The 144,179-nt window shown below is 40.6% G+C and overlaps 1 protein-coding gene across 1 annotated transcript; it reads left to right on the forward strand.

Annotated features, from left to right (window-relative positions):
* Positions 1-13,273: 13,273 nt before the first annotated feature.
* LOC126199611 (cytoplasmic phosphatidylinositol transfer protein 1) lies at positions 13,274-111,830 on the forward strand. Its single transcript, XM_049936542.1, has 8 exons — positions 13,274-13,457; positions 14,020-14,168; positions 49,453-49,541; positions 49,668-49,675; positions 59,027-59,098; positions 59,661-59,759; positions 75,648-75,803; positions 107,496-111,830. Exons 1-8 carry the CDS (start codon positions 13,407-13,409, stop codon positions 107,808-107,810), a joined length of 939 nt encoding a protein of 312 aa, XP_049792499.1. The 5' UTR covers positions 13,274-13,406; the 3' UTR covers positions 107,811-111,830.
* The last annotated feature ends 32,349 nt before the right edge of the window (positions 111,831-144,179 follow it).

Below are 144,179 nucleotides of genomic sequence, written 5' to 3' on the forward strand. Positions count from 1 at the left end.
ATCCATCTGACCTACTGTCTTATAAACTAAACCGCTGGGGTATTTATGGAGCAAAGTAGTGGCTAATATTTACCAAGTCATTTATAATGACCGTGTAGAGCTTGCTGTCACGAATGTATCTTTCATGTCTCTATGCTTGTCGTCGAATATGAGGAGTCTAGGAGCCTTACATACTCTTGTTGTCATCCTGGAGAGGGGCCGGTCAGTGTGCAACTGGCTGATGTCTTCTTACAGCCATCTCTTCTCTATCGTTCCCAACTGGCATGCCAGCTCTTGCCTTTACGCCATAACAGTATCATTGATTTCTATTCTCCTTTGTTTGCTTAAAAAGTCTGGTTCATAAGAGTTAATGGTACCGTTTGTTTCATCCGCCTTAGCCTTCCTTTCGTCACATAATTAAGGTGACTCGACCCTGTTTGGCTGCTACAATCTACTACATTATGCTGAAGTCTGCTGCCTGCCTTGTCAGAAACGCCGATGTTGTGTTTTGCCCTGACTCAGTGTTGGTGACAAAATGTTTTCGTTGCACCTGCCTCGTTTCGACATTGCCGTAATGTATGAGATAGCTTCGCTCTGGGACTTCGAAAATTTTACCCGTTTTACTGCCCTATATAAGGTTGGCATGCAACATACCCATCTTCTCTAAAATTAATTCGTTCCGAATTTGTAAGAAAAAAATCTTAACCTTTAATACAAAAATCTTACTCCACTTATAAAATTCTTGGTCAGTTTAATTATAATTTCTCTTCTCCTTTCTGGTACAGCCCTTTTCAGAGGAATATTGTGTGGACTTTAACTCTGCTTTCAATACTTTACCCCTTAGGAAGAGATAAACCGCGTAAATTCACTGCATTATACTAGTGGTAGCTACGCTGATGGCAAATATGTTCTGTTTTCGCCCATTGTGATATCCCTGAACATGTCTTAACATCTGACCAACAGCAATTTGCCCCTTCTCTGTCACTTTATTTATGCTCTGTAATACTGTAGCACCTATTGTGCAATTTGGAAAGGTAATATTCTGAATAGGTAAAAACTATGAAGGGATTTTCTGGTCAATACAGTGTCAGTTGCACACTACTAATTACTCTAGTATCTGCGATGGTTGCTGGTAGATGGAAGTCTGTTCTCACTATATCACATTCAGTTCTGTTGATCAACATACCACTAAGCTGTAATTCTGCTCTTGTCACTCTTGTAAAAGTCTTGTGTTTATAATAGTTCACTACTACCGTTTGTGGCTTGTATACAGAATAAATCCAATAATTTCCTATCGCTGAAAACTTGTCCTTGGTTTCATAACTACCATCTTACCCTCTGGTGCATTCATATTTCTCAAAAATAATTTTACTTCACATGATCAGTTAGTTGTTTGAACACTCATGCAGGACAAATAGTAATAATTTCATTAATACACTTACCAAGATTATCTAATGACATAATTACGTGCATTTCACGATGTTGGGATACAAGTAATACTTCACTGACCGGAAATTTAATCCATCTGTTAATAAGACTCCATCCAACTGGATATGATGAATTGTATAACATTCGCTATACTGCATCTGGGCATCATCCTCGCAATCCCCTAGAGGAAAAATTTATATATACTCCCTTCCTCCTTAGAAAAAGGTGGGAATACAGCATAAATGCCCATATTCCAAACTATATAAATCTATGAAAACAAAGAAAAAAATTCTACTATTTCCCATTTACCTCTACATCCACAACTATGTATTTCCTGGTCTTATGCCATATGGCCTATTCTGTGGTATTTGTTTACTCTTTTGCTCCTGCACTGTAGTATGTGGCATCTCTACTAGTACTTGAAGAAAGTAATCTATGGCCCCTTAAAAAGGGGCCATAGATATATACTACTGAGGTGCATACTGGTCAATGCAACTTCATATTTACAAGCGACTTGCCTTCGACCACTTTGTAAGGATCCTGAAACTTCGTCAAAAACTTTTTACCTTACCCTTGAGAGTATAAGGATTTGCAAGTAATACTAATTGATCTATCCGATACTGTGGTAAATTCCTATTACTTAACCCTACACGCTTTTGCCATTCTAATGCTTTTGTGTTAGCCTGGTTTACCTTTTCCTTTTGCCAGACTTCCTCTAGAGTTTTTGCGAATAACTTAATGTGTTTACCTTCTTTTCCCAAATTTGGTTGAGTCAAATCAAATGCAGAAGGCATATACCACCTTGTAAGGTGATAACACTATTCCTTTATAAGTTTTTGAATTGTAGGTGCAAGTTACAAAATCTAAATGTACATTACAGTCTAAGTGTTGAGGCTCCTCATAATGGCTTAGCATCTTAGATATAGTCCTATGAACTCTTTCCATATGACCATTTGCCTGTGGGTGGAATGGACTTGTACATAATTTCTTAACTTTCAGTAAGCGACAATTGCATAATGAGATCAGAGAAGAAATTTGTGCACTGCTCCTTAATAATCTTTTGTGACACCACAAATTTATGTATCCAATGATTTACCATAGTGTGAGCTACTGTGCTTGCTTTCTGATCTGATATTTCTGCCTTTACCAGATACTTTGAGGAGTGATGAATAATTGGTAACACATAGTTGTTGCCCAATTCACGTCTGTGAAATGGCCCCAAAATATTTGTTTCTACCATTTGGAATGGATAATCAGATTCTGCTAACCTTTGTAACTGTATCTTTTGATGGCATAAATCATCACATTGTGCACATGGAATACAGTTCTTAAAGTACTGTTGAACGTCAGTATGTCTTATCCTCCACCAGAATCTTCCTGCTACTCTTCTATCTCTCATTCTCTTACCCCTGTGACCTGATAACATATGATCATGTGCTTGTGTCATCAAAGCTGCTGGAACTACATTGCACAGTCCAAAATTTGTTGATCTACACAAACCCCATCTTGTATGACAGACTATGATTGTTTGCAACACACCAGATACTCTTTATCATTTGATTGTGCTTTCTTTGGACCTTTTAAATCAAGTCCAAAGACTTGCATTGCCCCAATCTTCCTACTAGGTGTGTCCACATTTGTGTTTTTAACACCTGGTTTGTGACTCACATCATACTGAAATTCACTTAGTTTCAAAGCCCAGTTCATTAGACAACTTGACGGATCTTTTAGCCCTAGTAGCCGTTTTAAGACTCAGTGATCAGTAATCACTTTGAACGTACATCCATATGGATAATATCTAAAATGCTAACGTCTCCTTTTCAATGGTAGAATAATTTTGTTTGGCCATATTAAGCTCATGAAATGCATATGCAACTGAGTGATCTTTCCCATCAACGATTTGTCTTAAAACAGCAACCAAAGCAGTACCACTTGCATCACATGACAATATGAATTGTTTTTCGAAACCTGAAAAATCAAAACTGTATCTGAAATTAATATGGATTTTAATTTTTGAAATGCTGTCTGTCACTTAGTTGTGCAGCTAAACAGAATAACTTTCCACAATAATTTTGTTTGTGGTTTAGCCACTTCAGCAAACCCCTACACTAATTTTTATAATAATTTGCTAATCCAATGAAGGATTGTAATTGTTTAGCTGTATGAGGGACCAGAAAGTCATGTACTACTGATATAATGTGTGGATCTGTCTGTGCTCCATCTTGGCTTATTGTATGCTCCATACTGTTTACTTGTGATTGTGCAATGTGACACTCATCAATGTTAAAGCTTAAGTCAAGCCTTTCTCAATCTGTGAAATACGCTTTCCAAATGCCAAACATGCTCTTCCAGGCTTTTTTCAATATAATTATATCATCGAAATGCACCATGCATTTGTTTGGTTTTAAACTTCTCAGGACTCCATCTAATAAACGTTGAAATATAGCTGGGGCATTTCTCAGACCAAAATATATCCTACATTATTGGTAGTGACTGGAATTTGTAGTAAATGCTGTTTTTGGTTTGTCCTCACAGTATACCTCAATTTGATGATATCCACTTCTTAAATCTAGAGTTGAAAAGAACTTGCACTGACCCATATTATCTAATGTGTCACTAATATTTGGGATCGGGTATATATCTGTTACTGTTTTCCATTTAAGAATCTGTAGTCGCAACAAAACTGATATTTCTTTGTTCCATCTGGTGACTTCTTACCTACAGTTACAATACTTACTGACCATGGGCTATCACCATGTTCTGTACTCCCATCTGATAATTGCTGAGTCTCCATTTCTTCTACCAAGACTGTTGTAAATGCTTAGGTGGCTGATATTGTTTTCTAAATACTGGTAGATGATTGCCTGTTGGTATTCTATGTTGTTTGACTGATGTAGCAGGTAACACTCCTTGTGAACTGAACGAATCCTTATACCATATTAATAATGATTGCATTAATGCCCTATCTTTACCCTGAAGGTGTTAAAGTTTTTCTTACAACACAACCATGACAGTTAGTTCTGTTCTACCTCATACCCTAGAATCACAATACCTTCCTCTTCAAGAACCTCTAATGTGGCTATCAGTAATCCCTGTGTGCACTATACACCTGTGTACAAAACAATGTTATTCATCCAACATATCATTACTTGTCAGTAGTTTTACCAAACATACTACACGCTGTGGAATGGTACTGTCTACTGGTACCCAGATTAGTCTTCCTGTAACCGCTGGTACTCTGTCATGCAAAACAACTTTTAATGCACTTACACATAGTCTATTCAATGCGACTTTTGGAATGGGTGCACCTTGTCATATAGAAACACTTGCAACTGTTGTACTCAACAGAAATAACTTACCATCGAGTTCAATCGTCCATTGCCAAAGCTTGATTCTAGCATGATCCCTAATCAGAAAATCTAACCCAAGTATCACAGTCACATGTTGTCCCACAATTTGTAACACTTCCCTTTGGTCATGAAACTTTGTATTTCCCTTTTAAAACCAATCTGTGTATTCCTGGGTGAATCAACTGCATAGCTGCCTATTGTGTGTAACCTGTACTTTGGCTCTTGTAGTCTCCTCTTATCCATGAGCTCCAGACCCACAATCAATACAGGTGCCCCTGTATTTACCAAACTTTCATTTTTTTCCCTTTCAAACAAGCCATCAATGAACAACCCATCCCTGCTTGTGCATTGAATGCACATCTTCAGGGTGCGGCAGAACCGACTAAGCGGTCTTAAGGAGCAATAAAATGTAAATATGGATGTATAGAGAAAAAATGGTTTTATTTTTTAAATTAGTACAGTATACCATTTTACATTAATTTAATTTTGAAAATAATGTCCTCAAGATGGCGGCCGTTAGCATCAATACATTGTTGTAGACCATCCCTGAAGTTTCGAGCAGCTCTTGCACACATATCATGGGGTATGGCATTCACTTCGTCAATAACCCGCTCTTTTAATTTTGGTAGGGTGTGAAGGCGGCTTTTGAAAACCATTTCCTTCAGATATCTCCAAAGAAAGTAGTCACAAATGCTCAAATCTGGTGATGGCACAGGCCACCTGACATCAACCCTCAACGAGATGAGGCGTCCTGGAAACATTTTCTCAAAACATCAAGTGAAATTCGAGGTGTGTGAGCAGTAGCTCCATCCTGTTGGAACCACAAGTCCCCCAGTCCATGTTCTTCAACACTCTCGTCCATTCTGGGTTGCAGAAATTTTTGCAGCATTGAAACATAACATGTGGAATTCACTGTCGCGGTCACTCTTTCCTCCTCGAAAAAGTAAGGGCCTACCACGCCAAATTGTGATATGGCACACCACACTGTCGCTTTAGGGGAATGTTGCGGTCTTTCATGAATAATTCGGGTGTTATTTTCAGCCCAGTAGCGAAACTTTTGCTTATTCACACACCAACTAAGATGAAAATGAGCCTCATCAGTACTGAAGAAAACTGCATTCGAAGGGATCTGAGCAAGCATATGCTCACACAGATTTTGACGGTTGGCGTAGTCTGCTGGGCGTAATTCTTGAGCTAACATTATTTTGAAAGGATGAAGCTTCAGATCGCATTGCAGAATCCTTCTCAAACTGTGGTCTGCAATCCCCAATGCAACAGCATGTCGTCGAGCAGAACGTTGCAGCGATTGTTGAACAGCTGTTCTCACCCACTGCACATTTTCTGGCGTTCTGATGGATCTGCGTCGGTCATGTGTATCTATCCTTAGTGTGCTACCAGTTTCCTACAACTGCCGAACCCAGGACCTAATTGTGTTTGCAATAGGAACGGCATTGTTGCGTGGAACATTGAACTGTCGCCGAAAAGCTCGTTGTGTAGCGATCACAGATCTGTCGTTTTCATAATAATCACGAACGACAAAACCACGATGTGCACCGGTCCAGACCATGTTGGCTACTGAAATGAGGTCAACGAGTGAACAAAGGCAGACCATGTGCAGCTGCCTACCCTCACCACAGCCCCAGCGGTAATCGATAGAAGCTGCTTAGTCGGTTCTGCCGTACCCTGTATTTAATTGAAACACTTCTTGATAGAAGGAAGATTCCCATTGTCGTTTAACGATTCCTTTTTCCAATAATATTTGTTTGAACTACACTCCTGTACCTTACGACCAATCCATTGACAGTTACAACACTGCAGTTGACAGCTCTGTGTTTTAAAATGACCCTTTCTTCCACAGCGATAACATTCTTTGTTCGACACAAACATTTTCTCATCACTCTGAGACTTAGTAGCACTATCTATCTCTTGCAGATAACTGAATACCTGCATCGCTTCCGCTACATCTTGTGGGCTTTCCATTCTCACTCAGCTAGAAAATTCTGGAGAAATCCCCATCAGGAATACATCAAGCGTCCTATCCTCAGACTCTCTCATTAAAACTGCATGTGTCCGGTTTGTTAGTCAACTCGTAAGTTTGGGTGTTCAACTTGCTTATCCTGTCTGAAAGCACTTCGACAATCTCATTTGGCAATTGTCCCAAATTACTAAATTTTTCTCGGAAGAAACGAGCACTATTTCATTTTCTGTACCGTAACCTTAAGCCATATGCCAACTCTGTAAATGTGGTTAAGTTACTTAAAATCTCATAGTACATGATGTACCTCTTAGCCTCACCTGTCAAGCGCAATTTCGTCATCTGCAGTGATGTTTGTCCAGAACAGTGGCACAAACTGGTTACGGTTAACATGTCCCGAAAAAATATAGTGACATTCTCTGATGTTTTAGGAGAGAAAGGTAAATAAGGCTAGTGGCTACAGGATCCACAGGCGAGGAAGGTACTGCTAGGTACTTCAGTAGGACCCAGTTGTAAAGGAAGTCCCATTTGACTACCTGAGTGCCATGCCATTTGATAGTTCAATTCTTTTAGTAATTTAACCTGTTTTATCAGAGCTGTAGTAACAGCTCGCATTTCTGTCACATTTCTGCAGTTTCCTTTTCTATCATAGTAGCCTTATACACCACACACAACAAACATGATAATTAATATCAGAATCACATATTACTTCACCTCATATACACCCAATGGCGCTTAACAAAGCTCTCTTTTGGATGACCACACTGCATGTGGAATATATCACAGGAACAAATCCATTGCAAGGCGCTCTTTGCCCAGACAAATTACAAATTTTACAATCTGCCGGTACAAAATATACTTTAACATAGTTCCCCTTAAATTCAGATACTGGCTGTCCGAAGAGTAACTACGAACTCACTTTGTCTTATTCTGGACATGATCACCACCATTATACACTTGTGTGAGAAACAAAGCTTTTCACTGACTCATCCCACAGTTGTTATAACTGATGATGTGTCTCTGTACAAAACGCTTCATATAGTCTTCTGATGTAGATGCTGCAAGCGTCAGAAACATGAACACAATTTAGCAAGATACGACTATTGGGAGGGCGTGAGTATAGTTGGTTCTGTGTTAAGTGGCACTCTCCCAGTTCACTCCATGCCAGTTTACCTCAGAAGGATTGTAGTGTAGTGACCTGTGATCGCCAGTAGGTGCAGTGAAAGAAGACTCAGAATTATTTATTTATTTCCATAAAAATGTAGGTAGCATCTTGATTAGTGGTTGGCATCGTCAGTCAATGTCCGCTGAGGAATTGTGTCATAAGCAGCAACCTTCAGCCCACTCATGGCAACTGACACTGTACACTTCATTCCAGCTGGCTGCCGCACTGGCAGTTCACAGCTTGTGGTGAGCCCAGTCTGGCTGTTCCACAACACCACAGCAATGAGTGATGGCGGCACTTGTACTGAATTTACATACGTTGACTTGGGAGGTGCTCTGTTCCCTCCTGCTCACCACCCTTCTTTGTCATATGTTGTACAGTGTTGACTGTTGTCGTGCAGGCGTGAAGTTTGATGATACTTGTCTGCTATCCAAGTAAGTACTATTCAGTTCGCCAGAATGTCAGGAATACTGGTGTCCCGATCCTGATGGAACAGAAATGCCTCCAGGTCCTCCAATCTGCGTCAGAGGCAGACTGTGGTGCTGAACTCTGTGACTGGTGATTATAGCGAGGTAGTCATCTCTCCCAATAGCTACTTTTATTGTCTGTAGCACGCAGGAAATTCACAGCCGACTTGTGCCAGACGTTACTTCACTGCAATGAGGGAATTGAGTGTAAACGACATATATGCCTTTGATCCATCTGACCAACTGTCTCACAAGTTAAACTGCCGGGGTATTTATGATGCATCATTCATCTTGAGCACATAGGGTTTGCCATTACACAGGTATCAGCGGTTTCCGTTCTGCTGTGCTTGCTTAATGTGGTTGTTATAGTATAGAACTGGTTCATAAGAGCTCTTGGTACCATTTGTTGCATTCGCCTTAGCTTTCTTTCATCACATAACGAAGTTGGCGTGACGCTGTTTGGCTGCTCTGACACACTATATTCTGCTGAAATCTGCTGCGGGGCTCACCAGAAAAGTTGATGTGTTTTGCTCTGACCCAGTCACGGTGGCGAAATATTTTCATAGTGGCCACCTCGTTTCGACATTCCCGTAATTTAGTGAAATAACTTTGCTCCGAAAATTTTACCTATTTTACTGCCCTGTATAAGGTTGGCCTGCAACAGTAGTCACTTTCGTTTTATAGATAAAAAACAATGTAGTTTTGCCATTTAAATTATAAACTCTCTTGTATTTAAGTTATTCCTTATTATAACTAATTTACCAGTGCAGGAGAATTTTTAAATATCTATTTGTTATACTGTAACTTACAGAACAGTGTTTACGTACAGAGAACCACTATTATAGAAAACGAAAGAGAAATTTTTGAAATTTTAGTGCCCTATTAAATACTTTGTTTTTAATAAAAGTTAATGTGCACTTATTGGCTGATTTTAATATTAAATTCGAATCCAGTATCTCTGATAACTTAGTGTTATGTACCTTCGGTGATTTATAAGATACAGCTTACCCTAAGCAACTGTAATACACCTGTTTTTCTAAATTATCTTAGAAAAATTAATTGGTATTGTATGTATGGTAATAATGAAGCAGAAAAGTAACTCAATAACCTTTTTAACTTCCAAAAACAATAAGTGGTAACCACATGAACTACAAAAATGTGATGATCAGTACAATAATTTCTAATCCCTAGCAAAGATCTACTCTCGTTTGCTTGCCAGAGTAAGATACAAAGAACTGAAACATCAGTTCAGAATGGATATTAAGAAAATTAAATTAGGATATAATTGTAAAGTTTTTGCATGATCTGTTAATAAACCAAAACAAATATGGAAAATTACTGATGAAAATGTAGTATCAGGTAGCAAAGAATTTGTGTCGAAGCCTAGTTTACATGACGACACTAGGTTGCAGGCAACTGCGTTACCAGCCACTGCGCATGTGCGCCGCGGGTTTGCGCAACTCGTTGGTGAAACTAAACACTTTCGCCGTGTTCTAACTTTGGCGACACTAGCTGCATGAGTTCTGCGGTTATGTGTGTTTGTAGAGTGTAGACAAGCTGAAATATGAAGTGGGGAACGGAGAATAATGTTTGTGTTTTGGATATCTATGCTTTGCATAGGTGTTGTGGGATTTCAGTGATGCTGATTAAAAAATTAAGCAACATATTGCTGCTGCTGAGACCGTCATGTGCAATCATAGCATAGATGGTTTGACAACATCTGAGCAGCAGGGCAAAGTTTATTGAGTTAGGAGCACATATACAACTGAATTAAGAAAAATACAAGCAAGTGTAATTCTAGCTGTGGCAATGCTCTCGTCTACAAGACTAAAATCCCATCGTTTGAGTTGGCCAACTCTTTGTTGAGGAATATTGTTGACAGGAGGGAAGGCTATACAGATTCAAGAAGCTGCATTCTTTATTAAATACTCATCTATTTAAAACGTCGCTCCAGTGCTCCCCATTCACATATGTTATAATTCTGAAATATTACCACTGTACAGATCTATCTTCAAGAGAGTAGTTTGCAAACCATTCTCTTCTTAATGTGGGCTGCTTCAGTTAATTGTTGTTGCTAATGTAAATAATTATTACTGGTAAGGTTAATAATTATTGGTGTTAATGAAATAACGTCATCACCAACTAAAATCGTATCTTACAGCATGCCCAGTGTTCTCGATTGTAATGCACACAATAACATATGTAATTTCAGTTCTGGCGACAGTGCTTCATGCATTATAGTACCTTTATTCCTTATTGCATAATTAACTCTATTTAGAAAAAACGTGAACAGTTCTGTTGACATTCTAAGGTAATTAAAAGAACTTCTCAGATCTTTCATTATAAATTATTTCAGCAAGGATGTTGAGCAACCGAGCTCACGTCTTTTCTTCATCCAGTCACAAATCGAAACACGTTTCTTATCTTTTTCTTATGCAGCGATTCCATGCAACAAGCTTTATAACTCCATCACAACTCGTTGGACGTGCAGCTGCCAAAACTTTCATTTCAGACACCATTTCAGACACGACTTTGTAACCAACAAAACGACGAAACTGAAGTGTATACTGGTGTCGCCGTGCCTACAGTCCTATATGAAACCACTTGTATGCAACTCATTCACGCAACGAGTGGCGCAACCCGATGTCGTCGTGTAAACTAGGCTTAAATTGCAGCTACCCTCTAGGTCCCTGTGAATCAAGTCTATGACTGACTAGAAATGAAAAACACAAAATCTATTAATAGGTTTCTTTTGACAGAAACGATGACTTCTGTCTTTAACAGCTAATTTCTCTATATCAGTATTCCAAACCAGGGATTCATAAACAAATCAGTATACTTCATTATAAACGTTTGGTTTACATGAATTATTTGCCAATGTACTATGATACTATAGAAGGAGGCTCTGACTGCCGCTGATTAAATAATCATGTGCATCCTCACCTTTTTCAAACGATGTACAAGTCGTAAATTATGATTAATACATTTCATTGGAATAAAATATTTAATTTCATCTTTTGAAATTCAGGTAAAGTTCCTGCTTTTGTTCCTCCACACAAAGTAATAGGACAAATATCTAACAACTCTTCTTTCAGACACTCAACAAAATGTGTTCACCCTTTAGTGATGAGAAAAGTATTTGACTCAGTGCCACATCTACACTTATTATCGACAGTGTGATCATATGATGTATCAATAGAAATTTGTGACTGGATCACTGATTTATTGATAGGGAGGATGTAGCATGTTAGTTTGGACAGTGTGGTCGCTTCAAGTGCAGAAGTAACTTCGAGTGTGCCCCAGGGAAGCGTGTTGGGGTCTTTGCCGTTCATGACATGTATTACCGATCTCACACACAACATTAATAGTAACCTCAGATGTTTTATAGATTATGAAGTCACCTGCAATGGAGTATGGTCTGAAAGAAGCTGCATAAATATTCAGTCAGATCTTGATAAGTTTCCAAAGTAGAGCAAAGACTGGCAACTTAATTTAAATTTTTAGAAATACAGGATTGTGCACTTCATACAACGAGAAAATATCAATTAGTCACAGTGGAACTAGCCAATTCAAACAAATACTATGTCGTAAAATTTTGTAGGTAGCTGAAATCGAATGATCACATATGTTCCGTCATGGGTAAAGCAGATGATACGCTTCAGTTAATCGGTAAAACATTGAGGAAATGTGAGCAGTCTACAAATGAGGCTGCTTAAAAGTCACTCATCTGACTTGGTCTAGAATACTGCTCACGTGTGTGGGACCTTCACCAAGTAGGACTGACAGGGGATATTGAATGTATGTAGAGAAGCGGAGCACAAAAAGTCACAGGTTTATTTGACCCACGGGAGGGTGTCACAAAGGTGTTGAAGAATCTTACAAAGTTTCGAGAGCTGGCTTTAAATGTTGACTCTGGGAAATACTACCCCCTATGTGTAGCTCCCATAGAAAACATGAGGAGAAGATGATATTAATTACAGCCTGTGCAGAGACATTTAAACGATCATTCTCCTCACATTCCATACATGTATGGAATGGGAGGAAACCCTAATAAATGGTACAATGGGAAGTATCCTTTGTCATGCACTTTACAGTGATTTTTCGGAGTATTGATATAGATGTAGATGTAGATGTAAATGTTTAATGATGTGTGTTGTGGGTAACTGTCACCAAATACACAGATAATTTACTGACAACGGTGTTACTCTTAGGAGTTTTCTTGCCAATTGTGGTCAGGTTTCCTAGTATAATGTAATGCGCAGCATGCTAGTTTGTGAGCCTGGGAGATGAGCTACACCAAGATCTAATCCACGTGGCATCTTAACAACTGTGGGCAGGTTCTTTGATCAGGCTGTGTGTGTTGGGATAAATGGTGGGATGGTTTGTAAGACCCGCTCAGAGAACATGATACAGAAACTTAAAACCCGACAACACAGAGAACAAAGATTCTACAGTTTACAGACAGACAGAACACAGGAGGTTACCGTGGCGACTGTGACATCAGAAAAGTATCCAGCCACAAGTTAAATAAAATAAAATTGGACGTTTCCTGAAAAACGGACAGTGTATTAGACGGTGTAAACGGTAGGGAGAAGGAGAATGTAGATGTAGATAAAGCACGAATATTTCTTGCTGAAAACTTAGGTTCATATATTATTCCTTTATTCAGTGTAGTCACGTTTGCGACAGTGAATTATTGTAAAAATCAAATATGACATCATAAGTTTTTCTTCTGTGTTTGGAAAGGCTACTTCACGACGATACTACATTTTGAGCAGTCAACGCCACTTTTTAGGGCGTCACTTTATTTGCAGGTAGAAACCTGGATTCGCTTCACTGGTTTTGCACATTATCTTTCCCGTGCGGAAGGTGTGAAGTATCTTTGAGAAATCGTCTTTGCGCCAGCGTTTTGGTAGTGCTCTTAAATTGCAGGTGATCAACGAGCTCCTGTGTTTGTTGTTATGCGGCATCTCTGTGGATGCAATTAGTTAAGGGGAAGTGTATATTTTCGCACCGGTACCGTTCCCGCAAGTCACAGTAGAATGGTTTTAACGAAGGAGTATAGGATATGTATGCCATTGACAGTTGAGGAGGTAAAACAATTTTTTTAATTAAACAATTTGAGAAGACGTATGAAAAAGAAAACCAAAGTTTATCACGGCTTGTGTCCATAGTCGTCCTGTATATAAACACCCTAAATACAGCCACATTACTAACAGTTGGCTGTCAAATAGTTGTATTGTATATTCTGGCAATAAGTTATTAAAATTGTTATCGCTTCTAGCTACCAATTGCATAAAGCTATGAATTAGGACTAGAATATTTAATATGTCGGAATTAGGTATATTTATCAGTGGTTTCCCTTTGAAGCGAGTGAAAAAAATATCCCTGTACCGTAAAGAGTTCAAATTTGAGAAAACCTGCTAGCTTAGCTGATATTCGGTTCAGGGCGTTTAATTGATTGGTTCATCTCGGAATTTCCAGGAGCTCATCTCCAGTCTCTAACATAGGCTGCGCATTATGTCTTTCTCTTTGAAGTAACATATTTGCTGAAATAATAATTTTGATCTGTTGGTGTATTGTGCCCCTATCATGTCAATTGCCTGGTTCTCATTTTAGTTGTTTCTCTTTTTTTTTTTTTTTTTTCAATTCCAGTATCAGATAGGGCAGTTGTACATGATTGCTCGACATAGCCATGAACAAACAGATTCTGGAGAAGGTGTTGAGGTGATAGAAAACACTGCCTGCGAGGATCCAGAATATGGGAATGGCCAATACACGGAGAAAAGGATTCATCTCTCTAGGTAGTTGGCTTTACAATATTGCATTGGCCATTAATTAATTTGCTTGATTAAAATTGTTATGTAATGGTTGTAAAGTGTCAATTGAAATAAAGGTAAGATTCCTTGTGGCCTTAAACAATAAAGGCATGAATGAGGTCTTAGGAATGTTGCATGGGATATTCTGAAATATTTGTGTGTTTAAGATGAAGCATGTGTTATCCATGCTGTGGTAATATATTGCTCCAAGACATTGTGTAAGGCCTTACTTTCATTCCCTAATAAATACCTCAGTTTCTCTGCTTTTCTTCTTTGTGTGTTCGTATGCCTGAAATCTAGTTACGAGAGTCACTTATTTCGCCTTATCTGTATAACTTTGGGTTTACTGTAGTGTTGTAGATCCTATTAGAATTTTACTCATCATTTAAATTCTATACCAATGATTTTCTATGTCTGTAAACGCACATGTGGAAAACTGAAGTTTATGACTTATATGATAAAATATGAATCGGAACACAATTATCTAACATTAAATAAATGTTTGTGATACATTTGACAGGCTTGTGCAGATGTAAAGTTTACACTATGCATAATTTAAAAAGTCACATTTAATCAAGATAAAATTAAGTTTTGGCAATATTTGCAACATGTACTTGTGCAGTCCACGTGTTTATTTTTGACTTCTTGATTCCCTTGGTTTCAACTGTCAGAAGTTGGGTTTTGGGCAAATGTTGGATTGAAGATGGCAGTCACAAAGATGTATTGTAAATACTACTTTGGTGCAGGAGCATCTGCAGTACTGTGAATCTTCACAACTTGCTGTGAATTTCTGCATTATCGAAACCACTATTTGTGATGTAGAAATACATTCTAGAATGTGCATTTATTATTTTATATAATCAATTTGAACTTTTATTACATAAAATTGTTTCATTTCACCTTGGCTTTCATAGAGGAAAATTTTGTTGTAATTGTTTTGAATTTATTATTTGGAAAAATAATTGATCACAAACTCGATAAGTGTTTTGTGCTTAGTATTGTCACCAACATTTTTAGACTTGTTTATAAAGAAATAATGTTGTGTTTGAGTTGTAACCTTTTAAATTAAGGATGACAGCAAAAGTCATTAGTCAGATTCCTATGTTGAATTAAAACACTACATATGATGAACTGAATCGAAGACACAGTGGTTGGCCCTAGGTCTAGGTTGAATCTGTCTTCTGCATCTACATGAAACCTGTACTTTGAAGCATTGAGATCAAAATTTGGAAAAGGTGATTCCTGATTTTTTTTTTTTTTTTTTTTAATTGTTATTATCACCTACAGTGGTTGCGTAGCCTTTATTCTAAGAAAGCTATGTATCACATTATTGACAAAAATCACAAAACACTGATAACTTTGCTACTATGACAGACAATTTATAACAAGTACATCTTTGTAAATCATTCAAACAATGAAATGTATTAGAAGCAAAGGAGGCAGTTTCTTGGACCACATAATGCACCATCGAAGACTCAACTCAAAAGTTAATAGCTTTATATTATACATTGTGATATACTTTTAACATTTCACCTACCAAAATGTGTAGGCCTACATAAATAACACCACATTACTGCATATATGCTATAAAAGCTATCAGTCCTGTCTGTTGGCAAAACAGCTGTAATGTGTAGTAGAACAGTGTAAGTGAAACATTGTTGTCTTATGTCCATCATCTTTTGGATTTGAAATCAGATACAAAATAAGAAAACTGTAGGACATGACAGAAACAAAAATTTATGGAAAAAGATTAAAAGATATGAGGAACAACTGTTTACAAAGTATTTCCATTGTGTGTGGCGTCCCCCCTTCCCCTGCATTCACTGTTGTTGGTATCCTATTCTCATAGGTGTATATGTACATTAAATGTAATGTGGAATGGGGATGCTACTGCTTTCATGAGAAGAGCTTGATCATGGGACAGCTTTATGGGAAAGTAATTTCTTTCTAATATGAAAGGTTGTTTTTTTTCCCCCCCTGCCTATTGGCAACATGTTTAATGTTGTTTGTTGAACAAACTTAGCCCTAAGGAGTATTGTATTCTCTCATGATTAAATTTGACTACAACTTCCCTTGTTTTGTGGGTCTAAATGCTTCTAATAGTGTTTTCTCTTACATAGTTAAAGATGTGACCATGTTTTGGAGCCACAAGTGTATGGGAATTTCTGTAACACCAAAACTGAAACAGCACTGAAAGGCCATGTAGTTAACGCTATGTGCTTAAGAAAGGCAGAGCTGCAATTGTCATTGTACAGCTGAAAGAGAAGACAGCTGGTCAAACTGACATAAGAAATGGATCTAGTGTCATTACCCACCAAGTGTACCGTTAGTTCCCACCTGAGAACTTCCTGTGTGTTTGTATGAAATTTTGTACAAATGTTCCATGGTAAATAAAATAAACCTCTTCCAAATTTGAGCTCAAGATATGAAAAATTCATGGTATGAAGAGAATTTTGCTAGAGAGCTGCAAAATGTCATGTAAGCTCTAGGACAGTTTTGGCCAATTGTAAGATTACTTAATAATGAAACTAGTAGTAATCTAAGGAGATACTTGTATAAAATACACAATTTTTTATGCTCTACATACTGTTTTCAGGGCTATGCCGTCCATTTTCTTGCTGCATGAACTCAAAGCTGGGGAAAATCAATAGCAACAATTTTTACCATTTTATGTCTGCAGTAATTTTTGGATGAAGAAAGTATACTGAGAGCCCTTTAGCAGTTAAACAGAAATGTTACTTCTCAGTGTCACTGAACTGCAGCAGTTATTTTTGAGTAGGCTACCAGTATTCTAGAAATCATTAATGTGGAAACAGTGATTATCACCCTAATGATCAGGCTGCCACCACCAATTAAAACACAACATATGTCAGACCTGTAAATAAGATTTCAACTATCTGTTGTCCTTTTTAAATTTTATTGGCAGAGCTAGATTTCAGCAAGAAACTAGCCATTCTCAATGCACTATCATTTTTGATCAACGCATGTAATGCCTGTTGGTCGGGCTTCGTAATGAACTGTGAATGAAGCCCAACCAACAGGCATTACATGCGTTGATCAAAAACGATAGTGCATTGAGAATGGCTAGTTTCTTGCTGACATCTATATCTGCCAATAAAAAATTTAAAAAGGACGACAGATAGCTAAAATCTATTATTTACAAGTCAATAACAGTTGCGTGCAGCAGCCTTCTGAATGGAAGGTAACCTGATATGTCAGACAGTTTGCATCTAGAAACAAGTATGTGTGGATGTGCATGGTGCTTGAAGTCATTTGTAAAATTTTCTATAGGTGGGTGATAGAATGTATTTCTTTTAAATTTTTTTTATATCCTGGTTGCCCGGGATCATATTAATTACTTGGTTAAGGTTACATACAGATAAAACATATAAGTATTAGCAAATATATAAAATTACAGCATCTATAAATAACAAAAGTATATCAAATGTTAAATATAATAAGTTTGTATGTGTCTGACAGTATTTTCAAGTGATTTTTTTTTTTTTTTTAATTCATCCAGTCAAAATATTTTCTGTTAGAAGTGTTCCTGCTGTTTTTAATTAAATTATTATGTTCTTAATGTAGTGGTATACAGTAATTTGATAAAAAATGTGGAGACCTATTTACATATTAATAATTTCCAGAATGCGTTCAAATAACTGCAGCAGTTTGGTAGAGCTGACGATAATTAACTTTTCTATGGTGCTACGGAAGGGTTCTAATCTGGTTAGTTTGTTTAAGAATCACTGCAGTCCCAAAATGGTTGTAAAATTTTCGGTTGATTTTTCTCCACTTTGACCATATGAAGTATGAAAATAGGGAAGACTCAGCTTTGTAATTATAATAGTGTGAAGAGCACAAAAAATTGTGAACATGATCCGAATATTTCTTTTATTTTACTACTAATTTCAATTTTAAGCTGCCTGAAAACTGACTAAAACTGTTGTAGAGCTCACAAAACATTTTGCATCATCCATAAAAAGCCTTCTAAAACCTTGAATTTTTTGTGTATTGAGCTAAATTTTTAACACTTAATTTTATTTTTTGGCAGTTTCATTTAAATTGGAAAGAACTCATTAGATGATTCCTGAAATTGGTGTGTGTGATGTGGAATGACCCCGTATTGAATGATGTCATCAAGCTTTGCTTAATGAGATTCTCCACTGAGTGAGTGTGATACAAAATTTTTGTTCAGGTACTGGGATGAGTAAGGCATGAGTTGTGTTCAGTTTTTGTTTACAATCCCTGACAGCGACTGGATCTGTGGGTTATTAGAATGAATCAGAGATGTGGTACACATTTCTTTCATGTCAGTTATTGTGGTGTACCAAGAAAGTGTGTCATGAGAATTTATGACACAGTGTTTTGTTAATTTGAAATAACCTTGCTGATACCCTTTAATATAATGTGTCCAGTTCTGACCAGACCAGTATCAGCAATGATCATGCAAAATTACATGTGAGCTTCAGCTATGGAACTTAGTATCTTGTTGATTACCTGCTGGTGACTTCCTCCTTTCATGTGTGGTATACAGACATGTGCTTGTTCAAAAGCTTTGTATAAGAAATGGTCCCAAAGACCATCACTTGTTACAACAAACAAAGTTTGTGCATCTGGGTTTGAATACACATACACTTCACAGGGGTGGATTGATATGGTTCTCTGGCTATGTGGTGTTCCTGCTGTGACAGTTTATTTACAGTTTAACAAATTTTTGTCATTGCCTGAATGTTGCATTCTTCAGGCCTATGAAAATAGTACAGAGTAAATTTCTAAACTAGTACAAGACTATCCATGGGAAATATATAGGGTGAGGCAAATAAAAGTGGTGTGGAAAACAGAGTTCTGAGGTACAAAGAAACACAGCAGAAGAAAGGAAATACAGTACTAACCTGACTACAGCAAATGTTGCTAGTGGCTACTAGTCACCTCTTAGCATTTTTGGGCCCTGGTCAGTGAGTTGCTGAAGACAGATCGAAGCTGGACTGCTGAAATTGCTGCAGTTGTGTCCAAAATGTGCTGCTTCAGAGCTTGACGACTATGAGGGTGGTTGTGATACATTTTAGACTTAAGGGCCCCCTACACAAAGTAACTGCACAATGAAAGATCAGGTGATCTGGAAGGCCACCTAGGACCATGACCAGACTAACCGCTGCTTACAACTATGTCAGGCGTGAAGACTGTAAATGTGCACCAAGGTTCAGCTGGCAGTAATCGGCAGTTGCTCCATCTTGTTGGAAGTAACTGTAGGTCTTTTCCCCCTCCATTAACACTGCCCCAAATTGTTTCAAAATGTTGGCAGTGTAACATACCAAAGACAGCATCTGATGAAAGAAGGTGGGACCAATAATGTGACGTACAGACACTGCCCACCAAACCCCAACCTTCTTATCGTGGAGAGGTGTTTTATGGAAGTTATGCGGATTCTCCGCTGGCCAGAACCTGTGATTGTCAGATCACATAACCACTTAGGTGAAACAAGTTTTCCTCGGATACACAGAACAGATCCATGTCCAAGCCATTCATTAGTAGGAGTAATCCATCGAACTGCAGACCTAGATCATTGACGTTGGTTTGCAGTAGGGTTTTGGAGCATATACTGTATTCAAACATTATGAATCACCTCGAAGGGAACAATCTATTGAGACATAATCAGCATGGTTTTAGAAAACATCGTTCTTGTGCAACGCAGCTAGCTCTTTATTCGCACGAAGTAATGGCCGCTATCGACAGGGGATCTCAAGTTGATTCCGATTTCTAGATTTCCGGAAAGCTTTTGACACCGTTCCTCACAAGCGACTTCTAATCAAGCTGCGGGCCTATGGGGTATCGTCTCAGTTGTGCGACTGGATTCGTGATTTCCTGTCAGGAAGGTCGCAGTTCGTAGTAATAGACGGCAAATCATCGAGTAAAACTGAAGTGATATCAGGTGTTCCCCAGGGAAGCGTCCTGGGACCTCTGCTGTATCTGATCTATATAAATGACCTGGGTGACAATCTGAGCAGTTCTCGTAGGTTGTTCGCAGATGATGCTGTAATTTACCATCTAGTAAGGTCATCCGAAGAGCAGTAGCAGTTGCAAATCGATTTAGTAAAGATTGATGTATGGTGTGGCAGGTGGCAGTTGACGCTAAATAACGAAAAGTGTGAGGTGATCCACTTGAGTTCCAAAAGAAATCCATTGGAATTCGATTACTCGATAAATAGTACAATTCTCAAGGCTGTCAATTCAACTAAGTACCTTGGTATTAAAATTACGAACAACTTCAGTTGGAAAGATCACATAGATAATATTGTGGCGAAGGGGAGCCAAAGGTTGCGTTTCATTGGCAGGACACTTAGAAGATGCAACAAGTCCACTAAAGAGACGGCTTACACTACACTCGTTCGTTCTGTTAGAATATTGCTGCCCGGTGTGGGATCCTTACCAGGTGGGATTGACGGAGGACATCAAAAGGGTGCAAAAAAGGGCAGCTCGTTTTGTATTATCACGTAATAGGGGAGAGAGTGTGGCAGATATGATACGCGAGTTGGGATGGAAGTCATTAAAGCAAAGACGTTTTTCGTCGCGGCGAGATCTATTTGCGTAATTTCAGTCACCAACTTTCTCTTCTGAATGCGAAAATATTTTGTTGAGCCCAACCTACATAGGTAGGAATGATCATCAAAATAAAATAAGAGAAATCAGAGCTCGAACAGAAAGGTTTGGTTGTTCGTTTTTCCCACGCGCTCTTCGGGAGTGGAATGGTAGAGAGATAGTATGATTATGGTTTCATGAACCCTCTGCCGAGCACTTAAATGTGAATTGCAGAGTAATCGTGTAGATGTAGATGTATTATCTCAGTGAACAGCCACTCACAAAAGTGGAGGCTCTGAGTGGCATTTGCTGGTTTTAATGTATGAACAAAAGGCCCTCAGTAGGTATGTATGTTCAGGTCTAGGTATATTCGTCTGGATGATCAACATGATATGCTGGTCTCTTGCAGAAGGTGTTAGGTTGATTTGGTAGGACTTTGAAGCATTTTCTGGTGAACTTCAGCAACATTTCTGGTGTGCAGGAATGTTTCGGAATCCTTTTCTGCTTGTTAAAAAACAGATCCTGTCTGACCCCATCTTGAGACTAAACATTACATGACACTCTTTGCTGGAACTTTGACATCATTAAACTGCTTAACAAACAACTGACAACACCGTTTCCATGACTTTGTTGTCATGTAACTTTCCTCAATGAACACCCGCTGCTCCAGTATGAGTACAGTTGCCCCATTTGCACTGCTACACACACACACACACAGAGTGTTTGGGTCACTTTTATTGTCGAATCCTGTAGATTGAAAAGAGGAAGCAGTTTTTTGTGTTGGCTCAAGCCTACAAAAACATGGACAAAGTTCCTCCTGAAGGGCAGAGTGGTAAATGATTCATTGAGAGAGATTTAAGTAAATAAAGATATGGTGAGGAAAATTCATCTGGCCCAAGGCACAATTGAAAGAAACTGATGGTTGAACCAGGTAAAAGCATTAACAATCAAGAAGTTGAAGGAGATGTAGAAGACTATTATTTTTATACTGTTTATTCCATGAAAGCAGTTGCCCTCACACAAAAGGCATCCACAGAAAATTCTCTGGGTGAAGTGAGGGAGTTGAGAGCAAGGTTCTAAAGATGCCATTTATTATTGTATCCCCAAGAAATGATGATTATCTACTTGGTATTTTTTCTGGGTAGACGCTACGGTCGCAGGTTCGAATCCTGCCTCGGGCATGGATGTGTGTGATGTCCTTAGGTTAGTTAGGTTTAACTAGTTCTAAGTTCTAGGGGACTAATGACCTCAGCAGTTGAGTCCCATAGTGCTCAGAGCCATTTTTTTTTCTGGGTAGATTACCTTGATACTTGAACATTAAGCACGATTTCAAGCTTACCTTCAAAGTAACCTTTTTTTACAGCATGCTCCACTAATAGTACGTGTGTGTGGTGAGAGAAAAGAGAAGTTGAAACCCAGTGCCAGCATGTAGCCTACTACTCGTGAATAGCACCAAGGGGGCCACCAAGCTTAATGTTCCCATCTCATGGATAGATCCCCATCAGCAGTATCATGCGCCCTCATTTTGTGAGACACTGAGGAGAGGTTTGGTATTCAAACAACCACATTGGCAGAAAGTCTGGTGATGAGGAACTTTATGCCACCAATGCTCTTCCCCTTGCGAGCCAAATGCTGAAAGTGATTTTTTTTTTCCACCACTAGAATTCAAACCAGCTTACCTCCATGTCGAATGCCTCTGCCAGCACGTGTGTTAGCAACCTCAGCTGCAGAGTTTGGTTACCTTTTCTTTTGTATTATAAAATGGTTATGGGTATGACACATTTCTGTAGTAAACTTCTAAAAGTGTATCCTTTTATGTTGAAAACACGTAGGGAAATAAAGCATAAAGTATTTAGAAACTATATTTTTATTCATACATGAATAGTGCTAAACTGATGTAGTTTGTGAAAATCATGAAGTAGGAAAAATTAGAAATAGGAATACTGTTGGTTATAAACAAAAATAACCATTCATAAAGAGCCTTTTACTAATCTTCCTTGAAAGTGAAGATGCAGAGAACAAATTTTAAAACTGCTTATACGTTGTTATCAAAAGCTCTGCTAACAAAAAGTATGTCCAGTCACATTCACAAAAATGCAGTTTAATAATATCAAATTACAGTTTGAAATAAATGTTCTCCTAACGAGCTGATGAAAAAATGACTAATGATGAAGAAATTATTCACCTTCGTAGCGTGATGGGTTGCTAAGCGAATAGGTGTGGTTTCGCTTCCCTGCCGAGCTGGAAATTTTCTCTACTAAGGGATTGGGCACTGCGTTGTTCTTACTTTTATATCATGTAAATTGATATTACTATTGAGGTGGCTGAATGGACATGACGCAAAAGCCAATAAAAAAATTTAAAAAAAGATGAAGTACCATATGTGATATGAAACTACCAAAAATGTAATATTACTTCTGGTGTTGTTTGAAGGTGAATAACAATCACCGAGTCTGGTACCCAAATTTGTATTGACTAACTTAGTAAAATCAGGTTTTCAATCACTTTTCTTCTGTGAATACTTAGTTTGTACAACTCACATACCAAGTTTTTTCTCGTCGTAGAACACAACTGCAGTTTTACTCTTCCTAGAGCCTGAAGGATTGTTCAGTCATGCATGCAGGTAAAGCAGTTAATACAGCCTTTTTCTCAGCAGGAAAAAGCTCTGTATGTTTGCCAATATCATCAGTGATTGATAGATTTATAGACATTTGTGCTCTTGTTGACCAAAAATCATATCTTAGTATTGCTTCGAGTAAGAAGCTCATTGTTATAATATTTTTGAGTTGCTTTGTCCCAGAAAACATTAGCTTTGCAGAGCTGTAAATTATGCAATACATGTGTCACATCATACAACATTTCTTGTGAATAGTTTCGATAAGAGAAATAATCGTAGCCATTCAGTGCACATCCAGGTATGACATACACATAGAAAATTGCAGAGTGAACCTAATCACTATTGTATTTGAGACAAATGAAGAAACACAACTTCATTATCAGTAGCTTTCATCACCCGAAGCCTTCTCCTACAAAGTCCTAATTATTTAGAAATGGTTTCAGCTGATGACTGAAGACATGTGGTTTACTGTTTAAAAACATCAATCACTGACTCCCTCCAGGCCATACCAACTGTGAAAAATAAGGATGATTGTTGTTTCTGGCTTTAGCCTATTGAAATCCACAGGATTAAGACTTTGAATAGCCAGACCTGGCAGTAGCATTCCCTTTTTATGTAAACCTAATGCACTCAATTAACTGACAAAGCTTCCTTCTGCAGGCTACTCTTCCTTCCACCTCTGTGAAATGGTGAAACATACACATGGATGTCATCTCACGGTGTAGTCGACCAAGTCCCTGTAAAAACGATCATTAAGGCAAGGCACAAGCATACGTATACCACATATTGTGTCTGCGTATCCACACAATGCTCTAGGAAGCATGTTGCTCAGCTATTGTTGAAGACTGTGAAGAGTAATTTGATTCTGTTACAATTGCGATATTCTCCATAGCCAACTTGGATAAGTGGAAACCATGTCTAGAAGTGTATGAGTGTTCTGTAATGAATAAAAATTCTGTACTGTGGATACGTCTGACTTCACACATTACCAGTAACCGGCAGTTAATTGAAACCCAAAGTAATAAGCAGATATGTTTGTAGAAGGCAGATGTTATGTGGGTTCCTTTGAACTTTGAAAAGACATAACCAATACCCCCCTCCTTTCTCCTGACCTGCACTTATTCTCAAACTAATGATCCTGACTTCTAGGGAAGTCGAACTTTAATTCTCTTTATCCTAACCCAGGCAGTGGAGTGTTCATAGAAATAAGCAAAAACATTAAATGTAGTGAGGTTCAAAGTAAAACTGACTGAGCTCATACAGGCAGAAGTAAGTAGTGGTGATGTCAGAATTTGATTCATAATTATTATTATTATTTTTTTTTCTGTTGTCAGGCTGAAGCACAACAACTGTAGCCTCATTCAGAGATAACCAAATCTAAATTTGTTGGCAGAGAAAATTTAATTTCACCCTTATTACGAACACTGTATAATCTATTTTTCTGACCTTATGATGTTAATAATAAGGGTGAATTTAATTTACCAAGTTTTGATTGATGAAACTGTGGATGAATTGTCATCTGTGACAAAGCGTTCCGAAGTAGTTCTGAACACATTATCAGACAACTACTTTGTAAAATTAGTCGAACAGTCCACTTTTAAGGGAAACATTTAGGACGTCTTACCTTCTGCACCTTAACATATTCTCTGGAAGCCACTGAATAATACTTTTGATAGAGGATATTTCATAACGGTATTGGTAATTTTCTATCCTATTCAATTTGTGTTTGGTGTGAGGGAAAAAAATTACTTTCTATGCTGATATGTCTCAGTACATGTTCTCACAGTTCCTATGCGCGATAAACAATGGAGGGTGCAGAGTTTTTTTCTGGTCTTCTGTCAAATATTGGCACTCCGCATGTATCCAGTGGTGTTCTCATTTGAATTCTCAGACCATCTGTTTTACAGCTTCATATGGACTGTACTGATCTGTTACAATCCTAGCAATCAATTCATTCGATGTCTGCTGTCATGCCTACTTGATGAGAACTCCAAGCACTGGTACAGTATACAGTACTTTATAATTTGTTTTACTAGCATGTGTGTGTGAAGTTTCTTTTACTGATTCAGCATACTTTCCAAGAATGCTGTGTCAAAATTAGCTGATCTTGCAGTTGTTCTGGTGCAGTTTTATATTTCTGTCATTTGATAATTATCCTTATCACATAAACATAACTGCTGCATTCTGCATCGTCAACTGTCTGCCTTATATATTCCTATTGAGGCTGGTCAACTCCAAATGTACTTCAAAGTTTCCTTTCCATTCTTTGAGGAAGTAATAATCTTGTGTATTTTTTATGCAAATTACATTAGACTGAGTGTGTGGTAATTTTCACGTCCATCCACTCTTGCGTTCTTTGAGTGTGTAAAATTATTTTGTTTCCAAAATCTGTGAGAACTTCCCCAGGTACACAGTTTTCATTCATGAGCTTGTATTGTTCCTGCTCCACTGTTTAGCCTGAGCCCTACGTAAGAGCTCTGTGAGCATTTCGTCAGTACTCTGAAATTGTTCCTTTTGTTCATCCAGAGCTTTTTGAAACTGAGAGCAGTATAGTCATCTTCTTGCACTGTGTCCTCATTTTCATTCCGCCTAATTTCTTCTGGGCAACCATGAAGTTTCTCCAGGTATTCTTTATATCTTCTTGCTGTATTTTCTGTTTCCTATGTTATCTCTGACAATTATGCTGCATGTTCTGTGCTCCCTAAAGTGACGCTATGAAGTGTGTGTGGCAGATTTTACTGTAACATGTTTCAAGTTGACTTCTATAGTGTGACATTTGTATTATGTTCATTCTTTTTCAGCTTTTCTACATTTCTAGGTAATTGCAGTTCGAAGTAACCTAATTGTTTCTGTGTTAATTACAGTTGCTCATCTGTTGTCCATAGCTGTTTTTGTTCTGCCTTTTTCAATCCTAGTACGTCTTGTGCTGTTTTTACTACACTCTTCCATTGGTTTTTTACACCAATAATTCCTTGAGGTCTTCTTACTTCTTTTGTCACATTCTTTCAAGATGGTTGGGGTGTTTAGATCCTTCATCTTGCCTAAGTCTCAACTTTGTAGTGCTCTGAATTTAAGCAGCATTTAATTGGTACTGTGTTATTGTCACTATCAATGTCAGCATGTGGGTAACTCTTACGCAGGATGGCGATTCTTCTGGAAAATCTGGAGTTCTCAACAAATTACATTTTACCTGGAATTGTCGGGGAAATCTCGGGGAATTTCAGGTGTTTCATAAAATCTCAGTGAATTCTGTGTTTTTAACCTAACATTGAAATTAAATTTTATTGGGTTTTATAAATCACAAACTTTAAAATACTTAATACAGTGGAACTCTGATTTTACATTCTCCAATTTTACGTTTTTCATGATTCTGCACCTTAAATTCGTAGCCCCTGTGGAAAACCCATAAGATCAAAATTATCCATTTTACACTACTGGCCATTAAAATTGCTATACCAAGAAGAAATGCAGATGATAAACAGGTATTCATTGGACAAATATATTATACTAGAACTGACATGTGATAACATTTTCACACAATTTGGGCGCATAGATCCTGAGAAATCAGTACCCAGAACAACCACCTCTGGCCGTAATAACGGCCTTGATACGCCTGGGCATTTAGTCAAACAGAGCTTGGATGGTGTGTACAGGTACAGCTGCCCATACAGCTTCAACAAGATACCACAGTTCATCAAAAGTAGTGACTGGCGTATTGTGACGAGCCAGTTGCTTGGCCACCATTGACCAGATGTTTTCAGTTGGTGAGAGATGTGGAGAATGTGTTGGCCAGGGCAGCAGTCGAACATTTTCTGTATCCAGAAAGGCCCGTACGGGACCTGCAACATGCGGTCATGCATTATCCTGCTGAAATCTAGTGTTTCGCAGGGATTGAATGAAGGGTAGAGCCACGGGTCGTAACACATCTGAAATGTAACGTCCACCGTTCAAAGTGGCGTCAATGCGAACAAGAGGTGACGGAGACGTGTAACCAATGGCACCCCATACCATCATGCTGGGTGATACGCCAGTATGGTGATGACGAATACACGCTTCCAATGTGCGTTCACCGTGATGTCGCCAAAGACAGATGCAACAATCATGATGCTGTAAGCAGAACCTGGATTCATCCGAAAAATGACGTTTTGCCATTCGTGCACCCAGGTTCGTCATTGAGTACACCATCGCAGGCACTCCTGTCTGTGATGCAGCGTCAAGGGTAACCGCAGCCATGGTCTCTGAGCTGGTAGTCCATGCTGCTGCAAACATCGCCGAACTGTTCGTGCAGATGGTTGTTGTCTTGCAAACGTCCCCATCTGTTGACTCAGGGATCGAGACATGGCTGCACAATCCGTTACAGCCATGCGGATAAGATGCCTGTCATCTCGACTGCTAGTGATACGAGGCCTTTGGGATCCAGCACGGGGTTCCGTATTACCCTCCTGAACCCACCGATTCCATATTCAGCTTATAGCCACTGGATCTTGACCAATGCGAACAACAATGTTGCGATACAATAAACCGCAATTGCGATAGGCTACAATCCGACATTTATCAAAGTCGGAAACGTGATGGTACGCATTTGTCTTCCTTACACGAGGCATCACAACAACGTTTCACCAGGCAACGCCGGTCAACTGCCATTTGTGTATGAGAAATCTGTTAGAAACTTTCATCATATCAGCACGTTGTAGGTGTCGCCACCGGCGCCAACCTTGTGTGAATGCTCTGAAAAGGTAATTATTTGCATATCACAGCATCTTCTTCCTGTCGTTTAAATTTTGCGTCTGTAGCACATCATCTTCGTAGTGTAGCAATTTTAATGGCCAGTAGTCTACATTTCTTCCTAGTAAGGCTTACCTCTACTCTAAGTTCTTGCTCGACACCTCGCTTGACTTCATCCCATTTTCTTCCTGTTGACATTTGATGTGCCTGATCAAGTTGTAAGTGGCTCAAAAGACAGAAGGTTTGCACCACAAGTGGTGGCAGAATTAAGGGAATATGTTAGGCCATTTTGGAGGGAAGAGATGTGAGAGGGGAAGTGCTGTCATAATCTGTGATCGGTGTTGCCAACACAACTTGCAACTTTTAGCTTCACCAGACAATTACGATGCAACTACTGCTGGGTTGCAGTGGTAGTGGGTAAACAAGACAGTCAATGCAATGTGTTCCGGACCAAGCCAATACATGACAAAGGGGCCCAGCCACCACCTATTTTTGTGGCACTTAGAACTCAGTCTCATATTTTTCCACTGTATTCAGCAACAGTATCAATCGGTAACCTGATAAATTCAAACACTGAGTCCTGAAGAATATGCATGGTCATGAATGAGGAAATGTTGTCCATTCCTGGCTAGTGAACTGTTGCTGGCTGGCAACTTGTTAAGTCAGCCAATAGCCAGCACAGCCACCGCACCACACTAACACACTTAAAATGAGCTCACCTACTGAATGGAGAGCGGGGAATGGTCCATCAGCAACAGGAGTGCAGGTAGGGGTTAAAGGGTTTTGTGAAGTGCTGAAAATATACTTTTTGTGCATATGATGTGCTATGACAGAGATGTCAGATGGAAATAGAACATTTTAAAGACTTTTGTGTTCCAATATGACATGATACAGTTGTGACAACTACATTACTTATTTATATACTTTGCCCCCCCCCCCCCCCACACACACACACTCTGTAAATCGCAAAGATTGGCAGCAGTGACAGAGCGCATGAAGTGAAGCTGTGGCGCCAGAGCTTTCTGTCAAATTTACATTTTACACAACGTACAGAAATTGACTGACCCGATTTGTGATAAGCGTATAATGTCAATTGGGTAGGTAATTTAGTCAATCTGATTACTTTGATTCCCGGACAGATACTGCCTCTCCAAAAGATTTCAAAAAGTGTATTTGCAATGGCAAACTTGAGCCCAGCTCAGGCTTCTATTACAATTTCTCCCTCCTCATTTTGCTTGCTGAGGCTGTACTCTCATGTTGTGTTCTGTCCACTACTTTCACCGTCGACTGCATTTCAGTCTCCCATTACGATTAAATTCTCGTCCCTTGGACATATTTTATGAATTCATTAATATTATGAAATTTTTCAATTTCATTGTCATCTGCATATGTGGTTGGCATGCATAACAATGTGATAGTAATGTCTGTTGGATATACATTCAGTTTTACCATCAATATTCATACTGTTTGCTACAGATAATTGTCTACTCAAGTGCCATTTCCCCCGTTCAATATCATTTTGTACACCTACTCTTTCACTATCTGACCTAGCATGAATAATCCTGTGACCTCAGAAATCCTCCTCCTTCTAGCCATTGAATCTCGCTGATTCCTAAAACATCAGACTGCATCAGTTTCATTTCTGCTGCCAGTTGGGTAAGTATTGTCTTCAAATAGGATGAAACATCTCTGTGCTCCAACACCAACACAAAGGGTAGCTGTTGTTGCTCTGTGAGCTGTGTTGATGATAGCCTTGTCCCATACACATCACAGTCAGCTGCAATCTTTACTCTAAATATGGCTAGAGGCTCTTAAATTGTTGTATCACCTAGGCACTTTGATCAAGGCATTTGAAGCGTTACTCCTCCACCACCCCCTCTTTACCTTGGCTTATATCTGATAGAGATTATTCTCCCAAGGGGAGGACAGGTCATCAGGTCCATACAACCCACACGTAAGTGTAAAAGAGATGCTTGATGCTTGGGTAGCTTCAGTGGGAATATTTGGAAGGAGGATGCACAATCCTATTTTGTAAGTTCAGATAACCAGCATTTGAGGAAGACTGTTGGACAGTTTTGCCACTGTCTAAGAATGGGTTGTGTACATGGGTTCCATATGCAATCATTTTTCCTTTGCTGAGGATGTGAATGAAATAGGACAGAATACCTCTAGAGTCCTGTGTGGGTAAGGAGGTGGGTTGTGGGAGAATCATAGTAGCAAGAGGCAGTATACTAGTTAATGCTGCAGTCAGTAGTGTAACTCTACCAGCTGCATGTTGCTTGGTGTGCTCTGATTGTTATAGAAATCAATACCCAACTGCAAATGTCTCAATTTCATGAATGAAAGAAGTTGTGGATCTCAACAGAAGCTGACAAATCGTGTTAGAATATTAAAAGGCATAGATTTCACTTGTCTTAGAATGACCAGTGGAAGGAAATGAGCATTGGACAGGAGTGATATTTTGGGTGCAAGGGAGAATGTCAGAAATCTGTGGTAGCACATCTGGCATTTATTACATTAATAAAGTGTGTGTGTGTGTGTGTGTGTGTGTGTGTGTATATATATATATATATATATATATATATATATATATATATATATATATATATATATAGTTATAATAGAGGGAAACATTCCACGTAGGAAAAATATATCTAAAAACAAAGATGGTGTGACTTACCAAAGTGCTGGCAGGTCGACAGATACACAAACATACACACAAAATTCAAGCTTTCGCAACAAACTGTTGCCTCATCAGGAAAGAGGGAAGGAGAGGGAAAGACGAAAGGATGTGGGTTTTAAGGGAGAGGGTAAGGAGTCATTCCAATCCCGGGAGCGGAAAGACTTACCTTAGGGGGAAAAACGGACAGGTATACACTCGCACGCACACACATATCCATCCACACATATACAGACACAAGCAGACATATTTAAAGACAAAGAGTTTGGGCAGAGATGTCAGTCGAGGTGGAAGTGCAGAGGCAAAGATGTTGTTGAATGACAGGTGAGGTATGAGTGGCGGCAACTTGAAATTAGCGGAGATTGAGGCCTGGTGGATAACGGGAAGAGAGGATATATTGAAGAGCAAGTTCACATCTCCGGAGTTCGGATAGGTTGGTGTTAGTGGGAAGTATCCAGATAACCCGGACGGTGTAACACTGTGCCAAGATGTGCTGGCCGTACACCAAGGCATGTTTAGCCACAGGGTGATCCTCATTACCAACAAACACTGTCTGCCTGTGTCCATTCATGCGAATGGACAGTTTGTTGCTGGTCATTCCCACATAGAATGGGTCACAGTGTAGGCAGGTCAGTTGGTAGATCACGTGGGTGCTTTCACACGTGGCTCTGCCTTTGATCGTGTACACCTTCCGGGTTACAGGACTGGAGTAGGTGGTGGTGGGAGGGTGCATGGGACAGGTTTTACACCGGGGGCGGTCACAAGGGTAGGAGCCAGAGGGTAGGGAAGGTGGTTTGGGGATTTCATAGGGATGAACTAAGAGGTTATGAAGGTTAGGTGGACGGCGGAAAACCACTCTTGGTGGAGTGGGGAGGATTTCATGAAGGATGGATCTCATTTCAGGGCAGGATTTGAGGAAGTCCTATCCCTGCTGGAGAGCCACATTCAGAGTCTGATCCAGTCCCGGAAAGTATCCTGACACAAGTGGGGCACTTTTGCGGTTCTTCTGTGGGAGGTTCTGGGTTTGAGAGGATGAGGAAGTGGCTCTGGTTATTTGCTTCTGTACCAGGTCGGGAGGGTAGTTGCGGGATGCGAAAGCTGTTGTCAGGTTGTTGGTGTAATGGTTCAGGGATTCCGGACTGGAGCAGATTCGTTTGCCACGAAGACCTAGGCTGTAGGGAAGGGACCGTTTGATGTGGAATGGGTGGCAGCTGTCGTAATGGAGGTACTGTTGCTTGTTGGTGGGTTTGATGTGGACGGACGTGTGAAGCTGGCCATTGGACAGGTGGAGGTCAACATCGAGGAAAGTGGCATGGGATTTGGAGTAGGACCAGGTGAATCTGATGGAACCAAAGGAGTTGCGGTTGGAGAGGAAATTCTGGAGTTCTTCTTCACTGTGAGTCCAGATCATGAAGATGTCATCAATAAATCTGTACCAAACTTTGGGTTGGCAGGCCTGGGTAACCAAGAAGGCTTCCTCTAAGCGACCCATGAATAGGTTGGCGTACGAAGGGGCCATCCTGGTACCCATGGCTGTTCCCTTTAATTGTTGGTATGTCTGGTCTTCAAAAGTGAAGAAGTTGTGGGTCAGGATGAAGCTGGCTTAGGTAATGAGGAAAGAGGTTTTAGGAAGGGTGGCAGGTGATCGGCGTGAAAGGAAGTGCTCCATCGCAGCGAGGCCCTGGACGTGCAGTATATTTGTGTATAAGGAAGTGGCATCAATGGTTACAAGGATGGTTTCCGGGGGTAACGGATTGGGTAAGGATTCCAGGCGTTCGAGAAAGTGGTTGGTGTCTTTGATGAAGGATGGGAGACTGCATGTAATGGGTTGAAGGTGTTGATCTACGTAGGCAGAGATACGTTCTGTGGGGGCTTGGTAACCAGCTACAATGGGGCGGCCGGGATGATTGGGTTTGTGAATTTTAGGAAGAAGGTAGAAGGTAGGGGTGCGGGATGTCGGTGGGGTCAGGAGGTTGATGGAGTCAGGTGAAAGGTTTTGTAGGGGGCCTAAGGTTCTGAGGATTCCTTGAAGCTCCGCCTGGACATCAGGAATGGGATTACCTTGGCAAACTTTGTATGTGGCGTTGTCTGAAAGCTGACGCAGTCCCTCAGCCACATACTCTCGACGATCAAGTACCACGGTCGTGGAACCCTTGTCCGCCGGAAGGATGACGATGGACCGGTCAGCCTTCAGATCACGGATAGCCTGGGCTTCAGCAGTGGTGATGTTGGGAGTAGGATTAAGGTTTTTTAAGAAGGATTGAGAGGCAAGGCTGGAAGTCAGAAATTCCTGGAAGGTTTGGAGAGGGTGATTTTGAGGAAGAGGAGGCGGGTCCCGCTGTGACGGAGGACGGAACTGTTCCAGGCAGGGTTCAATTTGGATAGTGTCTTGGGGAGTTGGATCATTAGGGGTAGGATTAGGATCATTTTTCTTCGTGGCAAAGTGATACTTCCAGCAGAGAGTACGAGTGTAGGACAGTAAATCTTTGACGAGGGCTGTTTGGTTGAATCTGGGAGTGGGGCTGAAGGTGAGGCCTTTGGATAGGACAGAGGTTTCGGATTGGGAGAGAGGTTTGGAGGAAAGGTTAACTACTGAATTAGGGTGTTGTGGTACCAGATTGTGTTGATTGAAATTTTGAGGTTTTGGAGGGAGTGGAGCTGGAAGTGGGAGATTGAGTAGATGGGAGAGACTGGGTTTGTGTGCAATGAGAGGTGGTTGAGGTTTGCTGGAAAGGTTGTGAAGGGTGAGTGAGTTGCCTTTCCGGAGGTGGGAATCCAGGAGATTGGATAGTTTTTTGAGGTGAAGGGTAGCATGCTGTTCTAATTTGCGGTTGGCCTGTAGGAGGATGCTCTGAATAGCCGGTGTGCATGTGGGAGAGGAAAGATTGAGGACTTTTATTAAGGATAGGAGTTGACGGGTGTGTTCATTGGCTGAGTTGATGTGTAGGTGAAGGATTAGGTGGGTGAGGGCAATGGATTGTTCAGTTTGGAACTGGTATAGGGACTGATGGAAAGAAGGGTTGCAGCCAGAGATGGGAACTTTAAGTGTGAGGCCTTTGGGGGTTGTGCCAAATGTCAGACAAGCCTGAGAAAATAAAATATGTGAGCGTAATCTGGCTAGGGTGAAGGCATGTTTGCGGAGGGAATGTAAATAAAACTTAATGGGGTCGTTGTGGGGGTGTTGTGAGGGTGACGTGGTATTAGAAGGTGGAAAGTGTAACATGAGGTTGAAATGAAAATGAAAGATAAAAATATATGGGGAGAGATAAAGGTGAACTAGAAAGCAACTGGAGATCTGGTATGAAAAAAGGCGAAAAAGTGTTGGTTAAGTCGATCCTGTGGTGAACTTGGGTTGGTAGACAGCGATGTGCATAAAGGTTAGGTGGTTGTGTTGCCGCTAAAACACGTTAAAGGACGGAGAAATTCGGGAAAATTTCGAAAAAACGTGTAAATGTATTAAAAGGAGTGGTGTTGTGGTGAAAGATTACGAAAATGGGGCTAACAATTGTCTGACGGAGAAATAATGACGTTAAAACATGTGGGGAGCGGCTAAAAATGATCAGTGATGTGCAAAAAACGGAAGTGGAAATAAAGTGAAAGTTATTAGAACTAGCCGAAATGGTTGTTTAATACGTGAAAGCAGCTGTTATTGAACTGGAAACGGTGGATTTTATAGCAGCGGTAGTGTTGAAAGCGGAAAATAAAATTTTTTTGGTTATGGTTTGGAAGTGGGTTACGTATTATTGAGTATATATAGGCGGGATAAAATTGTATAGTAGATTACGGTAAACAGGGGAAGGTGAATACAAAGTGAGACTACTGGTAAAAACAGAAAGAGAAAATAAGACGACAGGAAAGATTTCGAAATGCAACAGCGACAATGACAAACGTAATTGTTGGGTTCAAATTAATGATATGGTTATAATAGAGGGAAACATTCTACGTAGGAAAAATATATCTAAAAACAAAGATGATGTGAATTACCAAATGAAGGTGCTGGCAGGTCGACAGACACACAAACAAACACAAACATACACACAAAATTCAAGCTTTCGCAACAAACTGTTGCCTCATCAGGAAAGAGGGAAGGAGAGGGAAAGACGAAAGGATGTGGGTTTTAAGGGAGAGGGTAAGGAGTGATTCCAATCCCAGGAGCGGAAAGACTTACCTTAGGGGGAAAAAAGGACGGGTATACACTCGCGCGCGCGCGAACACACACACACACACACACACACACACACACACACACATATATCCATCCACACATATACAGACACAAGCAGACATATTTAAAGACAAAGAGTTTGGGCAGAGATGTCAGTCGAGGCGGAAGTGCAGAGGCAAAGATGTTGTTGAATGACAGGTGAGGTATGAGTGGCGGCAACTTGAAATTAGCGGAGATTGAGGCCTGGTGGATAACGGGAAGAGAGGATACAGGGTGTGGTAGATAAGTAATGAGACTCAGTCTAGAAAAACAAATTTATTGATCCAATTTGTACAAAACGTTAATATTCTTCAAAGTACTCGCCTTGGGCGTCGACACAACGTTGCCAGCGCGTTTTCCAAGCTTCATAGGCCCCACTGTAGTCCGTTTGAGTTATCCCAGTTAGTGCCTTCGTGACAGCACGTTGGATGTTCGGAATATCGTCGAAACGATGACCCTTCAGGCATCTTTTGACCTTCGGAAATAGGAAGAAATCAGGAGGACTCAAGTCAGGGCTGTATGGTGGCTGTGGCAAAACTTCAACTCCAATTCGGGTCAAGTAGGAGGTCACGAGGAACGCTGTTGCGCCGGAGCGTTGTCGTGGTGGAGACGCCAGCGTTGAGCAAGGTCCTGTCGCTTCTGTTTGACGGCTTTGTGCAATCGCTGAAGGACTTCTTTGTAGAATTCGGCATTGACAGTCTTCCCCTGAGGGACAAACTCTTTGTGAATTAACCCCCGCTTGTCAAAAAACACAATCAGCATTGTCTTGATGCGGGACTTTGACATTCTTGCTTTCTTCGGCCGCGGGGATGCCGGTGTGTGCCACTCCGAGCTCTGGGCTTTCGTCTCCGGGTCGTACTGGAATGTCCACGATTCGTCGCCTGTTACTACGTTGTCTAAAAAGTGTGGATTATTTTCCAAATCATTCAACATCTCACGGCAAACGTCCACTCGTTGTTGCTTTTGTTCGGCGGTGAGCACTCGGGGAACCAATTTTGCTCAAACTTTCCTCATCATCAAATCTTGCATAACAATTTGGTGAACCGTAAATTTATTCACGGAGACCTCATCGGCGATCATTTTGAGACTTAAACGACGGTCGGAGTCCAGGAGTTCTTTCACTTTGGCCACCGTTTCATCCACACGGCTCGTTGAAGGGCGTCCAGATCGTTCCATGTCTTCAACGGATTCCCTCCCGTTTTTAAATTCATTAAACCACCGGAACACTTGAGCTCTTGATAGGGAGTCTTCTTTGTAGGCCTCTGTAATCATAGCAAAAGTTTCCGAAGCAGTTTTGCCCAAGCGAAAGCAAAATTTGATTGCATACCGCTGTTCTATCGAGCAATCCATTTTCAGCATTTTCACAAGTGTCACGGGCACACAAACAACGTAATACGCGAAGCTCAACCTCACTGCACCAGAGCTCCGACGCGACTGCGAACCGGTTCTATTGTTAGCTCAGATCCCCCACCACGTGACGTACAGGTGGAGACCGCCCTGCGAGCGACTGGGGCGCCGTGCGGCGGCCAGTCTCATTACATATCTACCACACCCTTTTTATTGAAGAGCAAGTTCACATCTTCGGAGTTCGGATAGGTTGGTGTTAGTGGGAAGTATCCAGATAACCCGGACGGTGTAACACTGTGCCAAGATGTGCTGGCCGTGCACCAAGGCATGTTTAGCCACAGGGTGATCCTCATTACCAACAAACACTGTCTGCCTGTGTCCATTCATGCGAATGGACAGTTTGTTGCTGGTCATTCCCACATAGAATGCGTCACAGTGTAGGCAGGTCAGTTGGTGGATCACATGGGTGCTTTCACACGTGGCTCTGCCTTTGATCATGTACTCCTTCCGGGTTACAGGACTGGAGTAGGTGGTGGTGGGAGGGTGCATGGGACAGGTTTTACACCGGGGGCGGTTACAAGGGTAGGAGCCAGAGGGTAGGGAAGGTGGTTTGGGGATTTCATAGGGATGAACTAAGAGGTTACAAAGGTTAGGTGGACGGCGGAAAGACACTCTTGGTGGAGTGGGGAGGATTTCATGAAGGATGGATCTCATTTCAGGGCAGGATTTGAGGAAGTTGTATCCCTGCTGGACAGCCACATTCAGAGTCTGATCCAGTCTCGGAAAGTATCCTGTCACAAGTGGAGCACTTTTGCGGTTCTTCTGTGGGAGGTTCTGGGTTTGAGAGGATGAGGAAGTGGCTCTGGTTATTTGCTTCTGTACCAGGTCGGGAGGGTAGTTGCGGGATGCGAAAGCTGTTGTCAGGTTGTTGGTGTAATGGTTCAGGGATTCCGGACTGGAGCAGATTCGTTTGCCACGAAGACCTAGGCTGTAGGGAAGGGACCGTTTGATGTGGAATGGGTGGCAGCTGTCGTAATGGAGGTACTGTTGCTTGTTGGTGGGTTTGACGTGGACAGACGTGTGAAGCTGGCCATTGGACAAGTGGAGGTCACCATCGAGGAAGGTGGCATGGGATTTGGAGTAGGACCAGGTGAATCTGATGGAACCAAAGGAGTTGAGGTAATCCCATTCCTGATGTCCAGGCAGAGCTTCAAGGAATCCTCAGAACCTTAGGCCCCCTGCAAAACCTTTCACCTGACTCCATCAACCTCCTGACCCCACCGACACCCTGCGCCCCTACCTTCTACCTTCTTCCTAAAATTCACAAACCCAATCATCCCGGCCGCCCCATTGTAGCTGGTTACCAAGCCCCCACAGAACGTATCTCTGCCTACGTGGATCAACACCTTCAACCCATTACATGCAGTCTCCCATCCTTCATCAAAGACACCAACCACTTTCTCGAACGCCTGGAATCCTTACCCAAACCGTTACCCCCAGAAACCATCCTTGTAACCATTGATGCCACTTCCTTATACACAAATATACTGCACGTCCAGGGCCTCGCTGCGATGGAGCACTTCCTTTCACGCCGATCACCTGCCACCCTACCTAAAACCTCTTTCCTCATTACCTAAGCCAGCTTCATCCTGACCCACAACTTCTTCACTTTTGAAGACCAGACATACCAACAATTAAAGGGAACAGCCATGGGTACCAGGATGGCCCCTTCGTACGCCAACCTATTCATGGGTCGCTTAGAGGAAGCCTTCTTGGTTACCCAGGCCTGCCAACCCAAAGTTTGGTACAGATTTATTGATGACATCTTCATGATCTGGACTCACAGTGAAGAAGAACTCCAGAATTTCCTCTCCAACCTCAACTCCTTTGGTTCCATCAGATTCACCTGGTCCTACTCCAAATCCCACGCCACTTTCCTTGATGTTGACCTCCACCTGTCCAATGGCCAACTTCACACGTCCATCCACATCAAACCCACCAACAAGCAACAGCACCTCCATTATGACAGCTGCCACCCATTCCACATCAAACGGTCCCTTCCCTACAGCCTAGGTCTTCGTGGCAAACGAATCTGCTCCAGTCCGGAATCCCTGAACCATTACACCAACCACCTGACAACAGCTTTCGCATCCCACAACTACCCTCCCGACCTGGTACAGAAGCAAATAACAAGAGCCACTTCCTCATCCTCTCAAACCCAGAACCTCCCACAGAAGAACCGCAAAAGTGCCCCACTTGTGTCAGGATACTTTCCGGGACTGGATCAGACTCTGAATGTGGCTGTCCAGCAGGGATACGACTTCCTCAAATCCTGCCCTGAAATGAGATCCATCCTTCATGAAATCCTCCCCACTCCACCAAGAGTGTCTTTCTGCCGTCCACCTAACCTTCGTAACCTCTTAGTTCATCTCTATGAAATCCCCAAACCACCTTCCCTACCCTCTGGCTCCTACCCTTGTAACCGGCCCCGGTGTAAAACCTGTCCCATGCACCCTCCCACCACCACCTACTCCAGTCCTGTAACCCGGAAGGTGTACACGATCAAAGGCAGAGCCACGTGTGAAAGCACCCACATGATCTACCAACTGACCTGCCTTCACTGTGACGCATTCTATGTGGGAATGACCAGCAACAAACTGTCCATTCACATGAATGGACACAGGCAGACAGTGTTCGTTGGTAATGAGGATCACCCTGTGGCTAAACATGCCTTGGTGCACGGCCAGCACATCTTGGCACAGTGTTACACCGTCCGGGTTATCTGGATACTTCCCACTAACACCAACCTATCCGAACTCCGGAGATGTGAACTTGCTCTTCAATATATCCTCTCTTCCCGTTATCCACCAGGCCTCAATCTCCGCTAATTTCAAGTTGCCGCCACTGATACCTCACCTGTCATTCAACAACATCTTTGCCTCTGCACTTCCGCCTCGACTGACATCTCTGCCCAAACTCTTTGTCTTTAAATATGTCTGCTTGTGTCTGTATATGTGTGGATTGATATGTGTGTGTGTGCGAGTGTATACCCGTCCTTTTTTTCCCCCTAAGGTACGTCTTTCCGCTCCCGGTATTGGAATGACTCCTTACCCTCTCCCTTAAAACCCACATCCTTTCGTCTTTCCCTCTCCTTCCCTCTTTCCTGATGAGGCAACAGTTTGTTGCGAAAGCTTGAATTTTGTGTGTATGTTTGTGTTTGTGTGTGTGTCTGTCGACCTGCCAGCACTTTCATTTGGTAAGTCACATCATCATTGTTTATATATATATATATATATATATATATATATATATATATATATATATATATATATATATATATATATATATATATATATAAAAATCACCCACAATGCGACAATCTTCCAAAGAAGAAGGACCACTAGCCTTCACCCATAAGTGAATACTACAATCGGAATTTATCTTACAACGTCTATGACAAGACAGACAAACTCCCGTGCGGAAAAAGGTAGGAACCCTCACTAGCAATAATAATCTCAGAAACAGGTATAGTACGGTAAGCTAATATATATATAACAGAGGGAAACATTCCACGTGGGAAAAATATATCTAAAAATAAAGATGATGTGACTTACCGAACGAAAGCGCTGGCGGGTTGATAGACACACAAACAAACACAAACACGCACACAAAATTCAAGCTTTCGCAACAAACTGTTGCCTCATCAGGAAAGAGGGAAGGAGAGGGAAAGACGAAAGGATATGGGTTTTAAGGGAGAGGGTAAGGAGTCATTCCAATTCTGGGAGCGGAAAGACTTACCTTAGGGGGGGAAAAAGGACGGGTATACACTCGCACGCACACATATATCCATCCACACATATACAGACACAAGCAGACATGTCTGCTTGTGTCTGTATATATATATATATATATAATCACAACCACGCTATATCTGTGTGATGAAGAATGAGCAGTGCACTTGGTGGTGTGCATGTTAAAGATGGTCACATTTTTGTTGCTTGTGAAGAATCATCAGACATGGGCTGTTCTTCTTGGAGTATGCTTGTACAGGGTGTTTCACAATTCATGTTATACACTTTTAGAAGTTGTAGAGGGCATGTAGTAGAGCAGGTTTGACATAGGAACCCATGCCCAGAAATGCCATCCAAAGATGTCACAGCTGGCCCCTGTAAATTTATGTATGAAGCCTGTCCTACCTTTGGCCAGAAAAAATATTTCGAATACCTGACGGGGTTAGGACCCTAATCCTCTTTCCTGATGAGGCAACAGTTTGTTGCGAAAGCTTGAATTTTGTGTGCGTGTTTGTGTTTGTTTGTGTGTCTATCAATCCGCCAGCGCTTTCGTTCGGTAAGTCACATCATCTTTATTTTTAGATATATTTTTCCCACGTGGAATGTTTCCCTCTGTTATATATATATTAGCTTACCATACTATACCTGTTTCTGAGATTATTATTGCTAGTGAGGGTTCCTACCTTTTTCCGCACGGGAGTTTGTCTGTCTTGTCATAGACGTTGTAAGATAAATTCCGATTGTAGTACTCACTTATGGGTGAAGGCTAGTGGTCCTTCTTCTTTGGAAGATTGTCGCATTGTGGGTGCTTGCACTCAGCCCACCGATCATTCCACTGCTGGAAACACCTCTGGAAGTCTTCTTTTGAGATGGTGTTCAGCTCCGTTGTCGTGTTCTGCATTCTCTCTTCTCTACTCTCAAAATGGGATCCTTTCAGTGGCATCTTCAATCTTGGAAACAACCAGAAGTCGCAAGGAGCCATGTCTGGAGAGTAGGGAGATTGACGAATGGCTGTGACTCCATGTTTGGCCTAGAAATTTTGGATCAAGTGGGGATGAATGTGTGGGGGCGTTGTCATGATGCAGTTGCCAGTTTTTTGCTGTCCACAGTCTTTTGCGCTGATTTACGTCATGGAGTCACCGAAGAACATCTTGATATTACTGCTTTGTCACTGTTTGTCCTCCCAGTGCATATTCGTGATGCACAATCCCACGGATGTCAAAGAAGACAGTCAGCAGCACCTTGATTTTGCTTCACGCCAGCCGCACTTTCTTCAGTCTTGGAGACTCGGGATGCTTCCATTGCGATAACGGTCTTTTTGTTTCTGGGTCATACCCCTACACCCATGACTCATCTCCATGTATCACATGTTCAGAAATCCAGGATAACTGTTCGTGTTGTCCAGAAGGCCCTTTGCAACGCCAAAATGGAGATCTTTTTGTTCCAGCGACAACAACTTGCGTGTGAATTTCATAGGCACTCGGTGCATGTTCAAATCATAATGCAAAATTGCATGTGCAGAATCTTTACTCGCTCCAACCTCTTGGGAAGTCTCCTGCACGGCCAAACGACGATCAGCCATCACCAAATTTTGCACCCTCTCAACAACAGCTGCACTCCGAGCAGCTTGGGGCCTGCCAGAATGCTGGTCACTCTCCGCTGACGTGCAGCCATTTTTGAATCGGTTGATTTGTGTTACACCCACTGCATCTGACAGCGACTGACACGCTGGAAGGTGGGGACAAAATTCATGCATGCGCATAAAGGTCTCTTCCTTTACTGTGGCGCTGCACTATCATCTCTATTTTGCGTGGGAAAATCAAAGGACAGATACTTTTTTAGACAGACCTCGTATACACAGGATGATTCTGTGATGATGATACAAACTTTAAAGGATAATGGACAAGGACAAATGTATCAATTTGAAGTAAGGGTTCCTGCACCAGAATTAAATGAGTTAAATGTTATAAGCGAAAACTGTTCTGATCTCTCTGACAGTATATTACATATGTGGTACTGTTGTTGCTAAGATCGTAGGGTAGACAATTTTCTGTGGTGGTAGTATGGATGAAAACAAGAAAAATTATCTAGTAAACGTGAGCTCTAAAATGCGTACCTATGAGCACTTTTTCAATAGAGAAGCTGTGTTTTACAGTAGCGAAGATGAACAAGTGCTTGTAGGTCCTGAGGTGTGCATTTTAGAGCCCATGTGTACTGGATACTTTTTCCTTGTCTTAGTCCATACTACCACCTCTGAAAGTTGCACGTCCAACATTCTTAGCAACAACAGTACCGGTACATGTATTCCACTGTCGGAAGTATCGGATGGTTTCACTTATAACTTTCAACTCATTTGTTTCTTGTAAGGAACTTTTGCCTCAAGTTGATACATTTGTCCATCACCATCATCCTGGAAAGTTTGTAACATTGTCACTGAATTGTCCTGTACATACATTCACAGGCACTGGTGACTATAACTTTCTTCCTCTGTAGCATTGTTGGATGCCCTTTTTGGACATGGGTTCCTGTGTAAAAGTTGGTATTTAAGTCATCTCTACAACCTCTAAAAGTGTGTAACATGAATTGTGACACACCCTGTATATGTAATTTTACCATTGTAAAACAACATGAAATATTTCCAAACTACTGTTTACCATACCTCCCTCTATGTTGCAGTTATTGTAATTGACAATGTCAGCATCCACTCCATGTAAACCATTAAAGCTGCTGCTTTACAAACCAGGAAATTTTTGTGATATTGAGAGGCGCCCACATGCCTTGCTCATACTGTGGCATCAAGCAGTCAGGCCTGCAAGATGAGTGGTCTGCCAAGCGAGTGGATTCATTCTTATTTATCGAGTAACATGAACTCTCGTACTCACAATTAAGTTACAAATTATCCTCCTGTATGAATAATACGCAACGGAAACACGCATCTGACTATCAGTAATTTACAGAACTCTGACTGTTCACTACGCACTGGCAATACCACATTTTCTTTCTTTTTTATTTAACGGCTTTTGTCAGCACGTGGCCATCGCACTGAATATGAGTGGCGCACACATTATAAATTCTGGATATCATGACAACATACAATTCAAAGGAAAAGGCCACCAATCTTTTTCTTTTCACTATCTTATTTATTCCGATAAATTCTATAACCTAGAACAATAACACATGAGAAATTCTGCCCAGTGGGCATGGCTTTACATTGGTGATTCTCTATCGTATGGTCTCGTAATTATTTAACGCTACAGTGCACTTTCTGGATAGGATGGTGGATCTTTTATTATATCTCACACTTCGACTCTGATCATCATCACGAAACTTTCCTCCAGATCGAGCGGTACAGAAGGAACAAGCATAACCCACTAATCTTTTGAAACTACCTTGCTGCTCTCCCATGCAGACCACATACCCAAATTACATGACATACACCACACTACAACATGGAATACAATACAATAAATAGTCACAACACTATCACTTTCAGCTTTCCCACTTCAATTAGTATTTATCCCAGTTTCACACGACACTGCCCCACTTTGTAATTCTACTTTCCTACTATGAACTCTGGAGATATATGCACGTCTTCCTGTGCAATGCAAGCCAAGTGGCGTTGCTGGATAGACGGCCGACTCACCTTGCTTCTCTCTCAGAGTTTGAATCTAGCGTCACGCGGAATCATACCACGCAAAGTAATATTAAGAACATTTTCATCACACACGCGAGTCCTCAACTGATACCATGGACGAGTACTTCTCTTTATCCTTTGTCTCATACACAGATTGAGACTCACACAGTACTCACCACGTGGAAGTACTCGTCTCTGATTTCAAGCCCTGCACACGCCATTTCTTAAATATTTCAACTTACGGTACACACGCTATTTCTTAAATATTTCAACTTATTGTACACACGCTAGTAATTCAGCTTAAGCACACGGAAGTATTTCAACTTATTGCTACACGTGGTTTCATTGTGACCGTTGGTCACTTCCGAAGATTACTACGATCCCATTAATATTACCTGCCTGACATTTAATTCTCCCCACAAAAGTTCCTGAAATAGAGAAATTATTATTTCAAACTACTCTTAAATATTCCACATGCATACCATGTCTCCACTCTTTTGTCTTTACGGAGCACACCTAAGACAGGTCTTAACAACACCAGATCCAGCGGCAGAGGGCTGAAACATGGCCGTTCTTCAGGTCCTCTCGCACCTCTGCTGAAGTGGGGGAGCACCTTGCTACCGTATTGGTCAGCCACATTTCAGGCGCTCAAAGCTCAGGTAAATTTCATCTCTTTGGTCCCACCAAAGGTGGCCAAAGGATCGTCTCAAAGATGATCATATATTCACATTCACTATCTGCGGTTAGCAGACGACCATACATTCATTCATTTCACAGATCTCACCAAACTGGATGTAGGGATTTACTTTGTGGGAGTGCACATGCGATCAATTAAATTGTCATTCTTTCCCACATTGGTATCCGGCTTCGCTGTATTAATTGAAATTGAGTTATTTTACAAAAAAAAAAGTGTTGTTCTGACAAAAATAATGAAGTATGTTGTACCTATTTTCAATGTCGGGCAGTACTGTACCCTTTCAATATCACTTGGATATTGAGGAGTAGAATCCCCCACAACTCATTGCAAACCAGACTGGAATTTTTATTGGTTGTCAGTGTCTCTAAGTTTGCGTACGTTCCTTTTGAAATAGGGATTACAAAACAACATAGGCACCAAGTTAATAGATTCCATACAGCTGGCATTAGTGCAGATTAGACTACTCATCAGAGAAAAAAGTATATTTAAAATTGTAGATTTCAAGAGTTATCCAATAAAATGAGATGTCCATGCTTCCAGAACAGCTGTTTGACTAGTGCTGAAATGGAATCATATAGAGGGCAAACTGGTGATGATGTGTGAAGTACTGTCCCTCCCTTTCTGTACAGAATGCTTTGATGAGCCACCTTTTTACTTAAGCACTACTATAATTTTGCCATGAAGGACTGTCTGCCACATACTGTACAATGGCTTGCGAGTATGTATTTACATGTAAATGTTGATGTTGTAGGAGTCAACGTTACCTAGTCAGTAGTGTGGATTTTTTAAATTCTACTCTGCATCTAGTGGTTTAGCTGTGGCACAAAGGTAATTAAATTACACTTAGTAAACCACATTTTGGCGAGTGGTGGGGAGTACTTTTGATTCCGATATTATTTTACCCCTTTTCTGTTCCATCATTAATTGTTTGTGTGAGGAGCGACTGTTGATAAATCTCCTTATGAGCTTGAATTTCCCTGATTCATGAAGGCATGCTCTCAGAAACCACAGTAACCAGCCATGGCACACACTTACTTACTTTTGCAGTGGGTGAATTACATTTCTGTTGGATCCTACCACTCTATCTCTCTGGCATCTGCTTTTCATTCAGTTAGTTTCATATGGTTGTTTCAATTTAGGTTCTACTGGTCACATACTTTGGGATATTCTGTTGTTGTAACTGTTTCCTGTGATTGACTGCCAGCTATGAAATCAAATGCTAATGGTTCTTCCTACTTTCTTATGTGTAATTTGTTACATTTTCTTTTATTTTGAGCACCTGTGCTAACTATCTTTTTGTGACTCTTCATACAGTTCACTAACATTTTTTTCCTGTCGCAGCTCCCTAATATACAATGGTGTCAGAAGCAAACAGCCTTGTGGAGCTTGTGACATTATCTACTACAGCACTTACACACACCGTAAATAGTAATGATCTTATAAGACTCCTTTTGTGTTTCCGCTGAAACTGTTACACATTGGAAGATTTCTCACCACAAGAAAGATGTACTGTATTCAATCTGTAGGGAAGTCTCCAGTCTGTCATAGAGATAGGGCAAGATTCAGTTAGCTTGTGTTTTGTTTGCCACACATGGATCTTGCTGGCCATGGGAATATCTCAACAACACGTGGATAACTCACATAGGCATGAGCCTTGTGTGGAGGATGGTCGTCCTACTGCAAAATATGACAGTGATACTGTTGCACAAGAGGTAACACATGAGCATGCAGGACGTCTATGATGTACTGCTGTGACATGAAGTCTTGCATGAAGGCTTGCTACACTATGCCACCAGGAATAACTCCATTGCCTCTCCTAAACATTGGAAAAATGGGACTTCTCCCCAGGTCATAACCATACTTGTCGATGATGGTCATCCGGGGTAATGTAGAACTGCGAATTGTCCGTGAACATTATGCGTTGCCAGTCATCAGCATATAACACTTCCATCTGCTACTGCTATACCATAACCTTAAAGCTGGAGGCAGTTCGTATAGTGAAATTATTTTTATTCAAGCAATTATAGTATAAAGAAGCAGAGCAGTGTTACCATCTGAGAGGAATTTTGTTATGTTGACCGTGTTGTACCTAACGGAGGTAGCTTATCGGAAGTGAAAGTCAGAATTACGTAAATATTTAAACAGTAACAAACAATAGTTTACCGGTCTACACTGTTCAAAGAATAAAGAAAACGGTCGCCAGCCTAATGAGGCAAGAGAATGATTGACAATCTTGTTCAAGAAAATAGGTATGAGTAACTTTAACGGACAAACACAACCTATACTTTGCCACACGCGAGTGCAATGAACTCTGGCACCTGAATACAGTATGTTCACATTAAGGTTGGAGCTAACAGATCAGAACAATTTATTTGCATAAACATAACAAATAACAAAACACACTTTTATCTTGAGGACTTAGTCAAACTGAATGACCTCAATAATGTTACTCTTAATATTCACTGTAGAATCGTAAATTGGACATAGGTTTAGTATTACTTTTCAAACAAATTCCTATATGATATGAAATATGGATATGGTTCCCAGCAAATTTAGCTACTGTGCATAGATTAAGTCACTCACTACGAAACACCTTTCTACTTAGAATGAAAATTAAATGGAGTTCACTAAGAAATTACTTCTCACTGTCTTTTGAACAAAGAAGTTACTATTTTCATAGATAGTGTCCTTTCTACTAATCATTATCTAGCATGAGCACAGTAGACAAACTGTTGACCCTGTTACACCATTAGTATGCACTTTTAATACACAAGAGAAACAAGTGCTTAGCAAGCATGAGTATATAACTTTCCACAATTGCAGTTTTCAACTTTTACTACAGTGAAACACAAATTTGAGATATTTGTAAGATCCTGTCAACAAACAATATTAATTTTAGCACACTCTAATGCCATATTAATTTTAATATGCCTTCAATAAAGGACACTCGGTAAACGCTTTAGCGTGGGAGGAACCCTAAGTGGATATGTGACTGAGGATAAATCACAGTAGGTACAAGAGTTCAGTCAAATTTTACCTTATATTTGGGTACACTATAACATCTTATGAGCTGATCCTTCACTGTACATTACTATAGTGTTCCATTACAGTGATTGTGCAGTGTGGTGACGATTGCATGTCGGTAGGTGGATTTGCAGGTAGAATTGCTGGACTCTGTCATTTCTTGGTGGCGATGATAGATACCAATTCCAGAATAGTTCCAGCTCTTTATCCATCCATCCGAGGCATTGGAAAGTGGCACGGAAAGCCTCTCTCAGCACCAGCTCAATATACAACTTCTACATGAGCATTTGACAGTTTGGTAGCCTCATCCCTGACTGACTCTTTGTTCCACCTTTTCTACCTAGGCCAACCACAATTTGCGCGTGCTACACAGTTCCATTCCCGAGGGGAACCACAACACCTTTTACATACAAAATAACTAAGAACCCAAAGTGAAGGTCAGCAGTTTACATAACAGCAAACAAACATTTTAAATAAAACAGAACATTTGCATATATTGGTAGTTCTACACAAAATTATTTAAATAAAATTATTTAATTTTAAAGGTAACCAAAGAGATTATATAGGAAAACAAAAGATCATTTGCTCATATTGTGCATATTACAGAGATGACACTTCATTACTGTATCGAATTAATCGTACACTAATTACAGAAGTTCAGTGATGGGATGTTGAACAAAATAGAAAGCTAAATGAATCAACAAAGAGTATGTAGTGCGTAAGCTATGGTGTTACAAGCAGTCCTTGCCTTGCAGACACGGCACCACTCCAAACACAGCTGTTTGTGCTGTGGTGTTAATGGCAGCCTATGCATGGAACGTTTCCCTCGTCTGGCTGCTGCTAGTCTCTGGCTAATGGTGCAGGATGACAGAATGTTGCAGGAAATGCATTACTTGTTCTTGGATGGCAGGTGCAGATGTGGAAGGGTTAAAATGTGTTTTGATGCACAATATGGTAGTCCTTCCTCCTTCCTGAATGTTGACCTCTATCTCTCTGATGGCTCTACCAACACTTGTGTCCACATTAAAATGTGGGGGTTGAAGGGACCAGACTACAAAGGCCATTGGTTCCACATTAAACCCACTAACCACCAACAGTATCTGCATTTTGACAACTGCCATCCTTTCCACACCAAAAAATCCCACCCATATGACCTAGCCACGTGTGGGCAATGTATCTGAAGTGATGAGAACTCCCTTCCCCAGAATGCTGAAGGCAGTACCCCTTAAACCTAATCCATAAACAAATCTCCCATGCCATATCCTCCTACTGCCCCCACTTCTCCCACCGCCCCCAAGAAACCGCTACAAAAGAGTGTCCCCTCATCACCCACTATCACTCTGGACAGGAAAGAGTTTGATTATCCCTCATCCTGCACTGAAATGAGGGACATCCTACCCAAGGTCCTACTCACGCCTCCTATAGTGGTGTTCTACTGGCCGCCCAATCTACACATCTTGGTCCATGTGATAAACTAAACCTAATTCAAGGACTGTTGCTGAATTTTTTTTTTGTTTTGTTTTTTATAATTTGTGTTAAGTTCATTGTATTTGTTCCAAAACAGTATGTTCTTGTGTTGAAGGCCATTACTCTGTTTGCTTTGGTTCCCTGGTATTTTCTCCAATTATTTGAAACATTAGCGATGGTCGTTTTGCGGATGTTAATAGTAGGCTTATCTTGTCTTTTGATGAATTTTGTTTTTCCAGAACCAATTGTTTTATCACTTTTGAACCAGAAGGGATTCCATTTATTGTATAACATTTTAAATACTGTTCATATTGTTATGTTAGTAAATTATCATCAGTGCAGTATGTACTTGGTTTATTGTGCTTTTGCTTCAAATAGTGATATTATTACAGGTTTGAAAGTAAGTGAAGTAGGTGCTTTCGTAGTCTGATGAACAAGTGTACAAAAATCTTTCATTAGTTGGAAGCTTTTACATATTTTTAAGCTTTGTCTTTTTTTCTTTTGTAGTAGACTTCCATACTGGGTTCAGTCATTGATACCACGAGTATTCTACGTGACAGAGAAAGCATGGAATTACTACCCATTCACAATTACAGGTAGATTTCTTTGCTGTTAACTTTCTTGATCATAGCCTCCATAGAGTTGAAATACTTTCTGGGCATTTTTACTAATTGAGTGTTTCTTTTACATGTGCTTCCTTTTCCAAATTATGTGGATTTCAGAATACACTGTAAGTATAAAGTGTTTAATAAGTATTCTGGGCTACTGTTTATTACAATTTGCTCCTTGCAAAGGATTTATATTTTAAGAGCATTTAATGTTGCAGCTTAATTACTATACCTAGATTATTTTTCTTGTGTCTTTTTACTCAGCACAGCCTATTTTTAGATGTCTGGAGTGTCTACTTTTAAGTTACATGTTGCTGTGTTACCATAGAACTAACAATATCAGAAAAAGAAACCTTCGACAACCGAGCAGTACTGAACTTAAGGTTGAGGGCAAAGAGTAAAGTGAGCAATGCTGTTGTCAGTGGCATGTACAATGAGTAAATGGAACAAGTGTATCTCCAAACAATACACACAGCACATACTGTAGACATTTACACTGTTGTGCTGATGTTTTCATTGAAATAAGTTACAAAAGTAAGTGGGGGTAGAAAATCAAATGGACTGTAATTATTCTGTGGTGAGTCACCAGAGACCATGGCTCCCTTGTAACAAAATACTCAGAAAATATGCCTGAAAAACATCTGAAATTTTGTTGGAGTTTGGTTTCACCCAGTATGTAGCAGAGGTATATGTACACATTTGTGTAACTATTAATGTGACTGAAGTGTTACTGTGTTTTAACAGGGAATGTGGAAAGAGTTGTTGTCTGTAAACCTTACAGTGGTTATACTTGTTGTGGGTTCATAATCCTGAAGTAAGAGTCCAGGAAAAGGTTGCTACTCACCTAAAAGACTAGGAACCTGTACATCAATGTTCTTTCTCAAAGGCAGTTTTTTGAGCTCATCTTTCTGGGATGACCTTCAGGGCTAGCATTATGTTAACAAAAATTTAATCAAAATCTTTTCATTTAAATATTCCTTTGATTTTTGTTGTGAAAATAGGTTATTCAGAGTAAGTTAAGGTGACTATTGTGTGTTACCTATCATAGACTTCAGTGGAAGGTATTTCGTTTCCTCAACAAAGAATTCTAAGTTCTGTGTCTAAAATTGGGCTATTGTTGTCAAACTTTCCTGATGTCTCCTCAGATATATTAAAAAAAAAAAAAAAAAACTGGAATTAATATATATACTGGTGTGAACTGTTTACAAAGTGTAATATTTGGGATTACAATCAAGATAGAGCATAAAAGCAAATAGAGTTGGAATTTTCTACTAACTATTTATGATTCCTATAACATGACAGTGCATCTTCCAAAAGGTATTATTTTAACTGGAATATATTTATTCATTATATTTTTTATCACGTAGCATGCAGGATTTGCTTACAGAATTTGACAGATCACTCGTGTATCTGTCACATGTTCAGGTCTGTGGATCGTTTGATTGAAACACTGTTTTAACTAGGACACACAACGGAACCAAGAATGTTAGTACAACTTTATTAGACTGTTGCCGGTACACAATTCACTGTGACATATACTGAAACAATACGATAAGGTAAGGTATGCAAGCAGTAACAACATGATAACTGAACATGAGCATAGTTTGGCAAGGTTTAAATAGGCACTTGCATGTGGTGGGCTCTGTCGGAAGTTCACAGTATTGCTCTTTTGTGGCGCACTCTTGCAGATGTCGACACACTGCTAAAGTGTGTGGCTTTCAAATGTCTGCACATTATTTCATTCCTCTTCCCTTGGGGATCAGCTCAGATTTGCAGGATGTCCATGGTGTCTTCCTCCATAAATCTCCCCCAGGTGGGAAACAGGATGATGGCTGCATGGATTGACATTCCTGACCAGGCTGCACAAGATGCAGGAGTGTCCAGGGTTGATGTACTGGAGGAGCTCAGTGGGGCTGTTGTTGCCAAAGACAGTAGGGAGACAGAAGTTGATCCAAGGCAATGGTGGATGGGGACCGAGTCATGTACTTTTTCATTTCCATTTTGAATGTTCTAACTAATCTTTCAGCCTCACTGTTGGACTGCAGATGGAAGGGCAGGGCGAAGATGTGGCGAATCTCACAGGTGTTTCAGGATGAGGCAAACTCCTATGACACAAACTGAGAGCCGTTATCAGAGACCAACATTGCTGGAGAAGTCATTTGATGGAAGAAGTTTTCAGTAGGGCTGCCACAGTGGCAGCGGCCGAAATATATGTTTAACAAACAACATATGGGAACCAAGAAAATGTATCAATTACTGTTAGCCAATATGCATTAAGGAAAGAGCCTGCAAAATCAATGTGGAGATGGTCCAAGGCCTGCGAAGGTTTCAGTCACGGAGACAATGTTTCCCCGCAAGGCAGAATGCTGTGATGTGCATTGAGAATATGCTGTAACCATACTGGTCAGCATATAACTCCTTATGTACATCAGTTACAAAGTGACAATGACAGCTTAAACCGTGAAGCTCAGCTGCCCAAGTCTTACGGGAATGTTCTGCTTTCTTGTGATTCATATAGAACTCAACTTGAGTGGCAATGACTTGTGCCCCTTTACAGTAGTATTTCGAAAGAGGGTCGCACATGTTATCAAAAGAGAGAGAAGACATATCCTACAGGGGGCTGGTTGGCAAAGAAGTTGATACATGCGAAGCAATAATCAAGACAAAAAGAAAGCATGGCATGTAGTAACAACAGTCAATCCAAACACATGCGAAACTGCTGTCGCAATTGTTTTTCGAATTTTTCCCATTTTTCGACAGGCCCATCATAAGCCAGATACTGTGGAGGGTAAATGACAGCAATGCTGCAATGTCGCAGTAAGAACCCCTTGCTGATCAATCAGCAGGTGTAAAAACTCATCAGTAACACGTCAGACATCGTAGGTGCAACGTATGACCAACCAGAGACTGAAAACCGCACGGAGAACACTCCTACACTCCTCATCACTAGTGTTGTATCTTGGACACACAACACAACCAAGAATGTTAGTACAACTTTACTAGACTGTGCCTGTATGCCAATCACCATGACCTACACTGGATGCAATAAGATAAAACAACGTATACAAGAAGTAATAACATGATAAATGAGCAAGAGCGTAGCGTGGCAGGGTTTAAATAGGCACTCGCCTGTGGTGGGCTCTATTGGAAGTTCACAGTGTAGCTCTTTTTCAATGCACTCTTGCAGATGATAACACACTGCTTATGCATGTAGCTTTCAGGTGTGTGTGCATTACTTCAACTGCAATAGGTTATAATCTTAAAAACATATGCAATCTAGATGGACAATAAAATTTGTGGTACTCTTTTTATCTCAGTTCTACCTTTACTTCCTCAATGGGATTATCATCATCCATTATAGACAGTGCATTGTTGATGCAGCCGTTCTTATGTTTTGTACTATCTGTACCATTTCCTTACAGTTTTAACAGATTATTCTGCTGACCACATACTGTAAATTGATATTCTAGTCCTGCCCCATGATTTTTCTCCAGGAAGTTTCCTCCATTCTCCTAGACCTAGCAGCTATATCAGAGAAAGTAAAGAGGAAAACTTTAGAATAAGCTGTTAAAGTGACAGACTTCAAATGCTAAACAATTATCTGCTTCTGGAATCAGTGCCCTAGACATAGTTATTTTACTGAATGTTATTGATTGTTGCACCACATAGCAGTAATCGCCAACTTGCCTTTACTGATCTTTACCAAATCTTGTAACTTCACTCTTGACACTCTAACTTGCTCATTTAGCTCTTTGGCCCTAATATTTACTTCAAAACGTTTCCATAGTTAGCACTAATATTAAATATTACAGCCAGCCTTATATAATTTTAGACACACCTGCTCTCCTTGCAAGTCTACCCCAAAAGGCTCTTCATGGTTGTGTAATTAGAGCAACATCCATCCATTTGAACCCAGTTACTGTAGTCAAGCCTTGACTGCCTGTACACAATTTTATATGTTTCTTTTCTCAGTGATTTCATTCAGTGCCTTCTTATTAATTATTCAATATATCCAACTAATCTTCACATTCTTCTGCAAAACCATGTTTCAAAAGCTTCTATTCTTTTATCTGAACTGCATGTCTCTCACTTTTGTGAAAATTTATGCTTTCTTAACACACAAATCTGTATGTGATGTTAACAAATTTCTCTGTAGCAGTAATACTTTCCTTGCCATTGTCAATCTGCACTTTATAACCTCTCAACTTAGGCCGTTGTCAGTTTTTTTGCTGCCCAAATAGCAAAACCCTTTGACCACTTGGACAATCCCATTTCGTAATATACACAATTCTGTCAGCATTGCCTGATTTAATTTGAATACGTTCCATTACCATTCTTTTACTTTTGGTGATGTTCATCTTATAATCTGTTTTCAAGACATTATCCATCATGTTCAAATTGTCTTCCAAGTCCTTTGCCTTTTCTGTCATTCGAGTGCATGCTGAAAAGTAATGCCCCCGAATTTTTTATTGTGTTGTCGGTATCGGTTGAGGTATTACATGTCATCCATATTACTCATTTGAGTCACTCACTTGTAATCGAGTTTCTAACTGTCCACACATGGTGCACCCTCTCATTCAGCATGGCAATGCCAGACCGTGCACGAGCTCTGCAACAACCTGACTCCTTGGGTCCACTGTCATCGATCATCCTCCTTATAGAACCAACTTGACCCAATCCAACTTTTGTCTCTTTCTGTAAAGACCACCTTCGAGGACTTTATGCTGATAGTGATGAAGCAGTGCAAGGAGAGGTGAGGTTGTGGCTCCATCAGCAAAGTCAAACTTTTTACAGTGATGTTATCAACAAACTGATGTCTCTTTGGGGGAATTGTGTTCATCACCAGGGTCACTATGTTGAGAAATAAATTTCTAGACATGAAGAATAAAGATGTAGAATGTTAATAATGTTTGTTTTATTTAAACAGCTGCATAAAAGTTTTCCCATAAAAAATTCCGAGACATTACTTTTCAGTGTGCCTTTGTACTATAAATCATAGGATCAGTATTGCCTTGCATGTTCCTACATTTCTCTTGAATGATAACTGATCTTTTACGAGGTCAAAGTCTAATAGCTGTTAATGATTGGTGTTGGAATTTTACAACCAGGACATATTAAATTGATTGTTTGGTAACATTCACAACTGTCAGCAAGTCCTGTATTTGGAATTTTGAGTCATATATATGTCTTGCAGTGTAAGGATGTTTTGTCTGCCTCATGTATCTTGTGCAACAGGCAGAACAGTTTTACCAGGGTATGTTCTCTCAAGGATCTCAATAATTCTAAAGAATTTGTCTGCTCCAGATGCCTTGTTTTCACTAAGGTCTTTCAGTGTTCTTTCAAAATTGTTCTCAGTATCATACCTGTCACCTTAGCTTCACCTACTTTCTCTTGTCATTTCATAATACCATCTTCAAGGTCATTTCATTTCTGTAGTCCTTCTACATATTCCTTTCACCTTTCCTTTGTATGCTTGATGTGGACTTGCCAGACGAGCTCTTAATATTCATATTGATCTTCTCTTTTCTCCCAGTATTTTTTCACTAGCGAGCATAAATCCTTCCCATAGTCATGCATACATCTAGAGCCTTGCATTTCTCCTCTACCCATCCTTGCTTTGCCATTTTGTGCTGTCCATAAATCTAATTTTTTAGACATTTGTATTCTCTTTTATCTGTTTAATTTATTACGTTTTTATATATTTTCTTTCTGCAGTTCAGTTCAGTATTTCATGTGTCATCCAAGGTTTTCTCCCGGGTTTTATCTTTTTACCTATTTGATGTTTTGCTGCCTTCAGTATTTCATTTCTCAGAGCTACTTATTAATCTTTTATTGTGTTCATTTCTCCTGTTTGTCAGTTGTCTAATGTTGAAACCTCAATATCATCTGGTTCTTTCACTTTATCCACATCCCATCTCCTTAATTTCCTAACTCTCTGCAGTTTCTCCCGTTTTAAACTGCAAGTCGTAACCAATAAATTATGCCAAGAGTCTTCATCTGCTTGTTTTTTGCATTTTGAAATCTGGTTTTTAAATCTCTGCCTTACTGTTATTATGTCATATATAAGAAAACTTTCTGTCTCTCCAAGTCTTATCCACCTATACAATCTTTCATGATTCTTAAAACAAGTTAACAATGATTAAATTAAATTCTGAGCAATTCTGCTAGGAGGCTTTCCATTTCATTGCTGTCTCACTGTCCATATTCTTTCTGCTTTCTTTTCCAGCAACCTATCACTATTAAGTTTTCATCTTCATCTCCCTTACCTAACTGAATAATTTATTTTATCTCATTAAAGATTCTTTCAGTATCTTTATTTGTGAAGGTTGTTCGCCTGTAAACTTGTACTACTGTGGTGGCTGTTGGCTTTGTGTGCATCATGGCTCTGGTTGTGTAATCACCAGGCAGGGGATGGATGGGGGGCTGAAAAGTATCTCACCTGTATTTCCATTTTCTTATTCATTATTAGTCTTGCACCTGCATCACTCTTATATGATTTTTTGCTGAGTAATGTGTATTCACATGACCAGAAATACTATTCTTCCTGCTACTGGACTTCACTGATTCCCACTGTATGTAACTACAACCTATCCATTTCTCTTCTTAAATTCTCTAACCTACCTATCCATTTGCCCTTTAAAATTTTGAACCTAATTATCCTATCAAGGAATCTAACATTGTCGCAGCAACCCATAGAAGTGTAATTTTGTTTTTCCTTATGACGACATCCTCCTGAGTACCCCCTGAACATCCTCCTAAGAAATGTAGGTCCACCTGCAGTATGACTACCTGTATCACTGAGACACATAAGCTACCCCACTTCGGCAGGACGCATATTATTGCATGGCTCTGTCATCGGAGTTGTCTTCAGGGCTGATTGCTGCAATGTTTCAATGCTTTCCACTGTTGAATGGATTGATTCCAGGTATGCCATTGTGTTGGCATCCATTGTTAAGAAAATTAATGCCTTAGACTGCAATGAGCCGTTGAAAACTAAAGCTGTTGAATGGAGGGACGAAATGTAATCTTTTTTAAAATCTTACATCAACCTGTCGTATAATGATGGCCACATACTGGTAGATGTTACTGTTGCTACTGTAGTAGTAGTGGCACTATTGAGAAGCAAATGTAGTGTTACATTTTAGTATGACTTTGGATACCACGCATTATCTTGACTTCTACATATTAAGGACCAAGTGAAACTCAGCTGCTGAAGTTTAGTCCTTGATATACTTCTCCCTCCTTCAGACAACTCCGTATCCAATATTTCAGCATGATATTTTTCCATTGGATGTGCCATGTTCTGAGAACACTTTTTCTCTGGGCTGAACTTTCATGTGACATGCTGTCCTATGAAAAGTCTGGGATGTGGTTTGTTGGCAACTTTTATGATCATAGTCTTTCAGCAATCACTGTTAATGTTTTGTCAATGTGCATACAAATCCCATGGATAGAAATTAACCAGAAAAGAATTCAGCTACTCTTCAATGAAATGCCATGATGTTTGTGGGGTGAGGGAGGGGGGGGGGGTCAGTGAAACTACCAATAGCACCTGTCTACTTTATGACAGACATAAATCACGCATAGAAATGTAGTATTTGTAAAATATGTGTTATAATAAGAATTATAATTACTTTCATTTCATTCATTGACTTTTCACCTTACAATCAAATATTCATCTTTCAACGTAATCTAGATCTTGGACTATGCCACTGATCAGTATGTCACCACAACTAAAATTTCATATTCACATTTGCGAGCTTCAGTTTTATATGCTTCTTCTATGGTGGCAATAATCTTTTGATGCTTTGGTGACAATAGGCTGTTCAATGATCACGGAACCAGATTGAAAAAAGAGTGTATCTTTAAATGATTATCATACACCCAGAAATTCCTCATTTCCTGGACACATGTAAATGAAAACTTTGAAGCACAGAATATTTGAGATCCACTAACTTGGAGTCACTGAGCAAGAGGTTCATACCTTTGTTAAATATTCCATGCTTCTATTTTTGCATGCTTTTGCATGATACCATTAACCATTTCATAGCATTGTTCTGCTGTTATGATTGTACCTTTGAAATTTGTTTTAAAAGATAATTACACATTTTTCAATTACATCAGTGTTTCATTCCAGTAGGGATACAATGCATTTTGGTCACATCTTCCAAATGATGATGTGGTGCAAGAAAATGTTATCCTTCAGAGAATAATGTTAAAGGGAAACTAGCGGATTTCAGACTCCACACTTTCTATGTTTGCAAGTCAAAAAGCAGGGAACGCATCTTTCAGCTTTCAGTATTTCATTTGGAAGATAGTCTTTAATTTGCTGCAGCTGCTCTTAAGTGCCCACTAGTGATGATTGTTTTGACTTTTCCACACAAAAAAGAAGGAAAAAAAAATCACTCACTCATACTTTCATGTAGCCTACATATTGACCACCGTTCATGGTGAATATATATGGAACATTTATCTTAGAAAGTTCATGTAGACATACTTGATCTTTGTTCATATTTCCAGATGATGTGTCACTTTGCTCTGATACTACACACTTATATTTACCATCATTAAATTGCATTGGCATTATGGATAACAGTTAATATAAATATCATTCTGAGAAACTGCAGCTTGTGGCAGGCAGAGTGTAAATTATGTTTCGATAACTGTCATGTCAGTCTCATTGTCAGAAATAGTTTATTGAAAAGTACCTGAATTGTCACTTATAGATAATCCTGAAGCATAATGATACTCAATTTCTCTTCTGTTACCCCCATCACTTGAATGTTTTTGCTAAAATTGGGTTTTGCACAAAAGATAATATTAATTAACTTCCAGAGTGGAATTATCACTCTGCAGTGCAGTGTGCGCTGATATGAAACTTCCTGGCAGATTAAAACTGTGAGCTGGACCGAGATTCTAACTCGAACCCAAGTTCGAGTCTCGGTCCGGCACACAGTTTTAATCTGCCAGGAAGTTTCATTAATTGTCTTTCTTCTCTTGATAGTTTCTGCAAGTAGCTGAATAATTCTATATGACATTTACTGAGTTCCACAACAGCATTACTGTGAAATTGTGCTTAGATTTTTCTGAAGGATGAACTCTGGTGAAACTGTCATAAATTTATCATTCATTAAAAGAAATAAGTAAAAATGAATATGGATATCACCATTTTCCACATACCATTAATAAATCAAGTCATTCTGTAATTAATACGCTAATAGTGAGATTTCTACAGCTCTGTTCTACATATCCTCCTGTAGAAGAACTAGTTAGTAGCACCATGATATGTTCATATCTTTGCTGGATGTTGGAAGACAGAAACTGAGAGTTTAGTGAATGTTTAAGATTAAGTGCAGTTTACAGTGTCAGAACAAATTTGCCTCCCACCCATTCCCACTGAAGGCTTTGTTTGACATGTGATACATCAGTCCTGTATGAGAACATTAAAATTTTCTTTTTAAATTTTGTTTCAGTGCTCATTCATACCAAAATTCAACATATCCATCAAGACAAAATATGAAAACAACAATGGTTCTACTGAAAATGTAAGTAAAATTACTGATTTACCTTTCAGTTAAGAGTAATTATTTAACACAACCACCTAATGGAAATATATTTTTGTTTTTTGTGCTGCTATTAGGTTTTTTGGGTAGCTATCAAATTTCAAATATTCAAACATGTATTGAAGTAACACCTACTGACATTTATTTGTTTTTGTCTTTTTATTATTAATGTTTCATTCTTCTTTCTTTTTCTAGATTTCACTTTCATATTTTATCATGCATTTTTTTTTCTTAAAAGATGCAGTAAACTTTTAGTAAAAGCTTTCAGTTATAATTTAGGTAGTCTTCTTTCTCCCTTCACTCTCTTGGACCACTGAAATTTTCTCATTGCATACCTCTGTACTTGCGACTGTTTAATAAAGTTTATAGAAAGGCTAATTTTATTTGTTATCATTGTGAGGTCTGCTGATCACGTTTTATATTTCCCTAAGAAGGCTGAATATCTTTCTAATAATTGTGACTTGACGCTTTGGTAATAAAGTTTGTTTAAAAAAGTAGTTTATGTAAAGTCTGGACAGTTTTTGATATATCTGTTTGCCTCCAGTGCCTCAACCTGACGCCAGAGGTTCTAGCTGAGAGAAGTATAGATGAAATAGACATTGCGTACGATGAAGTTAGTCCTAAACACTATAAAGAGGAAGAGGTAAGTTCTGCCATCCTCAGTACATACTGTGTAACTTAGGTGATTAATAATTTACTGTTGATAGTTATATGTAGGTGCCCAAGAAACGACATTGTTGTTTTAAACAAATTATGTATTTCATTATGACATTTCAGGTTAAAACATTTATCCTTCATTGGAAAATATAAGCGAAAAGTATAAGAATAAATGTGTAATATATTTTTGAAAATTTACGTGTTTTGTGATTGTAATGAAATAATACGAAGTTTCATGAACATGTTATTAAAATTTATCTGTAGTGAGCGTGGATCCTTAAGTGCATCTCACTTTAAGGGATATAATATCAACAGCTTCTGGCCACTGTGGCTGAGCGGTTCTAGGCACTTCAGTCCGGAACTGCGCTGCTGCTACGGTCGTAGATTCGAATCCTGCCTTGGGCATGGATGTTTGTGATGTCCTTAGGTTAGTTAGGTTTAAGTAGTTCTAAGAGTCTAGGAGACTGATGATCTGAGATGTTAAGTTTAATAGTGCTTAGAGCCATTTGAACCAATCAATAGCTTCCCTCCCCCCCCTCCTCCCTCGCGCCTCCCCCTCCTCCCTCGCGCCTCCCCCTTCTCCCTCGCGCCCCCCCTCCTCCCTTGCGCCCCCCCTCCTCCCTTGCGCCCCCCCCCTCCTCCCTCACCCCCGCCACCCATCATGAACCATGACCTTGCCGTTGGTGGGGCAACAGTCTGTGTGATTGACTGATCTGGCCTCGTAACATCAACCAAAACAGCCATGCTGTGCTGGTACTGCGAATGGCTGAATGCAAGGGGAAACTACAGCTGTAGTTCTTCCCAAGGGCATGCAGCTGTACTGTATGTTTAAATAATGATGGTGTCCTCTTGGGTAAAATATTCTGGAGGTAAAATAGTCCTCCATTTGGATCTCCGGGTGGGGACTACTCAGGAAAATGTTGTTATCAGGAGAAACAAAACTTGCTTTCTACAGATTGTAGCATGGAATGTCAGATCCCTTAATTGGGCAGGTAGGCCAGAAAATTTAAAAAGTAAATTGGATAGGTTAAAGTTAGATGTTGTTGTTGTGGTCTTCAGTCCAGAGACTGGTTTGATGCAGCTCCCCATGCTACTCTATCCTGTGCAAGCTTTTTCATCTCCCAGTACCTACTGCAACCTACATCCTTCTGAATCTGTTTAGTGTATTCATCTCTTGGTCTCCCTCTATGACTTTTACCCTCCACGCTTCCCTCCAATACTAAATTGGTGATCCCTTGATGTCTCAGAATATGCCCTTCCAACCGATCCCTTCTTCTAGTGAAGTTGTGCAACAAACTCCTCTTCTCTCCAATTCTATTCAATACTTCCTCATCTAATCTTCAGCATTCTTCAGTAACACCACATTTCGAAAGCTTCTATTCTCTTCCTGTCCAAACTATTTATTGTCCACGTTTCACTTCCATACAAAGCTACAGTCCATAAAAATACTTTCAGAAACGATTTCCTGACACTTAAATCTATACTCGATGTTAACAAATTTCTGTTCTTCAGAAACGATTTCCTTGCCATTGCCAGTCTACATTTTATATCCTCTCTACTTCGACCATCATCAGTTATTTTGCTCCCCAAATAGAAAACATTCCATTAGAACTACTGATAGTCTTTGGAGAGCCAGCCATGACAAAACTCTTCCTTCTGGTGAGCAAGATGTTCGAGACAGGTGAAATACCTTTGGACTTCAGAAAAACGGAAAAACTGATAGAAGCCAACCTCGGGGAAGATAAGTTTGGATTCCGTAGAAATTTTGGAATACGTAAAGCAGTATTGACCCTATGACTTATCTTAGAAAATAGATTAAGGAAAGGCAAACCTATGTCTCTAGCATTTGTAGACTTAAGAGAAAGCTTTTAACTATGTTGACTAGGATAATCTCTTTCAAATTCTGAAGGCGGCAGGGGTAAAATCAGGGAGGAAAGGCTATTTACAATTTGTACAGAAACCAGAAGGCGGTTATAAGAGTCGAGGGACCTTAAAGGGAAGCAGTGGTTGGGAAGGGTGTGAGACAGTATTGTAGCCTATCCCTGATGTTATTCAATCTGTATATTGAGCAAGCAGTAAAGGAAAGAAAAGAAAAATTCGGAGTAGGTATCAAAATCTATGGAGAAGAAATAAAAACTTTGAGGTTCGCCGATGACATTGTAATTCTATCAGAGACAGCAAAGAACCTGGAAGAGCAGTTAAACGGAATGGACAGTGTCTTGAAAGGAGGGTATAGGATGAACATCAACAAAAGCAAAAGAGGATAATGGAATGTAGGAAAATTAAATCAGGTGATGCTGAGGGTATTAGATTAGGAAATGAGTAGATGAGTTTTGCTATTTGAGGAGGGATAACTGATGGTCGAAGTAAAGAGGATATAAAATGTAGACTCGCTATGGGAAGGAAAGCGTATCTGAAGAAGAGAAGTTTGTTAACATCGAATATATATTTAAGTGTTAGGAAGTCCTCTCTGAAGGTATTTGTGTGGAGTGTAGCCATGTATGGAAGTGAAACATGAACAGTTTAGACAAGAAGAGAATAGAAGCTTTTCCAAATGTGGTGTTACAGAAGAATTCTGAAGATTAGATGGGTAGCTCAATTAACTAATGAGGAGGTACTGAACAGAATTGTGGAAATTGTGGTACAACTTGACTAGAAGAAAGAATCGGTTGGCAGGACACGTTTTGAGACATCAAGGGATCACCAGTTTAGTATTGGAGGGAAGCGTGGAGGGTAAAAATCGTAGAGGGAGATCAAGCGATCAATACGCTCAGCAGATTCAGAAGGGTGTAGGTTGCAGTAGTTACCCAGAAATGAAAGGCTGCACAGGATAGAGTAGTATGGAGAGCTACATCAAAGCAATCTCTGGACTGAAGACCACCACAACAACAATATTAACAGCTGTTTTGAAATGTTGCAATAATGCTTGAACAGTGTTTTATTATCACTGCCCAACATGGAGGTCAAAGTTAACTGCAGACTAGTGAGTTCTGACTTCATTAAAATACCTGCCCAAGTACATCAGTAAAATTTCAAGCACAGTTAGTGTTTCTAGTCATAAATTCAAAGTACAGGAATAAGTGGTGCTGTTATAAAATGTGATATCCTTTCTGTGGCATAAGCAGTTAATGTCCTTGCATTTGAGTAATGAATGTATTCTTACAGACCTGGCCAAGAAATTGGATAAGTTTCCGGACCATATGAGTAACAAAAATAAAGATAAATTTAACCTTGCTTGTTTTAAGATGTTTATTATCACATTATTGTGTGTAACACTTTTTGATGAAAAAATGAGAAAAATATTGAAGTTTTTACAAATTATGAAATAAGGAAACTGAAACACCTTTAAAAAGAAGGAAGATGCTTGGTCTGTAGAGTACAAAGAGAGCACAAATTGTTGGTGGGATAGGGGTAAAGTTTAAGAAGAAAAAGATGCTCAGTTTGTGACATTACTAGTCTTTTACAGCAGGTGTAACCTGGCTCAAGTGGCTAAACACAGTAGATTGGTAATTGGGCTATGCACGACTCTGTTTACAAAGGTAGCCTTGATGAAGTCATAGAGTTGAGCTGCCATGTGTCAGTTTTCATGCCTAGCAGCTAAACTCGCTGCAGATAATAATTTGTATCTGTGATCCTGCAGTCAAATAGTCTATGGATTCACTGGAATTGCAAATTAATAAAATAATCATTTGTATTAAATATGAGAGAAGATTAAATAATTAATCAAAAGGATATTTTTTCTAATGCCTGAAATTGATGTTGACAACACTAGAGGATCATGTGAATAATTGTTGGTTTGTTCAATCAAATAATCATAAATATTTGGAAAGAGTGTCTTACAGTTAATAGTTATAATACAATCAGAAATAAAAGCGTATTGAAAAGCAGTAAAGTTGTGTTAAGTGCACTACAAGAATGGTTGCAGTTACCCCAGCTAATCATCAAAGATGCATGAAAACTAAATCCCATTCTGTGATTACAAAAAAACGAAATATTCACCAGCTCAAAATAAATTAAGCTTAGGTATGCTGACCACATACCTACATACATCATCTAAATAGTAAAAACACTTACTGTCTCCACTCTTAATTCCGCAATGCAAGCAGAACTGGAACACACTTAGAACTTGTGAAAATTAGTCACCTTGAAAGTTAGAGTACTCGAGTGGCTGTTGACCACCCAAAATCTACCATCTTCACAGCTGAATACCACTTGTTATCTCAGCAGGTCTGTCTTCTTCCAGCTCTCAGAACTAAGTGTCCATCTCCAGTACCAAACTTAGCTCTGACACTCCCTGATTCTCATTGGCTGAAGGCCATTCCCACCAAAATATACAGTATTCTTAGCTTCTAAAGACTTTGACTTTACTTGACCACCTTCTGCATTAAACTAGCATATTACTACAATATTTAATAAATGGGAGGTTATTAACATTTGGTCCCACTCAGACGATTTGCAATAAGTATAAATAATAGTTTATGATAAATGAATAACACAATCCTCACACAGGTGTGTTTATGTTAAATGATACTAAAATGTTGTTAAATGTTTGTTAAACAGTAACTTCGGCAGCACCTTTTGGCATTCTGAGTTCATTGATGGTTTCAGCTTGTACATGCAACTGACCACTTTTAAAATACAGTATTTCAAAAAGAATATATGTATTACAAAGTATTATTTTGCCCAAACTATTGATTACTGCACCTCAGTTCGGCTGTTGGAGAAACAAATACAGAGTCTAGTTTATATTAATAGCTGCTAGATGTCAGCTGTCTTCTGTTTTGCTTGGTAACTGTCATATGTTTGAAATGGCTACTCCACAGCAGAAATCACTGTGTGTTCTCGAGTTTGCAAAGTGCAGTTCCGTGATTACAGTGCAAAGACATTGCAGAATGAGGTATCAAATTGATGCTCCAAATGCGTGGAAAATTCGCAAATGGTATCGACAGCTTCTAGATACCGGATGTGTATGTAAAGGAAAGAGTCCTGACTGCCCTCATGTTCCTGATGGAAATGTTGCACGAATTCAAACTGCTTTCTGACATAGTCCTTCAAAATCAACTCATCGTGCCAGTTGGGAGTTACAACAATTTGGTGTTTTTTAAGATGTTAGTTGGTTATGAAGCCATACAAGTTACAGTTGGTACAAGCTCTGCATCCTGATGACAAATGCAAACATGTGGCATTTTTTAATGAGAGTCTTGATGCTATTAACAATGATAGCACTTACAGACAATGCATCATGATAGTGGTCTGGTAAACAAACACAATGTTCAAATTTGGAGTCTACAGAAACCACATCCAGCCATTGAACATGTAAGAGATTCGCCCAAAGTCAACATGTTTCGTGCGATATCCCGATCATCTATTTACGACCCATTCTTCTTTCATGGAAACATGGTTAACGGTCAGCAGTATCTCACTATGTTACAAAACTAGTTGTTTCCGAGGATACAAGAAGACAACTTCATTTTTCAAAAAGATGGGGCACCCTCACACTGGAGTCGCAAGTGCGTCAACAGGGTGTATACGACCTGGGAGATCCGGGAAAAGCCCAGGAATTTTTTCATCCGGGAGAAAACCGGGAATAACCCGGGAATTTTTTACAATTCCGGGAATGTTTCATTGTTTTAGTTTTCAGTTAAATGTTTGAGATTTTGACTGGTATGAACGAATACTCCAACAAAGGATATTACTGTATCCCGCGTCTGCAGGATAATACTGCAGCAACAAAACATTAAGAGGAAGAAAAAACGAAAATAAAACTTAAGCCGCAAAGGAAATCTGCCATATACAACAACAAAACATAGTGCTCATACAAGCGTCTGCCAACAGCAAAGTGTGTCAAAGGCTTTAGAAAGACTATGCAATGATTCATAACGACAAGTTGCCTCCGATGAGCGTGACGTGACAGCTGTTGACATAGATTCATTTGAGCAGTTGCAGGTGGGCTCTTGTGCATGCGCAGTTGAATCGTGTATGGGTAGTACCTTCTCCCGCTTCTGGCTACGGATGTGTGGCTGGGCGCCACTATCTAGTATTGCCCCGGTTCGGAAATATCGTAGATCCAGGGCTGATGCACAGAGCAGTCTGAGTTGTGGCAGGGAGGTGGGTAGTCTCCATGTGACCTGTGTTTACATTTAGTGATTCTGCTGTTTCCTCTTCATTTATTACTCTCACATCAAATGAAAACAAAACATATTTCTGTGGCCGGATAATTACGGAAGGCTAAAATATGTTATTATTTTCAAATTTTATTTCCACCTTTCTGACAGTCAAGCATTAATCACCTTGCAGAACAATGAAGTTATTTTTGTCGCTTTGCTAAAGATATTTGGCTTTTATTAATATTTTGTGCTGAGGCAGTCAATTTATTTGAAACAAAGTGTTTAATTTCACACTGTTGGCTTTCTTCAACTGTTCGCTGCATTTCAAGTGCGTGTTTTCCATCTTCTAGCTCGCATGGCATGATGCCATAATAAAGAACCAAACATGCGGTAATGCAGTACTGGTACTCAAGAAAATTTTCACCCGAATCTGGACATACGAATGTGCACTTTAAGCCCAATTATACATTTTAGTATGGTTCATGAAATTCTGATGAACTTGACGTGTCCTCTGATGTCTTGTTTCTTTTGTGACATAGTGCAAGATCGTTTAATGTTTTACACGTACAAACATACGGGCTTCCTGTGTCATCATAGCTGCGCAGACCTGTGGCACCTGTTATATGGTGCTATCTGGCAACTGCTGAAATGAATCAGTTTCTAACAAGCCACGGGAAAACATTGTGGATGGTGGTTTGAAAAGCATTACTTTCAAAGTAAATTTCCTTTTACACAAGATGAACTATATGCGAGAATGTACGATGAATTTCTTAAATCACAGAGCGTTTGACTCTCAATTAAAAATCAACTCTCTGAGGACGACCATCTAGAAGAATTTCGAGCCCAGAAGATCAGACATTTACGTCGTTTTTAAAAATTTTACTGGCGCATTTGTGCGATATATCTTAAAGTGCAAGACGCGCAAAAAATATCAACATTATATGTGGAAGCTTAGCTTCTCTTGCAGTGTATTAATCTTTGAGACCTCTGTTTTTCTTGTAGCAACACTATGTATATAATTTAAACCATCAACTTTTCTTATTTGTGTGTTTGTGCTACTTAAGAGTGATCTTGCTATTGGCTGACTACATCACGTGTCCTATGCTGTCATCAGCTGGTGAGATCACATGACATGAGCTATGACTGGCTTACGAAAGTGCGCCGCAATCTCGATTTCAATGTCTTGGAACGTAACATGCGATGTTTGGTGGAATTCGAATTTATATTTTCGTAACACGAAAATATGCAGCGTACATGTTGCTGCTGCACATCAAAGATCTTTCCAAAACGTGTCCCCCCTTCCCACCCTGAGTTCTGTTTTCTAAAGTGCGAGAATTTCTATGTCGGCATATGAAACATTCAAAAGACTGATAAGTTTTACAGTGCCGAGGAAAAGTATACTCTCACATAACACGGGGAAAAATGTATTTTCACCCGGGAGAAAGTGTATTTTCAACCTACAAGAAATCCGGGAATTTTTTTTCCTTGTCCGTGTATACACCCTGGTCAATATCTGAATGAAACACTATTGAACTGTTGGATTGGTCATCGAGGAGCTGGCGACTTAGCATGTACCAACTGTGCTCCACGGTCACCAGAATTCACACCTTCTGACTTCTTCCTGTGGAGTTTCATTAAAGACCATGTTTATGTACCACCAGTCCCACAGAACGAGGAAGAGTTGAAGAACCGGATCCGTACTGCCATAACATCAGTGACAAAGGTCATGCTTGCCTGAGTATGGGAGGTATTTCAGTTTCGATGTGATATTGTTCGTGTCACTGATGGAGGACATATTGAACTTCTGTAATCTGAACTTGAGAGGTTCGTAAATATGTGTGTAAATTTTCAAATTCGTATGTCTTAAAGTTTAATAAATATATGCATTCAGAATACATGTACTCTTTTTTAAAACACCCTGTACAGTGGTTTTTCATATCAGCCATAATCAATGGTAAAATAAAGTTGCTGGCAAAAAATGGTAAAATATTCATTAGCTAACTACACAGATAAGACAACGTTATGAGGCCTGCCATACTGCATTCAGTTGCTGTATTAGTGTGGAGACTATGGTGTTCTGACAAAACATTAGCATAATGGAAAAGATGTAAAACTGTAATAAGTCAATATATGAAATAGATACAGATATGTAGCTTTCAGAGGTGAAAACTATATTGCAATGCTATCATCTGAAACATTTTTTGTTGAAATCACATGAATCATTTAGAAGTTGCTGATGATAAGGGTCATAGTGAAAATATGCAGTCACTACAGAGTATTAACATCTGTAGTTTCCAAGATACTGAAAATATTAATGTTTCATTGGATGCACCTCATTCTTTCGAGACTGCAGATGTATTCAGATTTAATCTACTATGGAACTGTGATCTAGTATTGAATGTCCAAGTCTTGTCTGTAGCCATATTTTAGACTGTCTTTAACACTGCCACTACTGGTGCATCTTCTGCAGTCAAGCAATGCAAGCAGCTACTTTCCTAGTCCCCCTGCTCTAGGTTTACCCATATTTGGCCACATGCTGACTACCTTGATATCTGGCTCACCTACAGTGGCTGTGCGCCATCTTCGCCATGCTGACTCACATCCAGCCACACAAGCAAATTCATTTCTCCTCAATACGAACACCGAATAAATCATCTAAACACATGTAATTTAACAGAGGTATTGCAACAGACATGGTCAGAAAACTGTAAAAGTTTCTGGACCACATGGAGTAACAACAATAACAAAAGATAAATTTAACAGTGCTTGCTGTAAGTATTTTAATATGTACAAGGTGGTGTATAACACTTTCAGCTGGAAAAAGGAGAAAAATACCAAAGTTTTTAAAAATTATGAGACAGGGAAACCAAAACAAATTTAAAAAGAAGTAAGGTACTTGGTCAGTAGAATACAAAGAAAGCACAAACTGTTGGAGGTCAAGTAGTGATGTTTCAGAAGAAAAAGGTGCTTAGTTGATTAACAATCATGTGCATGGATGGTACGCCACACACATCCTACCTGAACAACCTGTCTGGCCACAGTTAGATGATTGATTATCACCCAAACATGTCGATGTCTTCGTTTTCACTAACATTACTGTCCTGTTCTTCACTTGAACGATGTATCCTCCGCTTCAGTAAACCCTAAGTGGAACACGGGATACAAATTGTAGATGTGTTGTTTATTTCGTCTCCGCTATTACTAACAGTCTTTTCTTACATTCATATCAGTACTACTGATGACAGAAGGACCTACGTATGTAATATATGTATACCAGACTTCCGTTGACCTCGATATATGTACACTGGTAACGAAAAGGTGGAAATAGACGTACGTTACATTTGCAACCTGTACCTCAATTGAACTACACGGAGACAAGAAGACGACACATGTACAATTTGTATCCCGCACTTCACTATGGGGTACACTTTTCTTGTTGCCTTGGACACTAATAGTTTCCCATTCGTTACTTGAGCTATATAGCTATACGCAACATTTGTATCTTGCTCGCCAATTGACATATATAGTGTCAGTGTAAAGGCGAAGTGAAGTACGGGATACCAATTTTAGTTGTGTTGGGGGTTTCGCCTGTAATGTAGCAATTACACATTCGAAAATGTTGTACTGATACTAGTGCTGGGAAACGAAAGAAGATCGACAGCTAAGATATTTCTATTGCGTACTTCACAACACGAAAATACACATATTGGTGGAATAAAACAGTGAAATATGTCAAAATTGTGAAATACAGTGAAAGAAGCAAATGGAAAAGTGAGCTTACCACACGGAAATATCGAGGAATAACTGAAGCTCGCCTAGACAGACAGTAACGAAAATTACATCAAACAGACAAATCCATTTCTATAAACGAAAATAAGACACTAAAAATTGTTCTACAATAACAAATTAATACTCCAAATTACCCCAATATCATTACGAATAATTATTTTAATGTACAATGATAGCGCTTATCCGGAACACAGAACTGTTTTATTATCTATGCCTCGAAGTGAAGACATTACTATCTATGACTAATGTATGACATCATTGGTCAAAGCCGACGGGTTGTATCCCCTGCTTCACTAGACCCCATTTTTCAGATGCGGCTTAGATTCAAGTGCGGCTTAGATTCGAGTAAATACGGTACTCAATCAGTAAGTGTTACTGTCCATGCATTTGTTTTATAAATTGCAGTTTATAGTGTGTAAAACTAAATTATGGCAACAACTAAATGTAAAAATGTGATACTACCTTTACAACCAGACATTGAGCCCAGTGATGTGAGTGAGTAGATCAATACAGCGGATGTTGACTGCACAGTGCACTCGAATTAACTGATGACCTAATCACTGATGCTGTAACTCAACCAACCAATGAGAACAGAAAGATGAACACAATGAACCTAAGGCTTGAGTACTCAAGTATCACATACATATGCTAAAAATACATTTGATGGAGCCCTTCAATAAATTGAACAAAGCCCTACGTCTACCCCAACAGACATTTTGTGGTTTAGGACATGGCAGAACTTTGCAGAAAAATCAGTGTTGTCTGCTAAGCAAAAGAACATTAGTCTCTTTTCGTCCTGCTTAAGAACAGAACAATTTTATTACATGATTTCTCATGTTTTAAACAGTCAATCGCAAATCAGTTAAGTCTCAGTGCAGTACTGTAGTAAGGTATGCATAGTTGTTAAATTTTCTCTTCATTTTGTTACTATTTTAACATGGAACAATATTTCAGGTAGTATTTACAGTTGAAAATTAAAATTGAACTGTACTGTATTGTGATTATATGGACCAATAAAAGTGTTCCTCTTATATGACCTTATTTGTGTTCCGGCCATGCTCTCAATCCCTTACAGGACAGATTAGTGAAGTTCTACTGTAAACAAATGTGACAAATTCTAAGGAAATAGATTGAAAGACACTTTATTTTAATTAATGATCAATCACTGTAAACAGTCACGACTTTGGACATTTGCTAAAGAAAGATTGCATGCAAAAAATTCATGTACCTACCACATTTTCATGTGTTTATTTGGTGCTCCTTAATTCACTGAGAAGCAAGCTGTTCTCTTATAGTTACTTGTGTTCCATCCTTGATTGTTCATTACTGTATTGCCCCCCCCCCCCCCCCCCCAGAATGGGTCTCTTAAGTATTTTGCAACTGTCCTTCAGTTGCAACAGCTTCAAATTGCTTTGATTTACATGGTTTAACGTAGGAAATGTTAGTGTGTATTGTTCTGCAACATACGGTATTTACTCGCCGCACTCGAATCTAAGCCGCACCTGAAAAATGAGACTCGAAATCAAGGAAAAAAAATTTTCCCGAATCTAAGCCACACCTGAAATTTGAGACTCGAAATTCAAGAGGAGAGAAAAGTTTTAGGCCGCACCTCCAAATCGAAACAAAGTTGGTCCATTTTAAAATGAGACACAATTTAGGTCGAATGAATGACGATACAACTACAGTAGTTTGGTTCGAGTCGTAAGCATAGCAGTTAAGCTTTACAAGGTAGCCATTGCTATGCGTCAGGCGCTCTGTTCGTATTGATACGGGTACCCTTCCTTTTTACGTGCTTTGTCTGTTTGAATTGATTGCTTATTTTTCTTTGATCTGATAAGTGCTATTTTCTTTGTTATAGGTGTTAACGTCACTCTAAGCTGAAAATGCATTACTGTACTGTGTGATGCATTGTTTGTCACATTCTGATAGTGCGTGTTCACGGTCTGTCGCCGCTCACGGCATGGTTTGCTTTTCTGCGCGCTACCACAGCTTTTTTTTTTTTTTTTTTTAAAAAAGAAAAAAAAGAAAAAAAAAGAGGAATTGCCTCATTGGCGAAACAAAGGCAAGAGACTGCTATTTGTTGTTACTTACACTGCTGCTTTCTTTGATAATGATCAACAAGAACCAAATAATAGACTGCGTATGATAGAAGATGTTCTGAACGAGAGTTAGCGAAAATTTTTCCCCGTTTGAAAATCTTTGCAGACGCCGCTTTAGTACATTACATTACATTCTGCACAGAAATTAGTCATCTTACATTTAAAAATCAAGTCAATTGCCGTGCTTCATTTCTGACTGTATCACTATTAGCCATAAGAATAATATGAATATAAACATGACAATATGTATATTCTTCCGCGTTTGCTGTTGTCTCACTCTAGTTTCGTAGTTTATTAGGCAGATAGGATTTAAATGAGATAGCAGCAAACACGAAAGAATAAATCGCAGAATGTTTATATTCATATTATTCTTATGGTGAAGAGAATACTGCATGTGATTCACAATTCATAAAAGTTCCTATTAGCAACCATCTCTTCTCACAGGTAGGAAAAAATTCAGAACAGAGTTAGCCATATTGACAAAAACCCCAAACAGTCTTGCCAGTCGGATTTTCATAGTACATTGAAATGCTGCTACATTCGAAGATGAACAATACGGAATTTGTATTTACTTTGTTGGATAATGTATGAAAATGCAGTGGTCGAAACTCGGGGCGGAGAAAAAAGCTCATCTTCCACTTTTTTTTTTTTTTTTTTTTTACTGACGCAGAGGTTTTGGTGCCAGTATTTATCTTTGTGCCTGCAAAGCAAGCCTGTGTAGCGCTACATATTTTCGACGGCAGAAGTTACTTGTGGCGGCACCTACCAACATTTTTCAGAACTTCCGCTTACTTTGCACTCAATTCTAAGCCGCAGGCTGTTTTTTGGATTACAAAAACCGGAAAAAAGTGCGGCTTAGATTCGAGTAAATATGGTAGTTCACTAGCTGGTTTTCTTAGTTGCAGAAAGTGTGTGGTATGAGCCCCATAAGCTGCATAGTGCTGCTCTTACACCAATGTTAGTTATGCTGTGTGATTAATGTTCCTGTCCCATCACCAGACCAACATGTTTCTTGAAATCTGTGGAAAAGGTGTAACTTTGACTCAAGTCTCCAACCAACTGAACACCAGCCAAGGCACAATGGCAGAGACTTAATGGCAGTAAAATATAACTACTGTAATGCTCAACTTGCTCTCTCCAAGATATCTATAATTGCGGGAAATAACTGGTTGAAACAGACCTGAAGGAACATGAGATTAGATTCGGGGGAAGGGGGGGGGGGGCATACAAAGCAGCGCAGATCTGACTACTTCTTTCAGATAATAAATTGAAGATAAACAAATTGACATGTATAGTTTTTATAGATTTAGTGAAAGCTTTTGACAATGCTGACTGGAATGCATTCTTTGAAATTCTGAAGGTATCGGGGATAAAACACTGGGAACAAAAGGCTACCTACAAGTTGTGCAGAAACCAGACTGCTGTTCCAAGAGTTGAAGGACATGAAAATAAGGTAGTAACGGAGAAGGGTGTGAGGCAGGTTTGCAACAGTAAGGGTGCATATCACCAACTTGCATTGGCCGTGACCACCATTCGCATTTGCATCCATAATGTGCATGGTGGTCAGTGGGAGTTGGTGATATGTACCTCACTCAGCTTATCATATTTGTTATCCAGTCTGTACATACAGCATTCAGTAAAGGAAATCAAGGAGGAATTTCAAAAAGGAATTAAGAGTTCAAGGAGAATAAATAAAAACTTTAGTTTTGGCGATGATGATGTTTTCTTGTCAGAGATATCAAAGGACTTGGAAGTTAACAAAACACAATGAAAAGTTATTAATAACAACAAAGGTCAAACAAAGATAATGGATTGTAGTTAAATTAAATTAGGTGATGCTGAGGGAGTTGGATTAAAAAATCAGACTAAAAGAAATAGTTAAGTTTTGCTGTTTGGTCAACAAAATAACTGTCGAATTAAAAAGCATATAAAATGCAGACTGGCAGTTGCAAGAAAACTATTTCTGAAAAAGATAAATCTATTAACATTGAATATAAATTTTTTTCTGATAGAGATAGAAGCTGAAGCAATGAATTAAATATTGTGCCATAGCTGGGACTCAAACCCGGATCTCCTGGTAAATTGGCAGATGGGCTAACCATTACACCACTAGATGGGCTAACCATTACACCACTGTAACACATCTGCATAGTAAGCAGGAGACCTGGGTTCAAGTCCGGGCTGTGGCACAAATTTTAATAAATTGCTTCAGTTTCTATCCTTATCGAATGTGATGTTGAGACTCATATGTCTGCAGGAAAATGTAATTCCATCAGATCAGTAGACTGTAAATTTGTTAGCTAAGTATTTTTATGGAGTATGACTTTATGTGAAGTGAAATTTGGATAACAAATGCTTCACACAAGAACAGAATGAAAGATTATGAAATGTGACATTTGAAAAGGATGTTGAGCATTAGATGGGTAGATGAGTAACTAGCGAAGAGGCACTGATTTGAATTGGGAAGAGAAGTTCTTTGTAGACACAAATTTACTGAAAGAATGGTTAGGGTGATGGCATGTGTCATGAGACATCAAGAAATATATGATTTTTCAAAGAAGGAAAGTGTGGAACTAAAAATTGTTGAGGGAGATCAAGTTTGGGCTACAGTAAGCTGGTTAAAGTGGCTTTAGTATGCTACTTGATCATGGCAGGCTGTTGTGAAGAACTGCATCAGACCTGTCATCTTACACCTATGTCTACATCTACACTCTGTAAGCCAGCTTACCCTGTGTGGCATAGGGTACCTCCTATACCAGAGTTGCTTCCTCTTTTTCCTGTTCCACATGCATATGTTTCACATGAACAACGATTGCAGGTAAGCCTCTGTGTGGGCTTGAATCTCTCTGATTTTATCTTGAGAATCTTTCTGCGAGATATACGTAGGAGGAAGACACGTATTGTTATACTCTTCTAGGAGTGTACACTCTCGGAACATTTGACGACGGACCCTTATTGTGGTGCAGAATGCTTTTTTTTTTGCAGTGTCTGCCACCAGAAATGGATTACTCCATCATGTTTCCACACTTACTAAATGAATCTCTAACAAAACATGCTGCTCTTGTTTGGATCGTCCCTATCCTATCTGGTATTGATCCCATACTGAAGAGCGTATTCAAGTATTTGCCAAATGATCGTTTTGTAAGCCACTTCCTTTGTTGATGGGCTGCATGTCCTAAGATGGTTCTTCCAATGAATTTCAGTCTGGCACCTGCCTTACTCGTGATTACTTTTATGTGTTCGTTCCACTTCAAATTGTTCTGTATACATATTCTTAGATATTTTATGGAAGTAACTGCTTCCACTGATTGTTGTGCAATACATCATCATACAATGAAGAGTCTTTCTGGCTACATATTTGTAATATGTTTCATTTGTTTATGTTGAGGGACATATAAACATTCCACTCAGACTTAAGAATTTCATTGCTATTAACCAAAGGTTTCAGTCAGTTTTCTGTCCTGTTATGTGGGTGTTGTTACCATTTAGAAGCAAGATTAGTTCCAGGACCTTTCCATAGATGCTCCTGTAGTTGACCAGTACTATATTAATGTTTTCTTTCTCTGAGCTGCTACGGTGAATGTTATTCTGTCTGGAACTTGAAAGGCATCTTGTCGGGCCTCTGTTTCTTACTGAAGGCAACAACAACACATGGCAGTTTGCACACCATAAATGTGTGTTTAGTTTTCTATTGCTAGTACCAAATATTTTTCAATGAAACAACTTGTTTAAGTTTGGTATCTACCTTTCTTTTATTTATGGGTATCTGTAACTGTGGGATCATATGAGTAGACATCCATGGTATATTACTTAATTAAAAAATTATCTTTATTGTAGCTAATGGAACCATGTGAATTTATTGCACTGTTTCCTTTTCAGGATTTGAGATTCTTCAGATCGCAAAAGACTGGCAGAGGGCCACTTGTTGAAGGATGGCGAGATAAAACATCTCCCATTATGTGTTCTTACAAATTAGTCCAAGTTTCATTTGAAGTTTGGGGACTACAGACAAGAGTTGAAGAAATGATACAAAGAGTAAGTGTCTCTTGATGATCAATAAAGTTCTTAAATATCTTACCATTTTCTCGGAGCTCTCTCTCTGTCTCTGTCTGTCTGTCTGATGTGAAATTCATACGCAGTTTCAGAAAAAAAGGAAACACTTGGAGATTGGTCTGTAAACATTTATGTTAGTAATCACTTTTAAAAATACATCATCAAAATTTTTAATTTAAACTTTCTGTTAGTTTGATGCCCCCACCAGATTCCTGTACGTCAGATGAGGAGTTGTTCGCAGTGAAGAGTCGAAGCAATCCATGATTCCACTGTAAGCGGTTGGGGGTGTCATACACATTGGGGGGTGCATTTGAAGATGGTATTCCTGGTATGGCCTTGCAGACTCTGAGCCCAGTCGCATGCTAGTTTTAACCCTTATTCTTGTTTACTTTGACCTTTAGGTGGACTTTCAGTGTTTATTCACAGGTGCCATTCATCATGGTACACCACGCTCATTCCAAGCATTTTTTGTGAATTCTATCCTCTTGCTCTGCAATATATAACAGTTGGTGATGAGAAATTGCTCTCGTGTTTATGTTCATTTTTTGTGTTAGTTTTTATATTGTGGCCATCATGGACCCAGGATTTTTGGAGTGTTGGAGGCAACAAATGGAGCTATTGTCCACCCCTGCTAGCTGAGTGGTCAGCGCAACGGAATGTCATACGTAACCACCCGGGTTCGATTCCCGGTTGGGTCGGAGATTTTCTCTGCTCAGGGATTGGGTGTTGTGTTGTCCTTATCATCATCATTTCATCCCCATCGATATGCAAGTCTCCGAAGTGGCTTCAACTCGAAAGACTTGTACCGGGCGAACGGTCTACTCGACAGGAGGCCCTAGCCACATGGCATTTCCAATGGAGCTACTGTAGGAGCAGCTGAAACATCAGCGACAACAGTTACCACAGCAGCAGTTGCTCAACTGCAACAGGAGCAAATGGAAAAGTTCACCTTGTTTTGGGCCACACGGCTGGTGACAGTATTGTAGGTGGTGTAGCCTCCGCTCCCAGTTGCAGATTTTGATGAGACCAGTAAAGGTGGGAAAATTATTTCAGCCATTGTAAACCATTCTGTTTAGGTAAGGCACATTACTGAGCCCTTAGACTAGAATGAGTATTTGCTGTCGAGTAGTAATAGTTTGTTTGAGGTAATACAGAAATTGCAGCCCATTATGATCACTGAAAAGGTTCAGTTTGAAGTGTTGTGTCAGTTACTAATGCACTACTGTGGTTGGCAGATGCTCGTGGTAGCTGCATACTTACAATTTAATCAACATCACTAGTGTTCCAGGCAGTTGTACATGGTGCAGATACCCAACTTGCTGGGGTCAGCACTTAGATGACATTTTGAATGTAAACAATGTAGGCTATTGTGTGCAGACACTCTAATTTGCTATTTTGTGGTGTGGCTACTGCCAGACAGTGCAGTACAGACTAAGGCATTAGCACATTCAGATCCAGTCTTAGAAGACATAACACAAAGTGCAGAAGCAGAGGTGTTTATTGCTGAAGCCAAAATGTTTTTGCAGATTGATAGGTGGCAGAAATTGATGAGTCACACTAGCAGGACACAGCTCAATCGAAGGCTATTCAGGCTTTAATGAGCACACCACAAAGTTGGTCAGTCAAGCATTGTGACATAGGGTACTACAGCATCCTGAAACTGGCCAGCTACTCAGTTGCTGCCACTTAAGTCCCCCACTAAGTTCACTGCAGGCACAGAGCGCCATCCTTCCCCTGCAAAGGACTCACCACTACAGGTACAGCATTCTGGCCCAGATTTTTGGTCTTCACACAAAAGGAGATAATGCCACTATTTCTATGTAACTTGTGAAGCCTGACACATGCTGGAACATTTAGCAGCTACATGCAGAAAATGCTGCTCGTGCCATGGAGTAATGTTCCTGTGTTAGCAATCAATTACACAAGCTCATCAACAGTCCTGCAGCCTCACCATATTGTGGAAGACTTGGAGGTAGCTGGGTGTGGCATGAGGTTTCAATTGAACACAAGGGCCTCGACCAGTCAGATCGAGAACAACTACTAGTCGAGGCCAAACACAAATATGTGGGCGACACCTCACACATTTGGCTGTAAATTTGAAGTTGGCGGAATATATTCTCGATCTTGATGCTCTCACAATTATTGAATTTGAAGTAGCAACAAAGTTAACCTTGTCTCTCGTGTAATGCTATTTTAAAATTTTGAGTCGTTGCTACAGTCATTTGAGAAACTTCTTTTGTAAGGATCAGGGTTGACCCACCAGTTTTGAGGCCCACATTACTCTGAAATCATCAGTAGCTCCTAAGTTCTGTTGAGTCCACCCCATGCCATAAGATAAACTGTAGGTAGAACTCAACAGATGGCAGAATCTTGGGCTGTTGTCACTGGTTTCATTCTGCTAATGGGCCACCCCAGTGGTCATGGTCCAGAAACCCAATGGCAATGTTCAGTTTTGCGGCAGTCTTAAACACACAGTTAGTGCACAAAGGAAGTACATGTTTATCCCATACCACATTCAGAGAAGTTGTTGGCTAATGGTCAATATTTCTTCAAAATTGACCTCAGGCACTCATTCTTGCAATTGCCATTGGATGCTGAGTCTTGGTGCATTTTAGTATTAAATACTCTTTTTGGGATGTACCAACTTAACCATTTACCATTTGGCGTAGCTTCAGCTCTATGAATATTTCAGTGTTTCCTAAGTGACTTGTCAAAGACATTCTATGCTGGTCACTTATTTGGATGGCATTTGGTTTTTTGGCTCCACAAGAGAACAGCATTTTCCATATTTGTAGCCGGTTTTTCAGCAACTGTTAGACAACAGGCTGTGTTGTGAACTTTTTAGAAATGTTGTAGTTGTTTTGCTCCAGGAGTACCGTACTTAGGGCATGTGTTAAGCAAGGATGGCATACTTCCAATGGCAGAATATGTTGCAGTGATGGACAAAGTACCAGATTGTAAGAATATTAGAGAACTGCAGTCCTATTGAGGAAAGATAAATTATTATATGAAATTCATTCCAAGAGCTGCTCACTTTTGTCATTTATTGAATCAGCTTTGTAAGAAGGGAGTCAGCTGGTGTTTCAGTAATTGAAGCAGCATGTTCCAGTCCTTGTTTGGCCTAGTTCAGTATCAGAATAGGTCTTCATCTCTGGCCACAGGTGTGTCCCAGTATGGCACTGGTGCCGCTCTCTCTTACAGAAATCCTGATGGCTCTGAGCAGCCTATTGTGTTCACGTCCAAGGCTTTGTCAGCAGCACAGAGAAATTATTCCTAGATCAATAAATAGGCACATGAGCTCAAAAACAGCATAAAAAAAGTTCCATGTATTCTTCTATGACACTTAAGTTCCACCTCGTTGCACACCATAAAGCCACTCACCTTCCTTTTTGGCCCCAACTCCAAACTGCTGGACAGGAGAGCACAGCATTTACAGCATTGGGTCTTGTATCTCAGTAACCATTCTTATGACTTTCACTACCGTCCCACCTCCCAGCACGAGACTGCAGACACTTTGTCATGGTTACCAATGGATCTCGATGGCAACTTCGAGAAGTAGGAGGCAGGCTGTCTTGCACTGGCCCAAAACCTTCAGGATACTGTCTTTACACTGACTGCATGGGAAGTCGCTGCAGCTATGAGTGAGGAGCCTCTCCTGCACAGCATCATTACAGTGGTCCAGCAGGGATGACCAGAATGCAGAATGTTTTCCCAAAGCATCAGATCCAGTGCCTTGGACATATTTCAAACTTTGTGATAGGTTCAATGCTGTAAAAGGTGTTCTACTGCTAGCTACAGATCAGAATTGCCACATTGTTATTCCACCCAACTGAGTGAGGTGGCGCATTTGTTAGCACACTAGATTCGCATTTGGGAGGACAGCTGTTCAAACCCACTGCCGACCATCCTGTTTTAGGTTTTCTGTGATTTCCCCAAATCATTCAAGTGAATGCTGGGATGGTTACTTTGAAAGGGCACAGCTGATTTCCTTTCCCATCTCCTTCTGTAATCTTAGCTTGTGCTCTGTCTCTAATGACCTCTTTGTTGATTGGACATTAAAAACTAATCTCCTCCTTCTCCTTCATTATTTCACCACTGCTGTGACTACACATTCTGCAAATGTTACATGCATCCCATTGGGGAATGTCCCACGTAAAAGTGCATACCCGGTGACATCTCCATTGGCCAGCAATTGATTCTGCCATTAAGCATGTGGTGTGTGCCTGTTTAGTGGATGCCCACAACCAGGTGCCTCCACCACAAAAATTTTCTCCATAGCTCATGACAGAGCACCCATGGGATCAGCTGCATTTGGACTTTGTTGGTCCCTTGATGGGGGCCAAGTGGCTGTTGGTGATAAACAACTTGTCTAATTTCTCATATGTTGCTCAGTTTTCATCCATGATATCACACACTAAGATTTGGTCTTAGCTGCTATTTGCTCTATTGGGGGTGTGCTGTGCACCTTAGTCTTCAACAATGGTTGTCAGTTCCTGGCTGAGGATTTTGAAACATTCTCCTGCCAGATTTAAATTCAGCACCTGACAACTGAGGTGTTCTATCTGGCTCCAAGTGAAGAGATCAAGTGGTTGGTCAAATACATTCAAGTCACAATTAGAGAAAACAGTCTTTGCAGTACCTCAAGAGGATGCTCTGTTCAGTTCATTCGGATCTTACTGGGCAACTCCAATCAGCAGGCGCAGTCCGGCAGGAGTGCTGCATGACCATCAACCATGCAATCTTTTTGACCGGTTGTGCCCAGTGCCGTAACCTCTTACACATGGGACATTCCAAGGTATTGGCAAAATTCCACAGTCCAGGCATGCTTATTTGTGCAGTCACCTGGATAGACGCAAGGCATTGTGATGGGGTATAAGGGGCAGCAAAGTTGTATAATAATTGCGGTGGGTTGGCAGTGCCCAACACACCATGTGAACCAGCTATGCTTTCATCAAAATGAGCAGCATGTGCCATATCTCAGGCAAACAGGAGCTCTTGCCATGGGCAGGAAGGGTCAACCAACCCTTGCTTACACCACTGAGCTACACCCACAGACATTCCCATTGCCTTTATGTTGCTTGCCTTATGACTTGTGCCCTCAACTGGAGAAAACTGCCACATAGGCAACCTGCATTCCAGGGGGGTCTGATGGAAGTGGAGAACCTCACTCCATCTTCAACACAGCTAGGATTAAGTGCCTGCCCTCCATCTAGACATCTCTTGACCACCTCTGATGGTGGAGCATCAGACAATCACCACCACCAGTGTCATCTCTGATGTCCTGGTGGAATGCTCCTAGCAGAACCCCAGGCAGATATCCCTGTTGCCTATGGTGAGGCCAGGGCATTTTCAGCCCTGTGTGTCTCTTAAAGGAGCAAGGGATTTGGTATCACCCTCGGACTCCTGTATATTGAATGATGAGTTGTTTGTGACGGAGAGTCGAAGTGATTTGCAACTCCATCATAAGCAGCGGGAGTGTCACTTTCATTGCTTCAGATGCATAACTTCACTGGCATGAGCTCGTGGACTGTGTGAGCTTGTGGACTGAGAGATCAGCCTCAAGCTAGCTCTAGACCATACTCTTGTTTACTTTGGCCAACACTCACTCACATTTGCTATATGAACACTTCCCACTGTTGGCACTCTGATTTCTGTGTTGGTCCCTCATTGTACTTTTGGGCTCTGCTCACCAGTTAGGCTGGCTGCCGGTGTTTGTTTACAGGCACCACATCATGATACTTTGAGCTCATTACAAGTATTTTTTGTGAATGCTATCCTTTCACTTCCCCATGAACCATGGAACGTACCATGGCGGGGTGGCCCGCCTGCCTCAGTGATACACACACTGGACTCGCATTCGGGAGGACGACGGTTCAATCCCGTCTTCGGCCATCCTGATTTAGGTTTTCCGTGATTTCCCTAAATCGCTTCAGGCAAATGCCGGGATGGTTCCTTTGAAAGGGCACGGCCGATTTCCTTCCCCATCCTTCCCTCAACCGAGCTTGCGCTCCGTCTCTAATGACCTCATTGTCGACGGGATGTTAAACACTAATATCCTCCTCCTCCTCAGTGATACAGACAGCCATACTGTAGAAAAAACACAATGGAGGGATATCTGTTGAGCCCAGACGTATTTGTGGTTCCTGAAGAGGGACAGTATCCTTTTCAATAGTTACAGGGGCAGCAGTCTGGATGATTGGCTGAACTGACCTTGTAACATCAAAGAACCTGGCCATGCTGTGCTGATACTGCAAGCAGCTGAGAGCAAGGGGAAACTACAACCAATATCACAACATTACTGTAAGGCTAAAAGATGATAGCATTATCTTGGTAAAATATTGTAGAGGTAAAATAGTCAACCATTCTGATCTCCGAGTGGAGACTACTCAGAAGGATGTTGTCATCATGGGAAACAAAACTGGTATTCTGTGGGTCAGAATATAGAATGTTATATCCCTTAATTGAGCTGGTTGGTTAGAAAATTTAAAAAGGGACATGGATAGGGAAGTTCAGTGGTAGGAGAAACAATACCTCTGGCTAGGCAAATGCAGGGTTATAAATGCACAATAAAATATTGGTAACGCAGGGCTAGTTCTAATAATGAATAAGAAAATGGAAATAAACAAAGCTGTTATGAACAGCATAGTGAAATCATTATCATAGCCAAAATAGATACAAAGCCAACACCCACCACAGTAGTAAAAGTTACTATGCCAGCTATCTCTACAGATGATGTAGAAATTGAAAGAATGTATAATGACATAAAAGAAATTATTCATAGTTAAGGGAGAGGAAAATCTGTGATGGGGGACTAGAATTCAACAGTAGGAAAGGAAGTGGAGGAAAAATTGTCGGTGATTGTGGAATAGAGGAAAGATATGAAAGATGAAACCACTAGGTAGAAGTTTGCACAGAGCATAGTTTAATCAATGCTAATGTTTGGTTAAAAAAAATGAAAGGAGATTGTATACATGGAAGAGAACTGGAGAAACTGGAAGATGTCAGATTGATTATATAAATCTGTGACAGGCATTGGAATCATATTTTAGACAGTAAGACATTTCCAAGGGCAGAAGTGCACTCTGATCACAATTTATGAGTTATGAACTCTGAATTAAAACTGAAGACATTGCAAAAAGATAGGAAACTATGGAGATAGGACCTAGATAAGTTGAAAGAACCAGAGGATATTGAGATTTCAGAAGGAAAATCAGATGGTGACTGACTGAAACAGGAAAGAAAAACAGTAGAAGATGAACGGGTAGCTATGAGAGATGAAATGGTGAAGGCAGCGGAGGTTCAAATAAGTAAAAAGACAAAGCCTGTTAGAAATCCTTGAATATTACAGGAGGTAATAAATGTAATTGATGAAAGGAGGAAATATAAAAATGCAGCAAATGAAACAGGCACATCTAAAGAGAGAGAGAGAGAGAGAGAGAGAGAAATTGACAGAAAGTGCAAAACGGCTAAGCAGGATTTGCGAGAGAACAAATGCAACACTACAGCAGCATATATAACTAGGGAAAATAATAGATACTGCTTATAGAAAAATTAAAGAAGCATATGGAGAAAAAAGAAGCAGCTGTATGAATATCAAGAGCTCAGAAGAAAAATCAGTACTAAGCAAAGAAGGGAAAGCTCAAAGGTTGAAGAAGTATACCGGGTGAACAGAAATAAACCTGTTAAACTACAGGGACAGATTCCGGACTGGAAATGGAGGAAAATAGTTCCTGTGAACATGTGTCCGGAAATGTATCATTGCCACGACAGAGGGCACTGACAAATGAAAGTTCCTCTGATCATGTGCCGCATGTTCCTTGTGTGTTACAGGCTGTGTGATTGATGCAGCATACTGTAAGCAGCAGAATGGTTCAGTATTCATGTTGGGAACTAACCGAGATAGTGTTTGTGTACAACCAAGCAGATGGAAATGGTTGAGAGACAGCATGGCTATACCAGAACAAGTACTCTCACAGACACCAGTCACATCACACAGCATTTCAAACGATTTTTGGAAGTTTGTGTGATCACAACAGTTTCCATCTTCTTGGCCATACACAGACACGATCTCAGCTTGTTCCTGACTTGAATACCGAACCACTCTGCTGCTTGCAGTATGTTGTCAATTGCACAGCCTGCAACATAAAAGAAACACACAGCACATGGTCAGAGGAACTGTCATTCGTCAGCACCACCTTGTATATCAATGATACATTTCCAAACGCATGTTCATAGGACTTTTTCCCTCCATTCCCAGCCAAGAATCCGTCCCTGCAGCTTGTCAGTTTTATCACTGTTCTCCATGTATCGAGGGACTGTATGAGTGAAAGGTAGTTGAAGATGTCATGGAAGACCTAAGCGGAAACAAGGGCCTTAGAGTTGATGACATACCATCGAAACTACTGATATCTTGGGGACAGCCATGACAAAAATAGTCCACCTGATGTGTGAGATGTATGAGACAGGTGAAATACCCCAGAACTTCAAGAAGAATGTAATAATTCCAATTGCAAAGAAAGCAGGTGCTGACAAGTGTGAATACTATTGAACTATCAGTTTAATAAGTCATGGTTGTAAAATACTGACACAACTTATTTAAAGAAGAGTGAAAAAGCTGGTAGAGCCGACATTGGGGAAAATCAGTTTGGATTCTAGAGAAGTGTAGGGAAATGCAAGGCAATATTGACCCTATAACTTCTCTTACAAGATTGGTTTAAGGTAAGGCAAGTCTATGTTTACAGCATTTGTAGACAGTTTTTGACTATATTGACTGGAATACACTTTTGAAATTATGAAGGTAGCAGGGGTAAAATATAGGAGTGAAAGGTTACTTACAAATTGTCCAGGAACCAGACAGCAGTTGCAAGAGTTGAGGGGCTTGTAAGGGAAGCACTGGTTGAAAAGGGAATGAGACATGATTGTAGCTTATGCTGTTATTCAGTCTGTCCATTGAGCAAGCAGTAACGGATAGCAAAGAAAAATTTGGAGAAGGAATGAAAACTAAGAGAGAAGAAATAAAAAATTTGAGGTTTTTCTGATGAAATGGTAATTCTGTCAGACAGAGCAAACGATTTGGGAGAGCAGTTGAATTGAATGGATGGTGTCTTGAAAGAGGATATAAGATGAATATCAACAAGGATCCAGAATGAGATTTTCACTCCGCAGCGGAGAGTGGTCGATATGAAACTTCCTGGCAGATTAAAACTGTGTGCCAGACCGAAACTCGAACTCGGTACCTTTGCCTTTCACAGACAAGTGCTCTACCATCTGAGCTACCCAAGCACGACTCACGCCCCGTCCTCACAGCTTGGAAAGTAGGAGACGAGGTATTGACGGAAGTAAAGCTGTGAGAACGGGGCATGAGTTGTGCTTGGGTAGCTCAGATGGTAGAGCACTTGCCCGCGAAAGGCAAAGGTCCCGAGTTCAAGTCTTAGTCCGGCACACAGTTTTAATCTGCCAGGAAGTTTCATCAACAAGGATAACCAAATTTAGTCACATTAAATCAGATGTTGCTGAGGGAATTAGATTAGGAAATGAAACACTAAAAATGATAGATGAATTTTGCTATTAGTGCTGTAAAATAACTGTCAGTGGTTGAAGTCGAGAGGATGTAAAAGGTAAACTGGAAAGGGCAAGAAAAGTGTTTGTGAAGAAGAGAAATTTGTTAACGTCAAATATATATTTAACTATGAGGAAGTCTTTTCTGAAGGTATTTGTCTGCATTGTAGCCATACGTGAAAGGGGCAATAAACAGTTCAGACAAGAAGAGAATAGATCCTTTTGAAATGAGGTGCCACAGAAGAGTGCTGAAGATTCGACGGCTTGGTCATGTATGTGATGAGGAGGTCCAGAATAGAATTAGGGAGAAAAGAGATTGGCTAAAAGAAGGGTTCAGTTGATAGAATACAATCCCAGATATCAAAGAATCATCAGTTTAGTATTGAAGGAAGTGTGAGTGGTAAATATTGTGGAGGGAGACCAAGAGATGAACACAGTAAGCAGATTAAAGTGGATGTAGGTTGCAGTAGTTGTTCAGATATGAAGAGACTTGCGCAGGATAGAGTGGCTTTGAGAGCTGCAACAGACCAGTCTTTGGAATGAAGACCACAACAATAATATCCTTTTGCTAAGTAAGATAGTGTGTGTGTGTGTGTGTGTGTGTGTGTGTGTGTGTGTGTGTGTGTGTGTGTGTGTGTGCGCGGGTGGGTGGGTGTGCGTGCGTGCGCACGTGCACTCACACGCGCACACACACACACACACACACACACACACACACACACACAGATTTTTTTAAAGGTTGCACTGCTGAATTTTTAATAAAATTTTTATGCTCGCTAATTTTTCAGTTATGTGTAGGCCATCTTCAACACAAAATTGTCGTACGATGTGAATTCCTACATCAGCCATATTTTGAATAGTGACTTGATGTGTAAGTCAGCTTCTATGTGTATGATTTTATCATCAGATTTTCTTCACAAATTTGGATCTTTGCTGTAATGTTTGGATTAGATTAGTTTTTCGTTCCATAGATCCGTGCTGAGGAGATCCTCATGTATGTGAAACATGTCGATTTGTTTTTCTTTTTTTTTTTTAAGCTGAAATAACAATACTAATAGTATGAGTATATACAATACATCATTTTTTAAGCTGAAGTAACAATACTAATGGTATGAGTATATACAAAACATCATTTGTTTCTATTAAAAAATTCGTGTATGGAGTAGAAGGAGTTGGCCACTAGTAAGACTTTCAGACTCCTGTTAAACTGATCTTTATTTGTAACTAAATTTTTTATGTGTGCTGGCAAATTATTGAAGATAAGTGTTCCTGTGTAGTGGACCCCTTTTTGAACTTAAGTATGTGCTTTTAAGTCCTTGTGCAGATCATTTTTGTTCCTGGTATCGTATGTTTGAACTGAGCTGTTTGTTGAAAAAAGAGAGATATTATTTAGGACAAATTTCATTAAGGAGTAAATATACTGAGAGGCAGTAGTTAGTATACCCAGTTCTTTGAAGAGGTTTCTACAGGACATCCGTGAATTTACTCCACAAATAATACGTATTACACGCTTTTGAACTCTGAAAACTTTTGGTTGACTTCTAGAGTTACCCCAAAATATTATACCATATGACATTATGGAATGAAAGTAGGCAAAGTATGCAAGCTTTATCATTTTTATGTTGCCTATGTCTGCTAACACTTGAATTGCAAATTGTTAAGGCATTTCTGCAGTTCTTTGGTGTGATCCTCCCAACTGAATTTATCATCAAGTTGTAATCCCAATGTGGCATATCATGTCTTTTGTATGAGTACTAGGTATCCTTTTATGGTGTATATTTGGTTGCCTTATTATCCCATTAGTAGACAGAGTATAGGATGAAATATGTTCCTTCCATATGTGTCCTAATTCACCTGACTGTTTTATACCTTGCCCAAAATTCATGTTGGAGGAGGATTTCAGTGCAACTAGTTGTTACATCTGACCTTTCATCCAAATACCTATCAGCTGAACAAACACAGCTAACAGAGATCCCAGCTTTAGTGGGAACCTATTTGATCATGACTCATACAGCTACTTTCTGGTCCAAAGTTTGTACATCGTTAATTCACTTTGCATGTTCAGAAAGTGATTAGATAAATTGTCTTTGTGGGCAGACATCATAATTTGATATGAACTCATAGAATTAATAGGCAGTGAAAAGAAGATAAATTGACGTTACCAACAAGGTAGGCAAAGGAATGTGCACGCAAAATATTGGTGTTGAGAAAGAAATTTGTGTGATAATGAAGTCAGAAGAAAACTGTGCTGAGGAAATTGAATTTAGTATTTACTGCAGAGGAGGAGAAGGAGAAGCAAAATGATTAGAGTAGTAATTTCATTGACAATATGTGTACATACACTTTTATACTTCACCTGAAATGACTTACAAGGAGTGGTCCCCAGTGGTGGGATCGACTTTTTGAAATAAAATATATGGTGAAGTAGGTTAAGATCCCAGGTATCACACCATGCAGCCATTCTCTCTGGTGGGCCCTTGTTTGCGAGTGACTGATGAAAAAAAACTTCAGAATTTTGTATGATTCTCAGTAACATTGGAAAATTCATGTTACATAGACTTGTTGTGTGGTGTAGTGGATAGGATAATAGTTTAACATGCAGGAGTTTGTGGGTATGAACCTTGTCAGGTGCAGTAAACTTCCGTATTTTAAAATTTTTATTGAAATGGCATTGATCATTATTTTTATTCAGTTAATTGGTTTAAAAGTAATTTTTTATTTAATAGTTCATTTATACAGTTTTTCGTGGGATTTTTATGTCACTTTTCAATTCTTTCACCTCTGGCAACATTTGTTAGTGAGAAAAATTTAGAGTTACTGCTCCTTTCATCGAGCATAACTAACACATCCTACACATACTGATGTAGCGTATGCCACATTTTGCCAACTATACCAAACTCCAGCCTGGTAAAAAAGTGCTCAGAAAAATTATTCTTTTTGTGAAATCATTTTTTTAAGGTGTTGGAGCAAACAAATGTCAACGGAGTATACAGTATTATATTTTTATGGCAAAAAAATAACTACCGGGATTCAGACAACCAATGGTTTATTTGGATGAGGCATTTATTCACTCTCACTCCACTGTGTCGGAATACTTACGAAGTGACGTTTGGTATTATGATACAAGTAGTTGAATATTTTGAGTGTGCAGCAAGTAGTAATAATTTTATGCCAATGTGATAACATGATTAGCATATGATATGATGATGTAATTGTGAACAAGTAAATAAATAAATATCATACAAAGTGCCAGTTAACATTTAAGGGTTGTAAAGTAGTTAGCATGTGACAGCTCTCCATGTGTAAAAATGCCAAGCATTAGCGATTGTTACTGTTTTTCTTTCTCTCAAAAAGTGGCTTTGTTGAGTAATACGTAGTTCGTAGTCATTATACAGGATGTTTATAAATGAATATCGGGGTTTTAACGTTTTATAATATTTATTATATTAAACTTTGAAAGAGCAATTCTGCTGTGGATGTGTATATGCGCACCACTTGGGTTTTCCCTATAATGTAATTGACATTTGTAAGTGACCTGAACGGCTGATCTCTCACTGCTGTGGACGAGTTACTTCCATATCTCTGGGAATAAAAGTGTTTTGAATATTTATCATACGAGGTGCATTCAAGTTCTAAGGCCTCCGATTTTTTTTTTCCAGACTGGAAAGAGATAGAAACATGCGCATTGTTTTAAAATGAGGCTGCTTTCATTGTCAATACATCCCAGAGATGGCAGCACCGTACGGCAGATGGAATTTTTCCGCCAGCGGCGAGAATGAGAACTGTTTTAAATACTTAAAATGCGACGTTTTCCTTACTTGAACAGCGTGCAATCATTCGTTTTCTGAATTTGCGTGGTGTGAAACCAATTGAAATTCATCGACAGTTGAAGGAGACATGTGGTGATGGAGTTATGGATGTGTCGAAAGTGCGTTCGTGGGTGCGACAGTTTAATGAAGGCAGAACATCGTGTGACAACAAACCGAAACAACCTCGGGCTCACACAAGCCGGTCTGACGACATGATCGAGAAAGTGGAGAGAATTGTTTTGGGGGATCGCCGAATGACTGTTGAACAGATTGCCTCCATAGTTGGCATTTCTGTGGGTTCTGTGCACACAATCCTGCATGACGACCTGAAAATGCGAAAAGTGTCATCCAGGTGGGTGCCATGAATGCTGACGGACGACCACATGGCTGCCCGTGTGGCATGTTGCCAAGCAATGTTGATTCCCAATGACAGCATGAATGGGACTTTCTTTTCCTCGGTTGTGACAATGGATGAGACGTGGATGCCATTTTTCAATCAAGAAACAAAGAGCCAGTCAGCTCAATGGAAGCACACAGATTCACCGCCACCAAAAAAATTTCGGGTAACCGCCAGTGCTGAAAAAATGATGGTGTCCATGTTCTGGGACAGCGAGGGCGTAATCCTTACCCATTGCGTTCCAAAGGGCACTACGGTAACAGGTGCATCCTATGAAAATGTTTTGAAGAACAAATTCCTTCCTGCACTGCAACAAAAACGTCCGGGAAGGGCTGCGCGTGTGCTGTTTCACCAAGACAACGCACCCGCACATCGAGCTAACGTTACGCAACAGTTTCTTTGTGATAACAACTTTGAAGTGATTCCTCATGCTCCCTGCTCACCTGACCTGGCTCCTAGTGACTTTTGGCTTTTTCCAACAATGAAAGACACTCTCCGTGGCCGCACCTTCACCAGCCGTGCTGCTATTGCCTCAGTGATTTTCCAGTGGTCAAAACAGACTCCTAAAGAAGCCTTCGCTGCTGCCATGGAATCATGGCGTCAGCATTGTGAAAAATGTGTACGTCTGCAGGGCGATTACATCGAGAAGTAACGCCAGTTTCATCGATTTCGGGTGAGTAGTTAATTAGAAAAAAAATCGGAGGCCTTAGAACTTGAATGCACCTCATACAACATATGCGCCTCTGTGCATTCTGTCATTTGCAAAAAACTTAATTTTGATATCTTGAACTGTTTATTAAATATGACTATTGTTATGACCACATAATTCCCGATTCACAGGGACACAAAACACGAACAGCTCATCTATAGAAGTGAAATGATTAAAACATATTATTGCCGTCAGTCAGATATTTTATTTCCATCAAGTTGTATGCCATTTTATTGCTGCTTACTTATTGTGGTGGAGACAAGATCAGTGTAAGAAGTGCTCAGTATGAAATGAAACTGTGTTTCTTGTTTATCTATGTGTTTGCTGCCTAATGATTTTTAGTATATATGTATCACGGTTTTCATCATATGTAATAGAGGCATTTTTTCCTTTTCTAGAACAGGCAACTGTTCCTTATCCATCTATCTCCATAAAGTATCGCTAACCTAACTAGAGAGTCATGTTGTTGAATTGTGTCTAGCATCATTTGTTGCAATAACTGAGAAGCTGAAATCTCAGTAAATATTAAGAATACACAAGCTGATATTTGAATACAAGTTGTAGAGAAGTTAATATGTTTTACTAGTGTGTTTCTGTGGCTAATGGGTAAGTGTCAGACAACAACATGGTTGGATCTGCAGTTGGTTCTAGGACTGTTTTTTGCCATTGTTGCATCCTTCACTCTTAGCACTAATTTGTTTATACCAAGGTGCATAATGGTTTCAAATCCACGTAAAACCTTAGGTCCTCTCATAACTTGCTGGGAAAGTCAGTTCATAGGTTGGTGGAAGCTAAGAGCACACAATGCTCAGTAAAACATTGTAGTGTTCAATCTAATCTTTGGCTTGGGGACCGGTTTACTTTTTTGTTACAATTTTTTTGCACATGTCATTTTCTTCAGAGTTTTGTAGGTCTTCTTCCTCATCCATGATTAGACAGTAGTAATGGTTATTATTAATATTGTAATTCCATAAGTGGATGACATACCTGCTGCAAGAATCACGCAAGTGCATGGCGCATTCACATGGCCAGCATGCACCTGAAGTGTGCGAGAGAGAGCATGAATACACTTCCGAGATATCAGCGGATGTTGCTGAAGATAAGCAATGATGCCTTGCCTAATAACACACAAGTGGTCACTTGCCAACAGCCATGCTGATGTTACATGCTAGTCCACAGCCATACGGATATTATCCACTCGCACTCACTTGCACATATGTTGTGAATTTTCAGTGTGTGCATGCACAGTATGCTTGCCTTAATACCAGAGTGAGGCAAAACTTATGTGAATGATGAATAATAAATGCAGATAAAATTTATTATTCATGAATAACAAATAAAAATATTTATTCGAAACATTATTCATTTACACAAACAAAAACATTTGTTCATCAGTTAAGCGAATTACAAATAGATAAATTTGAATCCAGTTACATTTATTGCTCCATTTATTTGTCATTTGTTAAATAAATGTACATTTTGTTTGTTTTAAATTAGTTTTCAGAACAACTCTTTTTTTCAAACATCTCGTCAAATAGGTTGTTCGATTTTTAAAGATTTAACATTGTGAGACACTACAGAAAATATGTTCTAAATCTACCAAGAGGATATCATTGTGTTGTATCTCCTGAAATTGTCTTCATTTCCAGATAATGGTGTAAGACTTTCAAATCACAGTTCCTTCAGCAAAAATTGAGAAATCGTCAATTCCAATGCAGTTTTTGGCAAATAATTCATGATGTTGGCATCAACTCCAAATCATGTTCAAAACAAACTTCCTTTTCATGTTTTTGTTGACTTTTTTGGTTGTTATATGTCTGTAGTTTGCTGTAAGCAACTCTCGCTCATGGACCATAATACAGGTGAACTATTTGTTTTTAAAATAAGTGTAAGATGTTGCTGCAATAATTGGAGTTGGTGTAGAAAGGGAAAAAATTCTTTCAACTGTCTCTTTCCACTTTCTCGATAAAAACAGTTGTGGTGTGCTGCAATATTGTGAACACTTCTTTTGTTTTTTTCTTGGACCTCAGTGTATGCTCTGAATCTTTTCAATCTGAAAAATCTGTGTAACTGCATTGATGCATGTCAGATTGAAAAGCTGTTCCATCTTCTAATGGAAAGCTTACTCCTAGTTAGCACTAAAGACTTTCAGATGACTTTGAATGTCCAGCAGCATTCCACAAACATTTTAGGAGACTTTAAAGTTTGTTGATGTTAGTTGGTAGCAACCACAAGGTCTTACTTGAATTGCTCATTTTTTTAACACTACAAACATTAACAAATTGCATATTTATATCAGTGAGACATCTATAGCTGATAGTACGAGCAACCTTGGTACAATGGAGGAAGATGTTGCATATTAAGTTTCTGTTGGCTGCATCTCACATTTGGTTACTTGTGTAGAGTACTTTGCTTGTTACTATTGAGGGTGGCAGGAGTACTGGGAAGTGCAGAGTCAGTTAAATTGGACTGTGTCAGTAGTTCCGTTGCAAAGGCCGTGTTTTTATGTTGCATGTATTACACTGTAAATATTTACTAAACAGAAACTGCAGCGAGCAAAGGAAACCAACATCAGTTACAGAATTCTGTACGAGAAGCAAGAATTAAACAGAGTAAACACAAGTAATTTATCTGTGAAGAGATTTGTTTTTATTTGTGAAGAGATTTGTTTCATAAGATCTACGTACTTGAATAGTGATGCAGACAGAAATTGATTCAAATGCTGCCCGTATCTGCTTACTGCTAAATCTTGCGCTTCCTTTCTCTTTGTGGTCAGTGCAGTTCACAATGACAGCTGTTGTGTGTCCTATTAGTTTATTTGCTCGACTCAGGAGAGCCAGCCTACAGTGTTGCTGGATTGGATTATTTTTTGTTAATTATAAACTATGTTGGCAATTATAAGTGGTCACACTTCTCAACAAGCTGCAAACTTGATGGGAGCATTATTTCATCAGCTATTCATTCAAACAAATTTTCAATTCCTCATCTAAATCAGTGACCATCAGTAACATTCTCCAACAATTGGCAGGCCCATTAGCGCTGCCATGTTGTGACAAAGCTTATTAGAGTTCGTTTCCTTAGCTGCATGGCCAGGCCCACTTAGTGAGTATGCACCACTCACTGAGTATGCAGCTGCATGATGGTGCATGAGGAAACTTTCAGCGACGTACTTTTGCAACGAGTGTGAAGTGATTGATGGGGAATGAATGCCTGTCATGCAGTTTGGTCATGTAGGTGCAGTACTCTACTTGTTACCTCCTATAATCAGATCTGTAAATTGACTTTGGCTAAGTGTATGTCTATTAGGCTGTGGGGAGGGTGCATAATTGGACACTGCTTGCAGTGTGCATAGTGTTCAGTATCCTAAATTTGCCTATGGGGTGTACCAAATGGAGAGCACTTGAGGGAAGTGTGCTGGGTGGGCTTGTGATTAGGTTTGAAGATTTCAACATTCATGAGCTAGTGCTGGTAAATGTTATCAGTCCATTAGACCCATACTGAGGAATGTTCATTGTCGTTCATTTTGGCTTCAGCACTTCTATACAAATTGTTCAGTGACAGGCATTTTGATGATCTGCTCATGACTGATTTTTGATATAGATACACCTAGCATATCAGGCAGTGCCCAAAAGTGATCTAACGAGATGGGGTCCCAGCAAGGTGAAACAGGAGCCAGTCACCCAACTGCTTGTTTTTGGACATAGAGACAGTGTTAATGAATTGGTGAATCACATCACCAATACACACAACTGTGCTGATGACGAATTAGTATCAAATCTTGAAGGCAGCTTAAAAGATAGTCTGTCCCTTGGTGGAGTGATGAGTGCCATTCTGCAACTGGGGACAGGCACGTGGTTGTATTGGGGTTCAGCTGCAGACTATTTCTAGAGTACCTTGAAACTTCCCCGGTGGAGGGCAAAATGCTGTTTCATAATTATGAAAAACAAAGAGATGTGATCGTAATAGTTCATGAGCTAATATTAATTCAGTTAACCATTCAATTAAAGGGGCATATGCATATGAGCAATCACGAAAAGGGAGAGGTAATTGATGCACTATTAATGATGTGATCAACAGTAGGAGTCTCTTGATTAACCAAGGAGATGTTGTTCAGAGCACGGTGTAATAGTTCACTTGAGTCATTGCCACCATCAGTCAGGCTCTTGCTTTCACTTGCCTCTAAGTTATTATTGGGAAGGACCTTTGGGATTCTGCTTTTGCCAGTGACTGGGTTTACATCTGCTGCCCTTTTTCCATGTGGAAACTGGCTTCAACTCTGTCTGTATCATGTGCATATAGCAGGTCCAGCATGTCTGTGGCCCAGACCATGAATATTAAGGAAATATCCCTCAAACTTTTAGTATGGGTAACAGGACAGTGCTCTACTGAGGGAAGTACATTTTTGGAATACCCTTCTTGAAACCTGGGAAAGACCTTTGTGTGCATACTCAACTACCACCATTTCTAGTTCTTTGAATCCAGGCAGTTCCTTAACAGCCCTCAGTGGGAGTTCAATGTCATTACTAATAAACTGCCTCTGTTGCAGGCAGATTTGTAATTGGCTTTCCTGCACAGGCATCATCTAATAGTGATTTCCTTTGATCTTGAGAAGCTTTGTCAGCTCCACACATGGCACTTGCTGAATGACTTCGTGTCCTTGCTCTTCACACAGTGTTGCACGCACATAATTGTTAAATCCTATCTGATCACTTTGTGCAAGAGAATGCTCCCTCAAGGTAGCTTTTTAAGTGTGATGTCTGCAGTAGCAGTAGACTCTATTACATCCACAGTAAAAACCCATGTTTAAGGTCTCAATTTCTCCTTCAGCCTTGCAGCAATGCATGGTTGCTGCAGTTGAGAGTTGGAAGATTAGAGAAATAGGCATTAACTACGCTTTGTAAATTGTCAGTGTATAAGGCTGTGATGTAGTGAGCGGCACCCTTTTAAATTTGGTAGGTTTGGTGAAGTTTTTGCATGTTGCATTTGATCAGAAGCCACATCTGAAAGACCTGAATACTGGGCCTCTCAAAGCAATTAATAATTTAAAGTGCATTGTGTGTAGTTAATGTGTATGAGACAGATCTTGCATACTCCAGTTTTGTTTGCTTACATACAGATTCATGGTTTATGGATCAAACAAACCATCATACCTGAAGGTACTATATGCAATCCACCATGTTCTGGCCACAATAGCTTTTAAGATCAGTTCTATTCCTAGCCCCTGTTTCAAGGCTGAGGCTGGTAAATGTCACTTCAAATTGTGCAGAATTTCTGTGTGGTTTTGAATAAAATGCAAGCACAAATTGCCCTTTAATTTTTATTTTAAAAACCATGACAGGTTCTAGCCCTCAAGACAATTATCCAGTGATTATATGTCAGACGTCTTGAGAAAACGTAGAAGACTCATTTTTTGTTTTCTAATGGGGTCCAACATATAACCACTTAATAATGGCATTGAGGGCCAAAACCGATTGTAGTTTTTAAAATAAAATTAAAGTGCAACTGGTAATGACATTTTATACAAAATTCTATAGTTCTGGAATTGCATCAGCATGCTCCAAATGCTGGATAAGAGATTTCTTTGTGATGTGACAGGCATGCAGAATATACACTGTCCAGTCACATTAATGTGACCATCTGTCAAAAGCCTGAATACCCACCTTTTGCAGCATGGACTGCTGCGAGGGGAAGAGAGTCAATAATGTTGTGGAAGGTACCAACAGATAATGTGGAGCCATGCTGACTTTAGTGCCTTGGTCAGCTGTGCTAGCTTTCATGGTTGAGGATCCAGGGCACAAACACAAAAATATTCTCCAGACCATAACACTCCCTCTTCTGTCCTGGAGCCTTCCAACAATTGTTGCAGGGTGTTCAGGCATTTCACATGCCAACGACCATCTGTCCAATGGAGCATAAAATGTGATTCATCAGAAAAGACCACCTGTTGCTAGTTAGTGGACGTACAGGTATGGTATTTGCATGTAATTTCCACCCTTCATCACCAGTGAACAGTCAGCATGGGTACATGAATCGAGTGCCTGCTGCAGAGGTCCATATGCAGCATTGTTTGCTGAACGGTCTTTAAGAAGACAATGTTGGTAGCCCCCTGGTTTATCTGCGCAGACAATTGCTCAACAGTTGCACGTATCACTCCATTTCTGCTTTACAACAACTACTACACTGTTCTCTGTGTCCCCTCTCCCACTTCATGTATACTACACTGCTAGTTCTGCTGCCTGCCATCAGTGAATGGTTGTTGCAAGGTGACACTGAACGTAATGTATTTACCTGAGTGTAAGACAATCCTGATTATAAGATGACCTGTTTTTCTCAAGATGCTTCTTAAAATTTATTTTTAACATATTCTGACTAATCAGAATTACAGACTGTTTTACTAGCAAAGTATCTCACTAAAAAGGTGCCATTATATATATTCTAAATTTATGCCATTTGTTATCGGTCTATATTTTGGTAAAACAAGGAGAAATAAAATAAATGGAAAGAAATGGTTTACATGAACTCGCTGACTGTTTTGTTTTCTACATTTTTCACTTACTAACCCTGTCGTCTGTGGTATCACTATTTCTAATCATTACCATCCTAACAGCATAGCTGTGAAATTTGGATCTTGTTTGTCACAAATATTTGGCTGTTTCTTTCAAATATGTTGTGATTTCTGAGGTTGTGGTTACCATGAGACCTGAGAACACAGTTGTTTTTATCCGATTGCATATTGGATTTTGCTTCTGTGCTGACATGAGGCTCTCTCTTGCTTCCAAACTTATCATCTGCCCGCCGCTCTCACATTGCCTGCATAGAACCAGCAGCCTTTTGTTCCTGTCATACGTCACGGTGAGCATCGATAACACTGCAGCACAAAACACCTAAGTACACAATTGGCACCTATCTAGACTTTTACCATCTCTCTAGACTCTTATCATTTTTTGCAGAAATGAAATATGTTGTTGAGTATTTGTCTAATTTCAAATTTGGTTCAATTCTGACTACAAATGGATTCAGGCAAATCACAGTTTAAAAGTGATAGATGTTCCTAAAAAGTCAAAGTACACGATATAGATTCCTGTGGTTGGCAACATGATGTAATGTGCTAGTTTTCTGTCAAACTGGAATCACTGTTCCACCACCAACCCCTTCATACTGCTGTGCTTGAGCAGGTGTGAGACACGGGCCAGTATCTCCTAGGGTGCAAGTCATATGTAGCAACAGCAACTAATACGCAAATAAAAGAACTTAATCACTACTCAGTCCAATTTTCAAACTTCGCTCATCCCGCAATCTACTGACATCTATTTGTACTATCTCTATGACAGGCCTTGCCACTCTAATTTGTTCTTGTGTCAACAATGACAGCCAGTTTAATATGATTTATTTTGTTTGTTAAACATTTCATTCTGTGTTGGTTTTCCTTCTTGTTTTTTCATGTCACCATCGTGTTCTAAAGTTGATTAAAATCCGATAATGTTTTTTACCTGGTATTCTAATACGTGACCAGCAACCGAATTTCTCATTTGCAACCCACTTAGTTAATCATTACAGTCTCTGATAACCAAATGAGTTATTGATCTGGGTTCAGAATGTAGTAATGTTTTTGAAAGACAACATTTTCATTTTTTAGTATTATCTTTACTTAAAAAGCAGCAGTAATGTTTGTACACAGAATCCATACATGTATGAGAACATTTACTGCAGAACTGTTTCAAATAAAATGAGAGTTTGTAAAATGAAGGAATTTAGTGCTATTTTCTTTTGTGTTTCGCAGAATGGTGCAATTTTAAATGATTAATAGACAGCTGTTTCATAGTTTCTCGCATATCCCTTGCACTAGCGCCACACAAGTCAAATATCACATGGTTTTTCAAGCTATGCTAACATTGTATTGAGTGCTTTGGCGTATCGGGAAGTCTTGAGCCTGTACGAATGTGAGTAGCGTTTGCCCAGTTCTGCCCTTCTGGACCCTTTAAAATTAAACTTGCATATGCCCTCAATAGCCAAATTTTCATCCATACGCGTAAAATTATCCGTATTACTGTATTAAACAACATAAAAATGTTAACCTCGGCAACAGTAATTTAATTTGTGAATGTAAGATGACTATGTATGTTCTGAATGACAAATTTGGGAAAAAAATCTTGTCTTATAATTGAGTAAATACGGTAGTCGGTGGTCACATTAAAGTGATCGCACCGTGTACTTTGTACATAAAATGTTTTCATACCTTACCATTGCTTGCCCAGTGCTTTCTTCTTCTTCTTCTTCTTCTTCTTCTTCTCCCACTTTTTCTCCTTCTGTGCTCAATCTGTAGATTGGAAAGCGGCAATTCTCCACCTCCAATTTTCCCTATCTTCTTCAGGTATCCTCATTTCAGAGTATATTAACAACTTCAAATCTTCCCCCCCCCCCCCCCCCCCCCTGCTTGATGTACCGAAGTCTTGGTCTTCCTCTTGCATTCTACTCGAGCATTTTTCTGTCTATTAATTTCACAATGAATGGGCAATATCTGCATGAGGTGTCTTAACTCATTGGGCTCTCTTTCCCTTGATTGTTTTCCAGAAAAATCTTTCCTGTGTTATTAAAAACTTCTTCATTGATCATTCTTTCTCTGTGTCTCCAAATCATATAGGGCAATACTACAAACATAAGTTCTTAAATACTGTTTCCTGATGTATAAACTAAAATTTCATGATGGAGTAGCTCCCTCATCTTTGTCTTGAATGCTGTTTTAGCTTGTACAATTCTACATTTAATCACCCGCCATGATCTATTATTATTCTCTGTTATTGTACTACCCAGGTACTTAAATCTGGTGGCTTGCTTTTGATTCTCTTCATGCAAATGTGTGTTTGCTGCTATTGAGACTGTACTGCATTCAAGGTTTTTGGTTTTCTTCTTTTTTATTTTCATATCGTATTTCTCTGAAAATACTTTGTTCAATGTCTTCTATGATCTTTTGGAGACTATATTCAGATTTGGTTTCTTTGACCCAAAGAAACTGGTACATCTGCCTACCTCCCCTCCCCCGAGCACGCAGAAGTGCTGCAGCATGATGTGGCATACACTCGACTAATGTCTGAAGTAGTGCTGGAGGGAATTGACACAATGAATCCTGCAGGGTTGTCCATAAATCCGTAAGAGTACAAGGGGGTGTGGAGATCTCTTCCAAACAGCATTTTGCAAGGCATCTCAGATATGCTCAATAGTGTTCATGTCTGGGGAGTTTGGTGGCCAGCGGAAGTGTTTAAACTCAGAAGAATGTTCCTGGAGCCACTCTATTGCAATTCTGGACGTTTCGGGTGTCACATTGTCCTGGTGGATTGCCCGAGTCCATCGGAATGCACATTGAACATGAATGGGTGAAGGTGATCAGACAGGATGCTTTCACATGTGTCACCTATTGCAGCCATATCTAGATGTATCAGGGGTCGCATATTACTCCAACAGCATATGCCCCACACCATTACAGATTTTCCACCAGTTTGAACATTCCCCTGCTGACATGCAGGATCCGTGGATTCATGAGGTTGTCTCTATACCTCTACACGTCCATCCACTCAGTACAATTTGAAATGAGACTCATCCAATCAGGCAACATGTTTCCAGTCATCAACTGTCCAATGTCGGTGCTGACGGTCCCAGGTGAGGCTTAAAGCTTTGTGTCATGAAGTCATCAAGGGTACACGAGTGAGCCTTTGGCTCCGAAAGCCCATATTGATGATGTTTTGTTGAATGGTTCGCTTGCTGACACTTGTTGATGGCCCAGCATCGAAATCTGCAGCAATTTGCAGAAGGATCACACTTTTGTCATGTTGAATGACACTCTTCAGTCATCGTTGGTCCTGTTCTTGCAGGATCTTTTTCCAGCCACAGTGATGTTGGAGATTTGATGTTTTACCATATTCCTGATAGTCACAGTAAACTTGTGAAATGGTCTTATGGGAAGATCCCCAGTTCATTGCTACCTCGGAGATGCTGTGTCCCATCACTTGTTGCCGACTATAACACCATGTTGAAACTCACTTAAATCTTGGTAACCTGCTATTGCAGCAGCAGTAACAAATATAATAACTGCGCCAGACACTTGTTGTCTTATATAGGCATTGCCGACTGCAGTGCCATATTCTGCCTGTTTACATATCCCTGTATTTGAATATGCATGCCTGTACGAGTTTCTTTGGCACTTCAGTGTATATAATCTACAAATCTAAGCATTTTCATGTTTTTTCCACATACAGTTATTATTTCACCGTATGTACTTTTATTTTCTTCTATGTATATGTTGAAGAGTAATGGGGAAAGGTAGCATCCCTGCTGAACACCTTTATTTGCTCTTCCAGATTTTGCATCACAGCATTTTATTTTGACAACTGCTCTCTGATTCCTGTAAAGCTGCTGGATTGTTTTCCTGTCTTGATGATCCAGTTTACTGCACATTAAAAAATGGCTCTGAGCACTATGGGACTTAACATCTATGGTCATCAGTCCCCTAGAACTTAGAACTACTTAAACCTAACTAACCTAAGGACAGCACACAACACCCAGCCATCACGAGGCAGAGAAAATCCCTGACCCCGCCGGGAATCGAACCCGGGAACCCGGGCGTGGGAAGCGAGAACGCTACCGCACGACCACGAGATGCGGGCTGCACATTAAAATTTGCATCATTGTAGACCAGTTTACATTTTCAAATGCCTTATGTACATCTACGTATACTATCCACTAGCCACCAGGCGGTGTGTGGTAGGGGGCACTATTCACACCAAAGTCATATTTCTCCCCCTCTGTTCCACTCGCGGATTCACGAGGAAAAAATTACTGACTGAATGCCTCAGTACGAACTCTAATTTCCCTTATCTTTGAATGGTAATCATTGCGCGATTTGAAAGTTGGTGGTAATAATATATGCTCTACATCCTTGGCGAAGATTGGATTTTGGAATTTAGTGAGCAGCCCCTTCCATTTAGTGCGTCGTCTATCTGCAAGTGTGTCCCACTTCAAACTTTCTAAATGGCTAAATGTACCAGTCACGAATGTTGCCACTCTTCTTTGGACCATCTCAGTCTCTTGAATCAGACTCAACTGGAAAGGGTCCCATACAGACGAACAATTAAGACTGGATGAACTAAAGTATTGTAAGCAATTTCCTTTGTTGAAGGAATGCATCGCTGCAGGATTCTACCAATAAATCACAATCTAGTGTTCGCATTACCCATTACTTGTGTCATCTGATCGTTCCATTTGAGATCATTTCGAATAGTTACACCCAGATACTTGACAGAGGTTACTGCTTCCAAAGACTGGGCACTTATTTTGTACTTGTATATTAATGGGGATTTTCTCTTTGTTATACGCATAGGTTACATTTACTAATATTGAGAGATAACTGCCAGTCATTACACCAGGCATTTATTTTCTGCAAATCCTCATTGATTTGTTCACAACTTTTGTGTGATACTACTTTCTTCTAGACAACAGCATCATCGGCAATCAGTCTAATGCTGCTGTCAATACCATCAACCAAATCGTTTATGTAAATCGTAAAAAGAATCGGACCTATTATGCTGCTCTGGGGCACACCTGAAGTTAGTTTTGTTTCTGTTTAAGTCTCCCCATTCATGACAACATACTGCTCTCTGTCTGTTAGAAAACTTTCTATCCAACCGCATATGTTATCAGATAGACTGTAAGCACACACTTTTTGGAGCAAGCGACAGTGCAAAACTGAGTCGAATACCTTTCGAAAGTTGAGGAATATGGCATCAACCTGGGAGCCAGTATCTAGAGCGTGTTGTATATCGTGCACAAAGAGGGCCAGCTGTGTCTCGCATGACTGCTGTTTCCTAAAACCATACTGGTTTCTGCAGATGAACTCCTCAGAGCCTAGAAAGGTCATTATATCTGAACACAAAATATGTTCCATGATTCTACAACAAATCAATGTCAGTGAAATTGGCTGATAATTATGTGCATTTGATTTTCTGCTCTTTTTGTAGATTTCTATGACCTGGGCCTTCTTCTAGTCCCATGGAACTTTCCGCTGTTCCAATGATCTCTGATAGATGATGGATAAGAATGGTGCTATATTTGTATCACTATCACACTTTTCTGTATCACTATCTTTCCAGCATTAATATGGAAAGGATAAATGTTAATCACCACATAGAGGAGGCACTGAGTAAAAGACAGGCACAGTGAAAAGGAGTGCTAAAATGTATAAGCTCTTGGACAGAGTCCACCTTCCAAAGTGGAAAACACACACATTTACTCAACCACACCTCACATACACATGACTATTGTCTCTGTGTGCTGGGGTATGACTGAGAGTGCTGTATTTGGAGGGGGGGGGGGGTGTAAGAATGAGGTATGATGTGGTAAGGAAAGTGTGGAGGAAAATGCTGTGCTGCCTGCGTGCGTGTGCAGGGATGTGATGGGGACCTGTATAGGACTGCTATGTGCAGCATGTATGTTTGGGGGGCAGGGGGGGGGGATGATTTAAAGGAGGAGAATAGTCTAGTAGGTGCATTTGTAGGACAAAAAGTTTGTGTAGTGCTGGAGTGGGAGTAGGGAAAGGATAATTCGGTGGATAACAGGGTCCAGCAAAGGTTGAGGCCGAGGTGCTACAAGAATGAAGAATATGTTGTAGGGAGAGTCCCCACCTGTGGAATCCAGAAAAGCTGCTGTTGGCAGGAAGAGTCCAGATGGTGTACATCATATTAGGTGGCATGTTCAGGAACTAGGTGATCCAGCTGTCTCTTGGCCACAATTTGGCAGTGGCCATTTGTGTGGATAGACAGCTTGTTATTTCTCATGCTCACGTAGAAAGCGGCACGGTGTTGTAGCTTGGTTGATGATGTGGCTGCTTTCACAGGTGGCCCTTCTGTGATGGGGTAGGATCTAGGTATATTGCAGAGCTATGAGCCATGAGGCAAGGAGTTGGAGGAGTGGATTAGGGATGTACAAGGATATTACGTAGGTTTGGTGAATGGTAAAATACCACTGTGGGAGGGTTTGGGAGGTTACTCCTCATTTCGAGCAGAATGAGAGGTGGTTGAAACTCTAGCAGAGATTGTGATCTATTTGCTTCTGTCGTTAGTGATGCTGAGTCACTGGAGAAGTGCTGCTTTTTGGGTGGATGTATGTGGGATGTGGCAGGTGACTGGAGAGACAAGGCACAGGATATCTGGTTTTGGCCAAGGTTGGGAAAGTAATTTTGGTCTGTGAATGCTTCAGTGAGACCCTTGGCGTATTTGTAAAGGATCTGCTCATCATTACAGACACGGCAAGCATGGTGACAAAGCTGTTTTGAAGGGAATTTTTGGTATTTAATTGGCAGCAGCTGTCAGAGTGGAGGTATTGTTGGTGGTTGGTGGGTTATATGTGGACGAAGGTACTGATGTCACCATTCTTGAGGAGGAGGAGGAGAGTAGTGTTTAACATAGCATTGACAATCAGAACATTAGAGATGGAGCACAAGCTCGGATTAGGGAAGGATGGGGAAGGAAATTGGCCTTAGACTCTGAAAGGAACCATCCCAGCATTTGCCTCACGAGACTTACCCTTCTTGAGGTAGAGGTCAACATTGATAAATGTGGCTTGTGTTGAGGAGGATCAGGTGGAGTGAATGGGGGAGAGGGTATTGAGGTTCTGCCAGAATGTGGATAGGGTGTCCTCAGTCTTGGTCCAGATCACATAGATCTGATTCTGATGAGGGGTTAGGGGTTCTTGTTGGTTAGAAAGGATTCTTGTATATGGCCCATGAATAGGTTGGGATAGGATAGTTGCATACAGCTATCCATTGCTGTACAAAGTATTAGCTTGTAGGTGATGCCCTCATAGGAGAATGCCTAAACACTAACTTCAGCAAGATTTTGATAAAGTTTGTTTGATATTTTGTCACGTGTGACCTTTGTCAATATATTGGGGCCATGGGGTACCAAAATTAGTATACAATAGTCTATACACTTGTCATTTGTAGTTTCTTAGATACTGGTAAAAAAGGAAAAAAAAAAGCTTTGGAAATCCTTTTTCATAAACCTCATTGACAAAAACTTTTCGTTTTGTGATCTAGTGGCTTGAGAATGTGTATTTGCATGCCTCTGTGTGTGTGTGTGTGTGTGTGTGTGTGTGTGTGTGTGTGTGTGAACATGAGTACTTTGACTAGAAAAAGATCAAGAGCTCAAAAGCTAATGCCAAGACTGTTCCCTGTTATGTGTTTCTGTCATCCACATGTGTCTGATATAGGTAAGTGATTGCCTTTCCCTTATTTTACATATCCTAGAGTTCTCATTGTTCAGTTTTGTTGCATCAGAACTTAGTCTAAAATTGTTGTTTTTTTCTTATTTTATTTAGTTGCAGGTGAACTTTCCTGCAGACTAGGGTACAGTCATAGCAAACATCAGCTCCAGGATACATTTTACATTTTTGATTTCATTTCAGTACCTCTTTCTGTCACTAATGTAATCAATTTGGGATCTGCCTGTACCCCTGATGCAACCCATGTGTATCTCCTCTCCTCCTCCTGTTGGAATAGTTTGTTGATGGATGACATCTTCTTTTCTTGGCAAAGATCAACCAGCTGTTGTCATTTGTTGTTAGTTTTCCCTAGCATGAAATTCCCAGTAATATTTTTTGTGTGTTCTCTCAAACTACTGCATTCCAGTAACCAATAATAACAGCATTCTCCTTTCCTATAATTATTTTAGATTTGACAATTTGGTTAAAAAGTTCAATAAATAATTTTAGGTATTAATATATTTAACAGAACCAGTCACTTCTGTTTTGTTATTTGTTTACAGTGCATAACCTTTACAGTTTATAATAGTATCTGATATGCGGAATGTGTGCTTTTCTCACACTTCGGTACAAGGGCTCATGCCAATAGCTGTCCCAGCGTTATTGTTGGGTGCAGTTTTACAAACAGAAGATGATTGCACCAAACAGTAACACTGAGATGGCTATTGGCATGGGATCTTGTACATACATATGTTAAAACCACACATTTTGACTATCTGATAATGAATAGTTACTCAACTGAAATCTGCACAAGAGAAAGAGAAAATGACTGTGCCATAATTGTTTTAATACCTAAGATTGAATTATATGATCACATAGCTGTCTCTAAGTTCACAATGAATAAAAGTATTTCTTAGAATAATATTTTTAGATATGCTTTATAATATTTTAGACTGCCACAATAATTTACTATCTTGTAGACTCGTGGGATGAAACTGGAAAACTTCCTGGATCACTCAGTAGTTTTCAGTGGTCATGCCGTCATGCTAGGCCTGCCAGATACCTTGCAGTATAAACACTGAGTTAATTGGAACATATAAAAAGTGAGGTATGACCAAAGAAAGAAGTTTCAGTGACTCCTTTAATGAAAATGGTTGAGAATATATTGTAGATACTTCTCCTCGTCCAAAGACAGAGAAAGGAGGTTGCATTCTGCTGTTCACTGGGACACATAGGAATCAGGGGAAATAAACAAGCTGATCTTTCAGCCAAGTAAACCTCTAGGGTTTAAAACAGTTAAAAATTCCCTCGTGTGCCACAATATCAATGTTGAGCCAGGCCTGTGCCAGTGGGAAGAAGAGTTACTGGAGGTGAGGAACATCAAGCTGCTGATGTTGAAATCACCATTCCAACCATGGAATTCATCCTCCTTGTTGTAGTATCAGGATAAAGCTATACTCGCCACTTAGGATTTATTCCACTCATCAGGTACTAGAGCTGGTCAATATGTTCTGTTAAGCAGCAAGTTCCAAGTAACACATTCCGTATGGTTATCTTGTGCACTACTGTTGGAATCATCCAGCAATCAGCAGGAACATATTGAGAGGGCAGTGATTTGACTGGAGTGGATCCAGTTAACTGGTGAGTAAGTCAGAGCTTCCAACTAGTTTACTCCCTGTAGTTACTTGCACTGCTGCCATAGGAGACACTGTGTGTTCTAATATACTTGACATGTTGTACAGAGTACAAGGAACATTGAAATGTGTGTGTGTGTGTGGGGGGGGGGGGGGGGGGGGTTGTTAAATTACTTAATATAAAATATTATTATATTTATAATCAAAAAATAAATATCTCTTAGCCATATCAGAACAGAGATTGGATGTACAATAAATTCTTGAAAGAGCAGAGGACCAAAACCAAGCTATTTATAGCTTTTCCACAATCATTTAAAACAATGACACAATGATTGCAATAGTGATGAAGGGGTAAAAAATAAGTAAGTCTTGAAATGCAGGAAGAAAAGCATGTATATGATAATTTCTGAAAATAATTGTAGGCAGATGTATCAGAAACTTCTAACAGGAAATGGTGGCACCTATACTGATAAGCCAGCCACATTTTTCTGCTGTACCATTTTAGATCCCCTTCAATTGAAAATTGATGAATAACGAGATATTTGTTTTTGTGTGTATTTAGGAAAGTGTTGTATAGTAGCGGTAGCAGAAATTTTTAATGTTTTGCCACAATTGCCTCTTATGCTTTTGGAATAAGTTCTAAAGATCTCACTGCCATGTTTCTTCTTTCCTAAATCATGTAAATGAGGGTTCCTTTGAAAAGACCAAGGCTGATTCCTTCCCATCCTTGTCAAATCCAAACTTGTGCTCTCTCGGTAATTTCCTTGTTGTTGACGAGATGTTAAACTCTAATCTTCATTGCAAGTTTTTTTTAAACTTTGTTACTTATTTTCACAGAATGGTTGGAAAGAAATCGTTATATAATGTGATTTTTCACTGATCTTGTAGTTGTAGTATCAGTACTTTTGGAGCTTACTCATCTAGAGTACTAAATAACTTGTGACATAAACAAACAGGAGAAAACTCTTTGACTCTTTTGTCGGGAAAAAGTTAGTATGAACACAAAGTTAAGAATATGCTAATAAGTTCCCTTCATGGATAGTAATTCTAATTTTCACGAGAGATGTAATCTGTTAACAAGATAGGGAGGTGCCCTGACTCACTCTCAGTAATATCCAATGCAGCGGAAGATGACCACTCTTCATTTATATTCCATTGTGATCATCATTGCTGAATGATTTACCTGGTAGAATTGTCAGTTATCGTTGGTATGTGCTTGTGTTTGCAAAGCTATACATGTTTTGGTGAGAACTGGCTGTGAAAACATTTGGCTCTCATTTGAAATTGTTACATCATGATTATAAAATTTCTCTGTTACAGTCAATAAGGGAAATCTTATTACTGGGCCACCGACAAGCATTTGCCTGGATCGATGAATGGCATGGAATGACTTTGGAAGATGTACGTGCCTATGAAGGACGCATGCAAAAGGAGACAAATACAAAGGTAACTGGTGGGAACACAGAACCTCCTTCCAGTCCAAGACCGTCTACTGCAGGTGCACCTGTAGATGCACTTACAAACATCACAGACACGCCTGCTGCTCTGCCTGATACTGTCACATCAAGTGTCACACCAGCTGATAGCGTTCCTGACACTCCAAAAACTCCTAGGTCTTGGTTCTCTTGGTCATAAGATGTTGTCATCTTGCATATATCTAATGTTTGAGCCTTTGTTGCCAACAGTATCTGATCTGCAATCAGTGTTGACTTTCAGTTGTTATATTTTGATGTACTATTGATAAGTTATTTATGGTCGTGGCTTTCTGTGCTCTGACAGAGTGATAAGATCTCCTTCCTGCTTATCATGACAAGTACAAAGCATTGTCTGCAGCAATATTTAATGTTACCTGTTGCATTTGTGCAATTAAAAATGTAAATTAATGTTAGCTATCAGAAATATTATTTATAAAACAGTTCCTTTTACATTTTGACAAAAGGGTGATAATATTAAGTTAATAGTAAAGTTTTTCTTTCACATCTATCATGTACTTGTGGAGGCCTGTTTCATCTTTACATGCTTGTCTTTAACATGTTAATTCAGTTTAACTACTTGACAGTTTGTAAACTCTCTTCTTCAAACTTGATCGGCAAGTGAACATACCACAAGAATGTGCATGAAAAGTCTTTGAATTGCATCTGATGTTACTGATTATTGTCAACTGCAGATTCATTCCTGGCGTAATCAATTAGCATATAATTGAAAGTAGGCTTTACCTGTTTTGCACTGGTCTTGTCATCCTTGTATAAAACATTTGACTTATTTGTAAGATATAAGATAGTCTTCTGTTATTTTAATTTTGTACTATTGTTCCACAAAGTATCTATGACTTATTAAAATACCTCTTTAATGGGAAGAAGAGAGGATTAATGCACAAAATTGTATTGTGATTATTCGAAAAATTTTAGTGAATGTTTTTTTGACAGCTATTCATATATTCTTGTAACTTTTATATTTTCTTCAAGAAATGCAATTTTTTTCCAAATGTGAAATGCAGAGCTTTCTTAATAGTTTTAGCAGTTGGCATATATAACTGCACTATACGTATTAGCCGTCATTAATGTGATATGTATTGAAAATCCTTAAATGTTTGTGTATGTTTGTTCCTAAAATTTAGCTTGTCCTAAAAAATACAGTAGAGAGATAATTCCTGTGTAGAAGATTGTTTTAATTTTTTTATTTGGAATGATTTTCTGTGTCATTAGTACTTGATGTGGCAGTGCCATTACAGAGTTTATGTAACTTTACTACATTGTCACATAATCAACTCTCACCATGTGGATAATAGAAAAAAATTATATCGAAATAGTTTATACGTGTTTCTTTGCAGTTTGATAAAGATACTCTACTTAATTCGCTAACATCCAGGTATAAAATAGTTTAAATTCTATGTAAAATTTGTTTGCTTGTAAACATTGAAAAAATGTTTGCCATTTGTATCCTTACATCAAAATGACGATGGTAAATTTAGTTTTAATGACCCAATACCTTATAGCATTGAATGTTTCCAACTGATAAACTGAAATGAAAATGGGGCATGAACATAGTATTTAATGTACAATGTTATTGTTCATACTTTAAATTTAATTGGAGCAAGCAGAGTTCAATCACTTGTAACTACAGTAAAAAGCTATTTGTCATTAGAGCTGTTATTGTCCAACTGTACAAAAAATGGTGAATTTGTGCTACTTGTGAAAACAGGTTACAACAACCAGGCCACATCAGTAATTATTCATTTGGAAAAAAAGTAGTCCATCAACATGACGGGAGACTAGACATTTAGGCACAATGAGAGGTTTGTACAAACCCTGCTATGTATGTCCTAGGGTTATCCAGAGAGAGTAAGTTTCCTTAGCACCATAAAGACATAGAAAACATTTACTTGGAGACTTTAATTGGAATAAATATAGTGGTCAGTATATTTACTGCCTGGTACTGAGACTTTTGTGTTGGTGTGTGCTGCACCTGGGTTTGAAATTAATATTCAGTACACGTCATCAGTGGAAAAATGTTGGCTGAATGATTTAGGTATGAGAAAAGATGCAAATAGTTGTAAAAAATATCAGTACTATAGAACAGAAGGGGAAACACATACCTGCCGGACATATAGTGCTCTTAAAGGTAGGTGGGTGAGAAATATTGTGGATTATCACATCACCTCAATTAAGCATCTCATACATCTTATTCTGAACTTTCTATTCTAATATCCAGGATTAGTGTATGTGTGGGAAATGGTTGCTTATTCCACAATCATAAAGCAATATCTCTCCATTGTGAGCTGCTGCATCTGATTTACATTGTTGTTATTTATGAGGAACAACCACCTTAAGTTCGTGTAATCATAGGAAGTTTGATCACCTTGGACATATTTTATCCATAAATATGGTAATGTATCTGCTTGCTCATCATGTACAGTCCATAAACTAGATGACTCTGATGTGGATTAATGTTCAGTACTATTTCGTGTTCTTTGAATGATTGAAGTACAGATTTGTGGAGATAGCCACATCATGCTGGTACATTTCTGTTTTGGAATGTGCGTTTCTGCTGTTCTTTGACAGCCGTGAGACACTTACTTCCTATGAATTTTTATTAGTCAAATATTTTGGTTTATCTGAAGTGATAAGTTCAATTTTTTAATGTGGCTGCATGAGTCTGCAGTCAGGAAACAATCATATCTTAATTGTAATGTGGATTTATTTTTTCTCATTTGGATGTTAGAAAATTAACTCAAAATGATAAAGTCAAGAGAGCCTGTGAGAACCTATCTTACAACAAGCAACTCTATAAAAGAATCTCCCTCTCTAAATGCAAACTCCAAAAGTTCTGGAGTACGTCCATAGACCAAACTGATATATCATTTATTTATTTGTATGAGTGTGTTGGGAGGGGGGGGGGGGTAATAAACTTTCCTTTCCATTTCACAAGGTACAATTTTTTTGGCAATAAAGGTTTGCTTCCTGGTTACATTCTAGATTTCAAAGTTGTGCAATTAATTTGTTAATTTAAATTATGACTCAGTTTTGTGAAAGATTGTCTATGGTTTGTAAGTTTATTCCACTTCAAGCACAACCAAAACTGTGAGAAAAACACTGGTGTTCATTAAAGAACTGAGATGTGTTTAAGTATGTGCTTCCTTGCAAAGTGTCTGCTCGTTAATGTGCTCCTCCCACCCCACACCGTGTGTGTGTGTGTGTGTGTGTGTGTGTGTGTGTGTGTGTGTGTGTGTGTGTGTTGCCCATTGCTATTTAACTATACCTGAGGACCCAGGTAGAAACTTTTATTTTATGCTGATTTTAGTGTTAGTCATTATACAGCAAAACCCTGATTTTATGTTGCTAACAGGTCAGAAAGAAAGCAGATGCTGTAAAGAAGTAAAAGGGAGAGCTAGATAATTACGTGAAGAAAGAGATGGGGAAAAAATCACTAGGGACCAAACAACTTAAACCCGAATTACAAGAAATTAGAGTTGTGAGATCTGGATTTTACAGTATTTTCAAGTGTAATTTGACCTCTGTAGTTCATTCCAGATTTCGCTCTTTCAAAGAATTACATGAGCTGTGACTGCATTTAATGTAAGCATTTTTTAATGTAGCATGTTCGTATTTGTTGAAACACTAGTCATGCTACTCCTGACGTTTGTTTTCTCCAGAAGAGCTTCATGCTGAGCATTGGTGTGTTTGTACCTTATAGGGATTTATCATCAATATTGTCTCAGGGTGTTAAAATTACTGTATTTCTGCTCAGACTCTATATTATGTGAGAAGTTGCAATCCAAGAAGCAGCAGCTTGAAGATTACTTTGCACAATTTTATATATATATATTTTTAATTTACAATAACAGTGTGCCAGATGTTATTCCCTGGTGTACTTGACCGTTATTTGTCTATGGTTATTTTCTTACACTTGCAATATACTGACTCAGTAATAGCCTCATACCTGGATTTTTTTCTCCCATTCTTGAGTTTTGCTGAAGCAAGCCTCAGTAGTGTGCAAAATATTGTCTGTTTTACACTGTCTTGAGTCTGCATTATATGACTTTGTAAAAAGAAAAAATGAAGACTTGTCGTCATCTCTTGTATGTATTTATGTATAGTAAAAATGTCTGTACACAAGTTATGTATTGTGTTGTTGGATAAATATCTGTAGAATAAAACCCAGATTTTGCACTGCAACATTTTGTTTTCATTTTTGGTTATTGACCATTTCTGGCTGTAGCATGCAAAGAAAGAAAAATTAAGAAAAGGAAAGTAGAGCAATGTGACAGGCTGACAGGACATGTGACTATCAGTTGCTCAAATACAAGCAGTAATGTAGGGCTGAAGGCAAAATGTTAAGCCCATTTTAGTTTAGTTTCATTTTATTTTAACCTAAGTAAGCATACAGTTAACTACCTGGTATGATTTTAATCTTGATTTCATTAGCAATTCTCAGAAATTATGGTTTTGTTTGCTCTATGCTCGGAATTCAAAATATCTAACTTGAATTATTGCATTTAAATCAAAACTGAATTTAGAATCTGCAGAACATGTTGTACATTGAATAATTGTTAAAACTTTTGTGTGTAGTACTGCTTTGCTGTGTTGTTACAGATGGCAGTCATTCATTCATTCATTTGCATGTTGGAAGGAAGGAAAACCTAAAAATTGCTTCCAGAAAATATCCATAATGCTTCAGTATTTGTCTATATGAATAAGTTTGTAAAGTTTTGAAATAGCTGACAAGAGAATTCCAATTGTCTGGTAATATTGAAGGGAAAGTAGTTGCTTATGTTGTAGAGAATATGAGAAGTTTGAAGACTGCACTGACACTGTCTGGAATGACTTCTTGGTTACTTAGTGTTCCACTTCTGAAGTTGGATACACAAACCTTATTGTTTGGACAACCATTTTTCTGATATTTCTTGCAAACTAAAGAGGAAATGGTCAATTTATTTTGATTATTGCATATACTGTGTATATTATCAGTACACTGATCCAGTGTTGAAGTGATGCTGACAGATAAAGATTTTATTATTTTCCATTCCAGTTTACCTACAGGCAATAATGTTCGTTACCACAGAGCATATCCTCTTTTAAAATTGTTTATTTTCATATCTTGCTGTCAATTTCTGTAAATAGGTTTTACATCACCATAAGTTAGTGTTAGGGATTTTGTCTCTGACTAACGACTCGAGTATTCTAAGGAAGGATGTTTTATAGGGAACTTGACACCATGCTAAGATTTGCCTGCTTCAATGGAAATACTTGCAGTTATTACATTTAGTTAAGGTATTTAGCCTCTTCTACAAAATAAACAATGCTTTGGGAACATGTATAACTGAGCATTGCAATAATGCTATTCAGTTAGGTTTTACTGTATTTGCCACTATAGGTTCTCCATTCAGAATGACAAAGCACTTGGTTCAGTCAACACAACCACTCTGTCTTAAGATGAGTCAATATGAGTTGGTGTTATGCAGGCTGTTGCAGAAATTTGAAAATGTCACATGGATATATACGGAGATCAGTTGCCCATGTTCATGAACTGAACCCTCTCAGCAAATGTAAACACCCATGTGACTGTCATTGGCCTAATGAAACCTGCTAATTAGGTTTTTTGTGGTGTAATGGAGGTTTTGGTGAGTTTGAAGTAAGTGGTTGTGTGTTCCACTAACCCCCAGTGCAGAAGACAGTATTTGTTGTGAACTGAAGCACATACGAAATTTATTCATTAGAAGTGGTTCTCAATATGGCATTTCTCTTACTGAGGGGGAGATGAATTAAAAAGGTAGTCAGGCAGATAGAAGGAGGTGTGTGTGTGTGTGGATGCTTTGTATGAGCCTTTGGCCACTTGCAAACAAAATTTACAAATATTAATACAATTACATTAGTGTATGATTAGACATGATAGCAGAAATTGGCATAATTGATTGAAACTACGTTTCAGATGTTTGGTTAATAAGTAATATGAAAAAATGTATAAAAACAAAAATTTCCCTAAATATAATTTTCTAGAAGTGGTACTTCAACTCAGCAGATTCTCTGTCTTGGAGTCAGTGTATGTGCATAGAGCACACAAGCATGGAAGAGCCCATCTTTCCATCAGCAAGGAATCTTCAGTATTGATAATGATGCAGCTGCATAGGTATTTATTATACCATTGTGCTTCTACTCATATTTGATGGAGCAGGCAGAGAAGTATGGCGTGTAGTCTGTAACAAAACAAGTACATTTCAGAATGATATTTTCTCACAATGGTTGAGAAGAGGTAGTAGCAAATAGTCTATGAAAACTTGAAATATAGAGACCCATCCTTTGTATCCATATGTGTCATTTGTGAAGAGACATTTTTAATTGAAGCTGCGAAGCCTCACAAACTGGTGGAACATGTTGCAAAGATTTATTCTTACATAGCTGGTATTTACATCTTTAAACCCTGTTACGATTTGTTCAAGTAACACAACACTGTAGGGCATTACAAAAAATAATTTTTTAAAGGAATTACTTACTGACAAAGTAAATATTTAATAAAACTTGAAAAATCATCATTTACATCTTATGCCAGTTATGTAGTAGTACTTGTGACTGCTTTTGTAACACACTATTTATACTTTTTCTGTACAATTTCTTCTTTTACTTACTTTAGTTAGAAATATTGTCACACTTTTAGCATATGACAAGACTTAATTATTAGGAAGTGTTGGTTGACTGTGGTACTAGGACTGTTGTTTCACACTCAATCTGAGATATCAACAGAAAAATATCAGGTGCAGCTGTGCAGAAGGAGACTTGAGTTTACATGACTGTCTGCCATTGTGTTATCTTTCACGTGGTCGTAATGTCTTATGTACCCTTACTTTTACCTTGCCACTGAGGTGGGAAACAGTCATTGGACACCCAGATCTGTTGTTGATGGGAGAGACTCTCCACTCTGAACTTTTTTATTTAATAATAAGAGGTGGACATTAGTAGACTCATTAATGATAAGAGTTTTGGATTTTTTATTTATTTTTTAATCGAATGTTACTACTGTTGTTGTGTTGTTGGAACACAAAAACTTACATAGCTGTATATACTGTGTGTACTCTGGTCCATTGCTGAAGTGATAACTGACAAATATAGACTTTTTTACATAGACGTTGACTACTTTGAAGCCACTGACAGTATCCACAGTGTCCCACATTAGATGCCAAGGGCAATGCCCATATGCTCCGCTCTCTTCAGATTTCTCAAATAAAGTAGCCAAATTACTTCCTACTATTACAAAGAAAGATTCTACAGTACTGCAAAATCATCTTTAAAAATTGTTTTGAACAACTAAGTGGTAAAAACCTTCATTTGATGAGGAACAAAATGCAAATTAACTCCAGGATTGGTATGAAATAATTTCCAATGAACAAGAATTATTGCAAGGATCAACACGCCACAAAAATTAAAACCATCTCACAATCTAGTCCCAGAAAATGTACAGCACCACTGCCTTACAGTTACACAAGGAGGGGTGCTTCTATAAATGATGTTAGGGTGAAAGCTTGCTCACAGCTTATTGGGTTGTTGCAAGAAATGTCTGAAGCCATGGAAGTACAGTTTCTCGGTGCCCTAAGAGCTTCGAATGGAATGTCAAGAGTAGGCCGCTCTTGTGCTGGATGACAAAAGCTGATTCTGGGTTAGTCATTGTTGGCGCCATTCACCACCTGATAGCCATGACAGATTTTGGCCCCAGTGTGCATGCTTAAAGTAGAGTGCTGACTATGAACAGTGTAGTCTTGTTCTCCTCATGCTATTTCTACATCCTGAGGCATGGTAGGGAATTCTTTCAAGTTTTTGGATGACGTGGTGGCCTACGCAGTGGCATATATTTCATTGCTATCAAACTCTGGATGAGGTCCCATAGGCAATCCAAGCCATACATCTGCATTTAAATGTTGTTGCAATGGGCAGTAGTAAACAGAACTAACACTAACCTAGTGTTGGAGCCTGGTACATTGTATAATCAGGCAGTAAAGGTAAAATAAATGTTTGTGGTCAGCCTACTCAATTCCCTGCTTCGACCCCTCTGGACTTTTTTTGTGTGACGAGAGATATGCAGCCTTATTTACAAAATTCCTGTTGAATAAGAGGGTCTGGTTGTCCCGACAGCAGCAGCAGCACTAGGAATTGACACTCCTGCGGGCTTTGATCATGTTAGATGGAACATGACTCAAGAGTGTAAGCTCTGTATACAGGTCAGTGGGGGCATTTTTTAAGCTTACTGTAAATTTAGTAATTGTGTTGTGTTAACATTGTTGTCTCATCGTAATAAAGAATTAAAACTTGTTAGCGCTACTTTTTGTCCTTATAGTAAAACGCATTAGAAAAAGTGTTTTCATTGTTCCATGCAACCTCCCATAGTTTGTTGGATTAATTAATTTTGGTTTAAAAAATCCTCAAAGGGAAATATGACACTAGAGAATAATATTTATTGTGGTGTCCCGTGTAACCTCCCAGAGTTTGTTGGTTTAAATAATTTCCACCCTGCATCTGTCTAAGAAGAAAAATCTAATCAGTGTTATGACTTAGAAATAAAATTTTACTCCAGGTGAATTGTTTTCTTTCCTTATTGTATATTTTTTCTGGTCTTGAAAAGATACACCTACAGGGAACCAACATAGCTAGAATACACAATCTTTTCAGAAGTGGTTGGCAAAATATTGGGTAGAGCAATTTTCTGGATTCCCACGAATTTAAAGGATCATTGTTTCTGAGCCATAGACCTATTCTTTATCTTTGATGCTGGTCGTATGTCAGCTCTTCCATTTCGCTTGCCTTTGCTGTGCCATGATTGGTTGCATAAAGATTTAGTGGAGTGCGCTAGGATGGTCATGAAGTCGGTTGATTTGCACCTAAGTTGGAGAGAGAGTTACAGGGATGATCAGGAAAGGGCAGTACGCCTGTGTGAAAAGTGGTTGGGCGGTTTTGGTCTGGGTGGGTAGCCCATGCTAGAGCAAGGAGGGGTTGCTGTTGGCTTGATGCGATGCGGAGAGGCGGTACAGTAGATGGCTGTGTCCTGTCCTATGGATCACACGATGTCTTTGGCCTTCTCGCTGCTCCTGCTGCTGCTGACTGCACCTTTTCTTGTGGGTGAGAAGTTTGTTACTATAAGTACTGTGTGCCAAACAATTAAGTTGTTATTGGCCCATTTCTTTTTATAAACTGTACCATGCTGTTATTGCACTGTTTTACTGTTCTGGTTCAGCAGACTCTGAATTCTGTCACTCTTATAGTGCTACATATGCTTAAGCAGTTGGGTATGGTTACATAAGGAAGACGGTGTAGTGGTTTCATTAATTTTCACTTTCCTGTGCAGCAGTTTAAAGATAGAATTATGCCGTCCATATGAACTGGAGCAGATGCCAGTGTAGAAATCTATTTAAAAAATCCTTGATTTCACTGGCTGGTTTCATATTGGAAGGTTCATTATCTCATGTTGTTGGTTCATAAAGGTTGGTGGCTCAGCAAGTACTGTCACACTTGGCAGTGAATTTATTGCTTTTTGTATATGTTGTGGAGTTGGACTTATTTTGTCTGTATTGTGTCGGGTACTGACTCAGAAATTGCCGTCTGGTGCATTCAGGAAGGCCTATGCTCTCTGAAGTGTGCCATAGTAGAATAAGAGTTCTAATTCTACAAGGCCAGTGGTTCCCAACCTTTTTGAGACAACTACTCCTGAATGAGGTCATATAGAAACCAATACCCTCAACAGAGTTCAGTGTCTAACTAAAGTTGAATGCAAAAAAGAAAAAAATAACAAAATGCAGTTATTCGCAAACGAGCAGGAGAGAATACACAAGCAGGAGGAAATACACAAAAATGCATTTGGAACAAAATACAATCCAGCCACAGCTCAGGACAGTCCAAATTCAACAAGGGTGATATGGTTTACTACTCTAGACCTTGGATGATTTCCATCGACAGCCACAGGACTCGCACAGTGAAAAAAAAAAAAAAAATGCTGAAGATGCCGCAATTGTGGTGAAATATGTCTGGGTTGTAAAACAAAACAACTGTTTGCTTGTAAAAAGGCTTACCCATCCTTAATTCATTATTATGGGAAAAAAGGTTTAAATGTTCCAATTTTTAAAATTACAGGGAAGTATACAACAATTTATTAACATTCAACAAATAAAACTCACATGTTTTTGTAAGAGTTGTATTAAACCAGGAAATGGAAGTCAATGAGATGGTTGGTACTGCTTATTTTTAACAATCTTTTTTTATATTCAGTTTGGTCTCTGCTAGTGCACATTGTAAATGTTCCAATTTAAATTGGTCCCTTGCCTTTTTTTTCATTGCCACCAAAGTCACAAATCCACTTTCCCACCTGTAAGTTGTGGTGAATGGAGTCAATATTGTTGTTGCTTTTTCTGATAATAATGGATACTCACCACTCAGCTTTCTCCAAAATGTTGCCTGTTCTGTTTTGGAGAAATCTGTTTTAAGTGTGCTGTCTTCACTCAGACCAAGAAATTCTGCTTTGTATTGAATTTCACTATTTGAAAATATACCTTTGTTCACTGAAAATGTTCTTAAAACCCAGGCATTTACTTGTACCGTCTCTAGTTCAGGAAAATAATTATTGTCAGAATTTATTACTGATGATAAATGCTGACTTATGCCATTTGTGAATGAACATTTTTCATTGTTGGCATCGAGCATTATTGTCATTTCTGAGAACACCAAAATGTCTGGAACTTCAGCCCCAGTTGGTAACTCTCCAACCTCTGAACAAAACTGGTAACTTTATATTGTGCCATCAAAATATTCACCATATTTCCTTTCAAGCCAAGGCTAAGCATATTGATTTCAGCAAAAAAATCTGCAAGATATGCCAGTTTGGAAATAAGTATATTATCTGTTATTTTGGCATATGAGTCTTTCTTCTTCTCTGTCCTCACCTTTTCTAGAAACAAAGCAATTTGGGGTCAGAGCACAAGTACTTTATGCAACACCTTGCCACATGACAACCATCAAACTTCTGTGTGGAGCAAGAGCACATTAAATTTTGGTCCAACAAGAACTCTACCGCGGATACGGCTTACAATCTTCACTACCTGGGCGAGTACGTTCAGCACATCAGGTGGAAGTGTTTTCACTGCCAAAACATAACAATGTGTAATGCAGTGGCTGAATTTTGCATTTGGAGGAACTTCTTTCAACACTCTGTGGATTCCAGAGCAAATGCCCAACATGGAAGGTTCTCCGTCTGTAAATTCAACCACCTACTTTGACCATTGCAACTTTCTTCCTTCAACAAAATTCTTTACTGATCGAAGAACATTCTCACCACGTGTAGTAGTGTCCAGTGGTTCTGAGCAAAAGTATTATTCTTTCAGGCCATCATCTTTTATGTATCAAACATAAAAACAAGCAGCTGGAAACAAAATGCAACATCACTCAATACATCTAACTGCCGTGCAAAAAAACTACTTGATCTTATTTCATTGAGTATTCTGTCCAAAATATCCAAACTCATGGCTTCTGATTGTGTTGTTAGAAAGAGAGATGTTGTTTATCTTTCCTACATGTTGCTCTCCTAGAACTAACATCACTACATCTAGAAAGCAAGGCTTGATGAGATTGTCTCCTATTGTTTGAGGTTTCTTGTTTTCAGCGATTTGAAGAGCGGTTTGGTATGGAGCTTTAAGACCAGCTTCTATCGACTGAGGAAAGCAGGCGAACCCATATGTAAACTTGCGAGTGCTACTTCTTTGATTTGAAGAATTCGATCTCTTTTCAGTGAACTCTGCATGACTTCTTTCAAAATGATCTTTTAATTTGCTGGTTCTCATAATCTCTGCTGTTAGCACTTCACTGCACAGAGCACACTGGGGCTTTCATTTAAAGAGAAAGTTGTCTGAAGTGTGGACACTTGAGAAAGAAGCACACCATAATGCGTTTTAGGGAAAAAGGTTCACAAAAATGTTAGAAAACATAATGCAACTGATACTGATGAGTTCTGGTTTATGTCTATTTGCAACTGAAATAATTTGTTTTGCCATAAATGTCTCGCCACACGTTATTACGAAGCACCTTTAGTAGCCTGACGTGTATACATATTTACGTACTGCTCTTGGCATTAATTCAACTGCAGTTGGACATAACCTCAGAATCATCAATATACTGTTGCTATACTTTGTTCATCGTAAGTTTAACATGGGTGTCAGCATTACTTTTGCTTTATTGTTCATTGTAAGTTTAACACGAATGTTAATATTGCTCTATGTAAGTAAAGCAAAGCTTCATCAATCCAAAGACTGTTTTCAACACCACAGTGTTTTACTACGAGTGGTCCTGTTGGGGGTGGTATGACCTTTCCTTCCTCCAACTTTACGACTGATTTACCCAGCCTGTTATGGAGGGAACTACTGTCTAACATAGATCCTGAACCATAGTATAACTCGGCATTTTTCACACCAACAAACTATGCCAGAGGGGAAAGAAGTACTAACTGAGAGATAAAACTACAAGGGTTGAGCAGGGATCCAACCCGAGGCTTTTAGATTTGTAGTTTACCATGGAGCTCTCTAGATTAGCTGGTAAAGGAAAGAGAAGATCTGGCCACAGTAGCAGCACCATGTTTACGTCTGAGAAAGAGATGGTCGGAATAAAAGCATACGCTGCAGCAGTCTAAAGCCCGGTACGCTCTGATTGTGAGACGCAGAACTGCTACTCACTGTCGCTAAGGCTGCTTCCGGACGGTAACTCATTGAGTTCATGTCACTGCATATTGGATCCGGCGCTTGCAGGACTATTTCCCAGGCATTTTGAATTCTACCCGAAATGGGATTCTCATACTCAGCGTTGCGGAAGGTTGCCAGTGCTGACGTGAATCAGAAACAATTGACTAGTGAATATAGCACAGCGCCGCCATGCAGTGTACTATCTGACAAGTTACAGCATATCACATATTGCATAAATGACTTAATATTCGCATGTGCAATGACCCAGTGAGTGTTTATATTCACATTGCGCCAGTGTGTTCTCACTGAGTATGGAGCGTTACTACAAAGAAGCTAAACAACTTGTAGAGAAAAGTGGGAATTGTGGGATTCTAAGAACAGTAAATATCACATAAAAGCTAAACTAAATGATGACTGGGAGTGAGTTGCCAATGGTAACGTAAGCGAAACCGATGAAGTGAAGAACAATACGCATACTTCAGTGACAACTGCTGATAATATTTTGGATATGCTGAATGATAACATGAAACTCATAAAGGATTCTGCCATTGCCAGAAAGTTTGCTTGATATTGCAGTTACGTAATCTGTGTGCATTATTCGATTTTCGTATACAACAGATGTTAAGTCTTTGAATGATATTCAATAAAAAAATTTCAAATTGTTCAACTTTGTCAAGAAGTAGTCAGCCCTGGATCTTTCTGAATTAGGGGGAAAAAAAAGTTTGATAGTGGCGCACCGCCCTCCCCCCCTCGAGCATTATAAAAAAAAACTCGTTTTTTCAAAAATATGTTAATTTTGTAGCACACATCTTTCTGAAGAGTTTCATATATAGAACATATATGTTAGAGGAAATGTAAGACATGTTATTCGGTCTTAAGTGTGCAAAAGCGCAGTGCCACACCTCTTCATGTAGCATTCTTCTATCACCTCATTTCGCTCTGTGGAATTCAATTCTGCTAACTACTTCTTGACAAAGTTGAACAATTTGAAATTTTTTTATTGAATATCATTCAAAGACTTAATATCTGTTGTATATGAAAATCGAATAATGCACACAGATTACGTAACTGCAATATCAAGCAAACTTTCTGGCAATGGCAGAATCCTTTATGAGTTTCATGTTATCATTCAACATATCCAAAATATTATCAGCAGAACCTACATTCATGACACTGGAAATTAAAATGTATTGTGAGACTTCTCCCGCTCCCTGTTGGCTGGTTTGAAATCCTAATCCCCTTGAAAAAACTCACAATTTATACTGTGTGGGATTAATTGTGACCACTGGTGGGTGGGCCAAACTGGCTATCTGCCTCGGGCAGCAATTTCATGATGCACCAAATTCATATTCATAAGGAAAAAGAAAGAAACCTTGTTTCACAAAGTGCCTCGACATCCAGCGCTCGTTGGTCTATCGGTTATTCTTATGATTTTGAATCGCACCCAGTTGGTTTTCGAACATATTATAAGTTGATTTCTGAGCGAGTCGTCAGTTGACTTTTGAATGTGTGCATAGTGTATGTGATGTCACTGCCAGGGGAATCCCGGTCGCATCCAGAGATAAAAAAACTTCCCCACTGACGAAAGAGGACGGGGCTATACGAGCTGAGCCGAGTAAACCCGAACGGATGAATGCCAGTCGCTGTTTATTTATGAGGTTGGGTGGGTGTGCGAATGATCAGCGTTTTCATAATAATTAGCGAAATCCTTAGATCCAGACTACCAGAGTGGAAATAAACGACCAACAGGAATAACAGCTCGGAAAGATTACATATTATCTTCTCGGTGATTCGAAGAACATTAAATTTTGACAGAATTTTTTCCAGATCACTACACTACCAGTTTCACGCTACCTGGTTAGCGGCCGCTATAATTCCTATTCTCGGAATAGCGCGGAAAACGCATTGTACTAATACGTAATAACGCCTGACTGGAGAATAAATGCGGGATAAGTCAACCTGTGGTTCTGTCAGCATTAATGGAGTTAACAAGGGAATAAGTTTCGAAAATGGTAGAAATAGTTACAGAATTAGTGATACAGGATCGTTTGTTAGAACGAGGAAGGACAAGAAACGGGGACATCACACACATTATACGGAAGAATATGACGATCCCAAATTTATATAAAAATTTCGTACTGCTACTTTTAGACCTCATGCCTGAGAAACTGGAGCGTATGAATGAAATGTGAAACTATTTCCTAACATAAAACTTTTTGCTTGTAGTAGTTCTAATAGGCATTTTATACTGGTTCTTCATGAATCATGTTCTGTCGTGTTATTTACGTAAAAATGACCATGTGTGCCAAGACGGTCTCGCTTATTTGGCATGAGTTACAACTGCTGCAATATTAGAAAGACCTGTTCCGTTTTATCTAGCAACAGTGATAAAAATAGACGTAATGAAATCGAGAAACCAGACCAGTCTTAGGTACTATTCGTATTAACAGCTTTTTCATTATTAGATAACGACATTTGTATTTTTCATGGATCAGGTAATTGATTCTGTCGCAGGAAGGAAAGCACGCCGTGTAAAGCTGTAGCAAGATTAGAGAGAGAGGGGAAAAAAAAAAAACTGCTGGGACCTACGGATTGGGCGGGAGGAGTGGCAGGGCGCTTCCATCAACTTTTTGCCCCGATTTGGAAATATTGTTGATACGGGACTGGGTAACTGGGAGAATAAGTATTCTTCCGAAAATCTGAACGCTTTACTGCCTATTAGCTAATAACTTTCTCTTTTGTATGACATAAAATAAAATATAGTAAACATAGAACCAATAACGACAAGAGGCTAGCAAGACAGTACACATTTCTCCAATCATTAGGTCCCAGCAATTTTTTTCCTCTCTCTCTATAATTGCTACAGCTTTACAGGGCTTGCTTTTCTTTCTGTGAAAGAATCTATTACCTCACCAAAGTTCGTCAAACATTTTGCTCCATAGAAAACCGAAATGTCGTTTTCTAATACTGAAAACGTTGTTAATACGAATAGTAAGCAAGACTGGTGTGGTTTCTCAATTCGATTAGGTCTGTATTGTCACTGTCTGCTAGATAAAACGAAACAGGCGATTCTAATATTGCAGCAATTGTAACACAAGCCAAATAAATGAGACTGTTTTGGAACAAATGGTCATTTTTACAAAAAAAATGACAGATCATAACTCACGAAGTACCAATATCAAATGTCTATTAGGTCTAATAAAAGCAAAGAATTTTAAGTTTGGAAATAGTTTCAAACCTCATTCATACTCTCCAGTTTCTCAAGTGTGAGATCGAAATGTAGTAGTATGAAATTTTTATATAAATTTGGAATAGTCATATTCTTCCATATAAGTTGTGTGACGTCCTCATTTCTTCTCTTTCCTCATTCTATCAATCTTGTCTTCACTAATTCTGTAATTATTTCTGTCACTGTCAAAACTTATTCTCTGGTTAACACACAGGTTGAGTTATCCCGTATTTATTCTCCGGTCAAGCGTTATTACGTATTCGTACAATGCGTTTTCCGCGCTATTCATAGAATAGAACATAAAGCGGCTGCTTACTGGAGAGTGAACAACCGTTAGTGTACCGATCTGGGAAAAAAAAAAATTCTGTCAAAATTTCATTTCGTTGGATAAACCGAGAAGATAATATGTAATCTTTCTGAGCTGTTATTCCTGTTAGTCGTTTATTTCCACTATGGTAGTCTGAATCTCTGGATTTCGCTAATAATTATGACAACGCTGATCATTCACACACCCAGTCAACCACATAAATAAACAGCAATTGGCAGTCATCCGTTCGGGTTTACTCGGCTCAGCTCTTATAGCCCCGTCCACTTTCGTCAGCGGGAAAGTCTTTTCATTTCTAGATGCGACCGGGATTCCCCTGGCAGTGACATCACGTACACTATGCGCGCATTAGAAAGTTAACTTACGATTCGCTCAGAAATCAACTTAGAATGTGTTCAAAAACTAACTGAATGCATTTCAAAATCATAAGAATAACCGATAGACCAACGAGCGCTGGATGCTGAGGCACTTTGTGAAACAAGGTCTTTTTTTTATGAAATGAATTTGGTGCCCCCTGAAATTTCCGCCCGGGGCAGATACCCGATTTGCCGCCCCTCCCCCCCCCCCCCCTTTCACGCCCTTGATTCAAGCAATTAGTTCAAAGAAAACATTTCCACCGCGCGTTACCCTGCTTTTTAACACCAGTGTGAACCACAGATAACAGCTGTTTTTCAGATTACGGTACAGCACAATAAATGCGGCACTTGCAGTCTTAACTTGCTCCAGCTGCGGGACTCAGCTAGAACCACTATACACGACGGGGCGCAGGCCCACCCGGACTGAATGAACGTGAACCCTCACATTCGTTTGAAGTACCGGCAACATGCGGTACGTCTTCAACGCGAAGCACTTAATGTAGATGGACCTTAACATATTCAGATTACTTTTGCAGGACACTTTAAAATTATGCGTAAGACTGGCATACGAATCTCCACTGACGAGAAATAGTTATTGGTCTATTATGAACATAAAAAATTATTTCGATATGGTAGTTACTTTCGTTTGCAGCAATATATGACTTAAAAGTGCAACAACCGAAAAGCAGCAACATTGCTTAAAAAGTTGGTGGATGCTTGAGGTTCTTCAAATAAGAAACGCACACGGGTACAACCTTCTAGTTACCTAAAAATGGAGGATGGAGTGCTGATGACTAAAAAAGTTTTCGAAAGGCTTGTAGAGATGGTTGGGAGACGGATCGGGGAAAAAAGACGACATTTTCAGACTTCTAATTTCTGCCTCCCACGGATCAGCAGTCGCACTTCTCACTCATAATTCACCGCATATTTTTCGGACAACAGGAAGTGAGTTACTCAACTTCGAAGAATCGAAGTAAGTGTGACCAATAATAAAAACATAGCCACTTCATCATCAGACTGCGATATCGGATTAAGATGCAAAAGAATCAAACATTTTGCCCGCATCTCGTGGTCGTGCGGTAGTGTTCTCGCTTCCCACGCCCGGGTTCCCGGGTTCGATTCCCGGCGGGGTCAGGGATTTTCTCTGCCTCGTGATGGCTGGGTGTTGTGTGCTGTCCTTAGGTTAGTTAGGTTTAAGTAGTTCTAAGTTCTAGGGGACTGATGACCGTAGATGTTAAGTCCCATAGTGCTCAGAGCCATTTGAATCAAACATTTTTACCGAATAGTTTCACGACGACCGCATAGCGAAAAAACATGCGAATCCAAAATCTGTCGTTTTTAATTTTTTATGCAAAAAGCAAACCATTTTCTGAAAGAAAACTACTTCACCGAGTATTGCAGCTTTTGTTCCTTTACACGAAGAACTCTTTTTAGCGGCACAGCAGACGACCCAACTTGCAGCTTTATGCTTTCCTTGAATCAAATGCCGGCCACTGTGGCCCAGCAGTTCTAGGCGCTTCATTCCGGAACCACGCTGCTGCTACGGTCACATGCTCGAATCCTGCCTCGGGCTTGGATGTGTGTGATGTCCTGAGGTTAGTTAAGTTTAAGTAGTTCTAAGTCTAGGGGACTGATGACCTCAGATGTTAAGTCCCATAGTGCTTAGAGCCATTGAACCATTTTTGAAACAAATCTACGTAGATGTGCTCACGATTCTTCGCGTGGCAAGACGAAAATGTCTGCCACAAAGAATTATGACAGTGAGTTTGAACAATGAATCATTGCGTACTGCATTTTACAGGAGCGGTGCTGTCACCTTTTTTATACATGCCTAGGTCAGGCGTTTTCAGGAGACAGCTTTGCGAACACAAGCGTTGTGATAAAATGGGGAGGGCACACAGCGGTATGTAGCGCAAAGTGTGCGTTTTCTTTCGAAGCATGACCAGGTGTTAAATTTGTTGTAGCCTTTATCACAAGCGAAGCCATTCACCGCACTTTGGTGATAGTGAATGCTATTTCTTTTCATTGTAAATGGAATATTGTTACAGAGTAAGTCTCACAGACTTACATAAGGATTTTTCTCCCTCTATATTTCCTCAACTCACAAGCTTCCAATCACGACCATGCCCACGTCTGAGATCATACAGCTGTGTCTCTGTCCTTATTGTTAAATAATTTTTAGATTGTAGTAATCTTTTTATGATTATTGTTCAGTGGCAACAACTACAGATAAAAAAGAAACTTATAAACCTACTTATCAGAATGAGATTTTCACTCTGCAGCGGAGTGTGCGCTGATATGAAACTTCCTGGCAGATTAAAACTGTGTGCCCGACCGAGACTCGAACTCGGGACCTTTGCCTTTCGCGGGCAAGTGCTCTACATACTGAGTTACCGAAGCACGACTCACGCCCGGTACTCACAGCTTTACTTCTGCCAGTACCTCGTCTCCTACCTTCCAAACTTTACAGAAGCTCTCCTGCGAACCTTGCAGAACTAGCACTCCTGAAAGAAAGGATATTGCGGAGACATGGCTTAGCCACAGCCTGGGGGATGTTTCCAGAATGAGTTTTCACTCTGCAGCGGAGTGTGCGCTGATATGAAACTTCCTGGCAGATTAAAACTGTGTGCCCGACCGAGACTCGAACTCGGGACCTTTGCCTTTCGCGGGCAAGTGCTCTACCAACTGAGCTACCGAAGCACGACTCAGGCCCGGTACTCACAGCTTTACTTCTGCCAGTACCTCGTCTCCTACCTTCCAAACTTTACAGAAGCTCTCCTGCGAACCTTGCAGAACTAGCACTCCTGAAAGAAAGGATATTGCGGAGACATGGCTTAGCCACAGCCTGGGGGATGTTTCCAGAATGAGATTTTCACTCTGCAGCGGAGTGTGCGCTGATATGAAACTTCCTGGAAGATTAAAACTGTGTGCACGACCGAGACTCGAACTCGGGACCTTTGCCTTTCGCGGGCAAGTGCTCTACCAACTGAGCTACCGAAGCACGACTCACGCCCGGTACTCACAGCTTTACTTCTGCCAGTACCTCGTCTCCTACCTTCCAAACTTTACAGAAGCTCTCCTGCGAACCTTGCAGAACTAGCACTCCTGAAAGAAAGGATATTGCGGAGACATGGCTTAGCCACAACCTGGGGGATGTTTCCAGAATGAGATTTTCACTCTGCAGCAGAGTGTGCGCTGATATGAAACTTCCTGGCAGATTAAAACTGTGTGCCCGACCGAGACTCGAACTCGGGACCTTTGCCTTTCGCGGGCAAGTGCTCTACCAACTGAGCTACCGAAGCACGACTCACGCCCGGTACTCACAGCTTTACTTCTGCCAGTACCTCGTCTCCTACCTTCCAAACTTTACAGAAGCTCTCCTGCGAACCTTGCAGAACTAGCACTCCTGAAAGAAAGGATATTGCGGAGACATGGCTTAGACACAGCCTGGGGGATGTTTCCAGAATGAGTTTTCACTCTGCAGCGGAGTGTGCGCTGATATGAAACTTCCTAGCAGATTAAAACTGTGTGCCCGACCGAGACTCGAACTCGGGACCTTTGCCTTTCGCGGGCAAGTGCTCTACCAACTGAGCTACCGAAGCACGACTCACGCCCGGTACTCACAGCTTTACTTCTGCCAGTACCTCGTCTCCTACCTTCCAAACTTTACAGAAGCTCTCCTGCGAACCTTGCAGAACTAGCACTCCTGAAAGAAAGGATATTGCGGAGACATGGCTTAGCCACAACCTGGGGGATGTTTCCAGAATGAGATTTTCACTCTGCAGCGGAGTGTGCGCTGATATGAAACTTCCTGGCAGATTAAAACTGTGTGCCCGACCGAGACTCGAACTCGGGACCTTTGCCGTTCGCGGGCAAGTGCTCTACCAACTGAGCTACCGAAGCACGACTCACGCCCGGTACTCACAGCTTTACTTCTGCCAGTACCTCGTCTCCTACCTTCCAAACTTTACAGAAGCTCTCCTGCGAACCTTGCAGAACTAGCACTCCTGAAAGAAAGGATATTGCGGAGACATGGCTTAGCCACAGCCTGGGGGATGTTTCCAGAATGAGTTTTCACTCTGCAGCGGAGTGTGCGCTGATATGAAACTTCCTGGCAGATTAAAACTGTGTGCCCGACCGAGACTCGAACTCGGGACCTTTGCCTTTCGCGGGCAAGTGCTCTACCAACTGAGCTACCGAAGCACGACTCACGCCCGGTACTCACAGCTTTACTTCTGCCAGTACCTCGTCTCCAGAAGTAAAGCTGTGAGTACCGGGCGTGAGTCGTGCTTCGGTAGCTCAGTTGGTAGAGCACTTGCCCGCGAAAGGCAAAGGTCCCGAGTTCGAGTCTCGGTCGGGCACACAGTTTTAATCTGCCAGGAAGTTTCATATCAGCGCACACTCCGCTGCAGAGTGAAAATCTCATTCTGGAAACATCCCCCAGGCTGTGGCTAAGCCATGTCTCCGGAATATCCTTTCTTTCAGGAGTGCTAGTTCTGCAAGGTTCGCAGGAGAGCTTCTGTAAAGTTTGGAAGGTAGGAGACGAGGTACTGGCAGAAGTAAAGCTGTGAGTACCGGGCGTGAGTCGTGCTTCGGTAACTCAGTTGGTAGAACACTTGCCCGCGAAAGGCAAAGGTCCCGAGTTCGAGTCTCGGTCGGGCACACAGTTTTAATCTGCCAGGAAGTTTCAAACCTACTTATATCTTATCGGCTCAGTTGTTTGTGTCCAGTAGTAAACGAAAAGCAGTGCTGTTGATTAGGAATTTCTTACCCAACAATAAGCGCTTGAATAGGAAGAACTTCAGTCACCTGTTTGTCGTCTCAATCCGAAATACGTTGAGAAGGTAGTGAAATCGGAGGCACTCACTTTGCATCCGTCGACTTGGTTGGCGAGTTAACAAGTGACTAACGAGAGAAGCAAAATGAGCTAGAGGGTAACTACGTAACTCGGCGGAGTAAATAATGAACTGCCGCAACAATACAGCCAAGTAGCCTGCAGCAGCTAGTTGTGATCGCGTACTGCGCGCGAAGTTCCAATAATGTCTGTCAATATATTCTCTGTGGCCTCCGCCGGGTACCGTCATGCATTAATGCTCATTTTTGACACTTTTAGAATTAGCAACCATTCTTAAAGTTATTAGTCTAATGAGGTAGTGAAATTGATTTTTTGAAGCAATTTAGTTACCGGACTGAACCGTAATTTAACATTTCGTGTTCTTACCCTCCAGAAAATTTCGTTTTGCCCCTCAGTGGGTAATTATCTCCAGGTTGGGAACCACTGTTCTGGGCCCATCCGGCCAGAGGTTTGATAACTTAACCTGCTGTTTAAAAGATTTTCTCCGCAGTAATTTTTATAAAATATATTTTTTAATTGTATTTTGCTTAAAGTTCACATTTTCGGAGGGGTTGGTTGAACCTTGCGTTATAGTGTATTCTCATATGGATTTGGACATTCTATTCCAGCAGCCCAGTGTCCTGCTATCACCTATCAATTTCTAGGCAAATACGAGATGTCAAATATTTGTCTAGTTTGCTCATCACTACAGATCTAAGGTCGTGACTTCCTTGGAGCTGACTGGTGATATCATTGAAGTTCTCTCAGATTGATTTCTCACCCTTTATGGCGATTGGATTTTCTTTCTAAATTTCTTGGACTTCAGCAACTTTGCTTAAGGTAAATCGACTCTGAAAACCATTTGAGCTTGTCAACAGTTTTCTATGTTGACTTGGATGTGTTGCCCAGTGAAGTTTAAAGTATGTACAAAGCATGGGACAGAAGATTCGAAAACATGGCAGCTGATCTCATCTTTGAAGCCTTGTCCATTATTATGACATAGAACCGCTCAGCCACCGCGGCCGGCGAAATCCATCGCAGAAAGTTGGAGAGTAGCATAAACTCCAGCCATTTCGGCATTGCCATGTTTTACAACGCCAAAGAGCAATGGGGCGGCTACCAAAAGTGATCGCTGCCTCATTTTCAGGCAGATCAAATCATCGACCCGCAACGACATTGCGCCGTTTAGTAGTCTAGAAATAGCATTTAATGCACAGGCTGAAGCTGTTAGCTGAGCCATCCTCCATCACTACGCAAAATCTGCATTCTGGTATCTATTCACTTCACATTATAAATGCATGTGGAGACTGTACACAATAGGCAAACAGTAACATTATTTTATTCTGTCTAGACTGTAGACCTTCAGGTACTCAATCATAAGTGTAATTTCAAGTGCACACGTGAAAAATCTTATCCTGAACCTTAATTAGAGACACGAGAAATTTAGCATGAGACCAAGATGTTCATTCACAGGCATTGTGCAAAGCAAATCCCTTACTATGGAAAATGATTCGGATCACGAGAGCCTTTGAGATTTCACAAACAGTACTGCAAGTTCTCTCAAGCTTGTGAGATTCTAAACTTGATCGTCTAGGGACAAACCCATCCGTCACCAAAATGGCAGGATAGTACTACGTTTGCACGACCAAGAGTGTTTCAAAATCGCACGCCCCCAAGTATCGCCGATTGGTATGTCCCAGTGTGTTTTGTGATGCTTACACATATACAGGGTGGTCGGAAACCGTCCGACAACCTTGTAATGGTGTTGCAGGGTAGGTTGCCGTGAGAAATAATTCTTAGAAAGATATTCTATATGCTAGTTAGCATTGAAGCTAGCCAATCAGGTCGTTGCGCTCGAGTTCAAGCGGCCCGCCATAAACAGTGTCGGCAAACGTGTTCTTCGTTGGTCTTCTAAACACAACAAGAGAGCGATACAAAAACTAGACATAGAACGGTAATAAGAATCGAACCCTAGCCAAAGGCTGAGCAGCCTCGTGTACGATTATCTACGCTATAACATCTGACACTAATTGTATCTGGCGGGCCGTTTGAATTTGCACGCGCAACTGCCTGATTCGCTAACTTCAATGTTAATTATCTCAGAAACAGCGCAACGTGTCTATTTTTTCCTAACAATTATTTCTCAGCACATTCTACCCTGAAATTTCCCTAGCGAGCCGTTTAGAATGTCCCTGACCACACTATAAAACAGACCACGTATAGCGGAAGGTTACTATAGCTATCATTGCGGGTCTACCGGCTGGTTCTGTGATGTCATGGTACAAATTAACAATTTTCAACCACTTAGCGGCGATGTGACTCGCTCTCCAAACAAATTGTCACTGCCACCTTCTGTGCAAGACATACCAGATACTTTTATTTTTAAAGCGTTCAGCTTCAATAGTTTAGTGATGGTGTTCAGTAGTAGTGTTGTTAATAAAGGGTATCATTACACTTCCACAGCTTCTAGCCACATCCACCTCACAGCCTGTGTTGCTGCTAATGCCAATTCCTAAGCACCAAATGATAGCTCGTGGCTGTGTGTTGTGAACACGTGTAACTGTTGTGTAGTATAAGGCTTGGTATTATTTCTGTTCACTTCTTTGCTGTTGCAGTATGGCTGTCAGAGACATTCTGGCCATAGATTGGCTGCATAAGGGCGAACTGTCCTACAAACTTGGCCGTTCATGAGCAGGTGCCTGCAGCTACAGTGCCCGAGCTGACGCACCAGCTTTTTCAGGTACTGGGAGAGCCTGTTTAGATAGTTTCTCAGGGACAACAGGACGTAATTACAGGCTGTGCAACAGTTCAGTAAGCCTTGGAAGAGACTGAGTCCTTTATTAAATTCTGGAAGGGGAAGTTCCATCCCAGTCCTAACTGAAGAGGTTGGAGGCCAGGGTAGAGCATATGTTAATAATTTGAGTGTTTGGAAAATTTTGTATAAGTAATGAGAGAGTAGTGAAGTGGTGGAGTGGTGGAGTGTCTCCAGGTAAAGGGTCCGCCTGCTTAACTGAGTGGTAACGCGCTTGCCTCCCATGCAGCGGACCCGGATTTGATTCCATGCCGGGTTGGAGATTTGCTCTCCTCGTGAACTGGGTCTTGTCCTCGTCATCATTTCATCTTCATCACCGGCACGCAAGTCGCCCAATGTGGCATCGCCTAAAATAAGACTTGCACTCGGCAGCCGAACTTCCCCGGATGGCGCCTCCCGGTCAGCAATGCCAAATGATCGTTTTTTACAGGTAAAGGCACACATAGAGTTATCATAAAACAATATGTTGTCGGCAGAGCGTCGGTACTGAGTAACAGGGAAGTGGTAAGCGCAGAACAGGATGGTGAAAGTTCCCAGGGCAAGCCAGTGCGACAGTTTTCTGTGTTGCCACATGTGGTATTGGGAACTATGAAAAGACAAGTGTTCAGTTGACACAACTGGTGATACGGTTCAGTTCTCGTATTACTTGGTGTCGGTCAAAGAGCAGAAAGAGGAGTTTATGCTGCATGATACTGAAATTCTGCAATTGTTGTATCCGCATGTAAAAGGGAGTCGTATTCAGCTGGTGACTAGGGCCGCAGTATCACGGGGAACCACTGAAAGTTTTCACAGAAAGTTTTGCCAACAGGTAATCCCTGGACAGATCGTTGATAACGTTTACCCAACATCCCAAGAGTTTCATGAACTGAAGGGATTAGTTTTTTTTTTTTTTGGTAATTGTCAGAGAGCCGGTAGTGAAATTCAAATGGTCGATGGGGAGCCTGAAACGATGCGCCTGCAAGGAATGAAAAAAGTCACTTTTTTATGGGGATCAGGGCCAAGGTTCTGGTATTGGATGATGCTATGGTGTTAGCGTCTGAAGTATTCAAACAGTTTTATTTTGGGTTAGGGTTGAGACACTCTACCACCACTAACATCTGACTAAAAGGGTCAACTAGAATCTTCATGCTACATTAATTGCTTATACAATCATGAACATACACGGCGGGACGAAACATTGGAGTGGTTAATGTTTGGTTTCAATACTGCCAAACAAGAGGCACATAAGGACATCCGAGCTGACCTTAAATTTACCTTTCAGCCGAATTCACCTCTGCCAAATTTATGGTCTATTGATGACTTTCTACCTAACAGAACTGGTGTTGGGCCAGGAAAAAAATTCAAGCCACCTATTGGCATGAAGCGAGACTTTATAATAAAGGGAGACGACCTAACAATCTCAAGGTACGGGATCAGGTCTGTCTGAGGAATCTCGCCAGAGTTAGTGCTCCAACCTTAACCCAAAACTAGTGATGGGGAAGCTTTTTCCCCACTTACGGCTTGTTGCATATGCGCAATGCAATTACACCTCTTAAAATTGACAATGGTTAGCATAAATTAGAAACCAGAGAAGGCACAGGCAGCTGCTGCACCGACGTGGATGGTCTGTCTGGTCACGAAGGAAGGCCATCGACAATGTCTAGCTAACCTTTTCTGGAAGCTGAAAGAAAACTGGCAGGGAAAGGGATTTTCCAAAGGTGAAGACGTTCACACAGAGCTTCTCGAAGGAGCGGATATCTATCGCCGAGGAAATCAATGATTGCCTGCTACCTTGAACTTCCACTGTCAGAAGGTGGTACGGGGCTTCGCCGGCCGCGGTGGTCTCGCGGTTCTAGGCGCGCAGTCCGGAACCGTGCGACTGCTACGGTCGCAGGTTCGAATCCTGCCTCGGGCATGGATGTGTTTGATGTCCTTAGGTTAGTTAGGTTTAAGTAGTTCTAAGTTCTAGGGGACTAATGACCACAGCAGTTGAGTCCCATAGTGCTCAGAGCCATTTGAACCATTTTTGGTACGGGGCTTCAAGTCCCACCGCCACACCTTCAACGTGCACTCCAGCGATGTCATTGGAAAGATGTTATTGCAGAATAGAAAAAATTTACGCTTATACCAACACAGTAAGACCGAGATCGCAGTTGACGCTGTACCCAACCTACCATAAAAAATAAAGAATATGATTGATAGAATTTTCCAACCACTGTTTACAGAGTCTTAGTGGCTATGTTGAAAATTAGTGTTTTATATCTGTGTCACTTTCAAGTGTAGTGCAGGATTCAATAAAAGTTGTTTGGCCTGACATACTGATGTGTAACTCACTTTTTGAAGACCTTTCGTAGCTCACAGTGTAGGTCCGTGGGGTAGCGCAATTCGTCCATTTGTTGGAGTTGACAGCATACAAATAAATTAACACGAGTCGGTCTCTCAGTCGTCTTCAGTTGACGGTTTGTGTAAGTGCAGTATACACCAGCGAAGAGTAGGTACAAAATGTACGCATCTACGGAGAACGTGAAGCAGCAGAAAAGTAATTGCATAATGTTTTCTTGTTCACAGTATGGGTCATACAGTGCAATGCTGTAGTACTTTTAAACCATATGTTGCCTACAGTAGAGGTAGATCCTGGTTAAAAACTGCATCATCGTTACTTTTCTTTTATTGTCGTTGAATGTAGTCATAATGCTACTCAGGCAGAGAAACTCTAATGAGAACAATATTCTGACAAAGACCCATCTTCCCGACGTGTGTTTTCTCTTCTTGTTGACGCTTCAGCACGTATGAAATTTCAACGCAAGGCAACGCAATCTACGTAGAACTCACACAGACGAAGCCGACGAAGTTACTCTTCTCGCTTATGTTGGAATGAATCCAAACGTGAGCTTGAACAGAAGATTAACATTCCTAAACCCAGTGTATATCACTTTCCAAAACATCAACAGTTACATCCTTACCATCCGCTGTTCTTTGTTTGATATGGAACATTCGTCAGGAAAAAGAACGTCAGAGAACGTTGGCGAGGATTTGTTGTTATGCACGCCGATAGAGCTGTACGCGGTTCTGGAAATCATTCCCACACAATTCTTGGTGTAAGTGTACGTGATTTCATCGTGGTTCGCAACCTCAGTAGTAGAAAACGACAAACTTACCACAATCATTACTCATATAATGAAGAGACAATATCAGTTTTGGAGTAAGTGAAAATTTTTGTCGCCATCATAACTGGTCGTCAGCCAAGTGATTATGGTATCACCAATTGCGACGTAGTCGCGTGTACAAACAGTGATCCAATACTGCCAAATGTTGTTTATTCCAGTCTTTGATCACAATATCAATTCTTTAGACGATGAGCGGTTTCAGTCCGTAATGAGGATGGTCATTACGGACTGAAACCGGTCATCGTCTAAAGAATTGATATTGTGATCAAAGACTGGAATAAACAACATTTGATTATGGTATGGTCACTTTCACCTGGGCTTCCGTGTGACTTGTGGTAGTAATCGAAGGCACTTGACAGCTGCGGAGTACGCAACCATCAATGCGAACCAGCTGCGTTCCTTCACGCGTGATGTATGACACCTTGCATCAGGATAACAGTCGGTGGCACAAGTCCAGAATCGGGATGAGTGTTTAGAAGAACATGACGGTAAACTCACGTAGGTGTCTTGGCCACGAAATTCGCCTGATCTGAATCCGATGGGACAGATTAGAGGAGCTACTGTGCACCAGGTCTGCATCCGCGCCGCTCGGAGTAGCCGCGCGGTCTACGGGGCCTTACCACGGTTCGCGCGGCTAACCCCCTCTTCCCCCCCCCCCTCCCCCCCGCCGGAGGTTCGAGTCATCCCTCGGGCTTGGGTGTGTGCGTGTGTTGTCATTAGCGTAAGTTAGTTTAATTGTCCTTAGCTTAAGTTAGTTTAAGCTAAATTAAGTAGTGTGTAATCCTAGGGACCGATGACCTCTGCAGTTTGGTCCCACAGGAACTTATCACAAATTTCCAATTTTTCTGCATCCGCAAACCACCGACCTGTAATTTATAGAAACTGCGCGATATGTGCATACACATATGATGTCACGCATTTCTGGTAACCAATCAACGACATGTCGAAACCATGCGACGCAAAATTGCTGCTGCTTTGCATTGCATTTCAAATGTGGACCAACATGCTGTTAATCAGGTGGTCATAATGTTTTGGCTCATCAATGTAGTTCATGCTTCTACTAATGTTTGCCTTTATTCTTAAAAAAGACGTAGTCTTCTCCCTGTAATAACAGGCATTTCTACATTTTCTGTATCAATTCTTGCTTTTCTTCTGCTATCACGGTGACTGCAGAAGTTATGGCACATTTGCCATAAATATACAGTGCGATTTTCTGAATATCTCCCTTTGTTCCTAACGGCTCCGAGATGGTTTCCAGTTACTGTACTTCGACAGAGGAAACTTATTTGCTGTATCAGTACTTACACAAATTAATGAAATTACACTACTCAAGACAATTAAAGGATGACTTTTTGAAAATGCCGTAATTGTCTCCCATTGAGAAGCGTAAGTTTTTACATTTGGTTAAAAGATGCTTACAACCTTATCTCTGTAATGATGCAAAAGCGTGGCGCCCCGCGATGTCACCCTGCGGCTCGGCAATGATTCAAAGAGCAAGGTGTCGACACTTACGAGGAAAAGATCGATGCTCAAAAGTTCACGTGAAGTGTGAGTTGGGTTAATGATGTAGCAAAGGAAAAAAATTTCACCACAGCTCTGCCCAGTGCACGGTGGACTTGCACACGGTGGGGAGGTCGCTCTCCCCCCCCCCTCTCCCGGCCCCCACCCCTCTCTCGCCCACATATCACCCCTTCTTTTGAAGCCTCGGCGGTGAAAGTCAGATCCGTGACGCCCGGCGTTGAAATCACGTGGTTTTCTAATGGGTGGGCACGGAAAACATTTCAGAGACCTCGATACTCAGAGTCGACACGAAAAGGCCTTAGGGGGTGTCATAAAGAGCGTCAACGAAACCACTCCTAAAATAAAAAATAAAATTTATTTATTTACGTCCTGAATCTTTGAGGTACATATACTATACCCTAGATGTTGGACAGATTGTTGTTGCTGTTGTGGTCTTCAGTCCTGAGACTGGTTTGATGCAGCTCCCCATGCTACTCTATCCTGTGCAAGCTTCTTCATCTCCCAGTACTTACTGCAGCCTACATCCTTCTGAATCTGCTTAGTGTATTCATCTCTTGGTCTCCCTCTACGATTTTTACCCTCCACGCTGCCCTCCAATCCTAAATTGATGATCCCTCGATGTCTCAGAACATGTCCTACCAACCGATCCCTTCTTCTAAAGTTGTGCCACAAACTCCTCTTCTTCCCAATTCTATTCAATACCTCCTCATTAGTTATGTGATCTACCCATCTAATCTTCAGCATTCTTCTGTAGCACCACATTTCGAAACTTTCTATTCTCTTCTTGTCTAAACTATTTATCGTGCACGTTTCACTTCCATACTTGGTACACTCCATACTAATACTTTCAGAAACGGCTTCTTGACATTTAAATCTATACTCGATGTTAACAAATTTTTGTACTTCAGAAACGTTTTCCTTGCCATTGCCAGTCTACATTTTATATCCTCTCTACTTCGACCATCATCAGTTATTTTGCTCCACAAATAGCAAAACTCCTTTACTACTTTGTCTCGTTTCCTAATCTAATTCCCTCAGCATCACCCGAGTTAATTCGACTACATTCCATTATCCTCGTTTTGCTTTTGTTAATGTTCATCTTATACCCCCCTTTCAAGACACTGTCCATTCCGTTCAGCTGCTCTTCCAAGTCCTTTGCTGTCTCTGAAAGAATTACAATGTCATCGGCGAACCTCAAAGTTTTTATTTCTTCTCCATGGATTTTAATACCTACTCCGAACTTTTCTTTTGTTTCCTTTATTGCTTGCTCAATATACAGATTGAATAGCATCGGGGAGAGGCTACAACCCTGTCTCACTCCCTTCCCAACCACTGCTTCCCTTTCATGTCCCTCGACTCTTATAACTGCCATCTGCTTTCTGTACAAATTGTAAATAGCCTTTCGCTCCCTGTATTTTACCCCTGCCACCTTCAGAATTTGAAAGAGAGTGTTCCAATCAACATTGTCAAAAGCTTTCTCTAAGTCTACAAATGCTAGAAACGTAGGTTTGCCTTTCCTTTATCTTTCTTCTAAGATAAGTCGTAGGGTCAGTATTGTCTCACGTGTTCCAACATTTCTACGGAATCCAAACTTATCTTCCCCGAGGTCGGCTTCTATCAGTTTTTCTATTCGTCTGTAAAGAATTCGCGTTACTATTTTGCAGCTGTGACGTATCAAACTGATAGTTCGGTAATTTTCACATCTGTCAATACCTGCTTTCTTTGGGATTGGAATTATTATATTCTTCTTGAAGTCTGAGGGTATTTCGCCTGTCACATACATCTTGCTCACCAGATGGTAGATTGTCAGGACTGGTTCTCCCAAGGCTGTCAGTAGTTCTAATGGAATGTTGTCTACTCCGGGGCCCTTGTTTCGACTCAGGTCTTTCAGTGCTCTGTCAAACTCTTCACGCAGTATCATATCTCCCATTTCATCTTCATCTACATCCTCTTCCATTCCCCCCCCCCCCCCTGCGGGTTCGGGGGTTAGAATAGTCCCGCGGTATTCCTGCCTGACGTAAGAGGCGACTAAAAGGAGTCTCAAATGTTTCGGCCTTGTGTGATGGTCCCCTCTCCGGTTTGACCTCCATCTTTCTAAATTATTCCGAAGAGCGAGCCAATTGGGGAAGGGCGCCTTACATGGTGCACTGTACCCGTCGTGCATTGAGACCTTTAGCCGGCTTTTTCGTCGTTGCAATGGTGTCCCGCTCGTTTTCCATCTCTTGGGCGAGGATACGTCCCTGGGTGCGATTACCACGCTGCACTCTGCAGTGTTGCTTTTAACTGCGACAACGACCTTGGACATTTTTGCACCTAAGATCCAGCACGGTAGCCAGTCCGTTGTGGTGGGTCCGCCATGTACCCTGTTGGTTGTAGCCCCCTGACAACACAGGGATCGCTCTACTGATGCCTGCGCCGTTAACTCACCACGTATGCCAAGGAGTAGATGCCCATCTCCCTGGGGCATCAGGACTCCCGGCAATGGCCATCCTGCCAGGTGGCTATTGCTGCGGCTGGGTGGCGCCCGTGGGGAGGGCCCTTGGTCGGAGTAGGTGGCATCAGGGCGGATGACCCGCAATGAAGCGTGGTACATCATCTCTCGCTGGCGGCCAGCCACCAGCAAAGCGTTCGAGGGCTCATTTTAAAGCTAACGTTTATGACCCCAAATCGTTCCCATCCCTGGCCACACCATGGGAGGAACGAAAGGCAATGAATGACAGTGACGTGTATTCGCCCAGGTATCTCGTCTGTACCAGAGCTGATGGTGACTCGTTTCTATCCATGAAGCCTCAGTTCTTTGTAGAGCATTTAGAGGAAATGTTTGGGGAGGTGGAGGGCTTGTCCAAAATGCGCTCTGGGTCAGTTTTGATAAAAACGGCATCCTCTGCCCAGTCACGCAGGTTACTTGCTTGTGACAAGTTGGGGGATGTTAACGTTACCATCACCCCACATAAGAGTTTAAATATGGTCCAGGGTATTATTTTCCATCGGGACCTACTTTTGCAGTCTGATGACGAGCTGCGCGCCAATTTAGAGCGCCGAGGTGTACATTTCGTCCGGCGCGTTCATCGGGGTCCGAGGGACAATCAGGTAGCTACCGGTGCCTTCATCTTGGCCTTCAAAGGTGATACATTACCAGAGAAGGTCAAGGTGATGGTCTACCGATGTGACGTCAAACCCTATATCCCTCCCCCGATGCGGTGCTTTAAGTGCTGGAAGTTCGGTCACATTTCCTCTCGCTGTACTTCTAGCCTCACATGTCGAGATTGTGGACGCCCATCTCATCCCGATACTCCATGTGCTCCGTCTCCCGTCTGTGTCAACTGTGGAGAGCCTCATTCCCCTTGCTCGCCGGACTGCAGTATCTTACAGAAAGAACGCAAAATCATGGAATATAAGACCCTGGACAGACTAACCTACACTGAGGCTAAGCCGAAATTTGAACGGCTACATCCCGTGCGCATGATGTCATCTTATGCCTCCACTGTCACTCCTGCTCCAGCTCCTTCAGCTGCAAGACATACAGTCAGCTCTCAGAGTCAGAGGACCTCACCTGCCCTCTTGACGATGGGGGCCCCTTCTCTCGCTGTTGCTCCCACACCATCTACCTCGGGAGCAGCACCCACTAAACCGACGGGGACACCAGTCCCCACTTCTAAGCCGGAGAAGCGTAAGTCTTCTTCGGCTTCTCTCGCTCGCAAGGGATCCCTTGGGTCACTCCCTTCCCAGGTTCCTACCAGCGGCACAGCAGACACCAACCAGTGGCTGAAGAAGACACAGGTCGCTGGTCGACGGGCTTCGCGATACTCTTCGGTCCTGGAGACTGACTCCAATAAGCCCTCTCAACAACGGCAACCAAAGGAACAGCGAGAGAAAACGACTTTGAAGACCCGTAAGACCAAGACACCTGCGGTGGCACCTACTCCACCGCTACCTAAAAGCTCTGCGTCTGAGGATGAGGTGGAGATCCTTGCGTCCGCTGAGGACCTCGATCTCGCCGGTCCCTCAGATGCAATGGATAGCACTTGCACGGGTGCTCCATCGGAGGCAGCAGGTGACCCAGCGGCGTAATCTGCCTTCCCAGTCCCGTCACGCCTTTCTCCGCCATGGACAATACCATCCTCCAGCGGAACTGCAGCGGTTTCTTCCACCATCTAGCTGAGCTCCGCCAACTTATCAGCCTTCACCCTTTCTTCTGCATTGCTCTTCAGGAAACTTGGTTTCCAGCAATGCGAACCCCCGCCCTCCGTGGCTATCGGGGTTATTATAAGAACCGGGCAACATATGAAAGGGTGTCTGGTGGCGTCTGCCTCTATGTCCTTCACACTCTGCACAGCGAGTCTGTCCCTCTCCAAATACCTTTAGAGGCTGTCGCTGTTCGGGTGTGGACGCCACAGGCTGTTACCGTCTGCAGTCTTTACCTTCCACCGGATGGTGATGTCTCGCAGCATGTCCTGGCTGCGCTGATAGCCGAATTGCCGCCACCTTTCTTGCTATTGGGCGAATTCAACGCCCATAACCCTCTGTGGGGTGTGTCAGTGGCAACAGGTCGAGGCGCCACCGTTGAGCATTTATTGTCGCAGCTCGATCTCTAGATTTTAAATGATGGTGCCTTCACACACTTCAGTGTGGCTCATGGCACATACTCCGCCATTGACCTTTCAATCTGTAGCCCTAGCCTCTTACCGTCTGTCCAATGGAGTGTGCATGACGACCTGTGTGGTAGTGACCACTTTCCGATCTTTCTGTCACTACCACAGCGTCACTCTTCTGGGCGCCCTAGCAGATGGGGTATGAATAAGGCTGACTGGGGCTTGTTCTCCTCCACTGCCGCTATTGAGCCTCTCTCTAATGATGACATTGATGCGGTGGTTCAATCGGTCACCACCGGCATCGTTACTGCCGCCGAATCTGCCATTCCACGTTCCTCTGGGTCCCCTCGGCGGCGGACTGTGCCTTGGTGGTCGCCTGAGATCGCTGCAGCGATTAAAGATCGCCGGCGGGCGCTACAGCGTCACAAGCGACATCCCTGCATTGAACATCTCATCACCTTCAAACGGCTGCGTGCGCGGGCCCGCCGCCTTATCCGCCAAAGCAAGCAGGAGTGCTGGGAGCGGTATGTGTCCACCATTGGCCTCCATGTCTCTCCATCGCAGGTCTGGGCCAAGATCCGACGCCTCTATGGCTATCGGACCCCTGTCAGCGTCCCTGCGCTCTCACTGAATGGAGCAGTTTGTACAGACTCCGACGAAATTGCCAACAGCTTGGCAGAGCATTTTGCTCTTAGTTCCGCTTCTTCCAATTACCCACTGGCCTTCCGCTCCATTAAAGAGCGGATGGAACGTCGGAGCCTTTCGTTTCGCACCCACCACCCAGAATCTTACAATGCTCCATTCAGTGAGTGGGAATTTCGCAGTGCCCTAGCCGCTTGCCCTGATACCGCTCCTGGGCCAGATGGCATCCACTGTCAGATGCTGAAACACCTTTCAGTGGACTGCCAGCGGCGCCTCCTCGATCTTTACAACCGTCTTTGGGTCGAGGGGGAGTTTCCGTCGCAATGGCGGGAAAGCATTGTCATCCCCGTTTTGAAACCTGGAAAGAGCCCTCTGGAGGTGGACAGCTACCGTCCCATTAGCCTCACCAACGTTCTTTGCAAGTTGCTTGAACGGATGGCGAGCCGGCGCTTGAATTGGGTACTGGAGTCTCGGGGCCTTCTGGCTCCGTCTCAGGGTGGGTTCCGTAAAGGCCGCTCCGCCACCGACAATCTGGTGAGCCTGGAGTCGGCCATCCGTACTGCCTTTGCCCGCCGTCTGCACCTGGTCGCTGTCTTTTTCGACATGCGGAAGGCGTACGATACGACATGGCGTCATCACATCCTTTCTGCGCTTCATGGATAGGGTCTTCGGGGTCCTCTGCCGCTTTTTATCCGCAATTGTCTGTCGTATCGTACCTTCCGCGTGCAAGTCGCGGCCTCATATAGTTCCTCCCACGTCCAGGAGAACGGTGTGCCACAGGGTTCTGTTTTAAGTGTCTGCCTGTTTTTAATAGCCATTAACGGGCTCGCTGCGGCCGTGGCCAATTATGTCTCCGCTTCCCTGTATGCTGACGACTTCTGCCTTTACTATAGCTCTATTGGCATTGCAGCTGCTGAACGTCAGCTACAGGGCGCAATCCGCAAGGCGCAGTCTTGGGCTGTAGCGCGTGGTTTCCAGTTTTCGGCTGCCAAGACCTGCGTTATGCAATTCTGCCGGCGCCGAACGGTCCATCCTGCGCCGCGGCTTTATCTTGACGGCGAACTTCTTGCTGTGGTGGAGACCCACAGGTTTTTGGGTGTACTTTTTGATGCCCGGTTGACTTGGCTGCCTCATATTCGGCAGCTTAAACAGGCGTGTTGGCGGCATCTCAATGCTCTGCGATGCTTGAGCCACACCAGCTGGGGCGCCGACCGATCTACCTTGTTACGGCTCTACCAGCCGTTAATCTAGTCCCGTCTGGATTATGGGAGCCTGGCTTATGGCTCCGCTTCCCCATCTGCATTGCGGGTACTGGACCCAATACTACACAGCGGGAAACGACTTGCCACTGGTGCCTTCCGCACCAGCCCTGTGGACAGCGTACTAGTGGAGGCAGGTGTCCCTCCCCTGCGGTTACGGCGCCAACGTTTGCTGGCCGCTTATGCTGCCCATGTTTTTAGCTTGCCCGGGCATCCAAACTATCGTCTCCTGTTCCCGCAATCGGTCGTCCATCTGCCAGAACGTCGGCCCCGGTCTGTTGTATGATCGCGGTCCGCGTCAAAGAGCTTCTCTCCGGGCTTAGGGTTTTCACTGTTCCACCTCCTTTCCGGGCCACTTTGCGTACTCCCCCATGGTGTGTTCCTCGCCCTTGCCTTCGGCTCGACTTGGCACTGGGCCCGAAGGACTCCGTCCCTCCAGAGGCCTTCCGCCGCCGCTTTTATTCCATCCTGGACACGTATCAGGGCTCTGGCATTGTTTACACTGACGGTTCGATGGTTGCTGGTCGTGTCGGGTATGCGCTAACTCTAGGGGACCAATCCGAACAACGTTCCTTGCAGGATGGCTGCAGCGTTTACACTGCTGAGCTGGTTGCCATCTTTCGTGCCCTAGACTATATCCGCTCCTGCTCAGGTGAGTCCTTCGTTATCTGTAGCGATTCCCTGAGCGGTTTACGAGCTCTCTACCAGTGTTTCCCTCGTTCTCGTCTGGTGATGGCTATCCATGAGTCCCTGCATAATCTTGCCCGTTGCGGCCGCTCTGTGGTCTTTGTGTGGACCCCCGGTCATGTCGGTATCCCGGGCAATGAACGTGTTGACCGCCTGGCCAAACAGGCCACCAGTGAACCCACTCTAGACATTGACTTCCGGAGACTGATTTGAGGGCGGTCTTACGCCGCAAAGTTATCTCGCTCTGGGACGCTGAATGGCGCGGTCTGACCACCCGTAACAAATTCCGTGCCGTCAAGGAGACGACGACTGTGTGGCACTCCTCCTTGCGCGTCTCTCGCAAGGAGTCTGTCGTCCTATGCCGACTGCGCATTGGGCACACACGGATGACCCACGGCCAC

The sequence above is a fragment of the Schistocerca nitens genome, chromosome 1, assembly GCF_023898315.1.
Source record: "Schistocerca nitens isolate TAMUIC-IGC-003100 chromosome 1, iqSchNite1.1, whole genome shotgun sequence".
NCBI classification, from domain to species: Eukaryota; Metazoa; Arthropoda; class Insecta; order Orthoptera; family Acrididae; genus Schistocerca; species Schistocerca nitens.

Bases quoted from the DNA above. Each gene is read 5' to 3' on its own strand.
- LOC126199611 (XM_049936542.1), top strand. From the start codon at position 13,407: ATGGTTTTAACGAAGGAGTATAGGATATGTATGCCATTGACAGTTGAG. The intron at 13,458-14,019 runs GTAAAACAATTT...TTTCAATTCCAG, and splicing joins TGCCATTGACAGTTGAGGAG to TATCAGATAGGGCAGTTGTA. The intron at 59,760-75,647 runs GTAAGTTCTGCC...TTTCCTTTTCAG, and splicing joins AACACTATAAAGAGGAAGAG to GATTTGAGATTCTTCAGATC.